Genomic DNA, 121,896 nt, shown 5'->3' on the forward strand with positions numbered 1-121,896 from the left:
TCCACAGCCAGCAAATGGAAGAGCCAGGATTTGAACCCAGAGTCTGGGGGCCTCACTCTTCACCCCTAAGCCTCATACTGGCTAGTGACAGGGGTGGTTCCAGACCCTGAGCTACCATGACAATAAGCCTACTACAGGCTGAGCCAGAGGTCATGGAAATACAAAGGCAAGGCCCCTGTATTTGTCAGATTTCTGCTGTATTCGTGCTGCCTAACAAACAGCCCCAGTTGCTCAGTGCACACAGGTAGCTCACAGGTCTGCAGTCAGCAGGGCTAGTTTTGCTCCTGACCTCAGGATGCCTCCAGGTCTGCTCCACGTGGCTCACATTCTGGGACCAGTGACTAACTGAATTAGCTTCTTTTCACGGTGAATGGAAGATGCACAGATGCACAGCTGAGCAGGATAATACAATTACCACAGTCCTGAACCCCAACTCTACCTCTAACTGGTCCACTCTGCTCCTTCCTCTCGGCCACCCAATTCCTCCTATAATGTGCCCAGAGTCCCAGGAAATGTGTCCTCTGCCCTTGACACAGATCATCCTTCCTTGCCCCTTCCCTTGGACCTTGCCCTTCTTCCTAAACTAAAATCCTGCCTCACAGGCCACCTCGGGAGAAAGCAAGGCCCAATAGGCTGGCTCTGCTATGTGACACATGTGGGTCCAGGTGACAGAAATGAGAAAACACAGTTTTACTTACTCCCCTAAAACTCAATAACGTCTCAAGCGTGCCTGAGCTCTGAAGGGGAGGGGGGCCCCCACCCACAGATCCTGACCCTGGTCCCCAAGCCCCATGAACCAGTCCTTCTCAGAATTAGGGCTCCAGGACAGGGCAAGGGATGCACAGAGCTGAAAGCCACACTCAAGAAATTATCAAGCCGGGAATCTTCTTCTCGATCTGGGTACAATGCGGGGAGGGGAGGAGGAGGGAGGGCTCTGCTGCCTTCCCGGGTCCTTAATTTGAGGCTCCAAAAGAAAGAAATAATAACAACAATAACCATCCGTGCTGCAGCCACAGCACTTCCCGCCCAGGAAGGCGTCCGAGAAAGTGCTGACGGGGACGGCTGACAAGCCGTGTGCATTGTAATTCACACCATAACAGCATCTCCAGGGCTCATGGATTTCTCATTGAAAAATTATGTGATGTCTTTTTGGAAACCCAATACTGAGTTATTGATATCGTGAAGGCAGCCGGCTCACCACTTCCAGCTTATTAGCTATATACTTTCTGAAGGACTTTTTTCCCCTCTAATTTTCAACTTGTTTTTCCCTTTTCAGCTTAAATTGGATCATTGTGCTTGAGTGAGTGTCTTGAGTGTGTAACTGGGGAGTGGGTGTTCTGTACCCCTGGGAGTGGGTGTCCTTATAAGCATGTCAAGATGTGTGTGTCTAAGTGTGGTTTTCCGCTAGGGTGTAAGTGAGAGTGTGTAGCTGGGTGTGTACGCATCTCTATATGTTTGGCTGTGTAAGGGGTGAGGGGTGAGGGAACTTCCAACTCTGCACATCTGTGGGCATACGCATGTGCAAATGTGTGCGTGTGTGTGTACCTTCATGAGTGGTAGCCATGCGTCTGTTGTGTATCTACATGTAGAGTTGTAGGTGTACCATATAGGCGTGTGTGTAGGTGTGTGTGTAAGTACGGATGTGGTGTATGTGTAGGTATATGTATGTGGGTGTGTGTCGATATATCTTTGTATCTGAGTAGCCACGTGTATATCGGTGTATGTGTCTGTATAGCTGCAGGTGTATGGGTAGGTATGTGTCTAAGGACATATATAGGGGTGGGTGTACGTGTAGGTGTATCTATCTACATAGCCATGTGAATGGGGGTGTGTCTGTATTCTGTCCACATGTCCAGGTGGATCTCTGTGTTTTGATATGCATGTTCATATATGTATACCTATGTGACTTCACATCTCTACGTGTCTTTGGGTCTGTACACGCACGTCTGTGAGAGGCAGAATTGCCGTGTGTTCTAGGGTCACACAGCCTGGGGACAAATACTAGTTTTGCCTCTTGCTTTGTATGATCTTGGGCAGTTTTCTTAACCTCTCAGGAACTCAGTTCCTCATCAAAGGGAGGATGATTGTAGCCTTGCCAAACAGAATTGTTGTGAGGACTAAGAGAGTTATTATATATAAAGCATCCAGCACAGAGCCCAGCAGTGCTCAAATAACAATTCATCACATCAGCATATGTGTCAGAGGGGGCAGCCCTACACTGAGAAATGGAAACTTCTCTTACCAGCTCTTACCTGCTCGAGCTCCAGGATGTGATTGAAATCAGTTTTGTGCCTAGCAGCCCCATGCAGAGCCTTTGCAAAGAGGCCTCTGTGGAACTGACAGCCTCTGTTGACTTTGAATCACACTGCTGGGTGTTGGACACACACCTGGCCCGGCAGAGGGCTACAGAGGTGAGTCAGGTAGCGTGTGGCCACCCAGGAGCTTAAGCTAAGAAGGGTATAGTAGGCCAGAGGTCTAGAATGAACTATACAGGGTACAGAAAGTGCTCTGAGATCCCACGGAAGAAGACTTCCACCCCAATTTTAGGAGAGGAGTAACTTCATACAAGTGCTAGCTCTCTAGCTGGGCCTTGGGAGATGAGAATGATTTCTGCAAAAATCCTGGGAGCCTAGGAAGAGGGAGGCACTTGTATGTTTCCCCTGAAAGCTCCTCTCTTGAGTGCCCAGAGGTGGGCAGGATCTGGGTACTCAAGGGCAGGCGGTCAGAATCCCAACTTTGGGAGTTTGGTGGGGCTGTATCTGAGTTTAAAGATTTATTGACTCAGAGAGGGGAAAGGATGATCCTACCTGACTGACGATGGATTTCCCATCAGCCTGGTGGGGAGCTGCTCCAATTAAATCCGGAAAAATGAAGAGGTGTGGCATTCAGCTGCTTGCACTCAAGGGCACCACGTCTCTAAAATCTGGTGTATATTTTATACCAGCAGCGCACCTCAATTCGCATTTCACGTGCTCAACAGCCACGTGTGGCTACCGGCCACCATATTGGACACCACAGTTCTAGACTTCCAAAAACACAGAGGCCTGGCAACGTCTCTACACAGCCCCCAAATGCCAAATTCCAGTGCTGGGGGTTGGTACAGCAGAGGGGTGGGCACCCAAAGGGCTGAGCTGCTTTCCTGGGAGATAACTTTCCTTTCCTCTCGCCAAGGCTGCTGCAGCCGGGCACAACCCAAGTTTAGGTCTCAGTGATGAGGCCCATGGGTGAAGCAGCAGAACAGAAAGGGCTGCTGAGCAGCGGCTGTGGCCAGATGCAAGCCTGGAGGGGAGGGGGAGGGGAAGGGAGGGCAGGAGGAGAGAGCTGACGGCCTGAATCAGACAGCAGCATGGTCAAGTGCTTGAGATGGTGCTCAGAGCAGATTTGCAGGGCTGGAGGAAGGAGAAGGGAGATGGCAAAGTAAGGTGTGAAATATCTACCGTGTGCCAGGCTGTTGAAAGTTCCTTCGTATGGGTCATCTCATTTTGTCCTCCCAACATCCCTGTGAATCTGTTATTTTCAGTTGAAGGTGGGTGTTTGGGAGAGTTTGGGGATCACCATGGGCATGGAGGGTATGGAAGCATCCCTGCTGGACAAAAGAATAAAACAGATTGTCCCACTTAGGACACCAAAAATGCACCCTGTTGAGAAACACTTTGAGGGACTAACCTCATTTTGTAGGTGAGGAAACTGAGACTCAAACAGGTCAGGTGAGTTCTAGGCACACGGCAGATGTTCCATAAGTAAGTGTAGGACGAAAAAATAAAAATGACTCGAACACTTACTTGATCCCTGGGACAGCTCTGTACTCCATCCCTGGTCATCTCCACAGGAACCCTCAGGATCCAGAGGGCACATGAGCCTGTGTGTCCCTTGGCCCCCTCTACACTAATCATCTCCTCCCCACCCCACGATCACAACTGAACCCCAAACTCCCTTCTCTGTCTACAGCCATCTTACTCCTGCTGAGGGTTGCTTGAGTGGAGGAAAGAGGTTCTCAATTTGGAATCAGAAAACCTGGGTTCAAAGCCCAGCTCTTTAGTCAACTGGCCTTGGGAAAAGCCATCCATCTTTCATTCATGCTTTCATTCATTCATTCACTGCAAACTTGGGTGTGGTTAAGAGCCAGTGCTCTGGACTGAGAGAGTACTGCTCTGCCACTTACTAGCTGGAGGGTGAACTTGACAAAGTTGCCCGACTTTTCTGAGCCAAATGTGTTGTCTTTCAGAAAACAGGGTAATAACATGACCTACTGCTCACTGCACTGGACCAAGGGTCAGCCTGCAGGTCAGACGTTATCCAGTGAAGGCTGCGATGTACTGTGGGCTGGGATGCAGCATGAACCCACCCTCAAGGAGCCATCACTCTAGTATGTGGCGGGGCAGTGAAACAGCCACCACAGTGCCCAACTCATGGTAGAAATGTCACTGCCCACCTGCCCCCTCCCTCCTTCCTCTCGTCCTTTCCCGTTTATCTCCCAGGAAGCCTGTGCATTACGGAGGGACCTCAATTGCCTTAACCCCTAATGGGACCAATGGCAAGTGGAAATCAGGCTCTTTGACACGAATGTGGGAGAGATGTGTTGGAGCCAGGGGGCCAACAGGACACAGAATTCCCAAGTGTGGTCAATCCTTTAGGATGGACACCCAGACCACACTCTGCCCACAACCTGCTCAGAACCCAGGACGGAAGGACCCCGACACAGCTCTGGGCCGTTTTCTTCTCCCCACTCGCCAGGGTCTTAGCATCAGGGCTTACTTAGCAAGCTGGGGCAGCCAACACCCCACACGTTCCAGAATCAGCAACTGATCTTATACTCAGATAACACAACACAAACACCAAGTTGAAAAAAACAGTCCTTACTTTGGGTTCCCACTGATACCCCAGATGGGAGCGCGCGCGCACACACACACACACACACACACACACACACACACACACGCACACACCATTTTTCTTTTTGCATCTTACAGAGAAAGGGAAAGGCCCCAAGCATTCCATTCCAACTCCTTTCCATGGGAAAGGTGTTCCGTGCTGTGCCCCAGTGGGTCTGTGCGACTGAGTTAAAATGTGTTGTTGTTTTTTTATTATTAGATGAATTGCATCATTAAATTACATTATAAAAGCTAAAAATGCACCATTAATTTTCAAAAACAATAGTAAATACATCTCATTTCTAATACATGATTCTGCATTTAATTTTTGCCCGGGGCCTTGCCTTTTTTTTTTCCCCAGCCTCACTGTCTCCCTTTATGTAGACGATATAAATGGAGGTAAATCGCCAAAGAAATTTTTGCCAAATGTCTGTAATGTGAAAATAAATGAATTTCTAATTGGCTGTTGCAAAAAGAAAAATTACTTTTTGATCTCAGCTCAGCCAAGCAAAAATCTACCTATAGCTGGAGTAATAAGATGCGAGCACATTGCAGGCAGTGAACAGAGAGACAAAAGGCCAGCAAAGTGACTCTCAGAATGAAATTTCTTCTCTCTCCTCCCTGTCTCCCTCCAGCATGCCAGGAAGTTTGCTCATGGCAGGGGATCCAGCCCCCCCAGGAGGCCAGCTCTCTTCCGCATCAGGGACCCTGGGACCCCGCTGTAGCATCACTCAGTACCCTCTGCTGGCTCTGCAACCCTAAGCAAGTTACTTGACCTCTCTCAATCCCCAATTCCCCATCTGTAAATAATAGTCCTTTCTACCTTTTGTGGGCTTGTCAGGAGGTGTGATGGGTTGAATTGTGTTCCTCCCAAAATTCATATGTTGAAGTCCTAGCCCCAGTATCTCAGAATGTGACCTTGTTTGGAGTTAGGATCTTTACAGAGGTCATCCAGTTACAGTGAGGTCATTAGGGTGGGGCCCTAATCCAATATGACTGGGTCCTTATAGGAAGAGGAAATTTAGACACAGAGACGCACACAGAGGGAAGACGGTATGAAGAGACGCAGGGAGAACACAGCCATCTACACACCAAGGAGAGAGTCCCGGAACAGATCTTTCCCTCATGGCCTTTAGAAGGAACCAACCCTGCCACCACCTTGATATTGAATTCCAGAATTGCGAGAAAATACATTTCTGTTACTTAAGCCACTAGTCTTTGGTACTTTGCTACAGCAGCCCTAGCAGATTAATCCTGTTTTCTCCACATCTGAATTTCTGCTGCAAGCTTCAAAACTACCTGTCCCTCTAGGGCCACTCCTTAATTTCTTGTCCACTGAGCACACAGTTAGTTCTTTCCCTCCTACTTTGTACAGACTATTCTCTCTGCCTGGAATAATATCCTTCTCCTTGGCTCCATTTGAAGGACTCTTATTCTGCCATGAAGCCCCATCTCCAATGTCCTCCTTTCTGTGAATGCTTCTCTAGCTGCCCCAGGCTGAGTCAGCCACTCTCCAGACTTCCCAAGGAGCTTCTAGAAGGAAGGGCTGAGTTCCAGTGACCCAGTTATCCTGCCTTTCCACTAAGGCTTTGAGGATCAGCAAGGCTCCCCACTTCTACTCCCTCACCCTTCCCTTCATCTTCCTGGGCACAGTCAGAAACTTTACCTCATTTACATTTGGAGAGGAAAGAAAAAGACAGGCAATCTGGACACTGCTGTCAGACTTATTTTACAGAGGAAAAACATCAAGGCTCAGAGCAGTGAAAGGATTTGGCCAGGATTGCACAGCCAGGAAGTGATGAGTTAGGGTTCAAACCCACGCAGTGTGGCTCCCGTTCCCAAGTTCGCAGCTGATACACTTTCACTGCCTCTCGGGAACATAGCATGATCCAATCTGTGTTTGGACAGACGGCTCCACTGCTTTCCCACAAAGACCCAGCGAGGATCCCCCTGGAGCCTCATCTTGCCCAGACCAGCGAGGGGAGGGGAGGGAGGAGACTAGAGACCAGACAGGACCTAAATGGGCAGAGGCAACCAGAACAGAACTTGTTCCCAACCAAAATCCCAGGGTCCAAACTCCCCTCCCGGGAAGCTCCCACCTGGGACTATGGCTCAGATCACAAGATTTGGGGGGAACCTTGTTGGGAGCAGTAATACAGGGAATAGCTTGAGTTGTAGGCTCAGAGTTCCTAGGATCTGACCGGGGCTGGGCAGGGGTCCCAGACAGTGGCTCTCCAGCTGAAAAAAGTCTGTAAGCAGAAAGCAGGTCATCTAGGCACAGAGGCAAAATGGTTAGCAGTGGCGTCAGACAGGTCCGTGCAAGATGGAAAACATTCCTGGACGTCTGCAGACCTCTTCTGGCCAGGATGGGCTTAAGGTGGGGTTTCGAAAGACAAGCCCCCCAAGAAACCTCAGGAATAACTATCACCCCCTCCACTGCTACACGGGAGCTATTGAGGGGAAAGCAAGTGGAGTCCACACATTGCTCTTCCATTTATGAGGACTTTGGCTTCTTCCGGAGAGGGATCTTAGCAGGACCAGCTCTAAAGGAGCAGACAGGAGCGGGGCTGAGAGGCAAACAGAGACAGAAAGAAATGATGATCCCGAGTCTCCATCCCAATCCCTAGAGCTGCATTCCTGCAGCATCTCCTTCAGTCCCGCCAGCTCTGTTGTCTTGAGTTTCTGTCACTTGCAACCAATGAGTTCTGTCCATTTCTCCTACACGTGAGTTTCATATGCGTCCTGCTCACCCTCTTGCCCTTATAACTGCCCCCACATTACTCAGGCTGCCTGGAGGGGCTCTGTTGCCTGCAACACAGAGCATCAGGTCAGACCCCAGACTGCCCACTGCCTCCAGCCCCTTCCCGACAGCTCCCACCCAGCCCGCAGACTTGAAACAGGCTGGCCGCTGACCTGAGGACGCCACAATGGCCGAATCCTGAGCCACAAGCCAGGCAGTCTGTAAAAACAACCTCTTTTCCCTTTTGTGTGTATATTAATTACCCTGAAACAGGTGCAAAACCAACCTCATTTATTATTATTTCTTTGAGTCCGTAATGGCAGTTGCTGCGAATAAATCCCGTTAACCCAGGAAAAGGATTTATGGCCCCAAATTTACACCAGCCGTTTAATCATAGCACCTTTGCCGCAGACAGACTTTCTCGAGAACAATTTGCCCCACGATTTGTCAGTGGGAAAATGGCCTCATATAAATGTTTGGAGGAAATAAATGCTAATCCCTAGCTCACTCTTTCATTCTCCTAATTGCCCAGGGAATTTTAAGGAGACAAACTTATTTACTCACAGCAGGAAGTGAGCTGTAATAAACCATCACCATTGTGGACTGCAATCGGTCCCGACAGGGAAGGGGGAGGAGGCCTGAGGATTTTCACAGAGCGGGGTGGGTGGGCGAGGCCACTGCGCCAGGAGATGGCCTGGGGGCTCAGACTCCGGACGCGCAGGCTCAGCGGCCATGGCTCACGGGTCCAGCCACTCCGCGGCATGTGGGATCTTCCCGGACCGGGGCACGTACCCGCGTCCCCTGCATCGGCAGGCGAACTCTCAACCACTGTGCCACCAGGGAAGCCCCTCTCCTGCATTTTAAAGAGTAAGTCCTTACGAAGTGGCAAGAGAGTGGCATGGACATATATACACTACCAAACGTAAAATAGAGAGCTAGTGGGAAGCAGCCGCATAGCACAGGGAGATCAGCTCGGTGCTTTGTGACCACCTAGAGGGGTGGGGTAGGGAGGGTGGGAGGGAGACGCAAGAGGGAGGGGATATGAGGATATATGTATATGTATACCTGATTCACTTTGTTATATAGCAGAAACTAACACACCATTGTAAAGCAGTTATACTCCTATAAAGATGTTAAAAAAAAAAAAAAAAAAGAGTAAGTCCTTAGAGCTGAGTCAGATAAATGGCTGGGCCGATACATCCCTCCCTCCCTCAACCCACCCCAGGCCTCCCTAAACCCCAAGTTGGCTACAGGAAGGGTTCCTGGGAAAGGGGTTCTCCCCCCAAGCTATGCTGAGGAAAGGAGGAAGGAAACCCAAAGCCAACCAGGAGAGCTTGCAGGGAGAGGGTTGGAGGCAAGGCAAGGAGGCCAAGCTCCCACTCCCACGGTTCTAGGACTGGGCATCTGGGGACCTCTGCCTCGTGCACTGGGCAGTGGAGGGTGAGACCACCAGGCGATTCCAAGCTGGCACCATGGTGAAGGAGAGACCCAGGACAGCTTGCTGGGGGAGACGGGGCTCACATCTCCACATCATTATTCCTAGGGGACTTAGTGGCCTGCTGTGGGCTGTCCCTCTCTGATCCCTCTCTTCTGCAGGGGCCCAGGGGCCCTATTCCAGGATGAGAAAGTCTCTCTCTGCCCCCATGGCATCAGAGCCAGAACTGCTGAGAAGTCTTCCTATAACCTAGGATGTGACCCACATATCCCTACATGGTGCAATTCTCACGAAGCCCAGTGTGACTGATGCCATCTAGAGTTGTACAGTGTGCAACCTGTGCAACTGCTCACAGTGGACTTGTCACATACTGTCTAGGGACCGAAATATTCAAAAGTTTCTTGTCAGTTCTCCTCTTCATCCCCTCCTGTCTTCTCCTGGGCATGAATGTAACTTGCCAAAGAACAGGGATGCCAGGGTCCCACCTCCAGACTTATACCCTTCCTACCCCACCTCTCGACTTCTCTCCCTTGCCCTCACCTCATCCCCACTCTCCCCAACTCTGATTCGATCATATTCCTGCAGATAATTCTCAGAAGGGCAGAGAGTGCCTGGGTTTGAATTCAAACACAGCCAGTAACCGGCTGTGTGGCCATGGGTGCTCTGATCAAACTTTCTCTCCCTCCTTTACCTCCTCTGTAAAAAGGGGATTATGCTATCACCCAGGGTGGCTGTGAGATTAAAGGAGATGATACACAAAGTGCCCTGGCATGGCACGATGGTCCATGGATGGTTATTCTGTAGGCAAGGATGAGGGGTCCCTCGCAACCTCTCTGCACTCTGGCTTAGTGAAGAAAATGAAAAATTCCTAGAGAGAATGGAGATAATGTGTCACCAAGAAAAGCAGACAGCCCAGGGCCAAGGGCAATAAACGCTGGGATGAAGATTCGGGATCTTGGCTGCTCAGAGCAGCGGTGCTCTGACCCAGGGAGAGTGACCGTCTTCTGAGAGGTCACTCAGGACAATATAAAGGATGTCTGGGCGTTGATGGGCTAGGACCAGGGTGGTGGGCATTAGCTCTCTACACGGGATCTAGTAGCAGTTTCACAAAGCCCAGACATGGTCAACGCCGTGGATGATAGATTGTCGCCTCCCTACAGCACCAAGTGCTTTATTGCTTCATCTCCAAGTTCATGACAGTTATCTGCACAGTCATGTGTTTCATTTCTACCTTTCTCACTACACAATCATCGATATAAGACCATGGGCTTTGTCTGTCTTGCTCATCACTGTATCCCTAATACTTAGCACAGTGGCTGACCCATAGTAGGTCTCTGATAAATATTTGCTGACTGAATGAACGAACCCTCTAGGATAGGTATCATTATCACCATTGGGCAGGTATGGCTCAGAGGGGTAGCATGACTTGCCTAAAGTCACACAGCTGTGCAGGGATTCATAGCCAGGGCTGGAGTTAAGGGCTGAAAGGAGAAAATCCTTTTATAAGCACCTATACTGTGCCAGCCACTGCATGGGGTGCTTCACCTGCATGACCCCCAAGGCTCTGCACAGCAGCCCTAGAAGCAAGATACTCGCGTCCCCATTTCATAAAAAGTGAGGTTTGCAGGGAGGGTTAAGTGGCTGTCCCAAGGCTACACAACTAGCCATGGAGCCTTGTGACGATCCAACCCCCATCATTCTGTTTCCCTCCCTAATGCTCTGGCTCCCCATCAAAACTCTCAGGATAAGACGATGCAGTGTTTTAGTGCTGGGAGGGCAAGAAGCTCCTGAGCAAGTGGGAGGCCTGGACCGGTGCAGACGGCATGCCAGTGATGGATGGCGGGAAGCACCGGCCCATCACAGCTTGGGAGCATCTGTGCCTCCTGTATCAGAGATGATCTTCCCACTGCAGGGTGGAAAAGGGACTTTATGGAGAGGGAAATGACAGCCAGGATGGCAAGAAGGGTGGATGATGACACCCAGGGCTGTAGAAGAATCGCTCCAGGCTCAGGAGGAGTGCCTGCCTCCTAGAGGAAGTGAAGCTGTGGTTTCCACTAACCACAGGCTGGGGAGGATAGCGTCTATCTTGGGCCAGATTCTGCATTGGATTATTGGGGGTTTTTTCCCTTAGGTTTTAACTTTTTAAATTACACAAAGTATGAATATGTTCTCGCCATTAAAAACAAATACAGAGATACGTTAAATAAAAAGATAAAGTTCTCTCTCACTCTACCCTCCACTCCCAATTTCTCTCCCCTCCCCAGAGTTAAACAGTTTGGTGTGTTTCTTACCAGACCTCTCTCTTTCCCTTTTGTTCAAATGATTTTATACACACATGAGTGCATTGTGTGGGCACAATCATACACACACACACACACACACACACACACACACACACACACACACACACCCCTACCCATCTGTACATAGTCACAGGAAAATATATGGTATTATTTTGTGTGCTTATATTTTAATACAAATGGTATCTTACTTCAAATTACCATTCACAAACTTGCTTCCGTAATCCAACATGTCCTGGAGATATTTCCATCTTGATAGAAATAGATCCATCCTATTGTTTTAACTGCTGTAAGGCATTCCACAATGTGGATATAACATTGTTTATTTAGCCAGTCCCCTAATGACAGCCATATGGGTTGTTTTTAACATTTCACCACACTCTAAAATTTGCCAACATCACTTCCACATTCTATTGGTCAAAACAAATCAGTTTGGATTCCCAGTCCGGGAAAATAGACTCTATTTCTTCCTGGGAGGGGCTACAAAATATTGTGGCCATGATTTTCAATTTGTTATAGTCTACTCTTCCCCACAGTTACTTCCATTCCTCCCATGTTCAAAATATGCTGAGTCTCTCCCCCAAAGAGTCTCATCCCATTATGGCTTCATGCTTCGATTTAATGCCCAGGATCTTGCCTTCTTGTTTTAATCAGCTTGAACTGCCATAACAAAATACCATAGACTGGGTGGGTGGCTTCCACAAAAGAAATGTGTTTTCCCACAGTTCTGGAGGCTGGAATTCTGAGATTAGGATGCCAGCACAGTCCGATTATGGTGAGGTCTCTCTTCCTAGCTTGCTGTGTCTTCACATGGCCTTCCCTTGGTCTGTGCACTGGGAGAGAGTGAGGATTTCTCTCTTCTTCTTATAAGACCACCAATCCTATCATGTTAGGACTCCACCTTTGTGACCTTACAACCTTAATTACCTCCTAAAGGCCCCAACTCTAAATACAGTCACATTGAGGTTAGGACTTCAATACCTGAAGTTAGGGGAGGACACAGTTCAGTTCCTAGCACTTCTGAATCAAGGCCAAATGCAGATGAGGTTCATGAGGTGCAGCTCCTACCACCCCACAAGACCCACCATATAAAGGTGAAAAAGGGATGAGATGTCCACAATAAATACTCCAAGCCAAAAAGGGGAGGAAAAGGCCCTGGTTCATAGCAATCTAAAATCTAGCCAGACACATGTTACTTCTGTTTCCACAGGCAGAGAACAGTCCCTGATTAGGGTACAGTTCTGCTCCCTAGGAGTGATTCCCCAGTCCATTGTTCTCCATGGCTCTTAGCTTTCCTATCTGGACTCTTGATTCTCTCCTCTTAATCATCCTTCTTTTTCCACAAGAAATGGCCAATATTTGCAGCTGAAGAGTTTTCTCAGCCTGCTTCCTGCTCATAAAAAGCTGGAGACTCAGAGGTCTATTTTCATTTTGAACAATGGCAGTCATTTTTAGGCCAAGTTTGCAGTGTTTTCACTGATACAACTCTCTTAAAAATTTTGTGGGTTTCCTATGCATCTGGTTGAAGTTCACTCCTGTTGAAACAGCCTTCTTTCTTCTCTCTTGCCTTCTCTCTCTCTTTTCCCCCCTTCCTCCTCCCCTCTCCTTTGGACCCTTAAGAGTCTTAAAAGCAGTTTTGTCTGGCTGGGAGGGTCTATTAGTACCCCTTAAATCTTTAAGAAGTCTTAACAAGGGATCTTACAGCCAAGTCATTGATTTGATCTTTAGCCTCAGGTCTCATCTCATTTTAAGAATTTTTAACTTGCTGTGGAGATGAGAAACAGTTTTGTTTCCTGACCCCTGCAAGTCTTGGACCTTCTCTACTCGTCTAAAATCTGTTTACAAACCAAATCTCTCCTTATTTAGCTCATATTTCGCTTCTCACATCTTATCATATGCAGCTAGGAGAAGGCAATTAACCTTCTGTGGTTTTGACATTCTGTCTAAATATCTTCTTGATAGATCCACGTTTATAAGTACACTTTCTACCTTCCAAGCTACCACAGGCCACGGATTTGCCAATTGCTCCACCCCTACATAACACAAGTCGCTGTTTCTCTAGCCTCTAACCATCTCTCACCATTTCCGCAGCTTTTGCCTACCACCTAGCCCCTAAGCCAATACCAAATGTTTAGGGGTTTTGTTACAACAGCATCCTATTCCCTGTACCAAGTTCTGTATGAATTGTCCAATGTTGTGTAAGAAATCATCTCAAAATTGAGTGGTCTAAAATAATAATGACTTATTATTTCTCACAGTGCTACAGTTTTACAGGTTCTTTTGCCAGTGCTCTTGTCTGGGATGATAGACTCTGACTCCATAATAACCCTAACGGTTTGGAGCTCTAAGCTTCATCATCAGTCTACCAGCATGGGCTGAGTACATGAGAAGCTCTGCCTTTGGGACCAAATATAACACAGCAAAAAAAGAAGATCAGTGCCGTAAGCTTCCTCTTTAATGCAGTAGGAACCACTGAAGGTAATGGAATCTGACGTTGGGAGATTCATTAACAGAGGCATTCATCAACAGAGGTGTGAAGCAAGGAGGTGACACTCTAGCTCTGCGTTACCCTTGACCCACCTTGAACATAGACTCCACACTTGAAGAGGGGCTTGGCCAGACCCAAAGAGGCTAAAGATTCAGTCATTTTGGTGAGAGAAAAGAAAAATCATCAGAAAAGATCAAATGGCAGAGATTGGTTAGAAACAGTTCAACCAGCAGAGAGAAAGAGTGAGGGGGAAAGATCTCATTGCTCTGGACCTTAGCTACCTTTGTTTTGGGAATCTGTGAGTTAGTTATTTTGCTTTAAGCTTTGTACACAAGCCAGGCTCTGTGCTTTGTGCCCACATCTTTTTATAACAAGCTGCATTAGTCAGGGTTCTCCAGAGAAGCTACCAATGGGATATGTATATATACAGAGGTTTATTATGAGGGATTGGCTCACACAATTATGGAGGCTGAGAAGTCCCACAATCTGTTGTCCACAAACTAGAGGCAGTGGTGTCATTCAATCTGAACTGGAAGGTCTGAGAAATAGGGGAATGAATGGTGTAAATCCCAATTCAAGGTCAGGAGAAAATGAGGTAAGATGTCCCAGGTGAGACAGTGAGGCAGGAGAAAAGAGGAAATTCCTCTTTCCTCCACTTTTTGTTTCATTCAGGCTCTCAGTGGATTGAATGATGCCCACTTACATTGGAGAGGGCCAGGTACAAGTCCACCAATCCAAGTGCTAATCTCATCAAGGAACAACCTCACAGACACACCCAGAAATCATGTTTAATCTGGGTACTCCAAAGCCAGTCAAGTTGACACATAAAATTAACCATCACACAAGCCTAGGAAGTTGGAACTCTATTATCCTCATTTTAAGGGTGAGGGAGCTGCGGTATTTATCCACCAACTGTCTGCCATCAGTTGAGGGCTGCTTCCAGGAACATTAAGTCTCCAGTACTTCTGGCTCCCCCTATACCCTGAAAATGTCTCCAGGGCCAGAAATGTGCCCAGGCAATGTCAGGTGTTTGCAGAAAGTAGCCTTTGGCCTCTTGAGGTGGATCTTATTAAGAGGTTATGGGCAAGGAACCAATAACGTCCACTGCGCTCAGGGAAGTGACTTGTACATATCACTCGGCTAGGATGCAACTGAGAAGTATCGGAATACAGTTCTTCCAGACTCCAAAGTCCTCCATCCCGACCAAACTGTCAGGATGTGGAGGTTTCCAGACTGGGGGTGAGGCAATGAGAGCCACCAGGACCAAGGCCAACCCTCAGCGGAGGCTGTGATTTGAGGCATGAGGTCAGAGCATCTCCTTCGGAGCTGGTTCAGGGAGCAAAGGAGGCCAGCTTTCTGGGGGGATCTGAAGTGAGGGCAGAGACTTGGGATGGACAGACAGAGGGGATGACCTCATGATCAGAGTTCATGGAAGATGCTGGTAAAAACAGCTCCAGATTATGGGCGCTGGCCATTACCAGGCCCTACGTGGATGCAACTGCCTTGTGGAATCTTCACAGGGGCTCTGGAATAAGGACGGTCACATCCTCTCGCAGCTGAGAACCCTGAGGCTCAAGAGATGGTCCCAGCTCACAAAGTCAGCAAGTGTCAGAGCTGGAGTTTGGACCCTTCCGTTCGTACTGGCAAGAAATATTCGTGGAGCCCCTTCTGAGTGCTATTCTAAGCATCAGGAACACAGCAGCAAACAAGAGTCCAGAGTCTGGTGCAGAAGACAGACCCGAGAAGTAAACAAATAAACAGTGTGTCAGATGATGACTGGTACTACTAATAATAATAAGCCTGGGTAAGGGTGATCGTGTGTACCAGGCAGAGGCAGGGGCCTGGCACGCAGAACCACTGCTGCGTCATGAGGAGTGCCCAGGGAAGGCCTCTCTGACGTCTGACCACAGGAAGTGAGAGCGCCAGGAAGATGTCTGGGGAAAGGGCATTTGGGGTGGGTGTACGGCTGGGGCAAAGGCCCAGAGGCCTTTGAGGAAGAACAAGCCTCAGTGAATTGCCCAGAGTGTGTGATGAGCTGCGGACAGCAGTAGGAGGTGAGGAAGACCGTATGGGCCCTTAAAGGAAAGTCCGTCGTGCAGGGATTTGACTTACCCTGAATGAGAGAGAGGCAAGGGCACGGTCTGGCAACCGTTTTCACAGGATTCCTCTGGATCTTCCACACTGCCTGGCAGGGTCCCCTTAGCCAAGGCTGGGCGCTCTGGTTGAAGGCAGGAAACCTTCCTCTCTGCCCCACCCCCACCTTGGGCACCCTTGCCCCCAGCTCCCCAGCCCGCTGGGCTCCCAGCTCTCTCCCCACTCACTTAGCCCATTGGCCACCCTCCCTTCCCTTCCTCCCTGGAGTCACTCACTTCCCCAAGACAAATGGCAGTTTCTTCCTGCCCATCTATCACTGCTCCCGGGCCCATCCATTAGCGGCCGCTCCCCCATCCTGCCCCCAGCCCCGCCGTCCTTGCTCGGGGACGGAGTCCATTGATCAGAGGCCCATCTGCCGCTTGTCACATCCAGGCAGCCCTGACAGCGGGAGACAGAGCTGTTGCTGGCCAGGCCAGCCTGAGGCTAAGGGAGAGATGAAACTGCCCTGCCCAGGACTGGGACCAAGGCCAGGACCCCGACTGGGAGCGGGGGGCTGGAGGGGTCAGGTTAAGCCCTCCCCTGTCAGAGGCTGCACCCTGGGGTCCTCCAGGGCAAAGTGGAAAGCAAGCTTCACAGGACAGGCTTGCAAAGGCTCCCACACCCCCTCCACGTCCAGGCCTGCTCCAATCTGGATGTGCAAGGCTGGGCAGGGCGCTGATCAAAATGTTGAGGGTCCTCCCCTCCTGAATCCAGCTCTCCCCAGACTTCTCCATCGGCCTCAAATCCCAGGCCAGACTGAACTTGGCCCATTCCCTCACCTTGACCCTCCTCTGGGTTTCTCACCAGTAACCCCCTGGCCTGGATGTATCCACTGACCTCCCCCACCAAGGTCCTTTCGCCAGCCTCCTCCCCGGCCAGTGACCGAGGAGGCTGCCCTCTGGCTTCTGGCTGGATTCAGACGATGGGAGGCCCTGAAGGAGATCTGGAGGACAGAGGAGAGAGGTTGGGGCATTTATTCCCTGGCTCCTGCCCTGCAGGGTCCCCGCAGGTAACAGTGGGCTGGACATGTCCTTCAACCCAAGGCCCCAGCTCTGCCAAGGAGCCCTCTCCACACAGCTCCACCTTTGGGTAATCACCCTCCGTGGCCATTTGCCTACAGGTTGTAAAGGCTGCCCACGGTGGCCATCCTGGGGCTCTGAACCATCCTGCTTACATAAGAGTAAACAGTCCTTCCATTAAACTGCTCTCAATGAGCTGGTTTGGAAGTGCATCGTTTTTTTGCTCAGACCGGGATTTGTACACCTGCCCTCCACTCCATTCCTAAATCAAAATCCCAGGCTGTGTCCTGGACACTCCCCACCCCTCACCTCGACTCCACAGACCTGCCTAGATGCCTCCCTAATGCCCCATCATCCGTCGCTCCCTCCCCATCATCCATCGCTTCCTCCCCAAGTTTAGGCATCTCTCCGCGCGTTACACCCACAGCCTCCACCTCCAGTGGGAGGTGAAGAGGCAGCGGGAGACAGGTCTGGGTGTGAGCAGAGGCCCCAAGCCCCCAGTACACATTCAATTGTCCCATCACACTTCACTTACAAAACACAAATCCAAAAACAAAATTATGAAGAATTTCAAGACAGCAACAACAGAGCATGGGGCCACTCTTAGCACAGAGCCCTGTGTGAGATCATGCACAGCCAGCCCTGCCCATCACCCTTCTCTTCTGTGGGCCAATCTCTGCCCTCCTGGCCACGTCCCCTTACATCATGAAGACTTTGGCCCTGGTTCAGGCTCCTGTTCCCTCAAGCTCTGTCATCTTCCCCAGAGAGTCACCTCCCACCTGGACACCCCATCCATCACCCTGTCCACCAAGCCTCTCAACCACTTCATCCCCAGTGACCGACACCATCATCCCACTCCCTCCCATGGTCAAATCCCTGCACAGCTCAGCCCAGAGCTGGACAGGGGGGCTTTGCAGAAATCTCTGCTTGATGACTCGCTAATATCTGCCTCATGTAAGTTCCTCAGATTTTCTCAGCAAAGCTCTCCAGGCTCCAGGGAACAGGTTGGCTCCCTCAGACACCTGGCCCTACACAGGATGTGACTACAGAAGCAGAGGTTGGAGTGATGCTCTTTGAAGTTGGAGGAAGGAGCCACGGGTCAAGGAATGTTCTAGATGCCAAACAAGATAAGGAAACATTCTCCCCTAGAGCCTCCTGAAGAAACAAAATCCTATGGACACCTTGAGTTTAGCCCATAAGAGCCATCTCAGACTTCTGACCTCCAGAATTGTAAATAGATACATTTGTGCTGTTTGAAACCACTAACATTATGGTGATGTGTTATAGCAGCAAGAGGAAACTAATATAGGTGGCAGTCTTCAGACACCCTCTTCTCCAGACTAAACTCACTCAACTGCTATAAACCAGGGAGTGTGATCCCAGGAAAGGTGCTGGAAATACTAAGCTCTCAAAAACTGTTAGCAGATATTATTATTACTGTTGTTGTTTGCTGTTTCCAACCTGGGTTGATGCTGCCCCTAGAGAGACATTTGGCAAAGTCTGGAGACATTTTTGTTTGTCACACCTGCAGGGACACTACCTAGTGGGTAGAGGCTATGAATGCTGCTAAACATCCTACTTTTAAAAATACAACTCCCCCCCACAAAGAATGATGCTGCCCAACGTGTCAGTAGTGCAGAGATTGAAAAGCTGCTGGAGTTGATACTATTTAAGCCAATCTATTCATCTGTCCAAAAAAGCTTTCAGCTCCTACTCCTGCAACTCTCATTTCTACCACAAGGTGGCGCTTGGGCTAACGCGTCTCTTTCCGGTACCCGCGGATAATTCAGAGCCTAGGTTAACAAATTATTCTTCCGTTACGCTTTTCTATCAAAAGCCATGCACTGTAAAATAGCAAACCGTGTTCAAAGAGCCATATGCAGCTTCCTCTTTATACAGACTATCATAGAGCACATCTTCCCACAATCTCCTCCTTTGTTCCTCAAAACATTTCTAAGGCACCGGTATTGTTCTTCCCATTTTATAGAGGAGGAAACTGAGGCTCACAGAAGCAGTTCTCCTCTCAAACGAAAGGCTCTCTCATGGTGGTATCACCTGGTTGTTGTCTGGGGCCTTCCTGGACTTGGGGTTCTGGCTCACTTGATTTAAAGCCCTGATTTCACAAACTCCGAGAATCCAGAGCCCTCACTACGTTTGGGGAATCCCCCAGAACTGACCCACACTGGCTTCTGTGTGCCCTGTATTCATCCCCCTGAGCTGCTAGCGGCTCAATACCTGAACCCAGTGGTTCCCAAACATGTCTGCGTGTTAAAATCCCGTGGTGAGCTTCAGAACCTTCTGGTGCCTGTGTCCCACCTCGATGGTGAATTAATCTGGAATGTTTTCAAGATTCCCCAAGTGATCCCACTGTGCAGATAAGCCTGGGAACCACTGCCTTCACTGGCATACTCTGAAATAAATGCCATTCTTTTCGAGCATCCCACTCCTTAGTAACTGTTCTAGAGAGCTGAGGGGAAGGAAGAGGAGGTCTTCCTCCATCTCTGGGACCCACGCACTCACACCTGTTTCTGCCCCCCTCCTTGGGCAGGCAATGGCCCCATCTCTGCCTTTTAAGGTTTGTCACAGTCACACTTGTCAAGGAAGTTTCTGCTTCTGTAAAAATGCAGTGCTTTTCCCGAAAAGAATTACGATGAATCAAATTTCTATACTTTGTCGCAATTATTTATAAGGTAAAACACCATCCAGAACAGAGGTCCTCCAACCAGGCTGTATGTGAGCATCACCTGGTTTTAAGAAAACCCCAATGCCCAGGCCACGCCCCAGACCAATTACATCAGCATCTCTAGGTATTGATAAAGCCGCCCCAGGTGGTTCAATATGCGACCAGGCTTGGGAACCAGTGGTCAAGACCCTGATACTTTGAGTGTGGTCCTGGGGCCCACAGCATCAGCATTGCCTGGGAGCTGGTTAGAAAAGCTGAATCTCAGGCCCTACCCCAGACCTACTGCGTTTTAACGAGATGATTCCTGTGCAAATTACAGTTCCAGAAGCATCACTGTACAAACAAAAGGAAGTCGATAGACACACCTGGGTACAACCATCAGCCCCTGGCCATCCCTGCCAGTTGAAGTTCACCTCCCGTTGTCCCCTCCTGGAAACAGTGCTGTTTGAGGACTGCTTGTTCATGAGAGCCCAAGAGCGGGGGTGGAGGGGAGGCAGGGGGGTGCTTTTCATAAACAACTGTGTTTTCCACCCATTTTATCTCATTCATTTATTCTCGGTCAGTTTGTCGAGAAATTTGTATTCCATGTTTTCTGCGTACCAAGCACCGTGGACGTTCCACAGGGAACAGGAGAGATGTTCCTGTCCTTGTGAACTTTACCTTCTGATGGACACAAGTAAACCACCAAATGGACTCTAAAAATTTCAAGTTGTGCTGAGTCTGAAGAGGAAACCAACAAAGACCGGCATAGAGAGTAAATAGGGGTGCTCACAGCCCCTTAGGCAGTGGCTGGGCAGCCGCTCTGACAAGGTGAAGGCAATCTGGAACCCAGGCATGGGAGGGAACCAGCCGTCCGAAGCACAGGGAATCGGGCAGTAGAAGCAGAAGTCCTGACATGGCAAGTGATGGCTGTTCTGGAAACATAAATGAGGCCGATGTGGCTGAACCAGAGTGATCCAGGGGACAAGGTGGCACAGAAAGACTGGAGAGATGGGCAAGGAGCAAAAAAGACCTGGCAAGGAGTCAGAATTTTATCACATACGCACATGGAAGCCTTTGAAGTCTTCTAAGTAGAGGGTGTGATGGGATTAGTAATGGCTTAGAAAGCTCCTTTTGGCTGAGGGTAGAGAACAGGCTGGAGGCCACCAGTGTCCAAGGGAGAAATGACAAACTTTGAAGCCAGGCGACCAGAGTTCAAGTGGCAGGGCATGACCTTCCGGTGCACCCGATGCTGTGATGTGCACATCAGCCGAGGTGAGCCGCAGGGTAGGGGAGGACCGGAAATATGTGTTCACGCCTTCAAAGTGTTACCTGAATGTCTGCTATGTTTTTTAAATGCAAAGTTAAACAAATCAAAATGAAAAGGCTGATTCCCTGGAGCCTCTGTTTCCAACCTGAGACAGCCAGCCAGAAATTGCCTTTTGGAAGACACAGACCCATATACCTGCAAACAGTGGGACCAAAATGCCAGTTAAAAGCTAGTTGAAGGGTCTTTGTCTCAGGCCCTCTTCTCTCCTCTTTATAGAATCTCCCCCTCCCCTGCCTCTAGACAAAGGCGCCTGAAAGCTCTAATAAAGAGAGGACTGCAAGTTCCCACACGTTTCTAGCAGGGTGCCTGCATTAAACAGCAGGGCATCATTCACATGGAAGTCCATGAGGATGGTGCACCCCGGAGTTGTGTTACTCTACACAGAGATACGGGCTAGGACATGGGGTCCTAGTGGAAGAAGGGAGGCAGGGGAGCTTAAAGTGTTTGCTGATTGGATGGCAAAGAAGAGATGACGCACATCTCGAGGGCAGACTAAAGAAACTGGACTGTCAGAGGGACAAGAGAGGCTAGTGGTTTGAGAGAGAGCTGTGAGACTAGGGAGAGACTTTCGGTAAGTTGGGAGAGTCTTGGTGGGAAGGACCCAAGAGAAGCCTCAAGAAATCAGGAAGCATGAGAGAAACTAGAATCTCATCAGGATTTTATAATTTGTTACTGACTGGTTTATGAGTCAAGGTTCTCTAGAGAAACAGAGCCAATAGGTTCTATCTAAGAAGATACAGATATATATAAAACAAGATTTATTATAAGGAATTGGCTCACATGATTATGGAGGCTGACACATCCCAAGATCTGCTAGTTGGAGACCCAAGAGAGCCAATGGTATAGTTCCAGCCTGAAAACCAGGCTCAAGCCTCAAGAAGAGCCAATATTTCAGTTCAAGTCCAAAAGCAGAGAGAAAAATTATGTCCCAGTTCAAAGGCAAACAGAAGGAGTTTTCCCCTACTTGCTGGAAGGGCAAACTTTTATTCTATTCAGACTTTCAACTGATTGGATGAGGCCCACCCACACTGAGGAGGGCAATCTTCTTCACTCAGTCTACCAATTCATCTATTAATCTCATCCAGAAACAGACACACCCAGAATAATCTTTGACCATGTCTGGACGCCCCATGGCCCAGTCAAGTTGACACATAAAATTAACCACCACAGTTATTATGGTTGGAAATGTTGGAAATGTTGGAAATAACCACAGTTATTTGGTTGGAATAACCACAGTTATTATGGTTGGAAATGTTGGAAATGTTGGAAATGTTTTCCTGTGCTTCAAAGATATTTATATTCATTCTTTGATGAATTATAGGGTTTTAGCCTTTGGCCAGTGATTTTCTTTATCAACTTATAGACATTAACCTTTTGCCAGGAGGGATGTCAAAAAGGTTTTTTCAGTTTGACCTTCGACTTTTGCTTGGTTGATACGTCTTAAAATTCAGGCATGTAAACATTTTGCAAACTAAATCTGTCCATTGTTTTCCTTGGGGGGTTCTATCCAAGGTCATGGATAAAACCCTTCTGTTCCAGAGATCAAATAACTCTCTTTTTATTCTTTCTCCTAGCCTTTTATTGTTTTATTTTTTTAACTTTCAACTGTTTCACCCATCTCTTTTTTATTTGTTGGACTCTAGAATGAGATGAAGATCTAAATTGACTGTTTTCCAAATAACCAGATTTACAGACAGCTTTACTGAATAATCCATCCCTCTTCTATTGATATGTGACCCTTCATTTCCCATGAGTTCTTATTCAGGACTATCTATTTCACTCCATCGATTTGTCCGCCCAGTCTTATGCCAGTAACATACTGGTTTTATTATTGTAGCTTTATAATGCATTTTAATACTTGGTAAGGCAAGCCTTCTCCAAATCGATTTAGGTGTTCTCGTCTTGGGTTTTTTTCTCACATGCACTTTAGAATCCATTTTTACCCTTTTTTCACTTGTCATCACAGGGATTTGACTTTGACATCCATGGGGGGTGGTGCTTGTGAGGACACCCCAACAAGCTCAGCTTCCTGAGGTCCCTAACTTAGGGGCTGTCCTCCCCAATGAGAGCAGATGGCCTGTGGCTCACAGACTCATAGGGAAATATGGGCTATTGTGGCCAAGAAAGCAGGGGTAGACCTGTGTGTTCCTTCCCCCAACTACCTTAGGGTTTCTCCTAAATAAAAGTCCATTTTTATGCTTATAGGAGCTGAGCTGGGAGATGCTTTACACCCCAGTTCTCACCCGCCATGATCTATGTCCCTTTTACAAACTTATCTCTGGGTTTTTGCTTAGTTTATAAGCAAGGGGCAATCTTTCTTCCCTAAAGCCTCCTTCCACCACAGTCTGGAGGAACCTTGAGATTTCCTGCCGATGATTTAAAGGGCTAGAACACTCGCAGGCTAGATTTGTTTTAGTGTCCATAAAACTCAAAAATTTCATAAAACAATTGGTGAAAATAAAATTACCAAAAAATGATATAATGCCAGCAGACTGTATAATAGTTATGGGAGAAATGGAGACTGTGATTCACTGGGGGATAAAAATGACAATGTATTTATTGCACTGCACTGACAAGAAAGTAATTTGTCCCTTTTACTTTTGAGACAGGGCAAGAATTCCAATTTTTCTCTTCTTGGCTCTGACTCTGACAGGGGAGCAGAAGATGGTAGCAAATGGTTCTCGGCTTCGGGGTGTGTGTGTGTGTGTGTGTGTGTGTGTGTGTGGACTAACATGAAGGGCTTCAATAAAAACAAAACTGTGTTTCTTGCCTTACCTTGGCCTATGTCTTTCTGAGCCTCAAAACTATTTCCTTGGGACTTCCCTGGTGGTGCAGTGGTTAAGAATCCTCCTGCCAATGCAGGGGACACGGGTTCAGTCCCTGGTCCGGGAAGATCCCACATGTCATGGAGCAACAAAGCCCGTGCACCACAAGTACTGAGCCTGCTAGCCACAACTACTGAGCCCACGTGCCACAACTACTGAAGCCCACACACCTAGAGCCCATGCTCCGCAACAAGAGAAGCCACTGCAATGAGAAGTCCATGCACCACAACGAAGAGTAGCCCCTGCTCGCCACAACTAGAGAAAGCCCACGCGCAGCAGCGAAGACCCAATGCAACCAAATAAATTAAATAAATAAATAAATAAATGTATTAAAAAATAAAATAAAATAAGTCCTATAAGAAAAAAGTTTCCTTAACCTAAAATATATGTGTGTGTAAGTTTGTGTATTGCATGTATGTGTGTGAGTGTATTGTGTATGTGTGAATACGTGGGTGCGTGTGTTTGTGTGCACATGTTGTATCGGGCCATTATCTGCAATGGTTGAAGAAGGTAGGCGGTAGAAAAATGAATATTGTTTTACCCAGGAGGTGTGTGCTCTAAAGAAAAAAGGAAACAAGAAATGTACCAGCAAAAATAAAATAAATGAAAACTTAGGCTGAGGGAAAAGGATAGAAATCAGACCAATGGCTGTTTAATGGTGAGGGGGTGTGTGGGAGGTTTATCACAAGGGAGCTTGAGGGAGCCTTCCAGAGTCAATGGAAATGTTCTGTGTCTTAACTGGGGTGGGGTTCCATAGGTGTATACATTTGTCAAAAGTCATTGACCCATAAACCTAAAATGTATGGATTTTTTTTTAAGTCCTTAGACTAGAAGACAGGAGTAAAGGGAAGGAAGTTGCTTCTAACCTGATGGATCATGATCACACACAGTCTGGCACATTGTGGAGCCCAGAAGGCAGTCCCTGAGCGAAAGAGTGAATGAGTGAATGAATGAATGAAGGGCCAAACTTAATTCTCCCCAAAGACAGAGTCCCCTGTTCAGGGTGAAGTAATCTATGGACCGTGGCCTCTGGGAAGGTCTTATTACACCCACTTTACAGATGAGGCAATTGAGGCTTAGGAAGGTCACCTGACTTGCCAGGTCACACAACTGAGAGGCAGCAGAGAAAGTGACCCAGCTCAGATCGGCCCAAATTCCTCATCCCAGTGAAGAGAGGTGGGGTTAGCTTAGGGTGACCCCTGCCAGGCCGATTGAAGCCTTCTCAGATCACAAAGTGTTGCTCACACCTGCTGGTGCCTGGGGGGTGCGGGACAGTCCACCTAGACTCTCAGGACTGGGCTACCTTCTTGCCTACCACCCCCCAGTTGGCTGTCTACAGGAAGCCCTTTCAGCACACTCCCCTGGGATTCTGAGGAGACATAATGAGGGGACTGTAGGCAGAGTTGTGGACAGGACAGAGGTGAGGGCACTGGGCGGGAGGGGGCATTGCTGCAACTATACACCTGAGCTAACCCCAATCTCTGCACCTGAGGGGCAAGAGAAGGTAGGAACAGTGCACTGGAATGCGTCCCCCCAGGAGGGCTGCCTCCATAGAAGAGGAGCATGGCTGCAGGGAGGAGTAGGGGGCAGGAGGATGGACCCCAGCTCTCTCTCCTCCACCCCTCCAATCCTGCTGGGGCTCCTTTAACACACACACCCCATTTTGGAAGCAAGAGCACAAGTAGCCTAAGAGACACAGTTCATGGGGGCAGCCTCCCAGGGCCCAGAAGAGGATGGAGTTGGATGGGTGAGGGCAGAGCCCTGACGGAGCTGGGGCCTGTGCAGGGAATCTGGGAACAGGCCTTCCCTGGATCCCCCAGCTCTTCACTTAAGCCCTGATGAAAAAATAAAAGACAATCTTTTGGGGTGAGATACAGGCAGGCGAGCCACATAACCTACTCAGAGGTAGGCATAAAGGTCATTCAGGGCACAGAGAGGATGCCCAGTCAGGGTTCTGACTCAGCCCAGCATGCTCACCTGATAGAGGGTCAGAGCTGACCTGCTTGGTACCTGCAGAACTTAATTTTATGTGTCAACTTGACTGAGACCCAGAGTGCCCAGATATTTGGCCAAACATTTTTCTGGGCATTTCTGTGAAGGCTGTTTCTGGATGAGATGAACATTTAAATCAGTAGACTGGGGCTTCCCTGGTGGCGCAGTGGTTGAGAGTCCGCCTGCCGATGCAGGGGACACGGGTTCGTGCCCTGGTCTGGGAAGATCCCACATGCCGCAGAGTGGCTAGGCCCGTGAGCCATGGCTGCTGGGCCTGCGCGTCCGGAGCCTGTGCTCCGCAATGGGAGAGGCCAGCTCCAGACTAAGTAGGGCAGATTGCCCTCCCTAATGTGGTGGGCCTTGTCCAATAAGGTGAAGACTTGAATAGAACAAAAATGCTGAGCTTCCCCCAAGTAAGAGAGAATTCCTTCTGTCCGATGACCTTTGGATTGAACATGAGCTTGTTTCCTGCCTCAGACTCAAACTGAAATACTGGTTCTTCCTGGATCTTCAGACTGGAAGAACACCACTGTCTCTCCTGGGTCCCCCGTTTACAGACTCACTCACTCTGTGGATCTTGGGACTTGTCACCTCCATAACAGTGTGAGCTGGTTCTTTTTAATAATTCTCTTTATATATTATATGCTTACAACATATGTCAATTTTACATGCACACGCACACACATCCCGTTTCTGTTTTTCTGGAGAACCCTAATACAGTGCTCCTTGGTGATGAGGATGGGAAAAGGGCTGGATAAGGTTAGGGCAAAATCTTCTACTCCAGGCAACCAAAAAAAAGGTGTCAGGGCCAAACCTGAGGCTGGATTAGTGAGCAAGCTCCCGATATTAGAAGTCAGAGTCAGTGAGGAGGCAGAGATGAGATGGGATCTGTGGTCCATATCTATGGGTCCTGCCCGCCCCACTTCCACTGCTCTTTACTCTGGTTCCAGCACCCGCTTTTATTCTGAACACCAGCCCTCTCTCACTGCCAGGTCATGTGGTTTGTGTGACTCAAAGCTCAGCATGAGCATGGATACATGCCAGTGAGAGACAGTCTTGGGATAGTTTCTGGAACTACCATGAAAATTTTAAAGTCTTCTTAGCTCTGGGTTGTTAAACGGTGAAGGTGTAAGTCTCGGACTGGAGTAGGCATTTTGGCTGAACGTCAAGAACACAGAAAGGAAAGCAGCACGGAAAGGTAAAGCAGAGCAGATTCCTGACGCCACCGGATCCAGCCCTTCCTGAAGGCAGACATATTTCTAGGCGTCTCAATTATACAAGTCAATAAAGTCCTGACAAGCACAGAATTCAGAGCTCGAACAGCACAAGCAGAAACAGCACTAAAGCAAAGGGTAGAGGTGAGAAGCCAAGAGGAGGATGAGGGATGGTCCTAAGAGATGATCTTGAATGGGGAGGGATTTGGAGGGAAGGAGCAGCGGCTGTCCTCCAGAGTCCCAGGAGGTCAACATCCAACTTCCTAGAGAAAGAGAGCATGCAGAGGACGTACTCTGCCCCTTTTCCTGGAAGCTGTCTCTCTGTAGCTAAGGTCTGCTTGTCCTTCTGGAAGATCATCAGTGTGCAGGTATCAGTAGCACCTTGGAGCCAGCCTCCCAACCCCAGACCGGGGATTAAAGCCACTGCATTCGTTAGTCACATGCCAGGGGCACTCATTATCTTCAGTGAACCTTGCAGAAAAGATGCAGGTCTCATTTTCCCTCATTCACTCCCCCTCTTACTTCCTCCTGCCCAGGCTCCCCATCCAGCCCCCAGATTTAATTCCTCTAACCTCTGTCAACTCAGCTTCCTAAGTGTTCCTCAAATCTACCTGCACTTCCCTCGGTCCCCACTGTCTCCCCTGAACCTAAGCCTCCATCATCTCTCCCTGGACCATGTCAAGAATGTCCTAACCCATCTCCCAACTGCCACTCTTCCACCTGGCATCATTTCTCAGCCCCAGCTCCAGGACAAGCTTTCCTAAATGAAAATCTAAATATGGTATTCGCCTGCGTATAACCTCTCGAGACCCTCCACTGGCTCACGGGAGAAAGTTCAGCATCTTCAATACGGCTTGTCAGTCCCCATGTGGTCTGGTCCCTGCTAATGCGCCAGCTCTATCTGTCACCTTTCTCCTCTCCCTGCGTGAGCCCCGGGCATCCTGCCATCTGATTTTCTCTACTGTCTTTTCGTTCAGTTCATTTTTTTTTACTCAAGAACAGTGTACACAGGGCTTCCCCGGTGGTGCAGTGGTTGAGAATCCACCTGCCAATGCAGGGGACACAGGTTCAAGCCCTGGTCGAGGAAGATCCCACATGCTGCAGAGCAACTAAGTCCGTGCGCCACAACAACTGAGCCTGCACTTTAGAGCCCGCGAGCCACAACTACTGAGCCCGCATGCCACAACTACTGAAGCCTGTGTGCCTAGAGCCCGTGCTCTGCAACAAGAGGAGCCACCGCAATGAGAAGCCTGCGCACCGCAGCAAAGAGTAGCCCCCGCTCACTGCAACTAGAGAAAGCCCGCACGCAGCAACAAAACCCAATGTAGCCATAAATAAATAAATAAATAAATAAATAAATATATATATATATATATATATATATATATATATATATATGCTACAAACACATTTGCTAGCTATGTAGTCAATGTGCACACATGCAGACAGGCAGACACACGCAGGTATTCCTCGCTTTGTTTGCAATTGTACACCCAAGGTTATCACACGAATGCACGCAAGCAGACATACCTAAGTTAGATTGCTCGGTAGAAAAGGTGCCCACACAGGCAGACATACACAGACGTGAGCTCAGGCTTTGGGATCTGTATACAGTGAGCACACAGTAACCACTCACACACACACAGGTGTCCTGGCTGGCAGAGGTCTGCTTGTTGGACACGCACTGTACACTCATTCCCACACCATGAGTCCACACGCACAGACGTTCAAGGTAGGTCACTCCCTACCAGTGTGTGAACACCCAAACAGATCCACACGGGAACGGTGGAATCGTCTCCACTGGGCGGCTTTCTGCTTCCAGAAAGATAAATGTCATCCTCTCATAGATGAGTTGCCGACCCCACAAATCACTGCTCCTCGGCTGCGGTGCCCTCCCACCCCCCGACCCTCCCCCATTACTCATCCAAAGAGGAAATGCAAAGAGTAATAATAATGAGACAAGGATAAATCACTGGGCTGGGTCGGGGATGGCTCCACTCAATAAAGGGCCGTTTCCTTGGCAACCAGGGCAGGTCCTGGGAGGCAGGGGGCTCTGAGGGCCCCCGCAATGGGTGAGTGAGGGGAGCTGCAGGCCAGGACTCCATCCCTGCACCATGTCCAGCAGAAGTTTAGGGAGCCCTGGATCTAGGGGAGCAGGCAAGTCCAACCTCAATCCCAGGCACACTCATGAATTCAGCTTTCAAAGCACACATGCAGTGAAACGGAGATTGATGACCGTCTGTCCCATCCTGTATTCTACATTAAATGGTGCAAATCTTATCTTTTTTTTTTTTTTCCAAAGCTTATGTTTTGCTTCTAAAGAGTTAACATTTCTAAGAAAAATATTTTAAGATATTATTACATGTGCTAGATGCTTGTTTTTCAAAATTTAAATAATATGAAAGTATACAAAATAAAAAGTGAAAGTCCCTCTCTTGCAAGCCCAGCTCTACTCCCCAGGTAGCACTATTACTCTAGAACTTTCTATGGGCACATACAAATATAGATACGCCCAGCAGGGTAATAAGAGATCTACCCCTTTCATAGCACGGACTATGTGCCAGGCACTGTGTAAGCACTTTATGTCCATTAGCTCTTTTAAGACTCCTAATAACCCCACAAAGTAGATACTATTATATCCCATTTCCAGATAAGAAAGCTGCAGCACAGGGTCCAGTGAGTAGCAGAACCAGGATTCAAACCCAGGCTCTCTGGCCTGGAATCCAAACTCTTATCTACCGCGCTCTACCGCCTCTTGTAACCCCTAAGATGCTAATTTCCATCTGGGCTTTTTGACTTTCTGTGTAGACGCCTGGAGATGATAAAGCTGGAGGGTCTGGAGGGAGTAGGGTTCCAAGGTTTGTAGCAGAGAAGGGAGGCAGGGGAAGAGGGACGGGGAGCTACAACCTGGGAGGGAGGCCTGGAGGATGCCCAGGGATGCTGGCATTGACTGCCACAACCTCAAAACCTCACGAAGAGACCCGTGCCCCAGCCTGGCACAGAGGAAGTGGAGCTGCCCATCTTCAGATAAGTGTATGGTTCAGGAACACCAGCAGAGACCATCTGGATGGAAAAGCAGCCTTCCTTCCCATTTTGCTGGGCCACGTCAGCCTTGGGGGCTCTCATCCATTTCCAGCGGAGGAAGGACGCCCCCCTGCAGTACCAGCAGGGGCTTTGAGCCAAGCGTGTCTATGAGCTGCTGGCTGTCCGTGTGTAGCCACCCCCATCCATTCTCTGCCCGGCTCTGCCCCAGGAGCCGACGTCAATGGACAGCACCCGCGCCTACTGGTTTCTGGAGGAGAGATGTGAAAGGCATCCCTCCCCAGCTCCTTCTCTGCCGACACTCTGTCTGTCTGTCCCCTCTAGTCTGTACAGTCTCAACGGGAGCGATTTTTCCCCCAAGGGGGTGACCACTGGTTCTCAAGGAGTGAAAGCCTCACGTATTACGATGGCTTGTGACCTTCCAAAAAGCCTCAGCACAAAACCAGATATTCAGGACATCCGTGATATTGACATTTCATGGGGCAAGGAGGGAAAAAGTCTCCAAAGGCTACTCCCTGGGAGGGGTGTATTTGTTTCCCAGGGTTGCCGTAACAAAGTAGCACAAACTGATGGCTTGGAAACACTACATTTGTTCCCTTGCAGTTCTGGAGGCAAGAAGTCTGGAATCAAGGTGTCAGTGGGACCGTGCTTCCTCTGAAGCCTCTAGGGAAGAACCCGTTCCTGCCTCTTCCGGTTTCACGTGGTTGCTGAGATCCCTGGTGTACCTCGGCTTGTGGCCGCAACACCCCAATCTCTGCTCCCTTCTTCAGGTGGCCCCCTTCCCTGTGTCTCTGTATCCAAATTCCCCTCTTCTTATAATGACCAGTCACTGGGTGAGGCCCCACACTAATCCAGCATGATCTTGCTGTGGACTGAATGTTTGTGTCCCCTCCACTCTCTGCCAAAATTCATATGTTGAAGCCTAACCTTCAATGTGATGGTATTAAGAGGTGGGGCCTTTGGGAGGTAATTAGGTCTAGATGAGGTCATGCAGGTAGGACCCTCATGATGGGAGTAGTGTCCTTATTGGGAGAAAACAGAGCAGTCTCTCTCACTCTTCATGAGGAAAGGTCATATGAATGTACATCGAGAAGGCAGCCGTCTGCAAGCTAGGAAGAGAGTCCTCACCAGACACCAAACCTGCCAGCACCTTGATCTTGGTCTTCCCAGCCCCCAGAACTGTGAGAAATAAATGTCTGCTGTTTAAACCCCCTAGTCTATGGTATTTTGTTAGAGCAGCCTGAGCTACCTAAGATAAAACTCACCTTAACTTGATTACCCCTGCAAAGACCCTACTTCTAGATAAAGTCACATTCCTAAGCATTGGGGGTTAGGACTTAGGCATATCCTGGGTGGGAAACAAATCAACCTACAATGGGATAATGATGAATAGTGGTTGAGAAGCACGGTTCTGTGCCTACAGCTCCTTTGAGGAGCCCCACTTCCTGTCCTCTCTGCTCACCTCTCCCTGCTGTTGCTAGTGCCTGGATGCCTCCACAGCCCTTCCGGGCTCCTTTAATCCTGCCCACCCTCTCTAAATAGTCTCTCCTTTATATTCTCTTAAATTAAACCCTAGCACTGTTCTAAGCCCTTTATATACATCACTTTCTTGCCAGGACCTTGACTGATACAATTCAATTTCCAAAAATGGTGATGTGGCACTTTGGAAACTCTCAGACACGGCAAGTGGGGCTGTTCATTGGTGCAACCACTTTGGAAAGTAGACTGGCAGTATCTGGTCCAGCTGAAGATATACACGCACTGTGACCCAGACCTGCTTTCCTGGAAATTTGCCCTAGAGAAAAGGGGCCCATGGACTTCAGGAGACATGGAATAAAAGTGCACCCGGCAGCATTGTTTGCAACAGCCCCAAACTGGAAATAATCCAAAAGTCTGTCAAATGGAAAATGGTTCAATTATAGCCATTGTCCTGTTATTACTATAATACAGTAGAGCCATACAATGGAATAATACTCAGCCAGGAAATGAACGGCAACAACACACAAAAACACAGATGAATCCCAAAAAAACATAACGTTAAATTTTAAAAAGTAATATGCAAAAGAATATGTATGATATTATTCCACTTATATAAAATTCAAAACAGGCAAAACTAAACTATATTATTCAGGGATACATACTTAGGAGAGGAAAATTATAAAGAAAAGCAAGGATAATGCAAAATTTCTCATCAGGACTCTTCAAAAGTTTCAAGGTGATGAAAAACAAGGAAAGATTTCCTTGTCGCAGACCCAAGGAAACTAAGGTGACGTGACAACTAAATGCAATGTGGGATTCTAGACTGGCTCCTGGAACAATAACAAAAAAAAGAACTTGAGTAGAAAAACTAGTAAAATCCAGATAAAGTCTGTAGTTTGGTTCACAGTATTGTACCGATATGACTTTCTTTGTTTGATAAACATACCACAGTTATGGAAGATGTTTTTATTAGAGGAAGCTGGGTGAGACATACACAGTAACCCTCGGTATTTTTTTGTAGTTATTTTATCCAACTAAAATTGTTTAAAAATGAAAAGATTTTTTAAAGCAATAATGATTCTTGTAAAATTAAGGATAATAGTTACCTCTTGGAGGGGTTGACTGGGAAGGAGAATACGGAGGCCAGGCGCTCTTCATTTCCTTGACCTGGATGGTAGGTGCACACGTGTTTTATTTAAACTAGACATTTATGTTTTATGTACTTTTCTATATATTAGTTATTTCTCACAACATTTTAATGTTAAAAAAAGACAAAAGAATGATATCATTTCTATGTGGAATCTAAAATATGACACAAATGAACTTATCTACGAAACAGAAACAGACTCACAGACATAGAGAACAGACTTGTGGTTGCCAAGGGGGAGGGAGTGGGAGAGGGAAGGATTGGGGGTTTGGGATTAGCAGATGCAAACTATTATATAGAGAATGAATAAACAACAAGGTGCTACTGTATAGCACAGGGAACTATATTCAATAGCCTGTGATAAACCATAATGGAAAAGAATATGAAAAAGAATGCATATATACGTATAACTGAATCACTTTGCTATAATGCAGAAACTAACACAACCTTGTAAATCAACTATACTTCAATAAGATATAATTTTTTAAAAAGAAAAGAGTTTTTAAAAACTACTATTAAAAAAAAAAGAGAGAGATTATCACTCACAGCAGAGATGTGGATTAGAAACCCACAGCTAGCGAAAGAGGAAAGAATGGTGATGAAGGCAAATAAAAACCTCTCTCTGGTAAAGAGCGAGGGAAGGGGACTTCCCTGGTGGCGCAGTGGATTAGACTCCGCACTCCCAATGCAGGAGGCCCGGGTTCAATCCCTCGTCAGGGAACTAGATCCCACATGCATGCTGCAACTAAGAGTTCGCATGCTCCAACTAAGGAACTCACCTGCTGCAACTAAGGAGCCCACCTGCTGCAACTAAGACCCAGTGCAACCAAATAAATAAATATTTTAAAAAAGAGAGAGAGAGGGAAGGAGGGAGAGCGGGAGGGAGGCAACATTGCCTTTACCGCAAAAGTCCAGCGAATTCACACCCACTCTATACATACAGGTGTTTTTACACGAACAGCGCAACCACGCATTATTCTGCTCCCAAGACAATACCTCATCAATATCCTCCAAGTCAGCGCATGCTCGGAACATGGCTCATTCTTAATCCCACCCCACCCCCCATCCCCAGATGGATATTCAGGTTGTCCCTGGTGTCTCTCTGAGGCACACCAGGCTGCTCTCCGCCTCCGTGTACACAACCCTGTACACCTTGGCGAGGCTTTCTAGAGACTCAGTTTCCCCAGGTGGAGGGTCCGTTCAGGGTCGGAAAGCTGTTGTCAAGAATTCATCAATATGGGACTCTTCTGCCCTGTTGCTTTTTTTTTTTTTTTTTTTTGCGGTACGCGGGCCTCTCACTGTCGTGGTCTCTCCCGTTGCAGAGCACAGGCTCCGGACACGCAGGCTCAGCGGCCATGGCTCACGGGCCGCGGCATGTGGGATCTTCCCGGATCGGGGCACGAACCCGTGTCCACTGCATCAGCAGGCGGACTCTCAACCACTGCGCCGCCAGGGAAGCCCCTGTTGCTTTTTTTTAAACTATTTTTAATTGGGGTGAAATATATATAACATTTGCCATCTTGACCGTTTTTAAGTGTACAACTCAGTGGCATTGATAACATCCACAATGTTGTGCAGCCATCGCCACTTTCCATCTCCAAAGCTTTATCCCCCCAAAACTAAACTCCCATTAGCAGTAGCTCCTCCTTTCCCCCTCTCCCCAGCCCTGCTCACCTCTAGTCCACCTTCTGTCTCTAGGAATCTGCCTGTTGTAGATATTTCCTAAGAGTGAAACACAAAGGGCAAATATTATGTGAACCCTGTTGCTTTTTATCTTCCCCTCCCCAGACACTCTCCCCATCCAGGCACCAGCCTGCCAGAGGGGACTGAGCGGAGGAAAACCAAGAGGGGAAATTCTGGCTTTTAGTTTCAAGAGGGAAGATGCAGAAGAGTGTCTATTGAAGGAGTATTTCTTCCTGCACCCAGGGAATTACAACAAGGAAAATGGTCTAAACTAGGAGGAGGGGAGGAGTCAGAGAGTGGAGGGGAAAGTTAGAAGTGGATGAAAGCCTCCAGGAAAGGACACACGTGTTGCAGACTGTTCGGGGTTAGCGCTAAGTATGGGAACTCCGGTGGGATTTGGGATCTGAAAGCAAAGGCGACCTGGGCCGCATTTCCGGTCTGCAATCCTCAGTCGCGCTAGCAGAGTTGGCAGAAGGCGACATACAGCAGCCTGTATATCACTCTAAGGCCACAACTTTTCATGGCTCTGGAGTAGCGTGGAGGACAGTCCACTCCTTCTGTGCTTCTGAGAACAGAGCAGTGAGCTGTCAGACAGAGCGGGGGTCTCATTGCCGCAGACAAATCCATCACTGGCCTCAGACACCGTCACAGACACCATCCTGAGGGGAGGGGTGATGACCCAGCCGAAACTGACTACATAAGCACCCATCAACCCCAAAAACAGTGCCTCCCAAGGAAGAAGGGGGTTAGGGAAGAAATTTTAATTGGCTGAGGACTCCCTCGAGTAGTGAATTTATCATGCATTAACTGGAAATAATTTTCTGCCCAACTGGTTAATTTTCTGCATAATTGGGAGGGAGGGGGCGGTATTGGGACAGAAACCAGATTCAGTTACAGAATAACAAAAACTTGCATTTCTTGCCCAGCTGAGTTCTGAGGGCTAAGAAACCCAAAGCCATCGCTCAGATTTTAAATCTCAATGGCATTTCTGAATTTTTCTCCATAAGCATTGTAACGATTTGTGATTCCCTAACGGACATGCAAGTATGACATTTCCCTACAAGTATGACATTTCCCTACACCCATTGCCAATCTGAAAGGTACATGTCAAAAAAAAAAGAAAAGTTCACTTCTTTCTGCCCGAACAATCAGTTACATGCACCTGTCCATGGCACGATGAATTCTGTCCACACCAGCTCTTGGTGCAGAAGTGGGAAGAGAATATCAAACCAATGTTGACGGATTTGGAACGGCAAGTTTCTGGTTGGGAAAATATCGTGGTTCCGGGAGAGGTGTTGTTCCTTCGGGGGTTGTGAAGATCATGTTCAGGGCAACAACCACATGGAGGTGACTTTACTGGAAGGAGCTGGGATGCTCTAGGACAGAGCCCAGGAGATGCTCCACCCGCCCAGCAGCCAAGCTCTCAACATCCTCCTCTCCTGCAGACCCATTTTTCTACCAAGGATCATCACCATCGATCAGGATACCCACCTGGGCACCCACTCTAGGCCCTCTGCCATCAGTCGAGACCTTTACCTCTTTCTTTGCACCAGTGCACAGACTCTCAAGGCTGGAGGAGGCTCAAGTTCAACTATGTAGCAGATGCTTAAACTCCTCTGTGGCCATATCAGCGATGGAGTGCGCCTTCCTTCCCAACACAGCCCATCCCAGCCCTGAAGCCCTGACTGTAGAAAGTCCTCGTCACTAAGAGCTGGAGGCTGGGTGTCTGTAGGGTCCACATTCCTCCAGGGACACAGAGTGAGTGGAAGCCCCTTTCACATGTCAATTCTCGTTTCTTCGAGAACGGCATTCTACCCACATATATAAGTTTCCTAGGGCTGGCATAGCAAAGTACCACACACTTGATGGTTTAAAACAACAAGAAAGTATTGTCTCACAGTTCTGGAGGCCAGTCCAAAATCAAGGTGTCAGGAGGATTGGTTCCTTCTGGAGGGTCTGAGGGAGAATTTGTCCCACGCCTCTCTTTGAGCTTCTGGGGGCCACTGGCAATACTTGGCGTCCCTTGGCATGAAGATATGTCACCCCAATCTCTGCCTCTGTCTTCACATCCCCTTCTCCTCTGTGTTTCTCCTCCTTTTCTTATAAGGTCACAAGTAATTGGATTTAGGGCTCACCCAGGTAATCCAGAATGATCTCATCCTGAGACCCTTAATTACATCTGCAAAGGCCCTTTTTCCAAATAAGTTTATATATTAGTCTGTTTGGGCTGCTATAAGGAAATGCTACAGATAGCGTAGCTTATAAACAACAGAAATTTCTTTCTCACAGTTCTGGAGGTTGGAAGTCTGAGATCAGAGTGCCAGCATGGTTGTGTGTGGGTCCTCTTCCTGATTCATAGCCATCACCTTTTCCCATGTCCTCACATGGTAGAAGGGGCTAAGGAGCTCTGTGGGATCTCTTTTATAAGGGCATTAATCCCATTCATAAGGGCTCCATCCTCATGACCTAATCACCTCCCAAAGGCTCCACCTCCAAATACCATCAATATTGGGGGTTAGGATTTCAGCGTGAATTTGGGCGGGGGGGACACAAACATTCAGACCATAGTACGTCACATTCACAAGTTCCTGGTAGACATATCATTTGGGGCTCCATCATTCAACCCAGTACACACCCCAAGCTCTTTATTCTGCCAACAGAGCAGCCTCTGTCTTCCTGCTGTTCCTCAAGTTGCAAAATGTCAAGTCCATTCTAATCCCATTGGTACTGGTATGGTCCACCTAATTGTGCCATATACCAGTAGGCCTTTTCTCTTCACTTTTTCTCTCCCTCCTCCTTGCTTTGCACATCTACCTTTTTTCTCTCTGTTGTACATCTGGGCTTTTAGATACAGTTTTCCATCTCCATTTCTCTCTCCACTCCCCCCATAATAATCAGAACTGTCATTACAAATGTTGCATCTTTGGGGCTATAGGCAGAAGAAGTGGTGACATTAGTGAAAAATGCAGAAGAAAGAGTTTAACCCACAAGCACACATGCTCCTCCCTCAAATGCACACAGCGTGTGCTATTGCAGGTGCACATACATGTAGCAAGTGTATGGCCACATGTGTGCACACATAAGTGCTGTAATATGCATACGTGTGCATGCATGCCACGTGGCCATGATACATGCTTGGCCCTTGCACATGCCTGCACAAACATGCAGGATGCCTGTGTATGTATGTGTGCAGCAACATGTCTGTGCATGCATGTTGTGTGGGCGTTATACATGCTATAGTGTTGCACATGTATGCACAAATATGCCCAGGCACATTTGTACACGTATGTGCTGTGGTGCGTGCATGTCTGTGCACACACATGCCATGTGTAAACGGTGTGTGCCATAGCCAGCACGCATGCTCACACACACACAGGCTATGTGGGCCCCGGGGTTCCATGGTCCAGGCCCACATCAAGCCAAGAGATGTGGGTCAAACAGCAGCCAAGCCAGGCCTCCCCCCGGCCAGTCCTCCCTCCCACTGGTCTCCAGAAACAAAGACAGTTTAGCAAGAACTCCCCAGCTAAGCGGTTTTTTTAAGACCTTCAGCCAGCAGCTGCCTGGCTGAGCTGAACGTCTCACTTTATTAGTGAGTTTGGCCTTGGGTGTCTGGCTGTTTGATCAATCCTGCCGGGGGTCAGTGATATTTCCTCCGGGCCCCCCGCCCCCGCCTCCGCATCCCTGCGCACCCGATGAACAGCGGTGCCCCTGGACCGCTGATCACCTATTGATTTTCCAGCTGGAGGCTGCATCCGCCGCCAGCTGCCATCTCCAGCCCTGTCACCGGGACCCCTTGGTGACTAACGGATCCCCCGGGCCCCTCCCCAACCCCCCCTCACTTCAGACCCAGCTCCCCTCCCCGCAGGCCCACCCTGCCCAGCTCGCTTTGTCTGTGTTCAGGCTCTGCCCTGTCTCTCAGGGCTGAGTACTAGGGCCACAGACACCAAAGTCAAGGTCTTTTCCCAGTGACTCCCCCTGACCAACTCAAGCAACCTGGCTTTGAATCCCAACTGTGTGACCTTGGGAAAGTCACTTCAAGCCCTCTGTGCCTCAGTTTCCTCATCTGTAAAGCTGGGGCATATTAGGACCTACCCATCATGTGTATAAGCCAGCAGTTTCTAAAGTATGTCCTGTGGACCTCTGGGGGTCCCCTCCCAGAATGTCCCTAATAGTTAAAACTATGTTCATAATAATACTAAGATGCTACTTATCTTTTTTTGCTCTCAATTAAAGATTTTTTTTTTACTCTCAGTGTAGTGTGCCAGCGACTACATGAAATGTGATATCACAAACCTTGAAGGCAGAAGCAGGTATGAAAACCCAGCTGTTTTCTATTAAGCCTGACATTATAGAGATTTGCAAAAATGTAAAACAATGCCATCACTTCCTTCTCCCTAAAATGTTTGTGTTGGAAAATATAGTTATTTTTCATAAAATATTTATGTTAATATGTAATGTTTATTATGGTGATTTTAAATAAATAATGAACAAATATTATTACAACTTCTCAGTTTAACTCCTCGAACGGTAAACAGTGACAGATACAGCCCACATTAACAAAAGCTCTGAGATCCTCAATAATTTGTAAGAGTGTAAAGAGTTCTTGAGGCCAGAAAGTTTGAGAACTGCTGATACAAGATGCCAGCACAGCACCTGGTCACTGCAGTATTATTATGATTATGACTGAGTAATTATCATTGGGGGTAAATATCAAGGGGTGATTTCCCCCCCCTGAACTGGGGGTTCTCAGGGGTATGGGATGGGGAGAGGGGTTTGCTGGAGACTTTGATTAGGGATTTAGTCTCTGTAGCCAAATGGCAAACGTGGGTGCCCTCTTCTGGCTCCGAGAGCTCTCCATCCTCACCTGGCACTCACTGTCAACTTGGGGTGCTCGGCCCTACTGCCACGGGAAGGGAACACCTGGCTGACCTGTGACCAGGCACCTGGTGCTGCCTGCACCACGTGCTGTAGCCGTGCTCAGAGGGTTGAAGTTGGTGCCAACAGGGCAGAGGAGGGTAATAATAATAGCTCCTCCTTGCTTAGCATCCAGGTGTGTCAGACACTGTCGTAAGCATTTTAGAAAATTTAAGTCATTTGATCCCTGCAACAATCTTATGCGGTTGTTTTAAAATGTGCCTGGGATTTTGTTGTAATCAGGTATGCTAGCTTGACAGACAAGGAGGCAACGTCTTAAAAGAAGAGTTTACTAATCACAGTTTCCAAGAGGAGGGGGCATGTCCCACCATGCAGGGCCACATGGAAGCAGAGGAGGGAGGGGAAAGCATGGGCCAGAGCCTTTATTGTGGTTTGCACAGGAAGGAATGGGCGAGACAAGGTAAGTAGTTCAGGGTTGGCTGGCTTGAATAACTTAGTGGGGTCCAGGCTACAGGGGCTGTCACTAGCTGTCTGATGCCTGTACCTGGCCCTGGGGTGATGGAGGGCAGGGAGAATATCAGCTTGGTGTGTAAGATAAAGGAGATGATTGGGGTGTGGGCTCTGGATTGATGTACTTGCAGGTGAAAAGTGTGCTCCGGCTAGCTGTTTACTAGGAATTACCTAGACCTGGGAGAGGCTGTCCCTCCGTGGGCTGCAAGATGCCAAAGCATCATAAGACACACACACACAAAAGCATGAATAATACAGAGATGTACTATTATTATCTTCTTTTTAAAGCAAGGGGCTAAGTGTCCTGCCCAAGACCCACAGCTGGGAGGTGGTGACAGCAGGTCTTGAACACTTGAACTGTGGCTCAAAGGCCAGCACTGCTCACTGGCTGGTCTCCAACAGACCGGGACCTGGACTGGGCTGGAGCCAGGCCCCAAGAGCCCTTGGCTGTGGCCATGGCCTCAACCTCCTGGCCCTGGCACAGATGGGCACCGTTCTGTGGTCAGGCTGTAGATCTGAGCACCATGCCCTTGGGCAATGCCCCCTGGTGGGTGCTATTCCTCCTGTACTTGGGCTACTACACAGGCACTTTGACCAGGCTGCAGGAAGGATGGCCACAATGAACAAAAATGCAGACAAGGGGTGCCCTGGGATGCTTTGCACATCCCACTGGCCCCTCAGATTTACTACTGCCCACCTGCTCCCCATACCACGTCCCCAGGTCTGCAAGGACCCTGACGGTGGGGCAGGGGACTCTGACGGTGGCCACCTCCCAGAGGCGGGCCTTACACCCTTCCTCTGCCTGCCCCAACTCCGACTCTGAAGGATCCTGGCAGGCCCCGTCAATAATTAGAACTCCATAAAGGTTAGCTGGTACTATTTGATTTCTGTTGTTGTTTGTAGCATCATGAACTGTAAACTGGGGAGTCATGTCTTGACTACCGGGAGGTGGTCAAGATTCAAGGACCTGCGCAGGGCAAGTCCAGCTCTGAGCAGAGTGGGCAGAACAGGGGACTCAGTCGTGGGCGGTGCCGGGGGTGCTCCTTCCTTTCCGAGGCGCTCAGGCCGGGACCAGGGCAGCGGGAAGCGGGCCCGGTGGGCAGGTGGCCAGAGTGGGCCGGGCAAGGACAGGGGTCTGCCCCGCTCTGGGCACTCCCCCGCCTCAGGACCCAGAACAGGACTGGGGAGTCCCGGCCGCGGAAACGCGGGGCGCCAGCGCCCCCTGCCGGCGACAGCGTGCAGCACCGGCCCGAGCGTCCCGCCGCCTCCGCCTGCGCTGGGGGCGCGCGAGGTGCCCTAGGCTCCGCAACCGGGGCCGGGACTCGGGGCGGGCACTAGCCTCGCCCTGAGCAGGGACCGTGGCTCTGCAGGCTGGCCCACCGCCGAGAGCACGGGCAAGCCCCGGGGGGTGGGGACGCAGCGCGATATGCATCCGCCTTGGCCAAGGCCCCTGGCCCTTGAGCCTCAATTCTTCCTTGCAAGGAACAAAGGAGCGAGGGATTATCTTCCCCCAAGGCAGTGTCCTTGCAACCTTGTCCTTGACGGTGTCCCTGCCTTCCCTCCTGTCCAGTCCCGACCCTGCCGATCCCCTACTCCACGTGCGTGACACTTTCTGCAATTCCAAATCTCAGTATGCCATTCCTCCACTTAAGACCCTTCAGACGGAATGGTTGTCACATAAAACCTTGCTTTCCTGTTAGAATAAACACGGGTCAAACAGACCCAATTTGGCAGAAAATGGAGCTGACCAGCTCAGGGCCACCAACCCCTTAGGAATCACGGGGGCTGGAGGCCCCCAGAGCTTCAGGCTGCTTGGCCAGAAGGCGACCCATTCTCCCAAGGAAATAGCCTTACCAAGGTGGGTTCCATTTCCAGACCAGGCTTCAGAAGCCCATTTAGCCCGTCGTGGCCTGGACCTAATATGGAAGACTGTCTTGTTCTGGGGGCTGCATAAGCATCACCCCATAACTTGGTGGCACAAAACTACCACTTTATTATGCCCACAGGTTCTGTGGGTTGGGAATCCGGACAGGGCACAGTGGGGATGTCTTGTCTCTGCTATCTGGGGCCTCCTTCACAGTCCTTCACACTGCCCTGCCCCTCCATGTTTGCTCTGCCAGGGTGAGGGAAGCAAGGTACCAAAACACATCCCTTTCCCCTCCGCCCACCGGAAGGCTGGGACCGCCAGGTCTGGGGAGTCACTGCCTCCATGTGGCCAGCAGAGGGCAGCACAGCCCCACTCTGCAGCGACAGACGCTGAGCAGATTGACAGGACCAACCTCGGGATGGAACTGAGGGCCACACTGAGGACCCTCCACATCTCTGGCTAAGGATGGGGTGCAGCCTGAATGTGCAATCATCTTCCAGCATGTGAGCTCCAGGGAGCAGAGACTTGGATGTGTGCACTGCCATATCTCCCAGGGCCCCATCTGAAGAAGACGATCAATACCTGTTAGAATGTAGGGGTGAGTGGAGTGAGTGTGCGTGCAGGTCTGGATGGGTCTGTCCCTGATGCCACCACTCACCTGAAGGGTCCAGCAGCCCCACACAGCTCTTGCTCACACTGGCTCCCCCCTGGGAAGACCCAGGGTCCCGAGCCCCAAGGTCAGGGAGGCTCCACTCCAGGCCTCTGTGGACGCCCCACACACCCACATCCCTCCCCTCTGCTCAGACTGGCCACCTCTGCCCATCTGGGCAGCCCTCATCACTGCATCCCCTCCTTTCCTGGGGTGTCTTTGCACCTCTCTTATTTAATGAAATGAGGCCTCCTTGACGAGGGTGTGGGAACCTGCAGATCATGGCAGACTGGGGAGGCTAGGATAGGTATGCAGGGAGGGGGCAGCTGAAAGCCTTCTGGGACAGAGTCTCCCTGAGAAGAGCAGAGGCCCCAGGTCGCTGAGCAGCTCCTGGCCCCTTTCTAGAGCCCCACGATGGCGCTCACCCCAGCAGCACCACACACTTGACTGACTGATGTTCTAACTTATTATCCTCATTGGACAGATAAGGAAACTGGGATGAAGACGGAAACTGTATCTTACCAAGGGTCACAGAGTTGTCTGATTGTGAGACTGGAGTCTTCTCCAGACACAAATGAGTATATTTTGAATTATTCCATTTGTATGAAATTCTAGAAAAGGCAAAGCTAATTGATAGTGGCAGAAAGCAGACTAGCGATGCTTGAGGCCAGGGGGGTGGGGGTGGGGAATTACCTAGAAAAGATCAGGGGGGAAGTCTTTGGAAAGAAGTGTTTATACTTGCTTTGGGTGGTCATCTGGGGTTTGTATATTTGTCAAACTATCCAAATAAAATGAGTGCCTTTATTATATGTAAATTATACTTCAGTAAAAGTTCTTCGCTTTTTGTTTTTTGGGTTTTTAAAAAATTTTTTAACTTATTTTTTTATTGAAGTATAGTTGATTTACAATGTGTTAATTTCTGCTGTACAGCAAAGTGACTCAGTTATACAAATACATATTCTTTTTAATATGCTTTTCCATTATGGTTTATCCCAGGATATTGAATATATAGTTCCCCGTGCTATACAGTAGGACCTTGTTGTTTATCCCTTCTATATGTAATAGTTGTTTATTCTATATGTAATAGTTTGCATCTACAAACTCCCAATCCATCCCTCCCCACCCCTCCTCCCCCTTGGCAACCACAAGTCTGTTCTCTGTGTCTGTGAGTCTGTTTCTGTTTCATAGGTAGGTTCATTTGTGCCATATTTTAGATTCCACACATAAGTGATATCACACGGTATTTGACTTTCTCTGTCTGACTTACGTCACCTAGAATGTAATCCTTAGTTGCGTCCACGTCACTGCACATGGTGTTGTTTCGTTCTTTTCTGTGGCTGAGTTGTTTTCTGTTTTTAATCCGGGTCTTCTGACTCAGCTTTCAGTCCACTTGCCCCCCACCACTCAGGAGACATCCAGTCGTGCTATCACAGGTGTGTCGTCGTGGCCTGCAAGAGTTATTCATGGGTGTCAGAATGCCATCTGGGCACAAACCAGGGGAGCAGTCAGCAGAGAGTCAGGATGAAAGCAGGACCCTCTCATCCTAATTCTGGCTGGAACAGACTAATCAACTGGCAAAGATCAAATGTCAACATTTTACACCATCTGTGTCCCCTCAGAACTGGGATAGGCATTGTCATAGTTCAGGATGGCTGACCTTGGTTTGTAAAGCTGGGAACAGGAAACCTGCCCTGTTTCCTTGGCAGATGGGTTTCCATGACCCGACCCTCCCCCCTTGCCCCCAATTCCCCACCCCGTGCCTCCACCCACCTTCCCCCTCCACCCACCCCTGCCCTGTCGCCACCGGGACAGGTAACTGTTCCAGAATCTCAGTAATTGGGGTGAGTAACGGTTCTTCCTTCTGAGTCTGCAGCCCAAGTCAGGAACACCCAGGATGATTGATAACATCCTTTCTCCAAGCAATGAAAAGTTTAGAGTAAGACTTACATTTAATAAGTTCCCTGGTGGCCTCTTCGAATTTGCATGTTGCCTCCTTAACCTGGCCCAGATTTCTCCCCCTACAAGGCAATTCTTAGAAAACCAGGCATTAAACTGCTCATTAAACTGGTTCTAAATGTCCAGCAAGCCAATAAAAAGGAGAGAGGGAGCCCCACCTCGGGGCAGCAAACACAGCTGAAGCTCATAAGCTCCTCAGATGATCAAAGATCATCAAAGGGTTTTCAAAGCTTGGCGTATCCTGTTACTTTGGCCTCCAGGCTAACTCGGGCAAGAAGGCTCCAGGAGCACAGTGCCAAGAGCTGAAATGGAGGATAACAGTCCCTGTGGGCTGAGGGCATCAATTCCATCTTAAGGATGCTGATCAAAAGGAAGGACTCACAAGGATATAATCTGTCCTGGAAATATGGCTAAGCTTTGCCCAGATACATCCCATGAGCTACCATCCACTCTGGCGTCTGTCTATTCATAAATTTGGGGAGGGTTTTTCCAGTGAATTCATTTGCCTCTCCTGAGAGGGACCACAGGGGCTGCATGCCTCTCCTTCCTTGGTGGTCATCCAAGGCCCACTGCTGTGGCAGGTTTTCAGATGGCCAGTGAAAACGAACTCCACAGTGGGGGTATGTAGAGTTTTCGTTAAAAGGGTGTCACAACGAGAACAACAGCTGAGCAGGAAATCGCTGTGATGGAGAATGCAAGCATTAAGGCAGGTCATGGTGGTCCCTGGAGCATCACATCCAGGATAGAAGAGGTTCCAGCACAGATCTGAGCTGGAAGGCCAGCAGCAGGCCCACTGAGGTCGACACTGGTAAGGGTGGCCAACCCTGCATACCCACCATCTGCCTGGGCCCTTGAAGAAGAAAGGATACATGTCAGGACTTCCCTGGTGGTGCAGTGGTTAAGAATCCACCTGCCAATGCAGGGGACATGGGTTCGAGCCCTGGTCTGGGAAGATCCCACATGCCGCAGAGAAACTAAGCCCGTGTGCCACAACAACTGAGCCTGCGCTCTAGAGCCCACGAGCCACAACTACTGAGCCGGCATGCCGCTACTGAAGCCCACACGCCTAGAGCCCATGATCCGCAACGAGAAGCCACTGCAATGAGAAGCCCGTGCACCACAACAAAGAGCAGCCCCCCTCACCACAACTAGAGAAAGCCCGCGTGGAGCAACGAAGACCCAACATAGCCATAAATAAATGAAAGAAAAGGAAAGAAAGAAAGGAAGAAAGAAAGGAAAGAAAGAGAAAGAAAGAAAGAGAAAGGAAGGAAGGGACGGAGGGAGGGAGGGAGGGAGGAAGGAAGGAAGGGATGGATACATGGCCTAAAACCCAGGTCTCTTGCAGATGAACACATGAGGTGACTTCTTCCATCCTATCTTGCTTCATTTTGCTTTTCATTTTCTTTTGTCCCCATTCCTCACTCCCATCCTCCCCTCACCCCCCCAAAGGCAACCCTTCTAATGTGCCTCTTTTTGTTTGTACAGGTTTTTGCAAACGCTGTATTGTTTGTGTGCATGTATTTTCAGCATCTGTACGTGGTACTACAGCATCTGTTTCTTACTTTTCTCACTCAGCTGCTTTGAAGGTCTGTGCTATATGCTGTCTGTGGCTTGAAACCGCCCCGTATACTCCAAGACTCCATGCTGTCATCCACCGAGTTTTCCCGCACATTCTCCTGGCGATGGGCATTCCTCCACCCCACCCCACCCCTGTCATCTCCACCGCTACCACCCTCCCACCACAACTGCCCTGGGCGGGCCTGCTTACACACGTCTCCTCGTGGACCCAGGTGAGGATTCTGTTGGGAACATTTACCCAGACATGGGATTTCTGGATTGGGCGACAGGCACACACTTCATCTGATGAGTTGTGCCAGATGGTTCTCCATCGGTCCTCAAATCCCTGCCAACACCTGGCATTACCCACCTTTGCAAGTTTTGCTAAACTGATGGGTGCGAAGTGATACTGGATTGTTGCTTTAGTTTTGTGTTTCTCTGACGATTAATTTGAACAGCTTTTCATAGGCTTGGTAGACTTTGGGGTCTGCTTCTATAAATTGTTCATTCCCTTTTGCCCATTTTTTCCTGTTGGGCTGTCTTTTTCTTATTGTATATTCCTTGTACATTCTTGACAGTGAATCTTTTGCTGGTTTCAACCATTGCAAACATCCTCTCTCCCACTCTCACACCTACTGTTAGGCCTTTTGCCAACCACAGACACAAATTAAGCAAACTAAGATATAAAGGAAGAAAGTAACTGAAGTAAAATGAAATGGGAAGTAAATTGTTAAGGTGAGTTTAAAACTGATAAGTTAAAATGAAAAAAATGAAAATAGTTGAAGATAATATTTATAGAACAAAAACAAAAAAGTGAATGAGATTTTTTTAACCTAGAAGTACAAAATAAAACTGAGAAACAAATAAGTAGAGTGTAAAGAAGACCAAGAAGTTAAAATAAATGTGAAGGTAAAAATGCTTTTTAAAACAGTATAAACATGAAGCAAATCACATACATCTATATTCTTTTTTAAACTTCATGGCAAAAAGGGAAATAATGAGGAAGCCAGAGAAATAAAGGTTAAAGGGACAAAGCATACACACACATGAAAACAAAAAACAAAGAGCTAAGAGTAAACAGTGTCAGGGCAGGTACTAAGAAAAGCCGACTGTACTTCAGAACTGAAAACAAAGCAAGTGGAAATGGAGAGAAAAAGGCTCAGAGGAACCAACTGAAGGCATACCGGTAATTCCTTACCAGCCAAGTCCTGCCCCTGGGGGCCCAGGGGGCCAGGTGCAGTGGGCCGGAAGCAGGGTCCTGGGCTGCCTTTGGATCATGTAATGGTTCTCCCCATCAGTCTGGGGCCAGGGAAAATCCTGGCCAGGACCTTTGTATTCAAAGCCACGGCCTAGACCGTGGTCCATGGACAAGCCGTGGGCAGCAGCCCATGCTGGGCCTTTGCCTGGCCATGGAGATTCCGGGGCATCCTCCCCAGCGAGCCCCTCACCACCACACCAACTGCTTCGTGAATCTCCCCGCCTCTCTGGCTCACTCCCTGCCTTCAGCTGAGCCCATAGGTGAGGCTGAGGCCACACATGCCATAGGGCCAGGGAAAATGATGCCCTGGAATCTCTTCGGCAGGCAAGAAGACAGCCTGTTTGAACAAGTTCAATACCCCAAGAACGCAGAAGGCGACACCCCTGTGATTCACCAGAGGTGCCAGGACATCCCCCTGGCTCGCCAGACAGAGCAGTGGCCGTGAGGATCCAGGGACAAGCCCTTCCAGGACACCTCCACCCAGACTAGCTACTCGCCCCGAAGTGGCCGGCTTGAGCGTGAAATGATTTGATTGGCTATTTCCAGTTCCAACGACAGGAAAAAAACAGATTAAACAGATAGGAAATCCAGAGTTCCATCATCCTGTTTCAGCACAAGTTGGAAGGCTGAGGAAACGTCCAGGTGATTCACTGCAGAGTGGGAAGTATCTGATCTTATGTAAAGGTGAAGTAAGGGATCTGCGGGCTGGTGCTGCTGCCTTGAATCCTTCCAATTATGTAAAGACAGGCAGTCCTCCTACTGCTCCAGAAGTTCACTTGCGATTCAGTTGCTTGGCAAGGCAGCCCATTTCCCCAGAGCTATGATGCTTGGTGCTGATGCTGCCAGCAGGCCCGCACAGTCCACTTAGCCCACAATGCAGCGGTTCCTGGACTTGGGGATTTCATCAACCAGTTTTTATTTGGAATTGGTTTTTAATTGGGAGACTGATGTAAATTGTTGATGTTTTATTTTTCCAAGGAAAACATCTTTTTAAACTATCATCTAATATCACCATCATTTTCTAAAAGAAAGAACATTTTCTAAAAGAAAGAACATTTTGGCACACACACACAAAAACTAAAGGATGGGACGATCTTTTATATAGAAAAACTTTAAGCTTTACGAAATGCTTATTATTACATTTGTCACTTGGAGAGGGCAGTCGGGAAAACTCATCGTGGGCCGACATTGGTGCCCACCATCACAACCTGCCTGGAGTTGAATTCCAACCCCACTGATCAGAGCTTTAGGGGAACAGGCCAGTGGTCTTGGGGTGGATCCTGGTATAGGTTAGGGTACCACCTGTATAAAAACTGTCACTCAGGTCTGATGCTCCTCCTGACTGCCCAGCTGGTGGCTCACTTCCCTCCCTGGGTTGATGTCCTCATGACATCTGTCTCCTTTATCAGTGGTTCCCAATCCACCATATGACTAGAATCATCTGGACTGGAGCTTTTCCAGCTGCATACTCCCAGGTCCCATAGTCAGAGATCTGGTTCAGTAGCTCCAGGATGGCGTCTCTCGGTCATCCGAATTTAGGCACCTCAGACCTGTGCCGCACCACTCAACCCCACGAAATGAGTGACCAGAAGCCGTCAGCACTGCGTCCTGAAAAACAGAGCTGGGAACACGGACAGAAGGCAAGGGAACCCAGACTGAATGGAAGCACGTGGGCCACCAAGGGAAAACAGCGCTGGTCGCAGGCTGTGCTGATGCCAGCGCGTGGAGCTGGGGGACGGGGGGACTCTCCACGTTCATGGCCAAAGTGAAAGGCTCAACGGGGAGGTGACAGACAGGGCAGCAGGACGTGAGCACGATCTGTATGTTCACAAGGAAAGGGTCTTGTGGGGAAGCTTCTTTTGGATGCTGCCTGGCTTCTAACTACCGCCGTGGCCTCTGCAATCTCTCAACGCTGTCATCCTCGACCCCTGCCTCCGTGCTGGTCCCCTCACCCAGTCACTCGTCATCCCTGTGCCATGCACGCAGCCCAGGTGCTCAGCCAGCATCTGACGACTGTACTGAGCTGGGCAGGAGCACGGGCTGGACCAGGGCTTCCTGTGGCGGCTCCATCCAGCCCTCAGGGAGACCGGCTGCGAGAGAGAGCCAGCGGAGTGTGAACAAGCACAGAGAGCGCCCATCCGCGCCTCCAGGATGCCACTCCCCTCCACGCCTCACCCGAGCAGCTGGCTTCAGGAGGACACTGCAGTACTGTGGAAATTTCACTAACAATATCTGAAAACCCATGTGGGGCTCGAGGGGACTCATTCTTGTCGAGTGACTTGGGGACAAAGTCTTGTGAGCTTGCTAGGCCATCGGGCCCTGCTGGCCTCTCTCAGCCAGGCGGGGTCATGGCTCTCTGATGAGGTCACGTGGTCCTGCAGATACGCGTAAAGAAGGCCCCAGGCCAAGGCCATGATTTCGTGGTTGCAAGCCTCTGACGGTGATGGTTCCTCTCCACACACAAGGCTGCGACGTGAAACAGGGTACAAAGCTCAGAGGCGTGCCCTGGTGTGGGTACAGGGGCACAGATGTGCTTGGGCTCAGGGATGCACAGGCAGAGGCGGCCAGTGACGCCGTGCTGGCTCCGGGCTGCACCCAGGACTGTCGTATTTGATCTCCTGTTTTGATCTGTGGTCTCACCCTCCGGAGGATGTGGATTCTGCACCTTTTCCTCCTTCCACCCCAACAGAAGCTCTTTAGGATCAGCCCTGGTCCTAAATTCAGACTTTATAAAAGTATTTCTGACCTTTCTCCACAAGGATCCCAATCGGAAACTGGGAGGAATTGGCACTTCCTGGGGACTTCATCTAAACAACATCCCATGTTTGCTCTAACAAGCTCTGGAAGGCATTTGGTCACATGATCTTGCTTTATGGGGCTTCCTGTGGCCATGTGACCCCCCAAAGCTGCTGTGTGCCAAGCATCTGGTTTCTTAGCTAATGTCAAGTCCTCACTGGGAAGAATTAATTGGACCATCTTAAAATACAGACCACGAGAACCATGCATGGGAGGGAATACATTTACTTTAAGTATAAAGGTTCACTATTATTAACAAGTTATCACTATTATTTACATGTTTATAAAACAGAAATAAAAATGACATACACATTTGGTGCCAAAAGTGGCTCATCCAAACTAACATCAGTACAAAAATAAACTTTCGAGCTACGTGTTTTTAAAAGAAATGTCATTGAAACAGTAAGGGGAAAACAATCTGTATCGGTCATGGGTTGAAATGCAAACATCATCACAGCAAAGCAGCCCGGGGGACAATGACACCAGTGCCTGCTGGAAGAGCCCTTGCCCCCGTCTGGCATTCTCGCAAGAACCCAAGGAAACAAAAGGCAAACGTACAAGTTATGTTCCTGAGCTACAGAAGCTTAGAGCCTCTAAACTGTTGTGAATTTCGGCTACAGAGGATCCGGGATGGGGTTTGAGCTGATGAGCCTTCACTGATGGCATCAGGACATGGCACCGTGCATGGAGGGGAAGCTTAAGCCCGCTTGTGAAGCAGAGAAGCCTGTGTTCACAAAGCACAGCACGCACGGGTCCTCTCTGTCCATCGCCGAGCCTCGCAGGTCTCCTGACCGCTGACAAACAGTGACGCGGGCAGAGGGAGAACCCCTGTGCCTACCAGACACGCCCCTGGGTGATTCTGACAGAAATCCACCATGTTTCCAGGGTCTCAGGCCTTCACAGATACACGCTTGTTCACACCTGGCCGCGGACCTCAGTGGTCAACGGAGTCGGGACCCCAGCAGGGAAAGCAAAGCCAGCCCAGCAAACCCTCTGCCCACCTCCACGTGGTGCTTCAGCCTGCGGCAGCCTGTTTTCCTCATTCCCCACAAAGCTGGGCCAGGACTGCATGCCTGGTGGCAGTGGCACGCTGGGCCAGGGAGGGTGCTGGGTGAGCAAAAAGCGCAGGCCTTCCAGCCCCCGAGAGGCAGGATGCCCTCCCAGGCACAAACTCCTCTGGGATCCCAGCGAGGAATGCAGATGCTGAGGGGTGGGAAGGGGCTGTGAACGGGCTGCAGCCCACTTAAGAGCCGATGAAGGGTCCACAGGAGCCGACACCAGCTCCCCAACCCTGGGGCGGTGTGGGGGGGGCAGCAGAGTGGAGGAGGGGGCACCAAGCAGCCCCTGCAGCGGCAGCCCAGCTCTGCTCACTGGTCCTGGACCTTGGCCCTCTTGGCTTTTAGGGACAGGTGCTACAAGAGAAGAGAAAACGTCATCGCTGGGGTCAGTCAGACAAAGAAAGCAGACTTCAACATGGTTCCCACGGAAGTGACCAATTCAAAGCTTCCATCTGGCCCACGCCTTCTCAGTAAATGCCCTGCCCCTCAGGCAATAGAGGAAAAAAGCCCAAGCGACCAACAAAGGAAACGGGCCTTCAGTAAGCCACACAGCCTGAGGTCAGGCCACCCTGGCTCAACCTGGGCCCCCGGGGCTCTGCGGGCAGCTGTCAGTGAGACGCGTCTCTCCCTCCACCCCAGGCCCCCCCGGCCAGCACTGCAGCCCAATATCCGTGCTGCTCTGGGACCTGTGCTCGGGCCACAGATCACCTCGCGTTTCCTAGAATTTCTTGAGAATGGTCACGGGAAGGTCTTCTCCCCTTAGCAACAAAGAGGTCAGCCAACTAAAGTCAGGTACCTGAGCTCGAGGCCCTACTCTCATCGAGCCCTGCGCAAGAGTGGGGAAGACACACAGGAAAAGGACACTTCCTGGTGACACGTTTTTCTTTTAGAAATGTCACTCTCTACCAGTATAAATAACCCAGGAAGCATAACATTATAATCATGAGCATCAGATAATAGGACTGGGGGAGACAAGCATTCTTTACACTCTAAAAGTAAAGCCAAAAGTGCTAGAAATCCTAAAATATGCATTTGAGGCAGGGAGTATAAACGGAAGATTTCAATAAAGGTCCTCTGTTCACCAACTGAGGTATCCCTGATAACCCCTTAATAATCATAAACCAACAACCAGGAGATATCCCAGATGTGCTGCCCTAACGTGCAGCAGGATCGTCACACGAGGAATCCCCAACCCGCCGACTGCCAGCAGAGCAGGCCCGCCAACCCCAGCACACTCGCACTCCGTGCCCAAACCCCATTTCTCAGTGCACCTACAATGGCCTCAAGACAGCCATCCCCCTCGCTGACAGAGAACTGCAGGCCCTGAAAGAATGCAGGTGCACAAGAAGATGAAGCACCCCACCAAGCACGACAGGATGGGTGGCCAAGTGAACAGGACACAGGGGTAAACGAGCTGCAAGAAGCCACACTTTCTAACCACTGATGCCCAAGAAAGGACCAGTGTGGATTCTTGCAAAGGCCCTGGTGAAGAGGGATTTCCCTAGATTCCAAAGGTACCTCAGAATCAGGAGAAAAAATTTAAGGTCTTGAAAGGCAAATCTCTGAAAAGGTCGCCCTGTCCTTCCCCTCTCCAGCTGTGGATCTTCCTGAATTTCTCCAAATTCCCTCCTCTGTGCACTTCACCTGACGTGACCCCTCCCACTAATGGTAGACACCCACAGCCTTAGCTTGGGAATGGGGGGTGAGGTCATCATGCCTGTGGGACCATTTCTGGTGCTCATTTCTGAGGAGAATGTTGAGTATAAACAAAGCTGACTCTGGACCATTTCAGGCCTCTTTACAGGGTGAGGGCAACACTCTGAAAAACACTGGTAATGGAAAGTCACCAAAGATGCCAGGAACAGAGCCCGGGAGGATCTGTGGGCTGTGCATGGTTGCGAGGTGCTACACTATGCTCAACAAAGGACCATCCACCATACGTGGGCGGCCACTGGCGAGCAGCAGGGCTCTGGGAGAAACCAATCCATTTTGGACAAGTTAATAACAGAAGTGCCTTTGGACTGTTTAGTTAGGGAGGGACCAAGTTTCTTGGGGTGTGGGAAGGGTTAGGGCCCTCGCCTGTAAAATGAGGTTGTCGACCTAGGTGATTTCTGAGGTCCCGGCCTCTCTAAAAATACTCTGATCACAGGCAGTCATCAGAGTGGAGCGGAGGAGCTGAAAAACAGGCATTTGGAGAAAAAAGACAAGGTTGGCATTGTCATTTTCTCCAAAATTCTGAGGCAATCTGCTCTTTAACTTTGTGTTTGAGCGAGAGAAACTGTCATTTTGACTCTGCTTCTAGGTTAATTCTGTTCTCCAAGAGTCTGAGGCCACTTCAGAGTCACCCTTCTCTAAGGGCCCGATTCCTGCTACTCTAACTAGCACCCTCACGGTGCACCCTTCTCCTTAGTCTCTCGTCTGCATTTCCAATGGCTGCTCTTGGACTTGTGAAGTCTGCTGCTTTCCACCTGAGTGGTTTGCAGGAAAAACATTTTCTTTCACTTCAGGTTTCTTCTTATCAGCCCAGTACAGCAGAGACAACACACCGTGTTATTCTCAGTCCCTGCAGTTGATCTCATTTCTAGCTGAAATATCTGGATGAGGATACGTGAAGAACGATGCAGGTTTTGGAAGGTTTTTCTGTCATATTGTTTAAGATTTAAATATCGTAAGATTTTAAAAGGACAATTTCCCTTAACATTGCTGGAGGGAGAGGGATGTGAAGATCCTTCCATTTATAGGATCACAACTCAAATGTTTTGAAGAGCTGAGCAAGTGAAATAAACAAGTGAGGCAGGACCTGGAGAGAGTCACTCACCCACTGCAGGCAGCCAGCCATTCCTCAGCCCCTGCTCATTGCTGCCAGGCAGTAACTCAGGCTCAGAAACTCAGCAAATTTAACATTTCCTTCAAGAGAATCTTGAAATCCATATTTAATGTGAAATCTGCCAATTTTAAAATATACCAATCAAGCCAAATTTTGGTTTGAAAACACGGTCGTCTGGCTACAGCCTTGATGAAGTAACAGGTTTTGGTTTCCCTTCTGTGGTAAACAATGGTGAAACTGGACAAAATATCTGAAGCAATCATTTTCAGGCACTGGGTAACAGCACAGGGCTGTAATCCTTGAGAGAGAGGAAACACTCGAGGTGAGCTTTATAGTCATCCCAGGTCTCTGCATGGCCCTCCAAACCTTGTCATAGGGAAGTGAACCCTAAATAGAGAACAGTGTAGCTGGGCAGAGGGAACACAGATCAGAGTTCAGAGCTGCTGAGCTAGCTGGAATCTGCAGGACAGGGCATCAGAAAGGAGGAGTTCCAGAACCCTACACAGAGCTACCACCCTTAAGTCTTTGGCTGAAAGCTAAGCTGCACGTGTGAAGGCCAAGGTTCCATAAGGCTGGCAGAGACTAGTTACTGGGGAGTTGTGACCTGATACGGAGATTTGGAGGTTTGTACAGTGCTGGAGACACTGGAGCTCTGACCAGCCAGAGTGCAAAGGCCTCAATGAACATCCTAGGCATTCAGGCTGAGGCATCAAAAAGCCCATGTCTTAGGAGTAGGGCTACTCAGACCTGCCTGAAAAAGACTAAAATCAGGCCTTGGTGGAATTAAACTGATCTGCCAGTACTGTCTACTAGGAAAAAACTCAATATTCTATAAAAACAACAAAACCAACTTTTCACAACAAAGCACCTATAATGTCCAGCATACAACAAATTACTAGACAAGAGAAGCAGGAAAATGTGACCCCTAACGAGGTAGAAAAACAGTCTAAAAGCAAAATAGATCAGAGATGACAAAGATGCTGAATTAATGCGCATGTCTGCCGTGGAAGAAGAGCATATACTATATACACAGCGATGCCGGCACTCAGCATCTCCCACCATGTGTTTAAACCGCCTTGGGTTTAAGCTTGCACATGTGTTTACCATCCTGGCGAGGCGATCCTCATCAGAAAATATTTGTGCTGCTTCCTGTGAACACAGTCCAGTGTGACAGAACTTCTTTGGAAATGGTTTAGAAGAGCAGAGGGAGAGAAAAAGAGCTGAAGATACATTCTCTTTTTTCATCGTGTAAGTTAGAGGGATTTATGTTTAAATGCACTTCACCACGAGCAATGGTACGGTGCTTTCACCCAGAACGGTCTGGGACCATGCATGGTAATGGCCTTTCACCCTATGTACCATTGTGGGGTGGGGGGACGGGACAGCAAGTTTAGGACATTAAACTGGAAAATAAATGTGTATTTAAAAATACAAAGAGGCAGGTAACAGGTGGTTCTGGGGGACAGGCTCGGTTCATTCCTACCGTTCCTTGTTGATAAAAGTGAGGAGCCAGCTCCAATAACCAAGCAGATTCAATGGCGGTCACATCTCTCATGTAATACTTGGAGGTCTGGATAACTTCATTGTAGATAACCCTGAAACAAGAAGAAAACATGAGCTAATTTCCTGTATCTTATGATGAGAGTCAGAAGCACAACAATTAGAGATGGCGAGTTTTCTCCCCTGACCTTTAACGCGTTTCTATCTATTCTGTGCGCCAGGCACCACATTAAACAAATGCATTCATGCTGCTCACTTAAGCCTCATGACCTGAGTGGTGGGTACCAGTGTGTCCATTTTACAGAGGAGACTCCAAGTCCTACGTGATTTCCAGGACATCTCAGTTATCAGCACAGGACCCTCTGGATCCTTATGCTTTTATTTACAGAACTCTGAACAGAGCCTAATGTATTAGAAAATGCAGAAATAGAAGCAAAGACTCACTGATTCTGAAAGGAGCTGGGAATTAACTGTAAAGAGACACAAGGGAACTTTCTAGAGAGATGAAAGTATTCTATGTCTTACTAGGAGTATGGGTTACGTGGGCAACACAATTGTCAATACTCTTCCAATCTATATAAATTATACTTCTATTAAAAAAGGTTTGCCTGAGGCTGAGGTAACAGACACCAAAGAGCCAAGAAGGTAATTTAAATCCCCAGATTTCAGGAGTGCATATATTAATATAGATATCAGTTTCCAGGGACTCCCCTGGCGGTCCAGTAGTTAAAGACTCCGCACTTCCACTGCAGGGGGCATGGGTTCAATCCCTGGTCGGGGAACTAAGATCCTGCATGCCACACCGTATGGCCAAAAAAAAAAAGATATCAGTTTCCAGAGCAAGTATTATCTCCTCCCTGAAGCAGCCAGCCCTGACTCTCTGGCACATGAAGTACCAACCTCAGCCACCTATCAAATACACCCCTCTATCAAAGCCTTTCTCCCCAGGTACTGGAAACCACCTGTGTCTGTCAGGCTGTGGGCTGGGAACTGAACTGCTCTCTGCACAACTGTGCCCAGCGCAAGGACAGAGCACCTAGTCCGTGGGTGAACATGAATGTTTGCTGAGTGGATGAGTGAGCAGAGGAATAAGACCACTGGCTTAAAGGGATCCTTGATAGAGCAGAAATTCTATAGCCGATCATGGTAGAACGAAGTCAGCAAACGTGTACTGGGCGCCTGTACTCCAGGCGCTGGGGACCCAGAGACGAACCAAGAACTAGGCCTTGCCTTCAACACGCTTACGAGGCAGAGGAGCACGAGGGGGCTTACCAGCGGGGCGGCTTCTCTGCGTAGAGGACCGATGCAGGGTGGATGTGCAATTCATGATCGTCACGGATGGTCCTTGGGAAGCAGAACAATTTTGTCTCAAGTACATTTTCAACACTTACAGCAAGACCTTCCCACAGACGCGTTTAACGTCATCAAAAATGCATGCAGGTTGTACTTCACACAAACAAAACTATTCTCTCCATCTTCTCTTGTGCCCTTTATGATCCCTCCCCCGCTGTCACTCTAGAAATCAAGAATAAATCACATAAAAAAGGGAGAAGAAAAGCAACACATGGGCATTCAAAAAAATAACCGAGAAATACAGTGCTCTGCCTATGTTTATCTTCTGTAGGTTCTCTTTCAAAAATTTCCTTGAGGACAGAAATAATATATACGATTACGTCTATAAACTTTTCTATTAAACAAGGTTAAATAGTAAAGATAAATAGTAAAGACTGTGTAATGGGGGAGACTATAATAGGAGAAAAAAAGAAAGCTCAATATTGGACTATCCACTTCTCTGAGATAATATTTTAAATTCCAACTCAGACTTGAGTCAATTTAATTCAAAAAATATTTACCACGCACACAACTACTGGGAAGATGAGCTCACAGGAGAACCTTAGGATGCTGCTGCCCAAACCATAATTACAGAGCGCTTCTGTGGGTGCCAGGGACCTATGTGCCAGGCAAGTGCCTCAAGGCCATGACCCAGCTCATCTCTGGCGCTGAAATAAAGCCAGCGCCTGGGGTCCTGGCTGTCCTATCAGATGACTGCCACTGAACTTTGTCTCAAAGGGACCAACCACCACGAAGCCTATTATGTAGCCTGTATTTTTGTTGAGGACACTGGTGAAAGAATTCTGTAAATGCTAGTAGAAATTGCTAATTAATACTCTTGAGGAGAGCGGGGCAATCAAATGACAACAAAATAACGGCACTCACTGGAGAAGATCACAGGCCTCTCCAGAGCTGCCTCAAACAGGGACCACTCACCATTGGGAGGGGGAGCTCATACAATGGGCAATAGAATCATGATACTGATAGGCTAGACTACTTGGCCTGGAGTAACAAACAGAACACACCAGAGACAAATGTAAAGTGCTATACTGAGGATCAAACAGTCAGCTACTAGGATACTAGATGGAGGAGACCTGGTTGCCAAAAAAAAAACAAAGAAGCCCAGCACAACACTGGGCTCATTGACAAAGCCCAGTGTCCGGGACGGGACATCATGGTGACTGCAGGATCACAGGACTGTCATATGTTCTGAGGGGAAAAAGCTAATGACAATATATGGAGGAAATCCAAAGACAAGCTGGGGAGAAAGCCTTGTGACTGCTCCCTTATTAAAGAAGAGATCGTCATGATCACTGCGCTTTAAACCGGCTACAATGAAGTTATGAGACTAAAAGGAGCTCAGAAAAGACAGACTAAAAATAACAATTCAAAGAACTGGAACGATTCAGTTAGAGAACAGAGGCCTAAACTATGCGTTAGCTTTTACCACATTTGAATATACTAGAGGTTATCGGAGGGCATCAATGCTCAGTGATTTTTCTATGCCTAGAAAATGGAACTGGAAGAGACAGGCTGAAGTCTGTAGCAGTGGGAGGGGTGGCCAGCACATGAAGAAACACTTGCCAACAGTCAAATGTGGCCACTATCTATCTGGGTAGCTGCAGTTCTGCAGATCTCTAAAAACATCAGGAACTGCCCAAGGGCAAAAGTAACTTCTCTAGGAAAGATCATCTTCAACGGTTCCCTCTCGTCCTATTATTCTCTGATTAGAATGGAAATATTACCAGCTTCCAGACTTGTGACTGTCATCCTCCTACAACATGTAGATGGGCTGAGTATTTGAGAATCATTTCCATAAAGTTAAGACATTTCACTTAAAGCTATACAGCTAACCTCAATGCATCTTTAGAAAGAGGCATGATACAAATAAAAATGATTTCCTTTCTCTACTTTCCCTGCATGTCACCTTGCTATGGGGTTTGGATTATTTTTAAGATTTCAATGCCTTAAGTGACTTCACAAAGGACTTTACAAAATATCATGTTACCTATAAGCTCCAGTAGAATGAAACCTCGCGGCATTTGCAAAGAATCCGGAAACAATGCACCTCAGAACCGGATCTGGATCACCTACACAAGGTAGCAAACAGAGCGATGGATGAGACTTCTTCTGCCCTATGCTCTGTGTGCTCAGGCCTGTGCCGTGGGGCCCATCCCAGGCTGCTTCGAGCTACCTCGCAACCATCTCCTGGACAGGTCCCAGCCCCACGCTTCCCAGTGCTGGACACCTGCCCTGGCACCATCTATGGAGGTCCCCACCCTCCCACAATGGCTGCTGAGGGAAATACGCTGGACTGTTCCCTTAACCTGGGGCCCCCAACCCCTCCCCGGGCCACAGACAACAAGACCAAGGCTGAGCACCAGAACCTACAGAGCACTCCACAGGCTGGCCAGTGACCTCGGAACTCCCTTTTAGGAGAGCATTTTGCAGGAATGATGTTCCTTCCATAAGACACAACCTGGGACACTAACACTACAATATTATTTCTGTGATTATAGCTACAGTTTGTAATTCTTCAAAATTTTCAAACATCTCATTTTAATTGGTGGCTGTGTTGCTACAGTAAACATCTTCCAAGGATAAAGCCTGCCCATTTATTAGATGATTTCCATAGGATATATCCATATTATTGTGCAAAATGATAATGTCATCTATATGGCTTATGATATATATTTCATCAATTCTAAGACCCACTCTTTTTTACACTTTAACTCACTGAAATCAGGACAGCAATTGTATTATAATTGGCAGCATTTTTTTCTTTCTTTATGATACATAAAATAATGGTGTGTCTTACAAATGATGGTGTCTTGGATCCAATAAAACATAGTACGTTGGTAAATAGGTTCCCAAAAGGTGGTATAATTTACAAAGCCATCAACAATGTATGAGAATGTCGGTTTCACTGCATTCTTACCAGCAATGTTCTAGCAAAAAGGTACCCCTTCTTTTATTGTACATTTATTTGATTACTGTCTATATTTCTTCTTTTGTGAATTTTCCATTCCATTCCTTTGCCCATTTATCAACTTGGAAACTAGTGGGTTTTTTTTTTTTTTCTTAATATGTTAAACAGGGAATTCCCTGGCGGTCCAGTGGTTAGGACTCTGTGCTTTCACTGCCAAGGGTGCGGGTTCAATCCCTGGTTGGGGAACTGAGATCCCGCAAGCCATGCAGCACAGCCAAAAAAAAAAGCTAGAACATTATTTAAAAATATGTTAAATAAACTCATTCTGTCAAAAAGTTTTTAATTTTTTATCTCATATATGCTGAAAATATTTTTCACTGTTTGCTTTCTTTAACATCTAGAAGTTTTAAATTTGCATGTAATTTATTGAATTTCCATGATTTTCTCTATTGTTCTTCAGCACAGAACTGATAAATCTCAAATCTACATTTCTAACCACAATTTGATCCTAGATTCAGTCCCTTCTCTCCAATTGCCCAAAAGAAATTTCTATGTAGAACGTGCATTGTTATCAGGACGATACCACTTCCAAGGGGTGAAAATGGGCTCCTGAGGGCAGGGCAGTAGGGATCATAGACATTACAATGACTGTGGCCCTCCAGAGCTCAACCTCACCTTACAAAATCTTATCCCTTAGTATTTAATTTCTCTCTTTAGGAAGAGTTGAAATTCAATGTAACTTTTCTCCTGGGTGAGGGGTTCGATAGGGACAGAGTAAAGGGACAAAGGAGGTGATTAAATAGTTAATCCTACTAGGGGATTATAAGTAGAGAAAAAGTATGGGAGACCCCTGTAAGTCAAAGATCACTCAAGAAGGCAGGTTTGCTTAACCACAAAACCAAGCCGGCTTGCTTAGCAACAAAACCGTGCAAGAGAAGCATGAGACACGCCCCGAAACAATAAAACAATGGTGGAAGGAGGCCCACATCCTGCCCAGAGAGCTCAGTACGATAGTGAGTCCTAGGACATGCTTCTCTGCGCACACTAAAAACAAAAATGTAAGCACAGGTGACATTATACTGAAACTTGAGATGATTTACCCTATTTTAGTATATGTTACCGCCTTTTTGCTCATTTCCACTGCGCCATGACAGTCCCAGTTCCACCATGTAGGGACAAAACTCCCTCACCCAACGTGGAGGAGGAGCTGGTGATGGAAGCCTGACATCTACTCAAGAATGAGGAAGAAGGTGGTCTTCTCCCCCTCCCCACTTTTCCTTTGATTATAATACTGTAGCCCACTAAGTTCTCGGCGTGGCAGCCTCTCGCCCGCCTGCCTGTAAGCCTCACAAGAGTCCTAGTCTAATAAATCACTTCTTATCATGTCGCCTCTCACTGAATTCTTTCTGCGCTGGGACATAAAGAACTAGAGCTCCTCAGAGCCCGCCAAGACACATTTCTGCTGTTTCAGGTTGACAATGAAAAACAGGTTAAGAAACAAAGATGCAGATGCACGTTGTCCTCTATCTGCTGGGTGACAGGTGCTTGACCGGCTTCTCCCCAGTTAGTTGCCCCTGTGAGCTTCCTGTTTCTATTGATGACACCAACTCTACCCAACCACCCAGGTTTCAACTCTTCCCTCTCTTGTGAGCTTGGTCATCCATCAACACTCTCTGAGCATCTTATATGCTCCCCTCTCCCAGCACTTGTCTCCGCAGTCCTCCCTACCTAGCAAGCCCTTTGCCACTGGTTTCTAATTCAACCAGTAAACTCAACTGGACTTCCGCCACCACTCGTGGCCCACTGTGAGGCCTCCCAGGCCAGAGCCCCAACCTGGATTCCTTCTTCCCTGCATTCCTACTAGAGCCCCCATTGCTGTCCGCCATGATCACTCAAACGCCAACTTCTGTAGCTTCTAAGACGACTGATAATCTCATACTGCAGTAGTGGGTCTCTGTAGGAATCTCTCCCTTCACTGCACTGTTTCCTGAGAGTAAGAACCATGTCTTCCTCATCATGTAATTAGTCGCTCTTAATATAAAGGCAAAATAAAGCTCGGGAATAAAACTGCCTGAGTTCTGATTCCACTGTACACTCACTGCGTGAGACCTTTGTGCAGCAAGTCACTCGTCTCCTGAGCCCACTTTTCTCATCTGTAGAATGGGGATAACAGCAGCGCGTGTTTCACTGGAGTGTTGTGAGCACTAAATGAATTCACGTATGAAAACACTCACAACACTGCCAGGCCTATTACAGGCGCTTCATAAATGTTAGTGAGCGCTGGTGGTGCTGAGAGTGCAGTTGAGGGCCTGGCACCCAGGAGGTGCTCGAAAGACAATTGCTGAATGGCTGAGCAGACACATCACCCCCTAAGAAGTCTGAGCCACACAGACCTGGCTTCGCTGGTTACCAGCTGTGTTGTCCTGAACTTAAATTAACTTCTTCCTGGGGCCTAACAACTCCTCTGTAAAATCAGGATAACATCACCCACACCTCAGAGTAGGAGATTAAGTAGAGAATATTAAGTAGAACCCCTGCCATGGTGTAACCTAGTGTGTCCTCAGTAGTCACTGTCGCAACTACAGGCCAGAAACTGTGTCTTACACAACTTCCATCACCCCGGTGCCTGCCTAGGCTAAACACATGGCACTTGCTTTAGTAATACCTGTAACTGAAAATAAAATGCAGTTTATGTGGAATGGCCATAAATGTTGTCCACTTACAAGTCATTTTTCTTGCAAAGCCTACATGGGATAATTAACCATGTAATGTACAATGATGTGACTGTTAATGATTCTTAAGTGTTGTCAGGGCTTGTTAAATTTTTTCCCAAGAATGGCCCTCAGAAATAAAAATGGACCTCCTTGGGGGAAATATGCTACTTTCACATGCAGCTTTTCACCAGCACGGGCAATTCAAAACATGAACCCGGTGTGGGTCCCGAGTACACTGTGCTGCCTCACACCAGCCCAGCCTAACAACTCCAAGAATGCAGCTACACAGAGCAGAGAAAGGGGCGCCACTGGTGGTGGCAGCGTATCCTTACCTTCACTGGATATCTTGGGCACTTGAAACTTGACAAGAAGCTTTTTCAATTGCTCCCTCACTGTCACGGCTCTGACGAGACCCTTGTAATTCAGGAAATGCTCCTGACACCACTGGGAGTTCTTATTGTGCTACAAGACAACCCAGATAGAAGGAGAGTGAGAAGAGCACAGGAAAGTTCTCAACTGAGGCTACGTGGTGGAGGTCATTCATCTCTCTGCCCCCGTTTGCTTACTCAATGGGACAAGATCTTCAGATCATAACGGGCCCTTGTTTGCCCCATCTCTCTAAACAGACGTTGACCACCGTGCTCACCACCTGACTGCTCTCGGATCTCACTCTCTGTGCTAAAGGGCAAGTGAGAACTTAGCGACAAGCAGAATTGTTTTTAATCTTAAATACCCATGGGAGCGGCCAACTATCAGACAGAACCCCTTCCCTGCAGTTCTTTGCAAGTCAACGTTCCCTCTCTGGCAGGCTTGAATTTATCACTTTGACAACAGGCAAGTAATACGACACTTGCCAATTTAGAAATAATTTGCAAATTACTATTATTTAATCCCCAAAGTATGATTTTTCTATCAACAGTACTTAGTTTTGTTCTATATTCTGAAGTATGATCATTATATCCTAAATTATTGCCGTGGGAATGTACCTCTGAAATTATAAGCCAGGGAGGAAGGTGTTTTTACGTAAGAAAATATAATTCAAAGAGCACTTTCCCAGAAGGCAACTATAGAATAATGCACTGTAGCCCCGGACCCGCTTTCTACTGGTAGAGGAAGCTGGAAATGGTGCACTGTTTTTGCACAAACGAATTTTAAGCGACTTAATCCACAATTAATAATCTCAATAAGAGATACGGTTTTCTGAAAACTGTTCATTAACTAAATAATCTCGCTTCAAATCTCTGGGAAAACAAACACTTAGTATTTCTCCCCTTCTAAAAGAAATTATTTAAGAAGTAAAGACAAGATACTGAATATCTGAAATGTCTCATTTCCCCCTTAACATCCTCTCCTTTATATAAGAAGTTTATATATTGTTTTCTTTTCTCATTGCTTTCATCATCATTAGATCTCTCTTTTTAGCGTTTTTTATTGAGGACTTTAAGCTGTATTATTTGCTCCTAGTTTTACAGACTGTTAAGAACAACAAAAATTACCATCACCATGGCTAAATCTGGGTAGGGTATGTAAGTATATGTGGATCCCCGACTAAATGTCTTCTCACAGCTTGTCTGGCAGCTGGAGGAGTGGTGGCTTGTGTGAAATCTCAAATTCACGTAGACAGCTTTGAAGATTCAAAACCACAAGTTACTCTCAGCCTCATTTATTTGCAGAAAATATATCAGAACTTCCTATTCAAATGTTGGACAGTGTTGTCCAGGAACATGGGGTGGGTGTGAGACGGAGTGAGGAAAGGGTGAGCCAAGGAAGGCCGAGCCTCTGACCCACTGCTGGGGGCCAGATCGCTATGCAGGGGAAGCAAGAAGCCATCACGGATTAGAAGTTCTGGCAATAATCTAATAGGAAAATAGAGGCCTGTTGGCTATCCTTTTATAAACTACACTTCCGGAATCCTCGCCCCTAGATCACTTCCAGTGGACGGGTGCGCGGAGGAGGCCTTCTGAGTGGCAGCTGTGCTTACCTTGATGAATGCTTCGTACACATTGAGCATGGTAAGATGATCACCCTCTTCCACAGCAAATTTTCGGTGCACTCGAATCTGGAGAGAATAAACGCAATGTTCAGAAGCTGACTCTTCTGAGCCTCTCTTCCTGGAGGCAACATTACACGATGAATAGCTCATGGCTTGTAGAGTCAGAAAGACCTAGTTTGCACCCATCCTGACTCTGCCGTTTCCTCAGAGACCTCAGATTGGTCACTTAACCTTTCTCAGCCTCCATTTCCTTATCTAGAAAATTGGAATATTAAACTTGTGTATCAAGACTGCTATGGGATTAAGATAATCCACCATAAAGTACCTGGCACAGGTGTTAGATAAATATTAGTGCTCTTGTCCCTCTCCTCCTCTATCCAGTCAATATCTTCTCTTTCAGAAGAACTCTTCCCAGCCCCTGAGAGAAAGTAAGCGAAGGACAAGGGGCCGGCTGTCTGGAGCATGGAAGACACTCTATATTCCTAAGCCACCACGAGCTGTGCAATCCTTTCAGACCCAGTCCCTAAGTTTTTCTTTTTGTGAGATCCTGGGCCATGCCACCTGCTCCCATGGGTTCAAGGAACAGCGTATCCAGTATATATACAAGTACACAAATACACTTACTGACTTCAGAATTTGCTCCTTGTATCAAATACCACATAATTCACCTTCCTTCCATTCATTCAGTAACAGGTATTTCCTGAGCACCTACCATAGGCCAGGCACTGTTCTATGCATTTGGGATACAACACTGAATACGACAGTGGTGGGAGAAAAACAACAAACAGGATAAATAAGCAAAATATATAGTATGGTAGGTGGTAAGAACAGCTAGAGGAGAGAAATAAAGCAGGGGCAGGGGATGGAGACGGGAGGGGTATATGTTGCAATTTTAGACACAGTGCTTAGAACTTCACTTTCCTCGTCTTGAAAATGAATTTGCCTGTCCTGAGGTAGGATTGTTAAAAAGGCTAATAGAAAAGCAAACAAACAACAGAACCATCCAGGCACGAAAACTTCGTAACCTGCAGCTATGCAACTGTCAGGGAAGATGGTAACGGTCCATAAGGAAGTTTCTCTCCTCCCTGCTACATTCAGCCCTCTGCTTCTGCTTCTTGACTCTTCCAGCAGGAACTGGCGCTGAGCTCATCTTGGGCCTCCCTCCATCAGGACGCCTCACTTCCCCGGTGCTCTTCAACAGTGTAATTTCTCCTTCACGGTCTTTCCAGCATTCACCCTTCCAGTTGTCACAGATGCCTGGGCCTTTGGGAGGACCCTGTCAGCAGCCTGACTTGCCCAGCCTGCTGTGCCCTGGCACTGACTCCTTATATCACTAACGTGCCCACCAAGGTTGCTCTCAGAGCAGCCTTTAAAGAAAAAAAAAACTTCCCTTAGGAATTCAGTAGGACAATGGTTAAGATTTGGGGCTTTGGACTGTGAAAGGCAACTTCCATCAATTCTGGCTGTGCAACCATGCATAAGTTACCTAAATTTTCTGTGCCTCTGTCTCTAAAACTGATGATAGTAGTACCTCCCCGCCCCCAGGTCCACGGTGAAGATAAAATGACATGACGCACGTAAAATGTTTGGCACAATGTCAGGCACACAGTTAACCCTCAAAACATAAGCTGCTCTGTCACCAGCAGTTCCTGGGAAGTTTTAACAAAAGAAAGCCCAAAGTGAGCAAGACTCGAATGAACAGTCGGACTTACAGCCTGAGACTTCTGGTTTGAGGGGACCACAAAGACATTCTGGATCTGCATCATGGCAGCAATGCTTAGAATTTCCTGAGAACAGCCAAAATTTCCTATAAACCAAAAAGCATGTCTGATTTCAAACATACGATATGTCAGTGAGAAGATGTTTTCTGACATTTTCCTTACACCACATTGTAAACTAAGATCATCTATTTACACGTAGCTTGATTTTTAAAGCTTGTAACATATAAACACTTCACCCTGCCAAATGGGATGTCCTATACACGGTCCAGATGGAAGGAGGCCTGGAAGGACCCCACTCCGCAGTGGCCACACCGAGGGACTCTGCTGTGAGGCTCAATGGGGGCCAGCTTGGCCCTATCACTAGGGCGGGTCAGCTCCACACCTGCTCCTTACTCAGTGTGGACACCTAGAATCCTGGCAGAAAGCCTGAGAGGGAGAGGGGGCTGGGAATACTGGGGCTGTGTCCCTCGTGCTCTCCCTCTGCTCCTGGACCCTTCTAAGAGGTGGCCTCCCTCTCAGTAGGGCTCATTTCAGCCGGCAAGCCCGAGGCATAACTAGACCAGGGAAGCACGCTGTGGGCTGCAGCTGCTGCCACCTGGACACGGAGTCTGCGGCAATCAGCCCCCCGGGGCATCAGACAGAGAGCGCGAATGGTGCCGCATGCTCCCCACAGCTTCTGGCCTCGTGAGTGACCTACTTCCCCAGCCCCAAGCTTAGAATCCTGCTTCTCAGTGTAAGCCTGATTGCTCCAAAACACAATTACAGCTAACTTTCACCATGCTTAGTCTGACATGCAGCTTTGTCTGTTGCCAGTGAATATAAAGTTAGACAAAAGCAAGAAACAATGAGTATTTCCCTTCTCTAGGCTACTGAGGGGTGGGGAGCACAGGGAAGTGTGTGCCAAACCATAGTCTCTAGAGCAGCGGTCCCCAACCTTTTTGGCACCAGGGACAAGTTTCATGGAAGACAATTTTCCACGGACTGGGGAGGGGCATGGGACGGCTCAATGCAAGCGATGGGCTGCGGCAGATGAAGCTTCGCTCGCTCGCCCGCGCTCACCTCCTGCTGTGTGGCGCCGTTCCTAACTGGCCTCAGATGGGTACCAGTCCGTGGCCCGGAGGTTGGGGACCCCTGCTCTAGATGATTTTGACTTCTAAGTATTAGAAGATCTCCAGGTTATACACTTCTATCCCTTAACTCATATTCTCACAAAAATCTGAAGGTGTCGGAGAAGCTGGGACCCTTGTGCCTTGGTGGTGGGAATACAAAATGGTGCAGCCACTGTGGAAGACGGTGCAGTGGTTCCTCAAAAAATTAAACATAGAATTATCAGATGATCCAGCAATTCCACTCTAAGTATACACCTCAAAGAAGTGAAAGCAGGGACTCAAACACATACTTGCACACCCATGTTCATAGCAGCATTATTCACAAGTCAAAAGGTGGCGGCTCCCTGGGTGTCCACCAACAGATGAATGGTCTATCCATACAATGCAATATTATTCAGCCTTTAAAAAGAAATTTTGACACATGCTACAACATAAATGAACCTTGAAGACATTATTATACCAAGTGGAAAAGTCAGTCACAAAAGGACAAATACTGTATGATTCTACTTCTATGAGGTTCCTAGAATAGTCAAATTTCATAGAGACAGAAGGCAGAACGGTGGCTGCTGGGGCTGGGGGATGACAGAATGGGGAGTTAATGCTCAATGGGTACAGAGTTCCAGTTTGAAAAAAATGAAGAAGTTCCAGAGACAGATGGTGGTGGTGGCTGAACAATACCGTGAATGTACTTAATGCTACAGAACTGTACACTCAAAAATGATTAACATGGTAAATTTTATGTTCTGTATGTTATACCACAAATTTTTTTTAAATCCCTGTTAAAAAAAAATCAGGTGTCAGTACTAGACCCACAGGAAACAAACAAAAGTGGTTACTGAATTAATGACGACTGACCTTGAATCACGAGTTAGCCACATGTCCCAAACCTTAGCTGAAAACTCCTTCACTGCTCAAAATGTATTGTGCTCTCTTCCCCAGGGTGCACAGAATTTGGGAAACAACTCCCAGACAAAATAAAATCATTGAGGACTGTTGGTCTCCACCTACCTGATTCAAGCAGCATTTTTGCAAACATGGGATTCAAAGGAAACTCTGCTATCCTCATGCCAAGCGGCTCAGTTAGGCGACAGTCTTTGTCCAGCCCTGCCGTAAGAACAGCAACAAAAAGCAGAAGGCATGTACCATGGTGCTGGAAGATGCACAGTTGTTGGGAGAATAAAAGATGATGTATGCTAAACAAAGGTATCCAACCTCAACCTGACCCAGAGTGCTGTTACAATAAAAGAAGAAAAGAGTTCCTCAGTGCTCTTGAATGCTCAATTTTGAAAAACTGATCCTTCTGATGGCCTCTATGCAAGGACTTAATTATAAGGAAATGGCCTCACAGCCTCCTCCTGCCCCCACCCTCCCCTGGTCCCACTCCTCCCCAGAGACTGCTCTTTCCAAGGGACCGACAACCAGACAGTGCCAAACACAAAGGGCACTTTCCTTAGGGTCCCCAGCAGCCTTTGACTCTGCTGACCACAGCTCCTTAGAAACACTCTTCCCCAGCTTCCATGATTCCCCACTCCCCTGCTTCTCTGCCACCTCTCCTGCTGTTCTCTCTGCATCACCTCTGGACCTTTTTCCATGGCCAGTTTCTGAGAGGCCACAGATGTCCCAGGCCTCTCAGAAATTTGTGAGCAATTACAAAGCTGATGACTGAGTCTAAACACACGCCCGGCTCTCTCTTTGGTGCCAACACCAGAGCTGTTTATCCAACTGCCTCCGGGGCTGTTTGCTGAACTGGGCTGACTCCTTCAATTCCTCACATCCCTCCTTGCCTCTTTACCAATAGCCAATTTTGAGGTAGTGGATTCCCAAGATAGAGACTCTCGTTTTACTATGGTTTAGACTATTCCCAAGATGGAGCATTAAAACACCTGCTGCAGACCTCAGGGCAAGACAGAAAAGGTCATTTCTCTTCTGTTCCCATATAATCATCTCTTTGAAGGTGATAATTCAGCTTATAAATAAATTTAAGTTGGGTGTTCCCCTCTACCTTTTCCAGCTTAGTTAGATCAGTGAAGACATTTAAAATATTTTAAATTTCATTCTGTTTGGAGGAAAATCAGTCCAAATGAAAAACTTCTAAATAGTGGATATTCTCTCATACACATTTCAGATTATCCCAGGAGACTTTGCTTTCAAGTTCCTATCACATGCTTGAGAACAGAGGATGGAAACCTTTTCTGGCATATGCTCACTCAGGGCTGATGTGATATAGACCCTAAAGGCCTTTTAAATCATTGAAGATTTTTTTTAATCAATAGTTGGCTATTCCTTCACAGGAAGGTATCATAAATATAATGAAGATGGACCCCTACTTCACTCTATACAAAAAAATTAACTCAAAATGGATCACAGATCTACTAAACATAAGAACTGAAACTATAAAAACTCTTCAAAGAAAACCTAGGAGAGATCTTCATGCCCAAGGATTAGGAAATGATTTCTTAGGTAAGACACCAAAAGCACAAGCAATGAAAGAAAAAAATACATAAACTGAACCACATAAAAACTTAAAACTTTTGTATTACCAACAATACCATCAAGAAAGTGAAAAGCCAACCCACAGAATGGGAGGAATATTTACAATCACAGATCTGATAAGAAACGTGTATCCAGTATATATAAAGAACTCCTCCAACTCGATAATAAAAAGACAACACCCCAAGTAAAAATGAACAAAGGATTTGAATAGACATTTCTCCAAAAAAGATATACAAATAGCCAATAAGCATACGAAAAAGTACTCAGCATCATCAGTCATTAGGGAAATACAAACCAAAATGGCGAGACACCACTTCATACCCACCAGGATGGCTACAGTACATAAAACAGATAATAACAAGCATCGGCAACCCGTCATTACGTGGAGAAAGTGGAACCCTCACACACTGCTGGTAGAAGGTCCACCAAAAACTTGTACGTGGATACTTACAGCAGCATTATTTATATTAGTCAAAAAGGGGAAACAATCTAAATGTTCATCAACTGATAAATGAATAAGAATAATAAGTGGTATATCGATACAATGGAATATTATTCAGCAATAAAAAGAAATGAAGTATCAATATTGCTACAACATAGATAAATCTTGAAAACATCATGCTGAATGAAAAAAGCCAATCACAAAAGACCACATACTATGTGATTCCATTTATATGAAATGTCCAGAATAGGCAAATCTATAGAGATAGGAAGTATATTAGCGGTTGCCTAGGCTGGGATGGGGGAGAGGGAATGGGGAGGGAGGGCTATTGGGTTCAGGGTTTCTTTTTTGGGTGATGAAAATGTTCTAAATGTTCTAAACTTGTAGTGATGGTTGCACAACCCTGTAAATATACTAAAAAGCACTGAACTGTACATTTTAAATGGGTAAATTTTACAGCATATGAATTATACTTCAATAAAGATGTTGAGAACCAAAAAAAAAAGAGAGAGAGAAAGAAAGAATCTCAAAGAACAAAACCTCCACTGAAATTTAATACTGAACTGGATATTATATTCACCTGAGGCAACATTCACAGAAAAGACACAAACTTCCTGAAGAGGTAAATTCAGGCCACAGTTTTCTCTATCTTAAGGTAAATACCACATTTTCAAACAAGAGAATAGAAGTTCCTCCATAACATGGTGTTTCCTTGCCCAAACAATACCACAGCCTGGTATTCTACCCAATTCTCCACAGGGAACTCCAGGAGTGGAAGGAAGGGGAGTTAGGGAGAGAACACAGAGCCAGATTTCAGAATGAGGTCGAGGGACAGAGGAAAAGGCGCAGAGAGGTAACATGTGAAATACTGGTAGAGAATCTTCCAGATGTCTCTTGGAAGTGTAGCTGTGGCGATGGTTATTAATAGCTTCTGACGTACTGACACAGGCTTTATAAATTCATTGTCACGACTGGACTTCATTAATCACGGTCCCACCTCCTTATTTGGATGAGCTTACATGTCACTAAGAGGACCATACATATAGGGAGAATCAATCCCAGCCTTGAAGATACTAAGAGCCCTAGCGTGAATACAACGTAACTAATATCACATATTAATAAACAGATAAGAAAACACAGAATAAGAGACAGGCATACCTCCCAGAGCATAGAGTAACTCCAACGCCTGAACCATCGACTGTGCTGGAGGGGGCTGTAAAAAACATAAAAACCCTCCTAAGTTAACTTCATCAGGTAACAGCCATAATAATGTGACTTTCCTGCTCAATCCACTCTTCTCTCTAACATGCCCGAGACTTCCCAACCTCCACGCTTCTACTCTTGAAATGTCCTTCCTCTCCCTCTCAGCACCCTTAGTACTATTTGGTCTTTAATCTCAGCTTGGCTAAACATTTCCTTTGAAGCTTTCCCTCATGCTGCCCTCCATCAGAAGCGATGGGTTCTTACCTTGAACTACCTCTTTGCTTTCCCTAAACTTTCATCAAACATCTCTAGTTTTTCCTTCGTGTCTCAGCCTTCTAAGAAGCCCCATGATACTGCAGTAGTGGTGGATGATTCATCTTTGCATCACCCACAGCCCTGCCCCAGGCCCTCCTATAGAGGGTAACTGACATCGGTTAAATTTGAATTCCTGAAACAAGAATGCTAGACAATTTGAAGCTAAGCAAAGTTGATATTGTGACCTTCAGTCTGAGTCTCTGGATCCTTACTATGTGCTTTCCTTCCACGCGCCTTTACTGGCGTCTACTAAGTACCAAGCATCATTACTATCGTCCTCTAAATTATCTCATCTATAAGCCACATAATGAAATTATAGCCCTTTTGCAAACTGCGTAGTTTTTTTTTCTCAAATGCATTCACAACAAATGTATTTTAAGTATCACGCTGTTTTAGTTCAATTTTACAGATGAGGAAAGTGAGTAACAAAAAGTAAAAGACATTTGAACAAGATCCTAGAGGCAGTTGGTGGCAAAGTCAGAGACTGAATTCAGGTCTCATTCTTTCCACTCTACCCCACCCACTGACTGCCAAGGAACAGAGCTGTACTTCTCAAAGTTGTGCTGACTGCACGCACACACAGATGAGGGTAGGAACTGGACCTGATTCACTATACACTGGGGATTCAACAAATCGCTGTTGACTAAATCATATAATTGATTCACTAGCCTTTCCTCAGTGCCCACAACATCCTACTTTACAAACAGGCAACATACACACAGCACCTAAATAGAGGAGCTTAACCCCTCCGGGATCTTTTATTACACTGAGATTACATGAATAATGGATAGCTCAAGCACTGAATGTGGTTCTGAATAATTACAGAACAAAACAGGCTCTCTTCGACTCCTTTCAATCTTTGGCCCTGTTTCCAGTCAATCACCAAGCCCAATCAAATCAAAACAACCCCATCAATCAAAACAACCCACACCTTTACCCACCCTCTTCTCCAATCACATCCAGAGTATTCTCACCTCAACACACATTTACTAGTATTTCTCTATGGCCTCATCTGATTCGGGATCATATGCAAACGCTGTTTTAATGCAGTTGGAAGGACTGTGTGTGTATAATTTTAGCTTGTTTTTCTCACTGCCTGCTTTCCTGTTCCCTCTGTTTCTTGTACCCATGGACACTTCACAGCAAATACCCTGGGACAACTGCATACTATTCTGACAAGGTCATACACTGTGAAGTAAGCAACTTTCTTACTACTGGGCAGTTGAGTTCTTTTAGTCCTTTGCTACCGTAATCATCACTGCTAAATATACAAAATTATATGTATCCTGTGATTTCAACTGTGAAAAAACACAACTTCAGGAGGAACTAACCAGAAGGCAATATATGAAGATGAGTTTATATGTATTTTCCTCATTTTTCAGTTGTCTGAAAGTTTATGATTTCCGTTATTATATTTTTAGTTTAATATAAAATGATACTATAAACATTATCCTACATGTAAGTTCTTTGTTTCTTTTGAATTATTTTTTTCAGGAGAAAATTCCCTGAGAAGAAATACCAGGCATTTCTACAGCTCATAAAATAATGTCAGAAAGTCCTCCATGAGGACTGAAACAGAATATAAAACCACTTTCCCCAAACTGTGTCAGCTTTGGATTTTACCATTTTTCCTTATGTTTGATCATTCAATTAATGTACAGTGGTACAGCTATTTCAACTTGCATTTATCTCTCCTAGAGAAGCCAAACATGTTCTAACGTTAGTTACCATTTGTGCTGTTCCCTTTCCTTTAGCTTTTTCTTTAGTGAGTATTCGATGTATTCACAAGGACGTTTGAAAACTCTATAGTTTCTGAGACACTGATCTGTCCTTTTTGCCATTATGTTTTCCTTTAATCTGAGATGTGGAGCTTTTCATAAGCTTTTGATTTGCATATACTGTTCACTTTTCTGTATAATTTCTTGTACTATATACCAACATTCAAAGCGTATATTTTCTCCATACTTATGAGAAATAAGTATGTTTTCTTTGGGAGAGCAGATGATATTGTTACATTCTCTTCTTTCATTTGCCTAGTTTATTATGACATGCTACATTAGGGACTTTAGCACCCAGGAATCTAGCCTTGTTACACATCATATACCAACAGAGTTGGGATATAATAAGGAGTTAAAAATGCAAGCTTTCAAATCATAAAAATTCAAGAAGAAAACATGAGTGAATATTTATTAACTGACCTAGATATGGGGAAATGCTTCATAAGCACAAGAGTAACAGAAGAAATCACAGAGGTAAAGATGGAAAGATATTACTATCTTTGTTTAGAATGGCTGCACATAAACAAACAATAAAATACAATACAATGCAATCAGAAGAACTTTGCAAGAAATACTATAGACAAAGGTTAATGTGTTTAATAGTTAACGGACTCTTAATCACTAATAAACACTAATTCTAACAGATAAATGGATTATCTGTTAGATAAGATTATGTAGATTTCTTCTTATATTTCAGAAGAAATATAAAGTGGCCAATAATTTTTTTTTAATCTTATGAGAAATCAAAAAAGATACAGATAATATTTTTCCTCCTTCCCCCCACCAAATCAGATTAGCAAAACTCTAAAAGAAAATAACATGGCATGATAGGGGTACAGTGAGTCAGGCATTCATGCACTGCTGGAGTTTATACCTATAAAGGAATTCAGCCTTGTATCAAGGATCTATGAAATGACCATGGCCCTTTGACCCAATAATCCTACTCCTGGAAACTGACCTTGGGAAATAATCAGAAATGCAATCAGCCACAGGGACTTTCCCTGCAGCTCTACCAGAGCCCTCTTGGCTCCCCCAATCATGACATTTGGGCACCTAGGCCTACACACACACTCCTGCCCTGGATAACTCCACCTCTCCCGACCTGCTGAGATCCCACTTGGGTTTCCGGTCTCACCTCGGACATGACTAACTGGGCTGCGGGCCTTTCCTTTGTCTCTCAGAGTACAGGGCCCAGGCACTGTCATTACCCACTTACTTGTCTCTCTCCCCCAACAGACAAGAACAGAATTGTGTCAGCCTCGTCTGGCTGTATTCCCTTGAACCCTGCACACAACACACGAGCTAAGTGAAAAAACCCAGAAAGGCAGCACGCTCTGTATCAATGTCCTGACACTCCCCTGGGAGCACTCTGGCCTCCCAGACAGACAGAAGGCAGGACTTACCGACATGAAGCGGAACCTGAGGACGTTGTCGATCCCCAGCGCTTTCAGCTGCAGGATGACAGGGGCCAGATTGCTCCGCTGCATCTCAGGAACGGTGGATTGAGGCAGCTGGTCAAAGGCTTCCTCTAAGGATAAGAAAAGAGAACTGTTTGAGATCAAATGTCACAATCAAACGCAATCATTATGCCAAAGGAACAGTTCTCCTTCTCTAACTTTAATGAGAGGCTCTAGGAGTCTAGGCTCAGATGCATATGATATTGTGATATAAAGTTGTTTCCTGTTTAGGAAAGATCCTTCTATTTTTTTAAATACCTTAGATAAATACATTTGAACAATGTATCTTTATAAAAGTTTCTCCTTTTACTTTAGAATGCTTTTTAAAATGTGCTTCTTGGACTTCCCTGGTGGCGCAGTGGTTAAGAATCTGCCTGCCTATGCAGGGGACACAGGTTCGAGCTCTGGTCTGGGAAGATCCCACATGCCGCGGAGCAGCTAAGCCCATGCACCACAACTACTGAGCCTGCGCTCTAGAGCCCACGAGCCACAACTACTGAGCCCGCATGCCACAACTATGGAAGCTGGCGTGCCTAGAGCCCATGCTCCGCAAAAGATAAGCCACCACAATGAGAAGCCCGTGCACCACAACGAAGAGTAGCCCCCGCTAGCCACAAGTAGAGAAAGTCCGGACGCAGCAACGAAGACCCCATGCAGCCAAAAATTAATTAATTAATTAATTAAAATAAAATGTGCTTCTTGTTAGCAAAACATTAAATCAAAGCAACAAGTATTTGCTGAATCACTTTGGGTGGCCAATTGCCATTCCCTCTGCTTGGGATGGAGTACGTCGAGCAGGCCAGAACTACACATAAAAGCAAAGAACTATTTCAAGATAAATCACCAAATATAACTAGAACATAACCAAAGTATCTCCAAAATATAAAAAAAATGACCAAACCTTATAAACAGCAAAATTTGTCCAAATCTAACTTTCTAAATTGAGCCAGGCACACACGTCACTCCCAGAATCTGATGCTGCCCCAAACAGATTAATGAATGCTTACATGCACCATCAGGAACAAAAGGTGTCCTCAAACACCTTTTGAGGAAAAAGCACCATCAGGTTCAGAGGTGCCAAGATGGGAGGGGCAGGAGAGGGGAGAGGAAGGAAAGAGACTCTGGGAAGCCTTTTTATAAAAGCTAGATAAAAAGGGTGGGGAGGGCTTCCCTGGCGGCGCACTGCTTGAGAGTCCGCCTGCCGATGCAGGGGACTCGAGTTCATGCCCCGGTCCGGGAAGATCCCACATGCCGTGGAGCGGCTGGGCCTGTGAGCCATGGCCGCTGAGCCTGCGCATCCGGAGCCTGTGCTCCGCAACGGGAGAGGCCCACGTACCGCAAAAAAAAAAAAAAAAAAAAAAGCATGGGGAAAAGACAGGTAGGAAGAGATTAAATCCTTTTTGTGTATATTCAGAAAGCTTAAGGATCACATAGAGGAGGATTATATACACAGTCCTCCCACATCAGTCAACACTTTAACTGTGCACACCCTCTTTCACACAAAGGTGGCTCAACTTCCATTCAGATCATAAATCTTTAGTTAACTAGAGAAAAAAATCAGAACAAAACAAAAGGTGTCATGAAGAAATAGCACTACCACTGCAGGACTTCAGAAAGCTTTAATTTGAGAAAACAGACAATAAATACTCTGTGAACTGACTGATACAAATTGCCAAATGCTTGGGTCTACTTGGAAGGTTCTGGGTAACAGGCAACAGCAGGAAGTTCCAAATGGGATATTCCCTTCAAGTTGCAAGAGTGTTTGGGGGATAGCCTTTTGGTAGGATAACCGCATTTTCCAAGCACACTGCTGACCAAGGCAGAAACAAAGTTATCAGATAAGAGGACGATCCTGCCGAGAAGACGCTCACAGGAAGTAGGTGCTTCCTAAGAGTTCACTGACACTCAGTTAAACTCTACTGAGAACTCAAGTACACAAGGCATTGGGCCAAGAGCTGCAGGAGCTGTAGGCCAATGGCTCTTGAGAAGTTTCAGTGATTCAAAGGGGCCTGGGACCAAGAGGAGGAACAGGCTAGGTCCCAGTGAGGGGTCCTCCCAAAGAGAAATGGAAGCAGAGGGAAGAAGGAAGGACAGCTGGTGGGAGAAGGCATTTGAGGGCACTGACATGTGAGGGAGGATTTCAAGGATAAGGAGGATCTGTTGGGCAGAGGAAACAGCCCATGGAAAGGTACCAAAGGTTTGAGAGGTGGATGTGGGAAAACAGAAGGTATGCCCAAGAAGAGTGCAGCTCAGCAGGGATGCAGTGTAGGGTAGGTGCTGGTGGACAACAGGAGAAGACAAGCTAGAAATAGTCCCGTAAGGCCCTGGGAAACTGTTAAGGGTCTGAGCAGGTAGCACCCTGCTCAGAGCTGCGTTTTCTGGAAGCAGGCTAGCGGAGAAAGCCTAGAGGCTGGATCTAACGTAGCCCATTACGTGGCCTCTCCTCAACCTCACCTCCACTAAAACTGCTCATGCTAAGGACTCCAGTGACCTTTTAACCAAAGCCACTTGCCAATCTTTAGTCCACAGTCTACTGTTTGATTTCTTTGGAGCATGAGATGATGCTGGCCATTTCCTCTTTAAAAGTAACCTGAGTTCCTCAAGTTAAACAAAGAATTACCATATGACCCTGCAATTCCACTCCTAGGTGTATACCCAAAGGAATTAAAAACAGGTACTCAAACAAGTACACATACATGCTTGTTCATAGCAGCACTACCCACAATAGCCAAAAGGTCGAAGCAACCATCAACTAATGAATAAACAAATTGTGGTACATCCATACAACAGAATATTATTCAGCCACAAAAAGGAATGAAGTACTAATACAATGTAAATGAACCTGGAAAACATTACACTGAATGAAAGAAACCAGACACAAAACATCACATTATATGATTTAAGTTATATGAAATATCCAAAACAGATACAGTCTTCCCTTGGTATCCACAGGAGATTGGTACCAGGACATCCCTCTCCCCCACTGCAGATACCAAAATCTGGGGATGCTCAAGTCCCTTATATAAAATGGCATGGTATTTGCATATAACCTACACACATCCTCCTGAATACTTTAAATCATCTCTAGATTACTTATAGTACCTAACACAATGTAAACCCCATGTAAACAGTTGCTGGTGTGCAGGCAAATTCAAGTTTTGCTTTCTGGAACTTTCTGGGATTTTCTTCCCAAATATTTTCAATCTGTAGTTGGTTGAATCTGCAGATACGGAGGGCCAACTGTCAATCCAGAAAGAAAGAACAAAGACTGTTGGTTGGTGGTTGTCAGCGGCTGGGGGCAGGGAGAAATGGAGGAAAAACTGCTTAATGGGTTAGGAGTTTTGCTTTGGAGTGATGAAAATGTTTTGAAACTAGATAAAGGTGGTGGTTGCACACTGTGAAACATAATAAATGCCACTGAACTGTTCAAGTTAAAATGGTTAATTTCATGTATGTAAATTTCACCTTAATAAATTTTTTGTTTGTTTGTTTTCTTAAAACTTCCTCCTCCCCTTATTTCAGTTCGTCTTTTAGCCCTGGTTCTCCTCTTTGCACTTCCGTCATTCCTTCTTAGCACATTCAGTAGAAGACCCTCACCTCTCTGGTTTCAGGCTCTGCCTTCCCCCTCCCTCCCATGAATCCTCCTTACCCCCTTCCTCCCCTCCAAGTACTGGTACATTCCACTCCCTCTGCCTGGTGCGCTGGAATCTAATCTCCACTGCTATCCCTTCACCTGGATTAACTACTGGGCTGCCAATAAGATTGGGCTCAATTACCAACTGTGGAGCCCTCTCCAACAGGATAACTCCCTGCTCTCTGCTTCCAAGGCTCATTCCATTAAGGTGACCCTATCACACCATAATATGCTGATCTGTTCATGAGCCTGTCTCCACCACCAAGCTGTCAGCCACGTGGCCACAGACCGTGTCTCACCTGGCCCTAGATTTCCAAGCCTTGTCTCCATGCATGGCACAGAGCAGGTGCTCTGTAAACATTCGCTAAAAGAATAAATGATGTCAAGGACTGAACAAGGATGACGGTAACCGGAAAGCAAAGAAGAGATAAGTGGTAAAACCCCCCGGATCTGGTACATGACTGCAGATGGATATTGGACAGAAGAGAGAGTTAAAAATGATTTGAAAATTAAGTCTGGACAATTGAGAGAAACCTTGATACCATTGCCCACAAAAGAGAAGTACAAAGAAGGAAAGAGCAGCTTTGGGGACATCATTTTCTGCAGGTAAGGCTGTCATCTAGCTGGAGAGAAAGCTCCTTATGAGCTGGGACAGTCTTTATTGTCATTTCATTTTGCTCCCTCAGAGCCCTAGCATGGTGCATGGCACAGAGCAGGAGTTGACCAACTAATTGCTTTCTATCAATGAGCCTCAGGAGAGATCCTGCCAGTTTAGCTCTGCAAAGATGCTCTGAACCAAAGGTAAAGATGGAACCCAGCGGCAGGGTGGGGTGGTGGTGGTGGTGGGATGAACTGGGAGATTGGGACTGACATGTATACAATGATGTGTATAAAATGGATGACTAATAAGAAAGTAAATAAATAAACATTAAAAAAAAAAAAAAGATGGAACCCAATGCGAGGACCCACAGGATTCAAGGATCCCAGAACAAGAAAATGGCACACGAAGCTAAGGGAGAGGTAAGAAAGACAGGACCTGAGGCGCAGGGCCCAAGCTGCACGTCACGTGGCTACAGAGAGGCCGAGACACAGACGTTAGGTTAGAAAGGAGATGTCAAATAACTGGTGATTCGTGGTCCAGCTTTGGCCAGCAGGGAGCAGTAGCAAAGAAGCGCCACATTTGGAGTGAGGAAGGCAGTGGAGGCCAGATCACCGAGGGCCTTGTGAGGGAAGTCTGGATCTTATGTTAAGTTTTGCCTATTATGGTACATATCTGTAATATTCTCTGATGCCCAGGCTGAGTATTAGAAAGTCAAAACCCTTTAAAAAAAAAAAGCCAAACTTACCTGTATAAAGGCGGTAACATTTTCCTGAGCGGCTGCGGCCACCACGTCCTGCTCGCTGGCTGGCTGATGCCTGGGACACTGGGACCACCACCAAGCACTCAATAGCTGTCCTGGGGTTGTAGGCTCGGAGTTTCACAAAGCCACAGTCAATCACATACACAATCCCGCTGATTGTGATGGACGTTTCTGCTACATTGGTGGCCACTATCACCTAGGCTCCCCACAGGAAGGAGAGTAAGGGTAAAAGTTATTTGGTTCTTTTCACTCAGAATAAACTAATCAAAATCCTAAAAGATTTTAAGATATTTCTGACAGTGCAGAACCTGTGAGAGGCAGTTTGGTATCCTGGATAGAGCATGATGAGTTTTAGGGTCAGGGTACCCTGGGTTTGAATTCTCCCTAAGTGTGGGACCTTGAACAAATTACTTCACCTCCTGAGCATGTTTCCTTGTCTCCATAATAATATTTACCCTCCCCCAGGGTCCTTAAGGGGATTAAATGTGAACTATACATGAAGTGATTACAGCCTGGTACCTGGAGTACTTGGCCCAGAGTAACATTCAACAAATGTTAGTTACTACCTTTTGTACAACTTAAGTAAATCACCACCTTGTACATGTCTAGTCATTTGCTCACTCACATTCTAACTGCTTTCTGAGGGTCTGCACGTTGCCAGGCACTCTCCAAGCTGCCAGGAATGTATGATGGACAAGAGTCTACATTCCAGTATGAGTGTTTGGGTAGAGAAATAATGAACATAAACAAGAGAGTGACTGGGAAGAAAATGCAACAGGGTAATACTCTAATATTATGTAGCATTCAATGTATACATCATATATTATAATAATGGAGTGCTACTTCAGGTTAGATGGCCAGGGAAAACCTCTCTAAAAGAAGATTTTGGGCTAAGACCTGAGTACTAAGCAGCAGCCAGCCCTACAGAGATCCAGGCAGGGGAAGCAGAAACAGCCTATGCAGCCAGAGACCAGAGTAAATAAACACAAGACGAACTCAGGAGGGAGGCAGGGACCAGATCATGCGCAGTCCCTGGGCCACGTGAGGGGTTTGCATTTTATTCTAAGGGCACTGGGCGCTGCCCCTGGAAGGTACGAAGCAGCAGGAGACATGTACAGATAGCACTTAGAACTTTTTTCGGGCACTTTTACATCGATTGTTTTATAAAACATCTTCCTACCATTTTTTTTTTTTTTTTTTTTTTTTTTTTTTTTTTTTTTGCTGTACGCGGGCCTCTCACTGCTGTGGCCTCTCCCATTGTGGAGCACAGGCTCCAGACACGCAGGCTCAGCGGCCATGGCTCACGGGCCCAGCCGCTCCGCGGCATGTGGGATCTTCCCGGACCGGGGCACGAACCTGTGTCCCCTGCATCGGCAGGCGGACTCTCAACCACTGCGCCACCAGGGGAGCCCCTTCCTACCATTTTTACATACTAGAGTCAGGATTTTATGCTATAAAACCATCTATCTAAAAGTTACTGCTATTCATGCTTTACAGCTGAGAAAACTGGGCCTCAGGGTTGAGTAACTCATCCCACGGCACACGGTAACCCAGACCTCCTGACTAGTTGGCTGCAGGTCACGTTTGACTGGACAGACTTGAGCTGCTCCGTCCCAATGGCCAGGAGGCAGGGTGCCCTCTTGCAAGTGGCCTGAAGTTGGGAGGGGATCCTCAGACCTGTCATCCCTCACTTACTGTGTTCTCTGCCACCTGCTGATGAACAGCTACTCTAAGCTGACTTCGGGCCACTTCTGTACCTTCCTCACCTGACGGAAGGGAAAACAGAGCAAGGCCCAGGGAGGCGATGAACAGGAGGCAGACTGGCTGCCTACTGGCTCCTTTAAACCCATGCTTCTCACCACACCCTTCCCCACCCCAATTTCAAGGCCAAGGATGTTTAAGCCACACCTTGAATTAACTGACTCAAACTTGGCTCTACAGGAAAACTGACGCTTCAAACAAATGGTTTAGAAACCATTCTGCAGAAACTGATGTAGTGTTCTTGACTGACCAGGATCCACCAAGACAGTCCTTTAAACCAGACGGGGAAAGATTAGGCAGGAAGAAAAGAAGCAAAGAGAAGTCACCTACTCTGATAATTACTAAACCTTCTGTGGGGCAGGTTTAGAAATCTTTGCAACACGTTATTTACTGTGCGCTTTTAGATCTGCTGCACAGAAACATGGACTTTAAGTTCTTAAAGAGACCTTCCTATTTAGCAAATTTTACTTCAATTTAAAATAAATCTTTCCATATACCCGGACGAAACTGTAATTCAAAAAGACACATGCACCCCTATGTTCACAGCAGCACTGTTCACAACAGCCAAAACATGGAAACAACCTAAATGTCCATCGACAGATGTATGAATAAAGAAGATGTGGTACATATATACAATGGAATACTAAAAAAGAGTGAAATAATGCCATCTGCAGCAACATGGATGCAACTTGAGATTATCATACTAAGTGAAGTCAGTCAGAAAGACAAATACCGTATGATATCACTTATATGTGGAATCTAAAATATGGCACAAATGAACCTACCTACAAAACAGAAACAGACTCATAGACAGAGAGAACAGACTTGTGGTTGCCAAGGGGGTGGGGGGAGGGAGAGGGATGGACTGGGAGTTTGGGGTTGGTAGATACAAACTATTACATTTAGAAGGGATAAACAACAAGGTCCTAATGCATAGCACAGGGAACTATATCCAGTCTCCTGGGATAAACCATAATGGAAAAGAATGTAAAAAAGAATGTAAGTATGTGTGTGGCTGAGTCACTTCGCTGTTACAGCAGAGACTGGCACAACACTGTAAATCAACTCTACTTCAATAAAAAAATTTTTTTTAATAAAATAAAATAAATCTTTCTAGTGGATAGCAAAGGAGCACCAACGTGATTATACTCCTTGGTCCTCGGGTTAGTCTCACCTTTCTGACAGTGCGTGACACCCTTTCAAACACTTTCATTTGCTCAAAGGAAGGCAGTCCCGCATACATGGGGAGAACCCGGAGGTGTCTCTTCATCCCAGTCCGACCCAGTGCTCGAGCCTGCTCAATCAGCATAGACACAACAGTTTCTACCTCTTCCTAAAATCGTCGAACCAGGAACCAAAGAAAATGAGATCAATTTGAAGCATGTCATTTTATCATACTGCAAGAAAATGAAAGTTGGGATGAGGATTTTAAATGTGGTCAGATTCATGACTGTCAGAGCCATCAAGTTCCACGCTGGGGTGGTATTTAATCAAATGCTACCGAACAATGGTGCCGATGGGGGTGAAAATTTGCAACTGTCAGGTTAATCACTGAGACCTACACCATCTGCAGTCAATAGAAGAATTCCTGATATACCAAAACTATGACTTTTACTGAGTTTTTTTTTTATGCTCTGTGGCAAACAGCGTGGCATACGTATGGACAGGCTGTGGCATACAAAATCACTATAAGCTTTCCCTAGAAAAGATTACTGAGCCATGGAAAACGTTTGACAGTGGAAATGATTACAACTAGAAGGTAGTTCTGAACAGAGCTACAACCTTGAGTGAGCATTTGGGCTTGTTCAGTTGTTTTTCCAGTGATGTGCCTACTTGACCCCTCCAGGATGAGCTGCAAAGGTATCATTGGGAAAAGGGGCTGCAGCAACAACAAGGATGCACAAAATGTACCTCATACAGTATTCAATTCTGGTATCAAAACGGCCCATTGAACTCTCTAATTTACTCTGGAATCAGCTAATAAATTTAAAATACATTTAACCCTCTGCAGACAGAAGAGGCAGGAAGTAATGACTCTCTGGCAATTGAGTTAATAGATGAATGACATCAAACTATATAATTATTTATGCAATCAAGTAACCACAAAATACAATAAAACATGAAATCAGTGGCTACGTAAAGTAACAGGCCTCCGTATAAATTCTGGTGCTGCCTTAACATGTCTGTTCACCACAGAGAAAAGGTCCGATGGAATTACCTGGCCAGTGAGAAATGCTAATATGTCTCCATCTCCCTCTGTCTGGTGAATTTTCATCACAGTTTCTACAGTTGATTTGATATAATCTGGAACAGGACTGAAAAGATGTGTGAGATAAATTCATCACTAGAATATGCTCATTAATTATAGATCAATTACCCTAGTAGTCTGGCAGCGAAGCCTCATGAAAGTTAGTTTGGGCCTGCCCAGCAGGTAATCAATATATGAATAATTATTGGTAAAATAAACATTCATTCTTTTTTTTCTTTTTTTAAATGCGACATTCAAAAACAATCCGTAATTACATGTAAACTATGATTTTTGGCTTTATTTGCAGAGACATAAAAGCAATAAACCCATGCAAATAGATGTCCTATCTTTAGCATGCAAGGATGCCTGGCCAGGGAAACTGGATCTATGGTCCCAGTGCTGAATCCCACACTCTATTTCCCCTCCTGACCACTGGCAGCATGTCTGACAGGAGCTAATGGGTGTCCTGTCCCTCTAGAATCACTCAGAAGTCAAGCCCACAACTCTCTGGATTCATCTGCCACTGTCCCAGGCTCCTGGTCTTTGTCTGTCCAGTGACTAGGGGTAGGAATTAGGATGACTCCTTCCTGTGCAAGGAGGCTCCTCCCGAAAATGGCAACCAGGCCTTCTTGCTAAGATGTAAAGAGCTGAGAACCAAATGATTCAAATCACTAATACTGCCCAAGCTGACAGACAGTCTTGTAAAGCCCAGTTCTGACAACTATAGAACCCTCCTCCCTGCGACACTGTTACCATTTTGCTCTTTCCAGCTGAGCCCAGGGACCACAGAGTCAGAGAAACCTGCACATCAGTATGGAGAGTTTAAACTAAATCCAGCAGTGATACTGAGCAGGGTTCCAGAACACCCTATCAGTGATGGGAGGTGCAAAACACGCCCGCCCCTCCTCAGCAGTCTGGCACCTCGCCCTCAGAGCCTCAAGCAGATGCAATTGCTTCTCCTCCCACAGAACAGGCCTAGTTTTCTAATCGCCCTCATTAAAAATGCAAGGATCATCAAACCTTTGTAGATAAAAGATATCCACTGGAAATGTTCGCCCTTCCACCGTAAGGATCACGCACGTATCCCTGGTCGGGTCACTGGTGTCATTTTGATTAAAGAAATCCCAAAATTTCTAAAAGAAAAAAAAAAAATCAATTCTTCACTCCTCTCAAAAAAAAAATGGTTCATAGTAACTCATGGAAAGAAAGAAAACAATGTAAAACTGGCAGAGCAGGGGGTGGGGAGTAGGGATTGGATATATATAATACAGACTAGGGGTTACAAAATAATTATTAAAAATCATATTTTTATTATTGCAATTTTGGAGAATCACATTTCAATGAACGGACTCTTTACCGAAGACTTGATAGAAATGATAAAAGTTAGGTTTCCAAACTGCATTCAGCAGTGCATCTGAGTCAACACGCAGCTGTGCTATTGATCTTAACCCACCCACACCCCACCCCCAACCCCCATATTTTATTTAACAGAAAATTAGGTCAGAAGGTGTAACTCAAGTTAAATAAGGATTAAATCAGGTTGATGTGTAGCTCTGATCTGGAAAGCACAGCTCTGATCACACAAGTTATCAGTATAAAGGAAGCGTATACGTCTATGAACAGTAGATGTGTCCCTGGTAGCACAGTTACAGATCTGCATGTACTCTACATGTACAGGGACAGAGTCCTCTCCATCTTTATATGCCCCACAGGAAGAAGCACAACACTTTGTATGGGGCAGGTTGGCAAGCATTCACTTCTCCGATGCTCCCACAGGACCCTGTTGAGAAGAGTGGCTCTTGGCAATTCCTCCTGAATAGGTGGCCACGTCCTCTTCAATGGCACTTGACCACCAGACCTGCAGTCTATAGGGAGGCCTGATGTGAGAGCACTGGCCAACGATGGGGGAGGGAGACTCCACCAAAGATGCCCTCTTGGGGCACGTGACCCAAGACACAAAGAGAAGTTGAGACCGAGAGGAACCGAGTGACCAAGGCGGCAGGACACAGAGTGCTGGAGGGGGGCTGCTATCTAGCTGCAGGGGCACAGACATCCTGTAAGGTGGAGCACACCATTATCTGACTCTCAGTGACCTTCCCGATCCCCTGAGGCCTGGCCCAGCATCACTTTCTCTTCTCCTAGGAGGCCTGGCCATGTGATCACAAGGCCTGTCTTCTTTAGTTCCCAGGTATCTTCCCTAAATACACCCACGCCCGCTCCTGGAAACTGGGAGCCCAGGGGTGCCCTGAGGACCTGCATCGAGCGCAGTGTGAACGGGCTTGGAGGAGCACTTCTAGAAGAGTCCACTGGATTGAACTACAAAATAGCTGGATGCTACATGTTAACCTCAAAGTCGTGTTTGCACAGGCATAAGAAAACAAGCCTCAGGCCAACAAAAGAACTGCGCTGTACTATAAAGAACCACACGGCACCACTCTCCACGCTTCTTTCGGGTAAATTCTCTGCAAGCGACTTCAGCCTTCCTGTGTCCTGTGGTGTGCAGAGCATGGGCACACTACAAGTGACGCACAAACAAGGGAGAAGAGACTCCATCCCACTTCCCCAAAGAGTGAATAAGCCAGGGAGGAAGGCGTGCAAAGGACCAATCATAACATAAACCGAGGCCCAATGACTGGATGACCAGAAAAGAGCTGCGAGTTACAATTTGGGGAGAAAGAAAGACCAATAATGACTGGCTGTAGGGAGGGCTTCCTGGAGGCAGCAGTCTCCCCTGGAGGCAGCAGTATCCCCGGGCTAAGCCTGAGGACGATTATTACTAGCTAGGAAGGAGAAGAGGTACCCCCTTCCTAGGATGACAGCAGGGTGTAGACTAAGATGTAAAGGCACCCCTGATGGAGGAGACAGCTCAAGGTCTAGGGCAGGCCCATCTCATGTCTGAGTTGGTTGTCTCATTGACAAAATGGATGAACTGCTCTCTACACCCTGCAAGGCTGTTGCTCCTATAAAGTGTGTCTGACTGCACTTGGCACAGGTCTGGCCTCGAACAGTACTCAGTAAGTGATCGTAGTGATCATTTTGCAGTGGTCCAAATGTCATACTGCACAGGTACTTTATTAGATGGGCAAGACAAGGGCAGCGAAGATGGGTGTGAGGTGATCAGACCTGTTCTGCATCCCTGGCTCTGGAGGCCATTCTGGAGAAGGACAGGGGTGATCAGAGGTTAGAGCCCAGCCGACTAGTTAAGGAAGCTATTACAACAGCTCAGAGGACAAAGAATGAAAGCATGAACGGGGGCAGTGTGAAAGCAATGCATTCCAGAAGTGTGACAGATGGGACCTGGCCATTGTGAGTGTGAGGGCACATGTGCATGCCGGGGACGATGGAATTACTTCTTACTCAATGAGGGGTAAAAACTTCCTAAAGCTAAAAAAAAAAAAAACAACACACACACACACAAAAAAAAACACAGAAGAAGCAACTTCCTAAAGCAATGAATGTCCTGAGCCAAAATGACTACGACAGCGAGAAGGGGACTGCCGGAGAGCTGCTGAGAGCCACAAGTTTGTAGGAGTCGTGGGTCCATGAGTTTCATGGTCTGTGGCTAGCCTGCTGCTGGCAGCCCAGGCTGGAGCGAAGGAGCCCAGTTAAGAGGCCAGAAGTGGGAGCATTCACTGAACCAGGGGCCATGAAGATGAACAGCCTGGCGAAGGAAGAGCAGCCAGCAAAGGAGCCTGGGGAAGCCATCTAGGAGGTGGAGCGAGGGGAGAAGGTGGAGCCCCAGAGGCTGCAGGCGGAGCAGGAAGATTTTAAAAAAGGCTTGGCAGACAGGCTTTTTGGGCCAAAAAGGCAAGCAGAACAGGGAAGAGGCTGAAGGCTTAACACTGGTGTGAGAGTGCAGATGGCCACACCTTCTGTTAAGGAGTCTGTGGTGCTGAGGGGTAAAGACAGGGAGCTGCTCTTTCAAGAAATCAAACTCAGCATTAAGTGAGAAGGCATGAGACTTTTATCCTTAAGATCTTTATCTTTTATCTCTATTTGGAAATATAAAATATGGATTAGAAAGCAAATAAATATAGTATCAACAGTGTACGCATCTTGAGGCAGAATGAAGGACCCGGAGGAGTGAAGTGGGTTCAACCACCTAGAAAACAAGAGTTTAAGTCAAGTTTCAAAGACATGGATCACACTGACACACACACATGGTGAGAAACATAAAATGACATAGAGGAAGAGGCTCGTCTATGAAATGGAACATAAATGGTGTGGACGTCTGGTGCACTGCCTTCCCAGCTCACCAGCTTCCTCCTGGCAGCGGCTCTGATCTGACCCACAGGACTGGACCCCAACAGCCACGCCGACATGGCCTGCCCACCCCTGGCCCATGCAGAATGGTCCCAAGTGGATTCCTGACCCCAGCAGACCCCAAATTCCTTCTTCAGGAATCTGGAAAGAGAAATTATTCTCTCTTCAAGCTGGACCTGTGACAAAAAACTGTGGGAGCTGTCAGTGATCATATTTTCTGCCATGTGAATGGAAGCCAATAAAAGAAAAACAACACCATGTGATACAATTGTCAATAAATACTCCGTAATTATACCCGGTCATATTCTGTAATTGCTGACTTATTTAGGCTTACAAACAGCTAAACCAATTAAGGCGACTATTTGATCAGCTCCCGTCAAACTCCGCTTGCCTCCTCTGCCTCCCAGCCACCATCACTGGTGTCCTCACCTGCAGGCTGGGCCACCCCAGACCCTGAGCGAAACCAGAGCGGGTGGTATCTATCCCTCCAGGCAGTGGAGTTTGGAATGAGTCTGTCACCCACAGATCCAGCAGCTGGGGGACCGGGGATGAGTTCTGGTCCCCCTGGGCCTCTAGGGCAAAATGTTACCTGAGCCACACCCTACCCCACTCCCACGCCCACACACTCTTCCTCTCTCATCCACTTCAGCCCATTCCTTCCTCTTCCTCGCTCTTTCTCACCTGGGAACACATTCCACACCCCACGTGTACTCACACCCACCTGGGTCCCCCCTCACTCACACACAGACCTCACTCCCCTTCACTGGCCGAGCCAGGAAGGGATGAAGAAAAGGACGGCCTAAGCCCACCCAAGGACCCCGTGAATGCTGCTGACATCCCAGCAACCCCTGCATGCTAGCGCACTCAAGGTGTGACACAACTCCTACATTCCACTTTCCCACCTAAAAAAATCACTTCCAGGAAGTCCGTCTCTATCAACTATAGTAGGCAGAAAAGAAAGAAGCTATGTTTTTAAATCTCTATGCCACACCAAAGACAATGAAAGGCGAAAAACAAGTAAGCAAGAAATAAGTATTAACAATAATTCTAAGAAAAGGCTTGGAGGTTATAGATTTCGAGCACAATAAAAACTATTGGGGGCTTCCCTGGTGGCGCAGTGGTTGAGAGTCCGCCTGCCGATGCAGGGGACACGGGTTTGTGCCCTGGTCCGGGAAGATCCCACGTGCCATGGAGCGGCTGGGCCCGTGAGCCATGGCCGCTGGGCCTGCGCATCCGGAGCCTGTGCTCCGCAACGGGAGAGGCCACAACAGTGAGAGGCCCGCGTACTGCAAAAACAAAAACAAAAAAAAACTACTGGGAATAATTTTTAAAGGGGGGTGGTGACGAACATAAGGGGTAAAATAGAGAAGATGTTCTGGGCAACTTGGTCATGGAGGAGACAACAGGAGATGAGGTCAGGTGCAGCCTTCAAAATAGCATTCCAGCCAGTATCATGGGCAAAGGGCGTAAGAATTATTAAAGAGGGCAACAGAGAGCTTTAACCCAAGAGTTATGGTGGGCAGACCGAAGACAACAGACTCCTACAGCCCGTGAGAAGGTCCGAGAAACCAGCCAGGGCACATGCAGGCATCTCTGTCAGCCATGCTGAGTTTCTTCTCCAAGTTGTTCTGCATCCCAGAAGCCACAGGGATACCAAGAGCCAGGCCCTTTTCATCTCAGCTGCATTACAGAACTGCCCTCCTGACTGGGATCTCCACATCTGTTCTTATCTCTTCTACACAGCACCCAGAGTGATCTTTCTAGAACCCAAATGCGATCAAGTCACTGCTATGCCTCACACTCTGCTGGGGCTCCTGACCAGCAGGGTGAGTCCTCCCTCCTTCACGTGGCCTGTAAGGCCTCCCATCATCTGACCCCTACCAGCCTCTCCATTTGAATCTCCCATCGCTTTCCATTCAACTAAGATTCATTCAACCCCAAGTCCCTGCTCTGTTGTGCCAGACACTGTTTTAGATGAAAGGGATAACACAGAGTAAGACAGTCAGAGTCCCAGTCTTCATGGTGCTTACATTTTAGTGATGGGAGACATACAATAAACAAACACCCAGATATGCATATGTTAGCTAGTGAGAAGTGCTAAACAGAAAAAATGAGGAGAGTAAGAGAATGGAGAGCGACAGGGACACCGTTTTAGACAGTGGTCAAGAAAGGCTCTCTGGGAGCTAATATCTGATCAAGACTGGAATGAAATGAGTGCAAAGCCATGAGAACGTCTGGGGTCAGAGTGGTCTACAAAGAGGGCTCCCCCCCACCAAGAACAGAAGCATGCTTAGGTTTTTCTGGAACAGCAAGGGGAGGCAGGAGTATAAGGAGCACTGAAGAAGCTGGAAGGAGACAGAGAGGCGACGGGGGGCACCTCACCCCCCGCAGGGGACCACGGGCGAGGTATGGCTCCCACCTATACTTGACTCACAGCCGCTTGAACACATGCTTTCACGCCCCTGTGGTTTCTGTGCATGTTTAGGATGCACTTCCCCACTTCCCCACCCCTGCCCACCTGGTGAACTTCTGTGCATCTTTCCAACCCAGGTGGGATGTCCCTCCTCCGCGAAAGCTTCTGGACATCCCCCAGATGACTAGAGAGTGAGCACCCCCTCCTTGGCTGTCTCAGCACCTTGAACAAACTGAACTGCAAATATCTATTTATGTGTCTGCTTCCCGGAGAAGTCAGGGAGTGTATGAATCACCTGTAGCCAGAACTGTGCGTGCGTGTGTGTGTGTGTGTGTGTGTGTGTGTGTGTGTGTGTGTGTGTGTGTGTGTGTGTGTGTGTGTGTGTGTGTGTGTGTAGCAAGTGGTCAAAATTATGTGTTGAACTGAACTGCGAGGATGGAGTGGGAGGGTGGGGTTAGCAGATATACATTTTTATATATAGAATGGATAAACACCGCCTGCTAATGCAGGACACATGGGTTCGAGCCCTGGTCCAGGAAGATCCCACATGTTGCAGAGCAACTAAGCCTGTGCACCACAACTACTGAGCCTGTGCTCTAGAGCCTGCAAGCCACAACTACTGAGCCCATGTGCCACAACTACTGAAGCCCACGCGCCTAGAGCCCGTGCTCCACAACAAGAGAAGCCACCGCAATGAGAAGCCCGCGCATTGCAAGGAAGAGTAGCCCCTGCTTGCCGCAACTAGAGAAAGCCTGCACGCAGCAATGAAGACCCAATGCAGCCAAAAATAAATAAATAAATAAATACATTTATTAAAAAAAAAAAGAATGGATAAACAACAAGGACCTACTGCATAGCACAGAGAACTATATTCAATATCCCATGATAAGCCATAATGGGAAATAATATTAAAAAGAATATATATATATTTTATGTATAACTGAATCACTTTGCTGTACAGCAGAAATTAACACAACAGGGGCTTCCCTGGTGGCGCAGTGGTTGGGAATCTGCTGGCCAATGCTGGGGACACAGGTTCGAGCCCTGGTCCAGGAGGATCCCACGTGCCGTGGAGCAACTAGGCCCGTGGACTACAATTGCTGAGCCTGTGCTCTGAAGCCCGTGAGCCACAACTATCGAGCCCGCCTGCCACAACTACTGAAACCTGCGCGCCTGGAGCCTTTGCTCTGCAACGGGAGAGGCCACCGCGGTGAGGGGCCCACACGCCACAGCGAGGAGTGGCCCCTGCTCACCATGGCTAGACGTGCAGCGGCGAGGACCCAATGCAGCCAAAAACAAATACATAAATAATTTATTTTTTAAAAATCCTTAAAAAAGAGAAATTAACACAACATTGTAAATCAATTATACTTCAATTAAAATTTTTTTAAAAAAAGAAAAATAATGTAAACTTAGCCATAAAAAAGTTATAGCACGGAAATTATTATATGTACAGCTGTACCCCCAATATAAATGCTAAAGTCATAAATTCAAGAAATATAGGGCTTCCCTGGTGGCGCAGTGGTTGAGAGTCCACCTGCCGATGCAGGGAACATGGGTTCGTGCCCCGATCCGGGAAGATCCCACATGCCACGGAGCGGCTAGGTCTGTGAGCCATGGCCGCTGAGCCTGCGCGTCCGGAGCCTGTGCTCCGCAATGGGAGAGGCCACAACAGTGAGAGGCCCGCGTACCGCCAAAAAAAAAAAAAAAGAGAGAAATATAGCCTCTAACTAGAGTAATAAAAAGAAATTGCCTGTGTAGGGGAAAACATAGTATGTAGAGAAACAAGACAAATAGGTAATTGTGAACTCAATTGACTACAGGCTAGTTTCCACCCACAAGCTGAAAAGGAGTTTCCTCTGATCACATGGAATCTAGGACATTGGATGGCCCCATAAGGAAGGTAGGCCATCCTGCCAAAGATAAGCTCTTGCTGCAGGTAGCTTCCCAAGGACATGTCCAACAATCCCAGTGCTAACCAGGGACAGAGGGCCAGAGGGGGAAATGCTCATACCTCTGCATCCAAGGTGGCTGAAGCCACAATCAATCGAAGATCCCCTCGCTTTTTCTGAATCTAAAAAAGAAGACATAAAAAAAGACAATGATAATAGTGTGATACTTACAGATGAGATAATCTGATATCTGAAATTTATTACAAAATAATCCAGTGTGTGTACTTTTTTGCGGGGCGGGGGGGGAAGCTTAAAGATGAAACAAGACCAACCACAAATTGATAACTGTTAAGTCATAGGTGAAAAGGTGGCTCATTAGACTATTCTTTCTAACTGCGTAAGTGACAAAATTTTCCAAGATAAAAAGCTAAAAAAAAAAATGGATAGAGAGTATAAAGGAACTTTAAAACCTAAATATGAATTTACCAGAAGTAAAACCATTTTTTTCTGACACCTGGATAGTCAAAATCTATGTATATACAGTTAAAGTATGAAAAAATACATCAAAAGTAAACAAACAATAAATGATAACACCAAGGTAGAAATAAGGACAAAAGATACTAACAGTTATTCAAAGAAACAGATGATCAAGAGGCATAGGAGAAATGATCAAATAAATTATAGCAAAAACGTGTAACAACGAGATTATTTTTTCATCCATCACATTGGCAAAGATTTACTTTCAGTGTTAGCAAAGATTCAGTGAAATAGGCCCCCTTGTTATACCATTCCTCAGAAGGCAATAACCTGGTGGGATAATTCCTCATAAGTATCAAAAAGTCTAAATCTTTGGCCAAGGAATAAATTAATAATGAAAATAACAACAGCAACTAGCATATACTAAATTATGTGCTATTCCAGGGTCTCTGAGTACAGTTGTATAGTATATACACTGCACAAAGAGGCTAGGGGCCTCTGAAATCCAGCCCACCTTCCCCTCACCCAGCTGTGGACATCCTCCCAATGGGAAAGTTACCTCATAGTCTATTTATGGCCCTGTGTCAGGCACCATCCTAATAATTTTACATTTTCTAAGTTTAGCCTGACAACAAATTATGTCATAGGGCAGCTCTAAGAGAACACTCTTCAAAGACAGAGAGGTTCTGCCCAATGCAGTAGCCACTAGCTACATGTGGCTACAGAGCCCTTGGAATATAGCCAGTGTGACTAAAGAATTGAATTTTTTATTTTATTCTATTTCAACTAATTAAAACCTAAGGTGGCTAGTGGCTATCAGATAGGAAAGTAAACCAGCAGAGAGAGAAACTTGTATCTGTCCCATTTTAGAGATGAGTAAACTCAGCAGAGTCAGATTTGAAGCCAGAGTCCATGCTCTATCACCTCTTTCTAGACTCCTGTGATTGGGAATTTGTCCAAAGAAAACAACCAGAAAATACAGGAAGGGAGGAGAGGATGCAGGTAAGGTTGAAACAAAATTGGCTGTGGGCTATAACTGTTGAAGCTAGATCATGAGCACATGGGGGTCATTAAATCCTTCTCTCTACCCTGGGGTATGCCTGAAATCTTTTATAATAAATAGTGAAAGAATGAAAAGAAACAGAAATGCAACATATTTAACTACAAGGGTGCTCCTTGCAACATTATTTAAAATAACTTCAAACCTGGGACCCATATAAATGCCTAACAGTAACGGATGAGTCAAATACTTTATGATAGAGACGTGATTATGTAGCCACTAAAAATAATGTCTTCACAGAATATTTAATCACACAGGAAAATGATCTTGATGTAACGTTAAGAAAAATATGCAAGAGACAACTTAGAACATACAATCCAATCCCCACTTTGCCAAAACAGATGCATGTACACACACAAAAAGATGCACAAAGAAAAAAGAAGAGAAGGAAACATACCAACATTCTACCGGTGACTGTCTCTGAATGAACAGGATGACAGATGATTTTCATTTTTTTCCTCCGTATTTTGTTGGATTTTCTAAATTGCTACAATGACTTTCCTAATCAAACAGCAAACAAAACAAAAACAAAAGCAAAGCTATACCTTTTTCAGCAGGCCAATGGCAATGTCGGTGTACAAGGTCCTCTCGTGGGCTTCATCCAGCATGATGGCACTAGAATCAGAGGGACAATCTCAGTAAGCATCAAACCAACCACTGCACAAGCCCATCCAGACCATCAAAGGGACTGCTGGGTATTCAGATCATCAAAGGGACTGCTGGGTATTTAGCCCCCATGCGATCACCTTGTAGCAAAAGTAACGCTAAGTAACTCCTCTTTGACAAGGAGGTAAATCTTAAGCTAATAAAAATAGTGACATCAACATATCTTGGTGAAGAAAATGGTGTATTTTTTGCTACTTCTAAAGAGTATTACCACCCACGCTGGATTCCAACAGGATCTAATACATGATTTTAAATTCCAATATAACATGTAACCCCACAGAGCACATAAAAATCGGGACACAGCCCACCCACCCAAAGGCTGTTAAACTGCAGAAAACAGCAGGAAGAGGCACATGGTCTCAGCTGTGCCACGTGTGTACCAGTGGGTCAAATGTGATATCCTTTCCCAGAATACCACAGAGCCTGAGTGGGACCACTTTAACCCCATGAGCAATGGACAGACACACAAGGAAAGGGAACGTATAAATAATTATTTGGACTCTGCATATTACATTCAACAAAATGCTGCCAGGTTCTGTGCTGTGCCTCTGCAGTCACCCTCCAGCAAGATCAAAACAAGTCAACAGACTGTTCAAATAACGACAGGGATTTTAATGAGCCCAGTTTTGCCTGTAAATTCTGAAAAGAACATCAAAGGTGGTAACAGCCAAACTAAGGAGAAAAGCTTTGGGAAAGCTGAGCATGGTCGCGAATCCCATCTATTAACACAAATGCTTCTCAATCTACTTATGTACTTTTGAAACTTTAGGAAACTTATCACAGGAAGAACACATTTACCTGTATTTTGTTAACAATGGATCAACCATCATTTCCCTGACCAGCATTCCATCGGTCAGAAACTAAAACACAGAAACACAAACGTTTAGAAATAATTCAAAAAGTTCAAGTACAACTAAAACACATACAACCTCATCACCAGTGTGTGTACAAGACAATTCCCACCAAGGACTGTGAGAAAATGCCCCAACATTTTGGTTATCAAGCAATAGAATGGTTCACAAACAAGATTTCGAAGATGGGATCCTCAGCTGGGGCTTGCAAATCTTTTAGCAGGATTTCATGCTCTGAGCCTGCACCACTGGCACTGCTGCTGATGAACAGGCAGTGAAGACAAAACTGTGTCTGCCCAGGGGGATGCTGTGAGTCTGAGATCACCGTTCCTACAACATCCCCAAAGACCACAGACTTGCAGCTCTTGAGGTTATTAACCTCAACTTCATCTGATATTATTTTAGGGAGGCTGGATGGGGTTGTGGTTAGGAACACAAGCTATCGTGTCAGGCTGCTGGGAGTTCCAATCTCGGCTCTACATCTTATTAGCTGTGTGAACCTTGGGCATGTTACTTACCCTCTCTGAGCCTGATTCCTCATTTGTAAAATGGAGAGAATAAAGAATCCACCTCACAGGGTTACTGTGAGAATTGAGTGAGATAGTACATGTACAGTGCTTAGCACAGGCCCTAGCACACAGAGAGAGCTCAAGAATGGCAGCTATTATCATTTAAGCTTAATGAATGTTTATAAAATGCTTCAGAAAAATGCAGTAACAACTAGATGCTGTTATTCTCACCCCAAAACAGTTCAGTACTTTAACAAAGTTAAACATTTCCCTCACACACTGTATCTTAGTATTTTTACTTTTTGTTTTGTTTTTCAAAGCAGGGTGCATTTCCATCATATTTTTCTTGGACCTGATACGAGCTGTCACATACACACATAGGAGTGAAAGAGAACTTGCCACCAATGACAGACCACCAGTCAAGAACTGGGTGCCCTGAAATTACTACCCAATGGAATACAAAACTTTTCATGAACGACCCTCTAGAGAGAATCATTTGGTTATGCAGTCCACTGAAACTTATCTAAAAATTAGCTCGTGTAAATATATTTGATGGTATAGAAGAATAACCCCTTTACCTAGCAAAATGAATGTCAAAGGTAACAAAATACAGAAACTTAGAAAACAAGGCCCACATTTTTACAAATCACTACATTTAGATCATCTATTTTCAGCTTTCCTCTGCTGCAAGCTGAGGTAACTGAGTTTCTAACAACCAATATTCATTTCAATATTCATTTTCATTCATTGTTTACAGTACTGGGGAGACTCTGATTCGCACAGTGGTATACACAGTGGACACTGCTGAGTTGATTTACACTGACTACTACTGGTGCTAATTATTTTACTAGTAGCAACGAGGTCAAAGAACACACATATAAAATCCATTATCATGTGAAAATGGGAAAGTTCTAATCAGTGCAAATAACATGTGTGAATTCTACACTTTATCAATTTATAATATTGGGTGGGCCAAAAAGTGCCTTCGGTTTTTTAGTAAAAATAAAAGACATATTTTTCATTTTCACCAAGAACTTTATTGAACAATGTATTCACTGTTTTGTTCCACTACCTTCTGCCACTTTTCAGGCAACTTCATAATTCCATCTTCCCAAAACTTTTTATCTTTTTGAGCAAAGAACTATTCCAGGTACCTTTTACAGTCTTTCAGGGAATTGAAATGTTTTCCATTAAGAGAATTTTGTAGGGACTTCCCTGGTGGCGCAGTGGTTAAGAGTCCACCTGCCAATACAGGGGACACAGGTTCTAGCCCTGGTCAGGGGAGATCCCACATGCCGCGGAGCAACTAAGCCTACAAGCCACAACTACTGAAGCCTGCATGCCTAGAGCCCGTGCTCTGCAATGAGAAGCCCGCGCGTCGCAAAAGAGTAGTCCCCGCTCACCACTATAGAAAGCCCGCGCCTAGTAACCAAGACCCAACGCAGCCAAAAATAAAATAAATAAATAAATAAATTTATTAAAAAAGAAAGAATTTTGTAAAGACCGAAATAAATGGAAATCCGAAGGTGCAATGCCTGGTGAATATGGCGGATGAATCAGAACTTCCCAGCCAAGCTGTAACAGTTTTTGCCTGGTCATCAAAGAAACATGCAGTCTTGCAGTATCCTGATGGAAGATTATGCATTTTCTGTTGATTAATTCCAGATGCTTTTCATCTGGTGCCGCTTTCAGTTGGTCTAACTGGGAGCAGTACTTGTTGGAATTAATTGTTTCGTTTTCCAGAAGGAGCTCATAACAGAGGACTCCCTTCCAGTCCCACCATATACACAACATCACCTTCTTTGGATGAAGACCGGCCTTAGTTGTGGTTGGTGGTGGTTCATTTTGCTTGCCCCATGATCTCTTCCGTTCCACACTGTTGTACAATATCCACTTTTCATTGTCTGTCACAATTTGTTTTAAAAATGCAACATTTTCATTACATTTAGGTAGAGAATCACATGCGGAAATATGGTCAAGAAGGTTTTTTTGCTTAACGTATGTGGAACCCAAACATCAAAGCTATTCACATAACCAAGCTGGTGCAAATGATTTTCAGCGCTTGATTTGGATATTTTGGGTACGTCGGCTGTCTCCTGCATGGTATAACGTTGATTGTTCTCAATTATTGTTTCAATTTAATTGCTGTCAACTTCAACCGGTCTACCCAACTGTGGAGCATCGTCCAGCAAGAAATCTCCAGCACGAAACTTCACAAACCACTTTTGACACGTTCGATCAGTCACAGCACCTTCTCCATACACTGCACAAATCTTTTTTTTACGTTTTTACCTTTCTTGAAATAATAAAGCATAAAACGCCGAAAGTGCTGCTTTTTTCTTCCATCTTCAATATTAAAATGGCTACACAAAAATTCACCAATTTTGATGTCTTTTTAATGCACGCTGATTATGACAGCTGTCACATACAATTTATCAAAATTGTCTCGAATGAAGTTAAAGACAACTAAGTGCTACTAGAGCCATCTTATGGAAAAAAACGAACAAACCTTTCGGCCCACCCAATATTTGTTCCTGTTTTTAAGTCTTTTATGGGTAAGTTTCTATATTTAGTGAGCTATGTGGATTGGTGGGAAAACAATAAAACAAACATGAGAAAGGTCAGTTTTGAGTTCTGGTTCCATCACCAATGCACACGTAATGTCAGGTAGGTCATTCAACCTCCCAGGTCCTCAACCTCTTCATCTGGAGAACCAAGGGCTTAGCTCTACTTCCAAGGTCCTTTCTGGGCTAAAATGCAAGGACTCCGAAAGTGCTCTGCACCTCCCAGCAGACTAACTTCCCTAAGGGCCAGGATGCTCTCATACACTTTCTGCCACAGTATCAGTGCCTCAGTCAGCAGCGATGGCTGCATGTTTTTATGTCCCCGCAAAGAATCTTCCTTATTCACAATAGGAAAAGCAGCTCTGCACCTCACCTTAATTCTTGTAGCCAGTGGGTTGGTGCAGTCATCAAAGCGGATGCAGTAGCCCACCTCGTGGCCCAGCACCGCACCCCTTTCCTCAGCCACTCTCCCTGCAACCTTTGGGAAGAAAGATCATGCTGAAAATAGAGACACAGAAATTACTGCCCAGAGCACATACTACGGAAAATCTAAAGGTCACTTATTTTTTAAATAATATGTTGAACACAGTGGGAAATGAGAAGAGAAGAGGCAGGTTATTAGAAAACTAGTGTGATAAACTTTGCAGCTATCAACTTTATGTATCTCACCTCATTCTATAACTGACTTGAGGCAACTTATAAGAATAAAAATGGAATCATGTAAATATGTTACAGATCAGGATCAAAGAAATTACAGACAAAATTCAAAAGATCAAAGTCAATGAGAAAATTTTTAAAACACAGATATGCCTAAGTTATTTAAGTTGAGCCACAAATCCAGCTCTAGATTTCCTGGTGGGTGAAGCAAAAAGAAAAAGAAATTTCAAGATTCACCTTATTCCTAAAGCTTTCTTTAGCACATCAACTAGGGACAAATTTCCATGTCTTTACGCCTTGAAATAAAACAACTTCCACTGGACCATGAAGGCAAGGGAACAAGAACGACCAAATTCAATACTTGGCCATGTTCATTTCTCTTTGGAAGCGAAAGAATAACGTTTCCAGAGCAAGATAATCTAAAACAATCTGCAACAGTGTCCCAGCTACCAAAACTATTACAAGGGGAAATAGAGACAAGAATGCAGGTTGAAAACTTTTCAAAAGGCAGATGAGAAGATTAACAAAGGATCCAAGTTAATGTAATAAAGTAAAGTAGAAAACAAAATACATAATGTATTATGAAGACCATAAACTACAGATATATTTTTCACCTACCAATAGATGACAAATAAAAGGTGAGGGTAGGAAAGAGAAAAAAGAATCCAACCGCAAGATCTCCTACTACTCCAGAAGGCCATTCAAAGGCTATTAGCTTAGTAATAGAAAATATCCGAAATACTGAATAAACATAAAACTGGAAGAAAAATAATGCTTATAACTTAGTTTACCTTGAAAGAAAAGAGAGTTTAATGCTCATTATGTAAACTATCTAACTAACAAAGAACCAAAGGGAAACAAAATTACGGAAGTTTCCTGGGGTCCCCACCCACCAACCAACCCCCATGCATGTCGTCTCCTCCTTTCACAGGCAAGGCAACCTCCCACGTAGTCCCTGCATCCTGAGTCTGGAACATGAGCTGACACAGGAGGTGTCCTGAGGCAGAGCTTTCAGCTACAGCCATAGGGCCACAGCAGCCCCAGGCTCAGGAGCCCAGAGGCTCCCTGCACGCAGCTCTGCAAGCCTAGCACACTGGGCATTATCTGACCATTGGTGTTTAAGAAACTGAAGAGCAGATAAGGATCAGAGGTTCTGCCAGATGACTTGAAATTACAGATCTAAGAGGCCAAGACAGAATCAGTCATCGAGCAGCTGATGTATGTACACCATGTAGTCTTTCAAAACATCTTATGAAACCAGAAATTCATCCTACACTGCTCTACCTCTGGAGGTTATAGCTCCCAATAACCAGGGTTTCACAGGGACAGATTTGTTATTGTTTCAATTTCAACCCTACAGAACATTAAACTATAAATCTTGAAAAATGGTACAAACAGCGAATGTGTGCATAGAGATACTGGAGCTTATGGGCAAAACCAGCTCATAAGAATGAGCATAGGGTCGTCCCTGGTGGCGCAGTGGTTGAGAGTCCGCCTGCCAATGCAGGGGACACAGGTTCGTGCCCCAGTCCGGGAAGATCCCACATGGCGCAGAGCGGCTGGGCCTGTGAGCCATGGGCGCTGGGCCTGCGTGTCCGGAGCCTGTGCTCTGCAACGGGAGAGGCCACAACAGTGAGAGGCCCGCGTACCGCAAAAAAAAAAAAAAAAAAGAAAAAGAATGAGCATAAATGAACCAACCTCTCCATAAAAATATAATCATTTTATGAAGCCAAACATATTTATTCTTATTATTTCACTATTTGTATACATTTGCTACAAAATGGATTTTAACTTCAAATTCCTTTTCAGAAATTTTATCATGTATGATCACACCACTGGACATTTGCAAGGCCATATTCTGTTGGCTCTTTAATAGATTTTTACCTCTACTGTTTAAGTTCTAGTCCCAATAACCTCATCAATTAGACTGGATAAACATATCTTTTTAATAGAAACAGATATAGGAAAAGGAGGTCAAAAGGAAAACCAGTCACCAATCACTGAGCACCTCCTAGGTGCAGGTGCTGTGCTCCAAGCTTTCACAAATTTTATCTCATTAAACATGTACACAGTCCGTGAGGTGGGCAATAGACCCTCTTTTTTACAAAGAAAGAAACTGAAATAAGACAGGCTTAGAGCTTGTCCTGAATCATAGATCAAGGCAGGGCCTGGTCGTGAAGTCAAACCCAGACTATGTGAGTCCAATGAACATACTCATTAAGGAACTGCCTCTCGCAGAGATCAGGCAATGGCTTGTGTAATCTGTTCTTAGGCTCTGAGACTGTTTTCAGATTTTAGTCTGCACACAAAGTACTTTCTGAGATGCAGCATTTCAAACTGGCCAGCTCTATTAATACTACACAGCTAATTTATATACTCTTTGTTCTTTAAGAGAAAGCATGTGGTTTCATGGAAATTATCCATGGCTACAAATTTGGAGGAAAAATGCAAATTGATTAAGAGCTGGGATTCCAAACCACAAACAGAAAAAATTGTTCAAATGTTTTAAGTAAGTGAATCATCTTTCATGACATAAAAGGTTATGTCTAACATTGCAATCTAGTTGCCAAACCGTTATCTCCATTTTTACACACACACAGAAGACTTGGGAAATGTTTATCAATAATGTCTAACTTTGAAGACAATTAAAATGAACTTTGGGGAAAAAGAATTACACAATAATTAAAACTCAATAAGGAGTAAAAATATCTCAAGGAAATAGAATTAATTTCTTGTCCAGGTAGAGATGACAAAATAAAGGCATCTTTGCCCCCATTTCCCTCTCAGAGCTAATTTAAAACAAAAAAATAAATAAATAAAACATATTATCAACCAAAACCTGCATCTCCAATGAAAGAAGGAAACTGGCACAAGCCCAAACAATAAACTAGGAAACACAGTTGCCAAACACTGTGAGGTCTGAATCTAGAAGAGAGGCCCAGGCCTCCTCACAACCAGAGCAGGCTGCTGGCTTCCTTAATGTGTCACCTCCTTAAAAGGCAGGGCTGACAAGCCTTGTATTAGGAAGACAAGAAGCAGTAGTGTGTTCAGACCCAGGAGACACAGGAAATGTCTCAGTGGAGACCCACTTTGACAGCAAAGAATCACAAAGGAGGGGGAGTTGAAGGAGAAGGCAGGCAATCCAATAGCAAGTATCAATCCCAAATCAGAGAGCCCAAAGAATCTTATCATGAGCTGTAACAGACCTCTCAAATCACTAAGGAGTGCTGGACCACATTCTCATCTTCATCCCCCACCAGCAAAGGACAATAAGAGATTTGCTGAGAGGCCAGACCAGAACAACCTCACAATTCTGCAGCTAGCAAATGAGCCCACTCAAAGGTAAGTACTTATCATAAAAATACCAACACAGTCCACTGCATTAAAGCCAAGTAAGAAAGAAGGAAAGAAGGGAACATGAGCAAAAAAGCAGTTTAAAAAGGAAATTGCAAAAGTATTACCCAAAGAAACAGAAGTAGAATTCAGCCAAAGAAATCCAGTTTCAAAGAAATCACAAGCTTAAGCTAAAACAACTTAAAGAAGAGACAAAGTCAAAGCACAATTGAGGAGAAACAAGGTCTCAAATGTACAGGTCAGAAACCAATCTGTGGACATCCCCCAAATCTCACAGCCTGAACATGCAAGAAGTTACAGAGAGGCTTTTCCCAAATATGCGAATAGTCCCCCAAATTTACACAATGCTACAAATGCTACAAAGCCAAAGGAGGTTCTCCACAGTACCAATAATAAAAAGCAAATCTAAATCACCCATGCTAGAGAAACATTAAATACTGCTCTACTCTCTCTGAAGGAAGATAATAGGAAATCGTTGTCAAGTGAAGAGGTGGTCAGTGGGGACAGAGCCAAAAATTGCAGGAAAAAAGATTTACAGAAATGTGTCAGCTAATTAATAAAAATACTATGTTATTTTCTGGATTTTTAAAAAATGTTTGTGGTATTATCAGCTTTTAAAATTTGTAATGTATTGTAATATCTCCACCCATTCTAAATATTCACTTCTCTAGCTAGTAAAGAAACAAAAAAGCATTCAAAGAAGTGATTATGAGACCCAGATAAATATACAAAGGAATCAAAATAGAATAAATCTGACTAAAAACAATCATGAACATTGTGGACAGGCTTGAAGAAATATCACAAAACAAACTGGAAAACAGATGATTCCAGAGAGGGTGCTAAATACTAAAAAGAGACAAAGGGGATCTAATATACACTTAATTGGTGCTCTTAGAAAAGAGGAAAAAAATAAATGGAACAGAAAAGTGTGCCAAGAAATAATGGATGAAAACCTGCCTGATATAATGAGATTGAGCCTGAAGATTAAAAGTTCTTCCACATTTAATAAAAAATGAGACAGAACAATCAGCATCAAGACATATCCTGGTACAAAAACAAGCATGTTACAAGCATTCAAGCAGAAAAAGCAGGCCAGGAAGGTAGGGAGTGGAAAAACTCCACTGGACCTCAGACTATTTCTATACAGTGATCCTCCAGGCCAAAAGACAGTGGAGCAGTGTCTGCACAGCTCCTAGAGAGGATGAATTAAGAATTTTATATCAACAAAGACCACAATCAAACATTCTCAGGCATGTAAAATTCAGCCAATCAAGAAATAAAGTGAAATGAGCAATTCAAAGTTGGCAAAACCTTGGAAAATTATTAGTGATTATTAAACTAAAGTTAAATACCTGTGGGAGTTATGATTACCGAAAAGAATATTTATAAATCTTGAAATAAAAATTATAGCACTGCATTTATCACAAATGGAGGGAGGAACGGTAGAATCAGTGTGCTAATTTACTCTTGTGATAGGCAACTACCTATAACGTAGTTCCAAAAATAAGTAACACCCTAAAGCTTTTTGTAATCCTTTTTCTTAGTTTTCAAGCTTTAATAAATTCTCTTGTAGTGAAAAATTATTTATCCAAAGTTCAGTAATTACTCCTATTTCACTGCAGTTTCCTCTTTTGTTAAATTCAACAAAAGCAAATATATGGCTATGAACCCATTTTTATAAAATCATTTCTATCCATCCAGCCAACCATTCATTTTTATGTGAACATAAAAGAGAAACTTGAAATGATGTTCACAAATGTTCAAACTGTTTTTGCTGGGTGGTGAGATTTGGGTTTTGGTTGTTTTTTTTAAATCACTTTTTTTGTTTTGACTTCTGTACTTTATTACTACATAAAAATTCATAATGTACAGGTATCAATCTTACAAAAATAATCATAGTTCTTTTTCAAATGAAGAATTAAATTCTTGAGGAGCTGCAAATCATATTCATTTGCAGCTTTTAGGAAACAAGGAAAAAGTCACTGAAATAGAAGACACAGAGTCTTTACAACAAAAGAGAAACTCACTGTAACAGCAGCCACTCTTCGGGGCTGGGTCACTCCCACCACTCTTCCTTCGGCTGTCCAGCCAGCTTCTGCGAGGTACTACAAATAAAATCACATTTCAGTATACACCTGACACCGCTTCTCCAGAAACAATCTCCCCCAAGATGACCCTGGATTATGTTAAAATCACTGAGAAAAGAATTAACAGATGGTTCTTCTCCCAGCAGAGATTTAAAAAACTATTTTGCAAATGAGGCATCTGAGGTTTTGAAATGTTAGGTCATGTGCTTAATTAACTTCACAACAGAAGTGATAATCAGAAGAACTAAGGCATAAATTCAACATTCTGACTCCCCAGTCTTACAAAATTTCCCCGTACTACAGCTGTCTCAAGGAATAAAAAAACCATCCATGGGTCACTCAGAACAGTGCTAAATCTGTAGAACAAAGAATTTTAAAGTACACACAGAGACAATTCAATAAATATCAACCATACAAAATATTTTAGTCAGAGTAAATAAAAATAATTAGATTTTTTAAACAAGACCAATAAAACAACATTTGTTATTGCAAAAAAAAAAAATCAGACTTTATATACATGTATATATCCCATTAGATTTTATTAGTATACATTAAATTTGATTATATTATCTGATTTATTTCTGTATTTATTTTCCACATATACTAATTTCTTATGTATTTATTTGATTATATGCTTTTTAAAATCCAAAATGGATAACAGGGGTTATCAGAGTTACCTGTTTTCATAATGTCTAAATTGTTTTACAATCAATATATATTACTTCTATAACAGAAAAAGATTTAAAATGCTGTTACATACATGTATCTGCTCATTTGTTCAAAAGAAATAAAGGAAGGACAAACTAGAAACTAAAGAGAATGGTTGACTACGGAGGATTGGTAGGAAAGGGGTGGAAAAAGGGAGGAATGAAAACATGGCAGCAGGGATGAAGAGGGAGGGGCAATGCTTTGAGTAGAGCTTTTTGTGTAGCTCTGACTCTCAGAACCACAATCATGTTGCACGTACTCTTCAAGTACCCAAATAAATACACAAAACCAACCAGGATGTGGAGGGAAACCAAAAGAAATGCAAACACTATCAAATGACCCTTTCTGTATTACAAATGAATAACTGATCACAGTGAAGGGGGTGGAGAAGAAAAGAACCAACCTAAGTAACTGAAAACAGTATCTTGACTGAAGGCCAGAGATGGAAAGAACTGTACCTAAGTGCTGTAATCTACTTAGTAAATGTTAGGGGTATGGGTTAGGAATTCTGAAGCTATTTTATGGGTCCTTTAGATGAGCCCTATGATGTGGGATTGGAATCAACGAAGTATCAGCATAAATTCATGATTTTTAATATATATACAGATTGATACAGATATATAAGTGGGATTATGTAGGGATTTAGTATTCATATATATTTCCTAAATCTGCCCACTGAGACTTATAGCAATGACACCTCAGTAACAATGAGCACCCTAGCACCCAAATCTTGATTTTTAAACACCATTCTCCAATAAAAGGAACCAGGGCTCCTTGGAGAAGCGGTTGATCCCAAGGCTAGTGCAGGAAAAACATAAGACAAGCCTGACACAGTCTGTGTTATTAGAAAGTAAGGAAGTGTTCAAAAAAAATGAATGGAGGCTTTTAGAAAGAACACAGGACCCAAACTGAAGGAGCTCCTAATGACCAAAGCTGGACCATTCTGACCAACAAAATAACGGTAGTATTGGATTTTAACCCATAGAATAAAATAAATATCCATGAATCCATACCGATACACATAAATAATTGAATAAATAAATAAGTGAGGGAGAAAGAACAGTTCTTCCTTACAGAAGATCCCATTTAATAAATGTAAAAGGAAATAGGAATAGAGAAAATCCTTCATTAGAGAAACACCTGAGTAACTGCTGCAGACAAGATCTACAGAGGGATGCTAAAATTAGTAGGTGATAGTTTGAAAAGCAGATTATTTGCAGTCTAAAAATATCTCCTCCAAGATATTTATCAACTACAAAGGGAAAGACAGTAACTTTACAGATGAAACCTGGCACCTTAACAAAGTGATCAAATTATCCTCACCAGTGGTAAGACCACCATGTCAACCCTCTTGATACAATGCACTAAGAAGGACACATTCTTGCCAAAAATGCATCAGCTCATTCTAGTCATGAGAAAACGTCACACGAACCCAAACTGAGGGACATTCTATAAAATAAATGCCTGGTACTTTTAAAAAATGTCAAGGTCATAAAAGATGAAGAAAGAATGGGGAACTTTCATAGACTGGAGGAGACCAGGGAGAAGGATCCTGGAGCTTCTGAGAAGGAACTTTGGTGGGGAAACTGATGAGCTTTGAATAAGATCTGTAGTCTGATTACTGGTATTGTTACTGTCCTGCTTTTGATTACTGTAGTAAGGGAAGTGGGGTAAGGGGTCTAAGGGAATTCTGTATTATTTTTGCAACTTTCCTGTTAGTCGAAAATTAGCTAAAAATAATAATTTAAAAAATGCCTGTAAGGAACAGAGTGTTTTAGATAACGTAGGTTTTTGCTATCAAATCTGTGAAATTTCTCTCTTGCACTGAATACATACACAAAATACTACCAACCACCCCAATTAACACAAATTCAGAAACAGAACTACAAGAATAATGGCTAAGATTCACCGAGTACCTCACTAAGTGCCAGGAACTGTCTGGTCTGCATAACCCCATTTAATCCTCACAACAAATCCAATGCAGAAGGTAATAGCATCATCAGCAATTTAGAGATAAGGAAACAAAGAGGTCATATGCTTTGTCCCAGGACACAGGTAAAAATCTAAGAGCTAGGATTCAAGCTCAGCAAACCAAAGCCATATAACCAGGACACAGTTCTACCATCCAAAATAAAACACACACACTCTCATAGTCAATCTCTTAGTACTAGTGTTAGCGGAAAGAAAAACAATTTGCACAATAATAAATCTGTCCATGAAGCCAGTCTCTTAATACACCTGGGATTTAGACTTCTGCCTGCTTATGGTTGCTTACAGGTGAAAATTTAAAGATGCTGCAAAAGCAGGTAGTGTTGACATCAAGAGTCAGTGGATGTGGCTCCCCTGGTGGCACAGTGGTTAAGAATCTGCTGCCAATGCAGGGGACACGGGTTCGATCCCTGGTCCGGGAAGATCTTACATGCCACGGAGCAACTAAGCCCGTGCACCACAACTACCAAGCCTGCGCTCTAGAGCCTGTGAGCCACAACTACTGAGCCCGCGTGCTACAACTACTGCAGCCCGCGTGCCAAGAGCCTGTGCTCCGCAACAAGAGAAGCCACCGCAATGAGAAGCCCACGCACCACAACGAAGAGTAGCCCCTGCTCGCCGCAACTAGAGAAAGCCCGCGTGCAGCAGTGAAGACCCAACGTAGCCAAAAATAAATAAATAAAATAAATTTTTTTTAAAAAAATCTGTATTAAAAAAGGAAAGAAAAACCTACAAGGACTCTTATCCCTGACCACTTAAATATCATTCTTCACTTAAGAGCTTCAAGTCGAAGCTCTTAAGACACACTTTGACTTCACCCTATCTTTCCACTCTTGATCTTACCTGTCCACTCTGTTGAGCCCCAAGCACTTCTCCACCCCAGTATCTCTAACCACAATATTCACTGGATGAGGACATCTTCCCAGCCAACTCCCACTGACCATTCAAGTTCTATTTCTTTCTCTTTTTTTTCTTTTTAATATTTTTTCCCCAATTTCAAATGTCATTTCTTTTATGAGGACTTTCCTGATCCTTCTCTCCACTTCTATCCACACCAGATAAAATTTTGTCCTGTAAGAGAGGTTTCTTCCATAGCACTGCATAATTCTGTAACAGTCAATCTTTATTCACAACTATAGCAGCATCCATCTTACACCACCTCTTCAACTGCAATTATTTGAGGACAAAAACTATGCATTACACCTCTTCAAATGAGTTCCCATTGTTCCTTTCAGAGTATGGCTATTCTATTATTATTTTAGAATTATAATAAATTGAACATGACCGTTACTTCTTCTAATCAAAGAAATTAAAAGTTTAATAAAAGTTCAAAAGTTTAATAAAAAACATCTAGTTGGGTTGACTATTTCCTCTTTGAGAGGAGATCTTAAAAATGCAAAAAAATGGTAAAGAGAGTTCTCAAGTTACAAAATCCTTCCAATCAAATCTAAGTATAAAGACACATTTAAATGTACTCACTTGTGGAATCTGCGTGCTTTTCCCACATCCTGTTTCTCCAACAATCACCACTGTTTGATAGTTTTCTATCAAGTACAGTATATGATTCCTAAGCTGAAAAAATATAACCAAACATTGTAAATAGACATACATTTTCTCAAAAGACCTAAACAAAGATATTTAAACATTATGAAATGAGCTGTTTGCCAAAGGGAAGGAAATTTTAAAAAGAACTATCAAAATATATTTCTAATATACATCAAAATACATTGCAGGTACTGTTAGTGTCAGTACAAGGTGATACAACTGCAACTGAGTGTAATAACTTATCAAAATATATAACGCACATACCCTTTGATTCAAGATTTCAACTTATAAGAAGTTAGACTACAGACATGCTAATACATGTGAACAAAGATGTATGTACAAGCATACTCACTGCGTATTGTTTATAAGAGCCAAAAATTCAAACAGCCTAAATGTTCATCAACAGGGGAGTGGTTACACAGCTGTGAAACACTTCAATAACGGAATAATACACAGTTGTTAAAAAGAACAAATGTCTATTTGTACTGATGTGGAATGGTCAATGAGGTCTGCTATGGTAAGAAAGCAAAGTGCAGGACAGTGTGAATGATACACTACTATTTGTGTTTTTAAAGAAAGGGTAGGGACTTGCCTCGTGGTGCAATGGTTAAGAATCTGCCTGCTGGTTCAGGGGCCACGGGTTCAAGCCCTGGTCCGGGAAGATCCCATGCTGCAGGGCAACTGGGCCCGCACGTCACAACTACTGAGCCTGCGCTCTAGAGCCTGCAAGCCACAACTACTGAGCCAGCATGCCACAGCTACTGAAGCCTGCCAGCCTGGAGCCCGTGCTCCGCAACAAGAGAAGCCACCACAATGAGGAGCACGCACACCGCAATGAAGAGTAGCCCCTGCTCGCCGCAACTAGAAAAAGCCCACGCGCAGCAACTAAGACCCAATGCAGCCAAAAATAAATAAATTTTTAAAAAAAAGAAGAAGAAAGGGTAAATACATATATGCTTCTTTATGTATAAGCTACTTTGAGGAAAAACAAAACAAGAAACTGGTAACTATACTGTCTCCAGTGAGCAGAAGAAAGTGGCCAGGGAGCAGGGGTATGAAGGAGACCTTTGAATTTTGTTCAACATGCATGTATTACTTAATTTAATTTTTTTTCATTTATTAACTTGTGAAAACAAAAAGAATATGCTTTCGTCTCTACCTCTAAGGCCAAGTTCACAATAAAGCAAGCATAGGTTACATCTATATTTCTATTGGGCCTTCCTTAATCCATTCAGTAGGAGCAGAAACACTGATTTGGCCACTGAAAAGTCACAGATAATTCCAAGATCCCATGTACTTAGCTTCATAATGTATTTCTGTACCCACATTTGATTACAGACACACCTGATGATCTGGAAAGTCATAAAGGTATTCCATAAATTCCTGGTTTGGAATGAAGTAAAAAACCTGCCGAATTCTCCCACTCTGATCACTGCTCAGCTCATCTGACTCCACACCAACAATGTGTTTGGTGAAGACTGGGAGAGATAGATGCTGCCTTCCTGGCTAAATAAGGTATTGACTGTTTGGGGTTTTGAATTTAGCATTATTTAGGGTCTAAATATGTAGTTCTCAAATCTCAGTGTAAAAATCTTGTAGGATATTTGCTAAAAATGAAGATTCCTAGCCCTACCCTCAGGGTTTTTGATTCAGTAGGGCTAGGGTGAAGCCCAGGAATCTGCATTTCTACAAACACCTAAAGGAGATTCTGCTGCAGGTACTCTGGGACTCGTCTAGATGCTTTCCTGTCGATTGCTTGGACTCTGTGCTTTCTCTTGTTTTGGGCAGAGAAAGGGGAAAGGTTTGGGTTCTTCACAGATATTTTGTAAATGATATTTTGTAAATCCATCTGCTGGATGGATGGTTGAATGGATGGATGGATGGGTGGGTGTTCAAGGAAAACTTGACAGAAAATTTGAATACAGAGAGAGACACACATGGTATTCCAGGAAAGGGAAATGACATAAGTAAAGGAAAGAAGATGGAAATAGGCAAACTATATAAACTCTATTCGAGGTGTGCTAGAAAAAGCCCACGAAAGGCTCCAGGTTTCACTTGGAAATGAATTACAATAGGTGCAGTTAGGGCCGCACTGTGAAAGCCTTGAACGTAGAGCTAGCATCTGGACTTTAGCCAGGAGGCAGTACATGCTATAAGTGTTCCGAGAAAACTGGGCAGCAATATACAAGATTGATATAAGCATGAAGAAACTGAAGGCATTAACTCATACTTCATGTGCTAAATACAAAGCATTGCAAGTGGAGAGTCCAACGTGTGACATTCAAGAGAGAGATGACAAAACTATTTCCAGTTTAGAGACTGGGAGAATGACGGTACCACCGACAGGCACAGGCAGGGAAATCAAGGAGAGCTGGTGCAGAGGACCAGACTGAGCTTCAGCGAGGTTGAGTTTAAGGAAGTAAGAGGACAACCTTGCACAGCAGTGTTCAGGGCCCAAAGAGAACGCCAGCCTACAGGAGGTAGCCAAGGGGAAGGCTGCCTTGAAATGGCACTGGGGTAAAGGGGGGCGAGCCTTTGATTTACTGCTGCTTTAGTTTCAACTTCTATTTTTAAACCTATTTTCACTGGGACTTCCCTGGCGGTCCAGTGGTTAAGACTTCGCCTTCCGATGCAGGGGGTGCAGGTTTGATCCCTGGTCAGGGAGCTAAGATCCCACATGCCTCAAAACATAAAACAGAAGGAATATTGTAACAAATTCAATAAAGACTTTAAAAATGGTCCATATCAAATAAAATCTTTAAAAAAATTTAAAAAAGGAATTTTCACTTTTAGTTTTAATGGGGGCAGCAGTGGTGAATGGGTAACTTTTTATCCTTTTGGTCTCCTAGCTTTATCTTTAACATTTTATGAGATTGTAACTACGCTTAAGCTCTGCTTTGATTTTTATCAATAACTTACACGCATTTTCTTACCATTTTAATTTCAATATGTTATTAATACCTTCTTGCTTTCTTTTTTTTAATGTTATTTCATTTATTATAAGTACAATTGGAGGATGAAGAAGAGTCAAGAAAATTAAATACTCAGTAAACAATAATTATCCTTGTACTTCCAACGTTTACTACATGTCAGATATCTTACTAAATGCTCTATGTGGCTTACCTCATCTGGTCCTCATAACAATCCTATGAGGAAGGTACCATTAGTCCCATATGACAGGTAAGTAAACAGAAGCTCAGGCAGTGAAGCAAGGCCACACAGCACACAAATGATGAAGCCTGGATTTGAACTCTAAAGTCTAGCTCGAGTCCAGACACTTCATCACAGCTCAAACTGTGCCCCTCAATGGTGAACCTATAATCTTATCTCCTGAGGGTCAAACTGGTTTACATTCACACATAATGGATGAGGTTAATCACCTGCAGAAGAAACCCAGCAACTATCAGTACAGGAGTAACTAAAACATTTGGGGCCACAGAAAAATCTGATCGAGGTGACTTGGCGAAATTCAGAAGGCGGCTGTTTCATATCCATTTGGAGAAAGAACGTATTAATAGAAGAGGCATTATTAGCACAGTCTAGACAAAAAAACTCCCTAAGTGCAAGGACTTGGGCAGCTTTCACCCAACAGTGTCCGGAAGAAAGAGAGACACAGGTGCTGGTGGCCCCACTTACTCGGGTCATTCCAGAGACATCACACAAGACAGGGAGAGTTCATCACCCTTCATCAGAGGCTACAGGAAATAAATATCCTTCAACTATATCTAAACCGTCTTTGGCTCTGAGCCCACTTCCTGATTACAATTTGGCTTCCCACGTGGACTTGGCAACGGGGAGAAAAGTATCTGTACTGGAGAACCACGGCTCACTGTAAACGAATATATTCTTAATTCTAGTTTACACTTTGGTCTCTTATGAGTATATGTCCATTTCATGAGATTAATAAAATCACGTGTCTGGATGTGCACATGGTATGTAATAACCATACCAAAATCCCATCACTATCTCAGTGGGAGTTAATCTCTTCAACAGAAACAACCTCCTATTTCTAATTAATCTTGGGTAAAGAAATATGCCTTTAAAAAGAAAGCTAAAATTGGCCACATGTTGGTAATTTGTTGAAGATGGATGCATGAGTTCGCTGTGCTGTTTTCTCTACTTTTCTGTATGTTTGAACTTGTCCGTAACTGAAAGCAAAGAGGGGAAAAAAGAATGTCATTTCATTTCTTCCAGTTTTTCCAATATGTAAGATCTAACCAAAAAAAACTGTAAGGACTTTCCAGACTTATAAAGTTAACTAACACACATATTTTGAACAGACGATCCCTTCAGATAAGGGTATCTCTGAGCTCGCTGTGTTCTACAGGATCATTAAGAGTAAGAAGACATTATTCACTTCAGTGCCAAGTATAAAGCTACTGCAGGGGACTTCCCTGCTGGTGCAGTGGTTGCGAATCTGCCTGCCAATGCAGGGGACATGGGTTCGATCCCTGGTCCAGGAAGATCCCACATGCCATGGGGCAACTAAGCCCGTGCGCCACAATTACTGAAGCCTGTGCGCCTAGAGCCCATGCTCCACAACAAGAGAAGCCACCACAAAGAGAAGCCCACGCGCCGCAATGAAGAGTAGCCCCCGCTTGCCACAACTAGAGAAAGCCTGCGCACAGCAACGAAGACCCAACCCAGCCAAAAAAATTAATTAATTTAAAAAAAAAAAAAGCTAATGCAGGCTGCTTCAGGCCGACAACTGAACATACTTATTTAATGTACCTTGAACACCGGCAGCTTCTGCCTCTGCTGCTCTATAGAAAGGGCAGCATAAGGATTGTAAACAACAGTCGTTGCAGAGTTTTCAGCTAGACTTTGTCTCTCTTCAGAGATGCTGACACCTGGTCCCTCTGTACCTGCAACAGAAATGTTTTTTTCAGATTCTCTGATATAAGGAACAGAAAAATTGCGTGAAAGTTACAAATTCAAAGATGAAGATATACAACAGAAGCACTGCATTTTAATCTCAAACTACCAAAAGGTATTAAACTGTAATTTCAGGAAAGCATCTAGAAAGGCACCTACGAGACTACAGAAGAGCCTCACTGCGGTGTCAAGAACAAAGGAGATGGCAGACCTATTGGGCTCCAAATTGGCCACACGCAACTGTACATTATAGAGGACAATGTATTGAGTTCTGGCCACCATGCTGCTATTATTACCAAACTCTTAATAAAAGTGGCAGAAACCTAGTGGGAATTAGCTGAGGCAAACGATGAATCCTATCACCATAGGATTGGCAGCAAGGTTCAGGGCCAACGGGCACCGACCGGGGACTCAAATGCTGCCTGGCCTTTTTCCTTCTCTCTGCCCCTCTCGACAAGCTCCTTTCAGTCCCTGGGGCTGGCTTCTCTACAGGAGCTGGAATTAGGCTGCTTCCAGGGCCAGAGCTCAGGCTCACAGTTCCTCCACCACTCACTCACTCACTCACCAGCAAGGATGGACGTGCCAGAGATACAGCAGCGAACACTACAGATGCCGGCCTTACCCTGGTGCAGCTTACTTGCTTCTCTTATTCATCCTCCCAAAGAAACATAACTTAGTGCATAAAGTGGTAATGGAGAAAGACCCAGTGAGGGGAACCAGGAGTCCCAGGTGTGTGTTGTCTGTTTGGGAGATGAGGAAGGCTCTTTTTCTCCCAGCTTAGGGCCGCTGCCCAACCTGATCCAATCAACTACGGCCCTGGAGTAGGGTACAATAAGTGGCAGCGCCTATCTGAATCACAGAATTGCAGTGGTTGGTTGGGAAGTGCTGGGCCAAGAAGCCACTGTGCTGAGCAGATTAAACACCAGATACTCACAGTGGCTTCTTGGTAAAAACAATGAAAAACTGGGCCTCAGAGTGGTGAAGAATAGGGAAGCCAAATCCCCCCATGAAAAGTTGTTCAACGTACAACTTTTAGCCTGAAAAGGATTTTTAGCCTGAAAAGGAAAATGCCTTAGAAGGAACATGGCTTCAATTTTTATCATCAGCCTCTGTAACTCTTCACACCAAATTGTTCGTGCAGCCCAAGACAGAACTCAGAGTAATAAGTAAATGATACAGGGTTCAGAATTCAACTCAAAATAAGGAAGTTATCTCTAAAAGTTAAACTTGTTCAGTACAGGGGTATGCCACCTTTGTGAATCAATAACGACCCCCGCCAGAAGTTCACAGCCCTCCGTTAGGGGTGCTACAGGGATAATTACCCAATACTATCACCTCCCGGGTTTTCTGAACTCAGAATCTGTGATGCTATGTGAAATGAGGGGTCCCAGATCCCTTCGACAATCTAATAAAGGCTGTGAACTCCATCTCCTGAAAAATACACCAGAATGTAATTTATCAGAACACAAAATGCTGGAGGTCCAGAGACACCCTAGAGCTAAATTTAGAATCACTGCTGTAGATCTCTGATTCCTTTTCCTTTCGTTTCTAGGAACATAGCTGTGTTCCAGAGGTCCAAGGTTGCCAAAAATCAGGTAAGTGGGGCACTGCTCTATTGTTTTGCCAAATGTTGACCTTCCTTTCAACAAGATAAAAGATAGAACAGGACCTGGAATAAAGCCTGTGCTCAAAGAGGTGAGTTTCCTTTCCTTTCTACCCTTATTATTACTACCTCTGATTAACTCCTTGTAATCTTCACCCAAGAAAACTAGAGCAAAGAAATAGCTTATCCTCATCAGCTCTGCTTTTGTCCTGAATTCCCTCCTTTTCCAAACATTTTAAACCTTTACAGCATGTCTAGAATCTTTTATTTTTTTTATAATTTTTTTAAAATTTATATTTATTTTTGGCTGCATTGGGTCTTCGTTGCTGCGCGTGGGCTTTCTCTAGTTGCGGTGTGCAGGGGCTACTCTTCATCGCGGTGCGCGGGCTTCAGTAGTTGTGGCTCACAGGCTCTAGAGCGCAGGCTCAGTAGTTGTGGCGCGTGGGCTTAGTTGCTCCGCGGCATGTGGGATCTTTCCAGACCAGGGCTCGAACGCGTGTCCCCTGCATTGGCAGATGGATTCTTAACCACTGTGCCACCAGGGAAACCCCTACACCATGTCTAGAATCTTTTCACATTGCTCCCGCAACGTCTCTTACTTCCTCCCACACCAAGGTTTAATCCACCCAGGTGTCTTCCTGACTACCTCATCCCTCCTGTCTCTAACCTACAGCCAAGTTCACCTCAGTACATTCAGTTATGAGGTCTTTTACGAGAACAGCTACTGTCAGTCAATGAGGAGCATGTCTCCTCCACACAAAAGACTTCATTCAACCAAACCAGGCCTCCTTCCCCACTATATATACATCCCATGGCCCATTCTGGCTGCCTATGGTTTGTTTTTTCCCTTGGGAACATTCTCAGTGCTTAAGCAAGTAACAAGTTTGTAATTCTTGTAAACCATTTCCCCATCTATAAAACAAGGCTGATAAAAGCACCGCCCCCCCAATCCAGCAGTCCCTCTAACCCAATTTTTCAGTTTGAGTGGTGACCCATTAATGGGTTAGGAAACTCATGTAGTGGGTCATGGCTAGCACTTTTTAAAGATGAACTAGAAATAGAATAGAAAGTATCAGAGGGCACCCCAAGAAGCAATATTGTTTTTGTACAACTCTTTTTAGTTACGTGTGTGTGCATGTGCACGCACATACATGTGCATGCGTGCTGAATCACAACACAATACATTATGTGTACCCATGCTGGGTCACAACTGGTCACAACCTGATCTTACTGTAGATCAGGTCAAAAAATCTTCAAAGCTGCTGCTATAAAGCGTTTGCCAGGCACACTGTCAAACATTGATTTTATCATTAAATATTTGTTGAATGAAGGAAGGAAAATGGCCAGGCCCTTCTGATCCACTTGTACTAGCAAATCAAGTCAAACTTTTTTCTACAAAAACCTCAGGCAGCTCATACAAAGATCTTAAGGCAGAGATCACAAACTGGTAGAGCTCACAAACTAGTTACTCAAGGACCCCAAATATGTCACTGTTAAAATGTCTGAAATCATTCATTTAAAACACGTAAAAATTTCCCATTCTAACCTGGATATTTGAGCCCATATGACACCAATTGGGTGGAACCATCTACAGCTTCCTGCTTTAGATAGCATGTGTACGCTTCAGTGTAATCAATACTGTACACGTATCAGTGTACACACGCTCTAGTTTGCCACAGTTCCCACCACTCCCTATTATTTCCACCCAGCACCTTCACTTATTTAGATTGTCCCAGAGGCCCCCTGTAGCTACCTGAGCTTGTGACTCCCAGCCTATAGGACATATTCATCTAGCCTTATACCCAGTCTCACTCACTTCCCTGACCTTCACCGTGTATTTCCCACATCCTATTTTCATATTTTCAACTTCAGTTTCCTAATCTGTATAATGAGAGTAATACCTCCATCACAAGATATTGTGACCGGGACTTCCCTGGTGGCGCAGTGGTTAAGAATCTGCCTGCCAATGCAGGGGACACGGGTTCAATCCCTGGTCCGGGAAGATCCCACATGCCGTGGAGCAACTAAGCCCATGTGCCACTACTACTGAGCATGCACTCTAGGGCCCACGAGACACAGCTACTGAAGCCCACACACCTAGAGCCTGTGCTCCACAAGAGAAGCCACCACAATGAGAACCCATCCACCACAACGAAAAGTAGCCCCCGCTCACTGCAACTAGAGAAAGCCCACACACAGCAACGAAGACCCAACGCAGCCAAAAATAAACAATAAAAAAAAAATTTTTTTCAAGATATTGTTACCTCTTAATAAGATGACGTTAAGTAAAAGTGACTAGCACAAAGGGCCCAGTAAGTGTGCACTAAATCCATTCCCATCTCAGTGAATGACAACAGTTTACCTAGAACAGTGGTTCCCAAACTTTGATGCACACTTGAATTACCTGGGGATCTTTAAAAAATACTGACGCCTGATTCCTAGCCCCTCCGGACTTCTGATTTATTACCATGGGGTATGACTGAACAGCAGGAGTTTTAAAAGCTTCCCAAGTGATTCAACTATACAGCAAAATTTGAGAACCACGTACCAAGATAGTCACTGAACCCAGAAATCTGAGTCATTACCGACTTTACCTTCCTCCACATCTGCCTCTCAAATCTCTCCCATAAGGTCCCTCCCTACTGCTCACATGCCAGAATTGAGGTTTTCAATAGCCCTTCTCGATTTTAGTAGCACCTTCTCTTAAGGGTGTCCCTGACTCTAATTTCCTCCCCCAAGCATTCTGCTCACCAAGGCCAGAGTTATCGTCCAAAAATAAACCTCATTGTGTTACCTCCTGCTTAAAAACAGTGAAACCCAAATTCTTTAACTTGCATGGAGACTTCTCACAATGAGGCCCCTACTTACCTTTCTGGCTTCATCTCCTACTACGCCCTGCCACTAAACACCACACTACTCAATTATTTTGGTGTTTTGGACACTGCTGAGGTACCATCCCACTTTGCCTTTGTCCACGCTACACCCTTTAGAGCTCCATTCTCCTACCTCTCTGCAGAACAAAGCCTCATTTGTGCTTCAACGTTCACCTCAAAAATACCACTGTCTTGATGCAGTATTTCTTATCCACACATTCAAACTTTCCCCCTCTTCTATACTTCCAAGTAATTATAATAGTTAATATGTATCTAGTGCTAAGAGCTTCATGTGTATTCTCATTTAATCCTCAAAACAATCCTTTGGGTAGGTGTCATTCCCAATTTACAGATGGGGTAACCGTGATTTTCCCAAATCACCAAGTTAGTAAATGGTAGTCAATATGGTCTCTACAGTCTGACCCTAGCAGAGCTCATCTTCCTTACCACCGCCTTTTTCTGCCTCACTTTAAAATCTCTTAAAGAGGATATCCGAGCTTCCCTGGTGGCGCAGTGGTTGAGAGTCTGCCTGCTGATGCAGGGGACACGGGGTCGTGCCCCGGTCCGGGAAGATCCCACATGCCGCGGAACGCCTGGGTCCGTGAGCCATGGCCGCTGGGCCTGCGCATCCGGAGCCTGTGCTCCACAATGGGAGAGGCCACAACAGTAAGAGGCCCATGTACCGCAAAAAAAAAAAAGAAAGAGGATATCCAATTTCATATTATAATTGAGAGAGAGAGAGTATAAATCTTGAGAGCAGAGCCCTAGTCATCCGTATTTGTCTCCTAACCACAAGGCGAGGTGTTCAGTAAGTATAACTTCAGTGAATGAACTAAATAATGGAATAGAACTCTTAGAATAATCCCATGTTCTTTAACCAAAAGAGTAGCTGATCTGATTTTCAACAATTTATTTAGGCCTTTATTGTACTTAACACTTTGACATGTTATTAAAGGCTTGAATAAATAAAATAGAGGATATCTCATTATCTAATGGGATCTTAGCTTTGGCTGCAAATAAAACTCAGGATCGATAACTGGCTGATGACTTAAATGCTGAATCATAAAATTATCATTAGGGGACAAGCTACAGATTTTAAAAAAAAGAATTAACACAAACCTTGCTTAGGTTTATGTTCATCATCACTGATAGGCACGTTCAAAATTTCTGGGAACCACTCTAAATACCCTTTAAAAGCTTCCCTTATATTACCTTCTCTGTCTTACTTCATTTTTGCTGCAATATACAATACTGTGCACATCCAGACCTGCGGAGGTGCAAGTGGTGGGAAAAAAACAAGCCGGTAACCCTTTAAGAAACTTTTGTTTTTCACAGGAAACTGACTGTAAGAGGAGGAAGGGTCTGGCACGTAAACATTCAATAAAATCCTGACTAATGAGTAAATTCAAACAAGACAAGCAAATCATTTTGCGGCTGAGAATGGTGTTAGCCTGCAAGAGGGGGAGTGGGTGACAGCCAATACCAAGGGGGGGTGTTCAATTTCTGGCAGACACGTGGGGCGGACAGAAACCCAAAAACAGACTACTTTCCCTTTTAATGATCACATCAAACAATGCGTCGTGCTCGTTATTCCAGCCCACAGATGTCACTATTCTCCCCATCTCACAGGTAAGAAGGCTAAGCTAAAAAGGGTTAAAAGACTTGCCCAAAGGAACTCTGCTACTCTACAGCAGAGCCGAGAATTAGAACCCAGGCAGTCTGATTTCCTAACATGAACTCCTAAACCCCGAGCAGCAGCCCCTGTCCGGCCCCAGCGTAGCCCCAGGGCGGTAACAGGACACGCGTGGGCGCTTTAGCGTTTCCCCATCGCACGGGTTGGGCAAGACAGGCATCAGGAGTGAGGAAAACGAGGCCTGTGGAGGCTGAGAGACTGGAACGAGGTCACACGGTGATCTTCTGCCCCGGCTGGGGGCGGATCCCTGAATCCCTCGGGACCACTGTGGCGCCTAAGCCGCGGAGCCCACCAGCTCGGAGGCAATGGTGGCCAGCTCGCTGAGGTCAGGCCTGCGAGCAGGGCCGCAGGCGCCAGGACGCCGGCCGCGGGGCCAAGACCGAAGTCCAGCTGCTGCATCTGCCCAGCGTTCCGCCAAGGGCCTTACCAGGTCTCCAGAACTTCACCGGTCCCACGGGCGCAGCCATGCTGAGGTGAAAGGTCCCGAGGAAGGCTCCACCCCCTCCTTTGCGCACGAGGCCCCGAAGGGGCCGCGGGGCGTGGCCCGCGAGAAGCCCGGGCGCTGGAGGTTCCGCGGTGTTACCGCCCCGCCCCCGTGACCACCGCCCCCTCCGAGCCACGTAACGTGCGTTTCAGATCTGCCGCGGGGCCCATGTGACTCGACCCGCCATATTGTACAAAAGGGCGCGCTTCTCCGCCTCTGTAGCGTGAGGGACCAGGGTTTTAAGTGGCCTCCCTAAGAGCATGGCCTTCCTTGGGTGGCGGCCGCACATCTCGGAAAGGGTGAGCTTTGGGAAGGGACCGCTGGCACGAGAGTTTGTCGCCGCCTGCGTCACTCTGTGGGCAAGGAGGCAGTGTATCCCAAATGAATGTTAACGTTACAAGCTATCACGGCTGTACTATTTCTTTTTTTTTTTTTTTCAAGAGTTGTCATATGCAATAAGTAACTAATACGCAAGAGTAACAGCACAGCCTTAAGGGGCAGAATTAGAACCAGAGGGTGGCAACATATTTCGGAGCTGTCTCCAGCAGTGAGTGTTCTAGCTCTGCAGGTGCGTGAGCGAGCATAGGCTGCAGACTACCTCTCAGGGCACTGGAGGCAGGATTCAAGCTATGTTTGCAGAGTTAGAATAAATGTTGTCATTTTCAAACTTGAGACACTTTTATACTTACTAAATGTATTTACTTTTGGCTGCGTTGGGTCTTTGCTGCGCGCGGGCTTTCTCTAGTTGTGGCGAGCGGGGGCTACTCTTCGTTGAGGTACGCGGGCTTCTCATTGTGGTGGCTTCTCGTTGCGGAGCACGGGCTCTAGGTGCGCAGGCTTCAGTAGTTGTGGCGCATGGGCTTAGCTGCTCCGCGGCATGTGGGATCTTCCCGGACCAGGGCTCGAACCCATGTTAGGTGCATTGGCAGGCGGATCCTTAAGCACTGTGCCACCATCGAAGCCCTGTACTATTTCTTTTAGTCTCCAGATTTTCAGATTGGAGGATAATAATAGTAACTACCCTGAGGGTTTTCTAGTTCAGTAGATACTGGGCGCCTACTGTGCGCCCAGGTACTGCAGTTCCAGTCTCTTCTTTCATGGAGCTTCTGTCCAAGGCGGCGGGGTGTGGGGGGGACGATGTCGTGGGAGTAAATGAGTAAATGCTCGATGAACAGTAGTGTTTATTATTAACAGTAAATAAAACAGTGGAAACAGTATGCAAGTCTTTAGGGACCTTGAGAGTAACGCTGAAAAGGGGAAGGGGGAATGGATTGAAATAAGAAAACTTAGAAATGGGTAGATTTGTTAGGCTAGGACACTAGCCCAATGTTTCCTCCAGTTTGACTACTCATGATTCAAATGCTTGTGAAAAATACAGATTCTAGACCCCAATCAATCCCGAATCAGAATTTCCAGGGGCATGGCCTGTGAACCTGCATTTCAAGCCACTCCACAGATGATTCCAGCAACCAGTTTGAGAAAGATTCTGCTAATCCAAATGAGAGCTAATAAGTTCAAGTAATAGGAAAGGTTTAATGGATAGGAATCTAATTGGAAGGAAGTGAGAGGCTTCAGAATCTATGCACTTTAGAGCTGTGAAGAAAATTCTGCATTCTTTTGAGAGAAATGG

General features: G+C 45.7%; 1 protein-coding gene across 3 annotated transcripts; it reads right to left on the reverse strand.

Moving 5' to 3' along the window:
• Positions 1-50,035: 50,035 nt before the first annotated feature.
• On the reverse strand, positions 50,036-120,365 carry DHX35 (DEAH-box helicase 35). Of its 3 annotated transcripts, XM_004272847.3 has the most exons (22): positions 120,210-120,364; positions 113,470-113,603; positions 108,673-108,765; positions 104,437-104,514; positions 98,772-98,876; positions 95,273-95,334; positions 94,354-94,423; positions 92,394-92,453; positions 84,724-84,836; positions 83,674-83,770; positions 82,630-82,788; positions 79,680-79,890; positions 74,646-74,770; positions 71,105-71,159; positions 68,020-68,115; positions 65,894-65,988; positions 64,170-64,247; positions 62,521-62,650; positions 58,554-58,635; positions 56,486-56,557; positions 55,197-55,308; positions 50,036-51,240 (listed from the first exon to the last, which is right to left on the reverse strand). In XM_004272847.3, exons 1-22 carry the CDS (start codon positions 120,247-120,249, stop codon positions 51,196-51,198), a joined length of 2,112 nt encoding a protein of 703 aa, XP_004272895.1. In that variant the 5' UTR covers positions 120,250-120,364; the 3' UTR covers positions 50,036-51,195. The 3 variants fall into 3 exon arrangements, with proteins under 3 accessions (XP_004272895.1, XP_033289616.1, XP_033289614.1); XM_033433725.2 differs by lacking the exon at positions 68,020-68,115; XM_033433723.2 differs by lacking the exon at positions 50,036-51,240 and having other exon boundaries at positions 51,247-55,308; positions 120,210-120,365.
• Between the last annotated feature and the right edge of the window lie 1,531 nt (positions 120,366-121,896).

This window comes from Orcinus orca, chromosome 16 (assembly GCF_937001465.1).
Source record: "Orcinus orca chromosome 16, mOrcOrc1.1, whole genome shotgun sequence".
Taxonomy (NCBI): Eukaryota; Metazoa; Chordata; class Mammalia; order Artiodactyla; family Delphinidae; genus Orcinus; species Orcinus orca.

Bases quoted from the DNA above. Each gene is read 5' to 3' on its own strand.
- DHX35 (XM_033433723.2), bottom strand. From the start codon at position 120,249: ATGGCTGCGCCCGTGGGACCGGTGAAGTTCTGGAGACCTG. The intron at 104,515-108,672 runs GTGAGTACATTT...TTTTATTTGTAG, and splicing joins AAAGCACGCAGATTCCACAA to TACCTCGCAGAAGCTGGCTG. The intron at 95,335-98,771 runs GTGAGGTGCAGA...TCTGTGTTTTAG, and splicing joins CACTGGCTACAAGAATTAAG to TTTCTGACCGATGGAATGCT.